We start from the raw sequence: 136,435 nt of genomic DNA on the forward strand, positions 1-136,435 counted from the left end.
CAAAGCAGCGGCGGAATATCAGCCAGACCATGCATCCCATCACACTCAATGTCCTCTGCAGAAGCTAAGCAGGAGAGGGGTGGCGAGGCTACGTCGAAGTATGATCAGTCAAGGTTGACTCGATTGAACGAACTCACTTACCAGCTGCATTCAAAAGGTCGTTGGGTACGGGTTCCTGGGATTCCACCGTCGCCGTGGCCAGCGCACCAGTCTGTAGGATATACCGCAGATACCCGTTCGGCCTCGTCATCCATTTGACCTATCAGATAAGCAGCAGTCGAAGAGGCAAGCCATCATGTGTGGACCATGGTAGAGATGATGGGATACCGATCAAATCCGGCTTCTCCAGCAAGCCTGAGTGAGTGAGAGCCGAGGATGGCCTTTTGCCGTAGAGCGTATCTACTGAAACTGCGACATCTTGACCCTGTGCATAGATTCCAGGGCATCTCTGCAAGGAAGTCAAGGAGAGTTCCCTGCCCCTTGCTTCTGAAAATAAACCAGCCAGAGCAGGTACACGATCAGTTCAACGCCAATATGATTGGTCTTTTCAACATCATCCCATGACCCAACGCTTGTCATCTCGAGGCCATTCCCCTGCTCAATACGCTGGCTCATCTCGTCTGGCGAAATGTCGAGAATCTGCAGAGTGTTCTTTGGTATGGGCCAAGAGAGCAGCTAGGCCGCAGCCGTGTCCAGGGAATGCCCTGCGGTTTGCGTTGCTGGATGTATGCCCCAGCCTCCCATCATCGGATTGGGATTTCAGCAGGTAACAAAGGATTCTGGAAACAGCCACTGTTTGACCATTCCCCGTCGTTTTTCGGAATCACGGCTACCCAAGCAGTGTCATAGACACGGCAGCTAGTTGTACAGAGACCGTAGTAGCCAAGTGGTAGCTTGCGGGGGCTCGGGCGATCAAAGACTTTGCCGTTGGGGGCCAGGGGTGCTACCGTCGGATTTGCTTGTTGCTGCAGCGTTTATCATTGAGGAACTGGAGTTTGTTACCAGATAAACGTTAGCAATTACTAAGGACCCCCAGCTGCTAGAAATTCAGCATCTTGCCAAGGACCTTAGAGATAAGACAAGACCAGCGAAGTAAACGTAGAGAAGTCAGAATGATTCAACGATGAGTCTTTTTTTGCTGTAACAGGAGGAGTTGGTAGAACCTCCTCTTCCAAATGTTGCTACCTCACCAGAAACCCCTTGGTTGGCCGACCCCAGGGCCCCATTTCTGAAGGTGGTACTCCGAAGCCCGTTGTAGACTACCGAAAAATTTGCCGAGAGGCACTGCTATCCACAAGGTATGGTGTATACATGACCACGCAAGGTGATACTTCGCTCGGCAGAGAGGGTGACTGTGACTCCAGATACCACGCCCCTCCCCTGTTGCCTGTGCCGCGGAAGGACGATGACAACTTCAAAACACATCCCGTGGGTTGATTTCTAATCAATTTTGAGTTTTGAGCTTTGCATATGCATTGGTCTCCACGTTTTACATGAATTAGCCCCAGTCAATGGCAACGAAGAAACTGGAGTTACTCTAGCTTGGGTGGTAAGCGGTTTTTTGCTTCCCATGTGCCTACCAAAGGCCCAGACATTCTACGTTGCGACAACAGGGCTTGGCCATGCAGGGCTTGGCCATGCAGGGCTTGGCCATTCCGTGTCCTTGATTCATTAAGTCGGAGACGCTCATTCCGTGGCCGTTTTATCCACGCCAATTAACACATACACCCGTTGCTCCCGGACCCTGTTGCCTCCTTCTCACTTCTTCTCTTCATCTACCTCGATCAGAGTACAACCACTTCATCTTTGTCGTTTAACTTGTGCATCATGTCCTCCGAACAACAGTATTCTCACAATTGCCTCGTCTCCACAATGTTGCAACTCGACCATGGCTCAAGCCTTGAGGCTCAAGCCAAGGACGACCCTATGCCCTCAAAAGTACAGCCACCATCCTCATGGTCTCATTGCGGCTCGACTCGAGCAGCGAACAACTCCATACAACCCTGTCAGGATCGAGCAACGCGACTGCAGAGTCTGTTCTTGAGCACTGGTTACCATCCATCGTGAATTCGCAGCTTCAATGTGAATGGACTGCTAAACGTACCAAGGCAAGCATCCTCGCTCTCAAGGGAGTGAAACAAACGTTGACCCAAACACGCCGCTCAGATTGCAGAGTCCCCGTACGAGTATATATTGACTCTTCCTTCCAAAGGCATACGGGAGGTATTCATTGACGCGTTGAATGTTTGGTTCCAAGTGCCCGGACGACAAGACCGCAGCAATCAAGGCAGTGATCAATATGCTGCATGATTCATCTCTCATGTAAGCATCACTCTCCTCGCCCTCTCGATATGTAAGCTCAAAGGTCAGAATCGATGACTTCCAGGACAATTCACCGTTGCGGCGCGGCAAACCTTCAACACATACCGTCTTCGGTCCTGCTCAGGCTATCAATTCAGCGACATATGTTATCGTCAAGGCATTTTCGACCGTCCAGGCCTTTATCGATCCCACCTCATTGGGCGAGGTTACAGGTGCAGTAATTTGGCTTCTTGATCCACAGGTGGGTGATAACACGTCGCAGGCATGATCTTGACCATATTTGAGGGCCAGGCGATGGATCTGTCGTGGACCTTTAACAACACTGCGCCCTACCATCCAGGAATATCTCTTGATGGTTAACGACAGTGAGGTTTCTCAGGGCCCCCTCTCGGAGCCTTTTTAATAACCGATGGTCATTCTAGAGACTGGGCCTTGTTCAGGCTTGCATGCCTACCTTCTGGTAACACCTTCAAGCGTAAACCTGGCCGAGGGTGCATTAGAGAACATCAACAAGATGGTCTCGCTCCTTTGAACCGTACTTTCAGATCCCGGGGACGACTATATGAATCTGGTCGATCGAAATGTGAGCAAACTTACAAACCTTTTGATCCCTCGAGGTTTGTCAAGAACTGTCAAGCATCAGCTGCTGATCGTGGCGCGTGCAGTATGCCGACCAGAAGGGCTTCTGTGAGGACCTCCGACGAAGGGAAATATTCACTCCCCACTGCTCCATTCACTGCAGAGCGACGACAATGGCCTCTAACCAATATGCTATCAGGAGGCGGTCCCCCAAGGAGGCTCACAGTAGAGCAGAAGATCTTGATGCTAGATCAAATGAGGATTAGCGATAGTCTTGGCTGGACCAAGGCACTCCTTGGTGACCTCCATGAGCAGATCTTGACGGAGATTAGAAGGCTGGAAAAGTGCATGAATAGGGGCAACGGTGCACTGTGGAGGCTGGTGGACCTGCTGAAGCTGGAGCGCTAGTCTGTTACGCACGTACGTAGTAATAGATACTGTGGTATTTCAGAGTCCGCAGGGCAACATGAAATATACGGACAGCGCATGAGTGCGGCGTCAGGACGTTCCGTCATGTGGCAGAGATATCCAGAGCTGTGACATCCTTGTGGAAAGCATTATTCTCGTTCGTGGTTCGTGTTGTAGGACATGAGCGTCTCAGCATTGGTTCTAGCTGATGACGGGGCGCATCTTCCGGGTAAGTTCGGACAGCCCGCTCAGCTGCATCAGATCATGCTTCTCAACCGACATTGAGCTTGGACGAGCGTGACATGTCATTTGCAAAACCGAGCCAGGTAGAAATAAGCTTTCAGCTTCGGCGCCGACTCAGCGTAGCATTCAAATATGGAGCCGTAACGGCTTCTGCATATGAGGTGGTAGTGATAGTAGGGTCCACCATGCTCGGCATTTTCGCCACTTCCGAACGCCGAGATACGCTGTTGAGCTGGTGATGTATCTGATACGATACGTCGCTTAGATCACGAGCGACATCATCGCGGAGAACACGAGCGCCATGGCAAGGCCCCTGTCAGCACCAAATGGAGTCCTGCAAAGATGCCTAACGGGAGCGTGGGTTAACTTAGGTCTAGATCGAGTTCTAGGCAAGGGTGGCTGAGCTGCAGATAACTGGCTTGCACTCTCTCCGTCGTTGATAGCCAAGCTACGTACTATGCACTAAGTTTACATGCTGTCCCATGCAACTACCGTCTCACGTTTCGTCGCGTACCCGGGATGAAACCTTGACTGCTTCATCCGGGCAGATTTCCCACCATGCAAGGAGCCAATTATGGTGAAGTGGATGGTGATACCCAAAAGAATCAATCACACAACTGTTACCAACACAACACCTTCAGCCCGTAGAAAAGTACCCACACGAGGCCAGCCAGTATGCGCTTCATGAGGGTGCTCTGTCGGTCACCTCGACTTGCTGCATGGTTTCTTAAGCATTACTGGTTGGTATCTATCTCGTCAATCTGGTGGTCATGTTTCCCGTATCAATTGGAATCTGCGAAACACGATAGCCAACAGCAAGGGTGCAAGATATCTTTCGACAGGCGCCAAGCAAACTAAGACCGTATTGCTGCACGGCAGAATGGCATTATGCGATACCAACTACGGAATTCCCCAGCCTGCTGCCGGGTATGCCATCAAACTGCCATCTCTTCCTTCCTCCTCCGGACCGCTAGCTGTGCAGTTGGACTGGCATTCATGTTCAGCCCAAATTTCCTCGGCTCCATGTTTGAGCCTTCGACCGGCCTGATGTCGTACTTTGAGAAGAATATGGCACAATGCAAGCGTGATCTTTTCAAAAGAAAAAAAACTGCCAGGGCACGCGTGAAGTCCATATCCGAAGCCCATGTGGTCAGGGCTGACGCTGACTAGCTGGGCCTTGTTCTCCTTGCCTGGTTCCTGGCGCATCTTGTAAAAGCGGTATCCATCAAACCGCTCCGGGTCCTGGTACGACTCGGCGTCCCAATGCATATGGGCAGATACGAGCGTCAGCCTATTCTTGGGGAGAACCGTGCCGTCTAACAGATTCACGTCTGCTGTGGTGAAGCGACGCATGCTAGCTGTTAATGGACTGTGTCAGCCTGCAAGGGCTCATGAGATGCAGCATAGAGGAGGAGGGGTCAGCATACCAATGGAGATGGGTTTCAAACGCTGGCTCTCTTTGAGCACGCTGTCCATGAGCTTGAGCTTATAGAGCGACTGCTTCGACCAGCCGTGTTCGCTGAGCACCGAGATGATCTCTTCTCGCAATGGCTCGATGAGTTCAGGATTGTTGGAGATATCCAACATCACCTGGGTGAAGAAGTCGGTCGTGCTGTGAAGTGCAGCCACAGAAAGCGAGAGTTGCGCACAGGCTGGGTCATAGTATACCTTTTTCTCCAGCGCCGTCTGCTCCAGCCATTCGATTGCATCATTGTAAACAATCTTTTCGCCCCTGCTTGCTGCCTCGGCCTTCTTCTTGCGTCTCTCTTCCAGCAGTGGATTGATCAGATCCTTGGCTTCTCGGACCAGCGCACGAGCAGCAGTGCAGTGTGGCATAACCCACTGAACCACAGGTCGAAGCCAAGCCGGCCAAAGCCGCAGTTCTTCCACTGCTCTGAAGGCGATGACTGCATACGTGGTAGTGATCCTGAGCCACTGCGGGTTTCGGCACATCTCGGTTCCCAGGAACACGCGCGAGGTGATGCGTGCCATGAGCTTCAGGTTTGCTTCCTTGACGACGATGTCGTGCCATGCTGCCCCAGTCCATATCAGCCATTGACATTCACCGTCGAGCAAGTTGGGCAGTTCGGAACGTACCTTGATCATCAGTGTAAATATCCTTCAACACCAACCCACACTCCTCAGATACGGGCTCTGTTACCAGTGTCAATTGGTGTGTCAACTGGTGTCGCGCAACGAGTTTCATGATGTGACTCTCTGTTGTTCCCTCTCTGAACCCTTCGAAGCCCGGGAGATGAGCATAGAACCACTGTTGAAGCTAGTCAGTAACTTGCAAGGAATGATGGCCCTTGCCTACTCACCTTGAAAGCCGCCTTCGTGAAGCTGAGTTGCTCATGGTTACGAATCTCGTGAGCATACTTTGGCGGTAGGATCAAGATCTCGCCAACATCAGCCATTATGCGGAAAGGCCGGCCTGGGGATAGAGCTAGTCCTTTGGCGATGAGCTGTCGGGCCCCAAACATGAACTCCTTCTTCGCGCGGACATTGGTAAGCTCTCCAAGCCTTTTGCCGTTGACCAGGAGGAACGGTGATGTCTTCAACCATCGAGCGCAGTAAATGGAAGTGACAACTGCCAAGATGGTGAGAGCAACCGCATAGGTAGGCCTGGTGAGCACATCCAGATTGCCAAGAGGCTGGATGTCAAGTAGATCAAGGCTAGCAAAGCTCAGTAGGCTCGCCATACTAGTTAGTGTTTGATGCGATGTTCGAGGTGGGAAATGCAATGGAGTTTGGAGTATAGAATCCAGTCTAGGAGTATGTTGAATGGGGATACGTTTGACGGAGAAAACAGGGGACATTCCGGCTTTCTGTAGTTCTCATTACGACAACGACAATACCGAGCATGCCATAACACTAGCGCATCGACAAAGCGGTAAATGTAACCTTGATCCCCGGTGTCAAGTCTGGAGTCTTGTTTCTTCTGGCTTGCACCCAGACACCAAGACTGACAAGGATATCGATATCCCTGCTGTATCCGCGCACTTGCAAGCCCATGTCAAGCACAGGGTGGAGGGCGCCGGGTGCCGGAGCTCCTTGCCACCTATCTCATGATAAATGTGTCACATCACGGCAGTTCGCATCGGCTTCTGAGTTGGTCAAGTCCCGAGTGGCCCATGTCAGGTCTTGACAAGCAGGCAAGGTAGGGCACATCTGTTACTCCGCAGGCGAATGCGCAATAAAGTTACTGAAGCATCAGTAAGTGAGCAAGTGCTCAGACTGGAACCATCCATTGCAATAACAGATGACTGCATTCCTGAAACCTCCAAACACTGCCCGCGATAACTTCAGTACCCTACCTTACCTACTTGTTAAGACCTGAACTGAGACCATTGATTCAAACATGAACCCAATCGAGAACATCATCGCCATGTCCTTCTCAACATGGAGCCAGCGGTATCCAGACAAGCTGGGTCCAATCAAGTCTCATCCGGCAATCTCCATGATAATTGCTGGACTTTCCTGTTTCTATGCCATAACTCTTTTGACATCTTACCTTTTCGGCGTCAAGGTTCCCTATGTCGGCTACCGAAGCCTTTTTGAGCCAACATGGTTTGTCCGGTTGCGCTTCGTTTGGGCAGGCGGCTCTATCATCAGCGAAGGCTATCAGAAGGTAACCTGGAAGCTGTTCAGACTTGTCGTGTTGAATGAGAGCTGACCAGCTGTCGAGTTCAAAACGTCCCTCTTCCAGGTCCGCAAGATCGGGACCGACATCATCATCATCCCCCCAAACTACGTCGACGAGGTTCGAAAGCTGTCACAGGACAATACACGATCAGTCGAGCCCTTCATCCACGACTTTGCGGGGGAATACACCCGTGGGCTGGTGTTTCTACAGAGCGATCTGCAAAACAGAGTTATTCAGCAGAGGTTGACACCAAGGCTGGCTTCATTGACAGCGGTCATGAAGGAGGAGTTTGACCTTGCCCTTGCTGCTGAAATGCCTAAAGTGAAAGGTATGATTGCATCATCTGACAAGTCTGGTGGACCTACTGACCAGCATCAAGACGATACATGGGCCAAGGTTGACATGTCATCCATCTTTATTCGCCTCATCTCCCGAATCTCGGCACGAGTTTTCCTCGGGCCGGACGACTGCCATAACGAAGAATGGCTCAACACCACGGCTGAATATAGTCAGAACCTATTTATCACAGGTTTCGCCCTTCGCATCTTTCCTCATTTCCTCCGGCCCTTTATTGCTCCCCTACTACCTTCATACAGGGCTCTGCTACGCAACGTATCATCCGCGCGTCGCATCATAGGTAGCATGGTGCACTTCCGCGAAGCGCAGCAGGAATTCCAGGCCGACGCAAACCAAGACATCCTGCAGTGGATGATGAGTGCTGCGACGGGCGAGGAAAAGAAGCCGGAGAACCTCGCGCAGCGGATGCTGATTCTGAGCTTGGCATCCATACACACGACAGCGATTACGATGAGCCATGCCATGTACGACTTGTGTGACAGGCCAGAGTATTTCGAGCCCCTGAGAGAAGAAATAACAGGGGTTCTCGGTGATGGCGGGTGGCAGAAGACGACATTGAATCGGCTCCACAAGCTTGACAGCCTGCTCAAGGAATCGCAGCGCTTCAGCCCGGTGTTTCTTTGTGAGTCTGCCCTTGATCTCTTTTCGACGACGGCCAATGACCAACATGTCCGCAGTAACCTTCAACCGCATCTTCCACCAACCTCTGAGGCTCTCAGATGGCACATATCTCCCCGCTGGAACTCGAGTCGCTGTCCCTTCACACGCCATGCTACAAGACGCTGCCCACGTCCCCGGCTCAGCACCTCCTACAGAGTTTGACGCCTTCAGGTACTCCAAGGTCCGGGAAGGTTCCGAGTCTGCCCAGAAATACCTCTTTTCCATGACTGACCCCAGCAACATGGCGTTTGGGTATGGGAAATACGCGTGCCCTGGTCGTTTCTACGCCTCGAACGAGATGAAGTTGGTCTTGGCTAATCTTCTCCTGCTCTATGACTTCAAGCTTCCGGAAGGGACAGGCAGGCCGCGGAACATCACGATTGATAGCGACATGGTCCCAGATCCAAGGGCTAGACTGTATGTCAGAAAGCGTGCGCCGAGCAGGGAGTAGCTAGCCGCGTGAAATCTATTTCGATTTTTCATTCGCACATGATGACAGACTTCCCCCCAGATGAATGGCAAGTTGGACCGCTCTTGTGTGATAGTGCGCGGGTTGTCCGGATGGACTGGTATTCCAAGCGGTTACCCTACAGCATGGGGTAACACCGTCTGCACAGCCCTCCATGCTTTTTCTGGTCCATGACGCTGAGAGCTGGCGATTCTTTTCCAAATTAGTCTCCATCGGTCGTCACAGCGCCGTAGAGATATCAAAAGTCTCGCATCCAAGCGACAGACTCAGGATTGATCACACCCTTGTCTCATGGTGCACAGCACCATCAGTGGCAATAGCGGTGTGCTCAATTCGTTCAAGTTCGTGCATGTAGGCCTGTAGTAGCCAGTTTTTAGGTGACCACGAGGATACGGACTAGGATCTCCCCATGGGGGCCGAACTTGGCTGTTGTTCAGTGATGAGTCGTGCAGGGCCGTAGATGACCCCGACGTCATGACTCGATCTCAACTTTGGCAGTGCCCCACTGGTTACTTCAAGGTGTTACATCAGCTATAAGGTTTGCTAGGGCCTGCATCCTCGCGTGAAGGCGGGGCGGGGCGGGGCGAGCCGAGCTTGGCAACGGCGATTTCGGCAATTAGCTCATCTCCACACGATGAGCGAATGACATCAATGGGAAATGGTGATTTTTTAAGCGCAGAAGAATGCATGGTTTGCTTGTTGTCGTGTATATGGGTCTCAGGTGACGCTTCTACTTGATCCTTGACACGGATAGATAGGCTCTCACGAAAACTCCGCTGACTGTACAGATTTGATCGTTATTTTGTGGCGTACGTATTCGTCATCTAGAGTCTAGGCAAAGAACTTGCGGGGCCAAGCAGTGACTTGACTGTAAGACGAAACATCACCATGCAATGTTGCATTGATGTCAAATCGGCAGATGCTTCCTATGTGTGATAGAGAGCTATAGCAGCCCAGCGTACATGGCACCGGCCATTGGGAACGAGCCGAGGAAGGTGCCGGCCTGGAGCAGGACGGCGCTTGCAACACCATCAACGCCGTCATCACTCAAGCAACTCCTGCCCTCGACAGTTTCCACCGGTGGCTGGGAACGCACGCTCAGACTCAACTTGTAGATTAGAAGCAACTAAATTAAGGTTCAGGCTACTTGAGGGGGCCTATAGTCCGGCCTATTCCCGTGACCCGGTCTTCCGCAACTCCGTTGTGCTCGGAAGACCAAGCACGGGGGGGGCGCTTAATTAACGAAAAGGGCCTTTGATTAGGGAAAAAAGATACCTCTAATTATATAGGAGTTTCTTATAAATAAAAGTTACTTTTTTCTATAAAAAAATATAAATTCTTAAATAACTAAGAACCTTACTAATTATTATCTTTCTATCCTTTTATATATTATTTTCTTTTTTAGTTATATAGACTTTATAATAATTTTTAGAGTTTATTCATAATTAATATACTTATAATTACTAAGCATCTCTATAGAAATAGAAGCATCCTTCTTCTTTTCCCTAATCAACCGGCCTTTCCTTAGTCAACGCACCCCCCCGTGCTTAGTCTTCCAAGCGCGACTGAAACCAAACACGGGGGACCGGCCCGGTCTATAGGTCCCCTCAAGTATGCAATCTGACCAAGCACGGGCCGGCCCGGACGGCCGGCTTATCCCTCCCCTTGCCGAAAAGCAGGAGGAGCCTCTATAAGTCGGGTAACATCGATCAGGCTGCTTCTGAAAAAGACAACGTGCGTCAGAGGTTGCATCGGGGCTGATATTGAATCCGGTAAAACTTGACCGATAAAAAAATGCCTGAAGAGCCAGGCCATGGCTGAAGATAACGTTCACAGTGGAGGGAGGAGGCAGTGCAGCACGGATGACATCGAGGGATAACTTCGAAATAGGGCAAAAGGAACGTACGCTAGTTGATAAAAAATATTGTATTCGTGAAATGGGCTGAAAGGAGATCGCTTCTAATGTCTCAAAGTGAATCTAAATCAATCTCCGTGCGAGCTCGTCGCCGAACCAAGATATCCGTCGCCGGGCTTGACTTGGCAATCATCCCCCTGGTATCCGGTTTCGTCTCAGTCTCAGGAGCCAGTTTCCAGTCGTAGTTAACCAGGATATGACAGAGAGCTACCTTGATCTCGTTGGCGGCGAAGAAGCGGCCCGGGCATGAATGCTCTCCGTGCCCGAAACCGAGGTGATTCGAACTCGTTGAAACGAGCTGTGCCATATGATACTTTTGGGGCTCCGAACGCATCTCAAGAAACCGATAAGGGTTGTAAACATCGGGGTTCTCATAAATGTTGGCATCGTTGAGGCGCCGGTTATCGACGTTCAACCGAGTGCCCTTTGCGAGTACAAGACCGCTCGAAAGTGTTATGGCTTCGGTCACATAGCGTCTCATTGTCACTGTACGTGAAGCAAGAGTTATCAATTAGCAGTCTGTAAGACCTTGTTTTCAGATTAAAGCCCCAGGAAGACACATGACCAACAAAGCACTTCGAGCGTGATAGAGAGACCAGCAAGGTTTGTCAAACTGTCTCTCGTGACTAGGCTTCCTCCTTGTGCATCATGGGCCTCGACTAGGGCTCAAAGGGCAAGAAGAGGAAATGACGCACCTATGCTGCCCGGCTTTAGGCGTTGAGTCTCTTTGATCGCGCTGTCCAGGAGCTTCATCTTGAAGAGTGATGTCTTCTTCCAACCATCAGTAGCGAGGATCTGAACGACCTCCTCCCGGATAGGCTCAATAAACTGCGGATTTCGGCCGAGGTCAATCATGGTTTGCTGTAGCAGGTCGTAGGTTGTGTGGATTGCCAATAAAGAGAGAGTCAACTGGAAGATAACCGGGTCAAAGCTGCTACCAGCAGCAGCCGCCTCCTGCTCAGACCAGTCTAAAGCGTCATTAAATATAGGCACAGGCTCGCCGCCTGCGATCGCCGCCTGCCGGAGCTCTCGGCGGCGCTGTATCAATGGCATGATGATCTTGCTTGCCTCGTTGCGCTCATGTCGGAGCGTTTGGCACTCGGGTAAGAACCAGTGGGCCAGAAAACGCAAGGACCGAGGAAACATGCGCAGGTTTGTTGAAGCGGTATAGAAATTGGTTGTGTAAGTTTTGGTGATCTTGAGCCAGTCCTCGTTACGACATAGCTGCTCTCCGAGGTAGATTCTTGACGAGATTCGAGCAATGATGTCCAGAATCGCGGGTTTCAGGCGTATCTGTTTCCATTCTTTGGGTGTCTACTTGTTAGCCATGTTTTGTCAAAGGACAGCTGAGTGCTTACCAGTTGATTCACCAAAGTTTAGAGATACGGCAATCGTTGTTTCTCTCGATAGAGGCTCTATAACCATTGCTTTTAATAGTCGGTTAGTATTGGTCTCCTAAGCCACGGGGAATCACTTACCAAGATGCTTAGTCAAATGCTTTCGAGCAACCTTCTGGATGAGTTGATCCTCACGACCGACGAGGCTAACGGTTTCAAATCCTGGAATTCCAGCGTGGTTGTCCTGTTAATTTACCTGGTTAGGTGTGGTCCGAAAGATTGCCTGCATATACGTGTTGATGCTCACCGCCATCGCAGCTTTTGAAAAGCTCAACCTTGGGTCATTGCGAATCTCATCGGCAAACTCTGGAGGAAGGATAAGGACTTCCCCCCAGTCTGTGATTAGACGAAAGGGCTGGTCAGGGAAGCGGCTCCTGGCTTTGGCCAAAATCTCTCTGCTGAGCTTGACGAAGTTTCTCTTTATTACGTCAGTGCCTGTCCAGACTGCGGTCAATATCGGCCAAACCCTGGTTCTGTTACGTGCAAACAGTGATCCGGATGGATTTGCAAGGGGCACTGCTTGGCCTTTGTCATTTCTTGAGCGCTGGAGACTTAAGGCCACTGGTGCCAAGGCGAGGGCGAAAGCAGCAAGGTAAATGCCTGAGCCCGTAGCAATGATAGAGCCCCATAGACTTGCACCAATGCAGCTGAGAATCTGCGTGAGAAAGCTCATGTTCGCTAATCGAGTATTCCAGAAAGGGTCAGTCTGACGAGCTAGTATTGATCAAAGGCTCTAGAGGAAGAATGATGATGGATGGAAAATCGTCCAAGTCCCCGCGGGGGATCGAGCATCTGTACACATGGATGGGCAACTGGTACCAGCTGGGGCACTTGACCAAGACTGGTCAAATCCCCAGTTCGATGACCCTCGTATCTGTCTGGCTAGGCTAGCGCAACAGACTCGCCAATTCGGAGGTTGCATTTAAACCCGAGTGCCGACAATGCCGGTGCTTCTCTTTGATCATATTGGCCACTAAAGTACCTTGCTTAACAGGACTACTATCCTGGCAAGTCGTGGCCACACTATAGCCCCTTTGACCCTGCTGGACACGCAGCATGGCATTTGACATGCATAATCTTCTTGTACATCAAACTACACGTAGGAGATTGTTTGGTGGCCTTGCCATGGTGCATATTCCTGCGCGCTGATGATGCAGCGTCTTCGAACTGTAAGCTGTGGAGAACTTTAGGACCGGGCCATCTTGCACCCCTTATGCAGGGAGATATGTTGCCCTCTTTTCCATAGCCCCCCTTAAATTTTATCATATATCACTTGCACGGCACTTTATCCGTCTTCACCCTGGGCAGTATGTCTCTGCAAGACCGATCCGTCACTGTGTCACCATAGTATATTTGTTGCTTATATAAACTTGTCCTAAGCAATCCTATAGGCTCTGATGTTATAGTTTCTCCGCTGTGGCGCTTATACCCTGTTATTATATATTATATATAATAGATTGTTAGGGGAACCTCAGACCACGTCGGTAAAGGAACGGCTTAGTGAAGGAACACGTCATTATCTGCCCACTAGGTATCAATAAAGAAGAGGTTTTAGGCATCAATGGGCCTTTCAGGTTTTAGTCTCAAGCAATTGTCGATCCAATATCCCCGAACCGGCACGCCTATCAAGGACGGAATTTCCGACATGGTTACATAACCCCCTCACGGTCAACTTCCGAGTTACCCGGTCATCCAAGACACCTAATAAGAGTCAACAGGGCGATGTGTGAGCCGTGTAGCTGTAAGTTCATCTCCGCAAATGAACCCCCAGGTGTTCGAATACTGCGGGGGTGAGTCTGGGCTAACAGGGATTAAGAGGGTGAGATTAGCGGCTCCCTCTTATTGACGGAAAAAGGGAGATCAACATGTTGAGATTGGGTGGTAGTAGCGATGCAGAGTATGAGCAGGTGATTACTAGGATCACATTTGACTTGGCGGAATGAGGCACTTTCGTAGACCGATACTGTTCGTGTTGCGGTAAGAAGCGAAGCCAGGGCTTCTTCCGAAATTTGCCGCTCTGGACGGAAACTAAGAACCTTGGGATTGATGAGAAGATTATATTCGTTTGTTATTACGCATGCTGACCCTACTGAGATCTTTCGTTGGCATAGTTCGCTTTAGTATTGTCCATTCTATCAAGTCAAGCAAAAAAACATCCTCATTATGTCTCATTCCCAGTCTCACTCGGAATTACCAGCCAGTACGAATGTGACAGCAACCATACCGTACTACTACGGGCCTCTAAATCCTTTGTCGCCAGTCGCCGGCGTCTCTACAGTCCAGGATTCGAAGAGGCTGTCAGTGGTGGTCACCGATATTCGCCCTTCACTGTCCACTTTCACATTGGATATCAACGGTTTCCAAATCGCCAAGCACACCTCTTCCATCAGCTCTCCACCGTATAACCATTCATCTTGGACGGACCCTGTTGTCCGCAAACAAGTGTACGATCCTGAAATCATGGAACTGGCTAAGGCCGTTACTGGTGCCAGGAAAGTGATGATTCTACTTGCTTCAGCCCGAAGTCAACCCTTCAAGGAGCCGGAGCTGGCTCCACCATATCCTACACCATCCAATTCTCAAAGTTACGACACCGGAGAGAATGGGGTGGGCTTCCCGTCCCACAATGCATCTAAGACCGCCGTCCAGATCCCAACTCTACGAGCAAAGGGTTTCCAGAAAGGAGAAGAGGAGGGCCCGGTGCGCAGACCCCATAAAGATTGGGGCGCAGCTGGAGCGCGGAATACGCTGCGAAACTGGAGCCAAGCTCTCATCGACGAAGCCCAAGACATCATCCATGCAGAGGATGAAGCAGCCAAATTGCCTGGAGGAGTCGAGAAGAACTACCAAGGCAGGAGGTGGGCTCTGTACACGACATGGCGTCCACTGAAACCAGTCAAGCGGGATCCAATGGCGTACGTCGATTACAGAACGGCTGATGAAGGTGATGGCGTCAGTTTTTGGCGTAACCCACCTGGTGTCAATGGGGCCTTCAAGTCGGATGTGATACTTACTCAAGCCAACCCGAACCACAAGTGGTACTGGCTCAGTGATCAAAGGCCTGACGAAGTACTATTTATGAAAATCACGGACACTGAAAGCGAGAAGGCTGGGAGTGGAATAGCAGGTGGGGTGCACCATTGTTCTTTTTATTTGCCTGGTACGGATATGGAAGAAATAAGGGAGAGCATTGAAACTAAGTTTATTGCTTTCTGGTAAGTTTAGCTTTGTTCTTTAAGCTGATATTTCCTTTAATATATCTACTTGTTATGTGACGATCGTAAACCATAACGCAGGTGTCCTAAGGGGGTCTCATGGAGAACAGAAATCTCCAGTAGAGCAAAGGGCAAAAGTCCCAGTGACATTTAGCGTTATCCGCGATCCTCGCGGCCCTGCGTGAAAGCGCAGCGGGTTACAAAACTGCTTCTGAAATATTCGATTACTGCAAACGAGGCCCTGTAAAACAAAATGGGAGCCTGTGGGTTGGCGATATCGTGCTTGTGGACCCAGCCGCTGAGCTTGAGATACGACAGCAGCTCTCACTCTTCCACGCGACAGGGAGCGGGAAAGGCACAGCTGGCCAGGTGCTCGTAATAGCCATATCCTGGCGGGCTCGATGTACTTGTACTCCCAGTTTTTATCGCCGTCGAGTTGGATGCCTTCGCTGCCACAGCTCGCCTTGATAGGGTGCCCATGCGTTCGTCAGAGGACTTGACACCTCCTCGATTTCCCGCTGATGATATACCTCTAGCACTGTGAGAGGGCATTGAGACATCCTAGGACCACAGAGGCCTTTCTTAGGGACTTTGAAACTATTTTGTCTGGTCTTGTGCGAAGCCACGTTGTTTCTCATTGCGGCAATTGCTGTGTCTCCGAACCTTGAGACATGTCCTGTATCAAGTCAGAATAAGGAACGCCTTGAGCTCGAACGATTTGGCATATGGAGTAACTGCCTCGCGTACATGTCCACACTTCTTCAGCTCCCGGCTTCGCACAGCTAAGTCGTCTGCTTCCAGCCAGGACGTGATGTTGGCGATCAGCTTTGCAGTATCCGATGTCATTTCATTATTCATTTGCGCCATGGGGGGAGTCAAAGGGGTAGCCGGGAACGACGGGGGGAGGCTGAGGGATCCTGAGGCTTTAAGAAGCGAGGTGTAGGCGTTACGGGCGTCCGCCACGTGTTGTCGACTGGATGTTCAAGACCCAAAAGTGAAACCGTTCAGAGGAGCGGCCGCCACCTTACCACGATAATTAGGCGAGACGTTCAATTTGCCAGGCCCCGTGGGGCAGCCTCTCAGGCCTCGGGGGATCAAACAGGTCCGAGAGATTGTATTACTTCGGCGTACCGTCATAGCTGCATTCCTAACCATCGCCAAGTCCGCGCAACCGGTGAAGATAGCGTCGATTTAAAAATCAGTGGTGCATTTGAGGCTCGGGTTAGCCCCTCTATGCAGGTGCGGCCGCGGGTCCTTGTGAAAATTTCCTCGCTTTAAGAAATTAGCTTTAAAAAATCCTAAAAAATCAGCTGTGATATATAGGACCTAACCTATATTATTAGATAGGCCTTTTCCTAAGCTATATCATAATATCTCTTTATTTATTTTAGCCTAATTCTTTGCCTTATGGCGTGATGGTTGGGTGCAACCGTTATAATACGGGTCAAGGCTATTCCTCGTGATGCTTGGGCCAGATATATCGGCGAGCCCACTCACGAACTCTCTTTCCAGTAAAATACACTACAATCCCCATAGCGCACAGGACACCGCAGATTATGGCAAGAGTGTTCATAGCACCATCATAGCCAAGAGATTCGATCGATGGAACGGTCGCATAGCTCAAGCCAAAAGAGACAAACCCTCGACCAGCGCAAACAACGAGAAGAAGAGGTCCAGACTTGTTGGGGTAACTATCCATGACAAAAGTGATGCCGACCAAGTTCGCTCCGAGGAAGGCGAAGAAGCCGAGGTGATAAGAAGCGACGATGGCGATCCAGTGATAACTGTTAGATGAGGCAGCGGCGTGGCCGTAGACGATGGCCGAGATAATAGCAGCGGCAGCTGGGACGATCAGGACGATAAGTCGGTACTCAGGGGGATCTCATTCATGTACGGCCCCGTACACATACGGCCGGGCCTTAGTCAGCAATAACCCACTGTAACTCCTTTCCTCTCAGCGCCCTAAGGGCCCTATAACTTAGCACCTACAACATCATGGAGGACCTCCCGCCTTTTCAATATTATCCCTCACGAGAAGAGCTTGAGCTTGATCTTGCAATTTACGCAACAATTGGCGGATATAAATGGATTATTCGACGCTCACGTACGCATTGGGGAGGCTCTGAACGGCCTACTATCCTCTATGCTTGCAATCGCTGGCGGCAAGGCTGCCAATTTTCAATCCTTGCCAAAGAAAACTCGTACGAGCTATGGTATCTCCAACAACGCACTGAAGCCCGATTTTCCCACCATAACCACGGGCCCCGAGAGCCCCGAGAGCCTCCTAGCCGGCAGCTGCAAGAGCCGCAAGAGCCCCCTAGCCAGCCGCAAGAGCCCCCTAGCCGGCAGCTACAAGAGCCATTAGAGAAGAAATTGCCCACTTGCAGTAAATGTCATAGAGAAGGCCATAGAAGGGGCGCAAAATGCTGTATTTTACGTGGTCAAGAGAGCCCTTAGGGCGCTGAGAGGAAAGGAGTTACAGTGGGTTATTGCTGACTAAGGCCCGGCCGTATGTGTACGGGGCCGTACATGAATGAGATCCCGTACTCAGGCTATATTAGTCAGTTGGAATGGCATGTCAAGTCGTCGGACAAAGTTACTCGCCTCAAAGACACCCTACTCAAGTATTAAAGACTGAAACGGGGCCGAATCCAATGGCGATTCCATACAAGAAAAAAAGGCGCTAATGAACAGGTGAAGCGAATCCATTGCACCCCAATGGATTTGGGTCACCCGCAAGTTTTATCTAGTAAAATGCATTTTAATTAGATGCACTGATTAATTATATAACGTATATGATAAGCATGCGACGCATCCAAGTATGCGACGCACCTATACTGTGCACTAAATCTTAACATTCTTAAGCTTAATAAAAGCCGCAATAAAATAGCTATAGGCTTAAAAAAGTATTTTAATAAACTTAACTCTTAAATAAACTATAGATAATTTTTTAGAATTTCTAAAAAAGTCTCTTAATAGAAAAAAAAGCTACTTATACAGTGCGAATAATTCTTTTTTTAAACTACCTTATAAGGGATTTTTTTAAAAAGTTTTAAAAAATTATAATAGGTTTTTTATAGCTTAATTAGTCTAACTCTAAGTTATTAGCTAGTTAAACCTTAAGCTAAATTTCTTAGAATTTTTAAGGCTATTTTAAAATTTGGTATAAATCCCACTATCTCCTGAGTGCGTGCGGACCTCCACTGTGGTAACGATGAGGGGGTATGGCCAATTAAAATGTGCGAAATAAAAGGTACAAAATTCCCATGCTAAATTAGGTGGTGATAGAAGTCCCAGCAATATTTGCTTTGACATATCGCAACATCACAGATACGGCATCCGAAGGTGGTCTGACTACGCACCTTAGGCCGCTTCCTCTCCGTTTTTTCCTGATTGCCGCTGACCTCCGTAAGAGGGCTCCATTCCGAGGCGTTTGTTCTCAGCTGCCCCTGCCGACACCCTTGACAGGCTAGGCAGTCTGATTTGGCATGACGGTTGATAAAATTGATCTCCCGGTCCACGTGTTTACGCTGTAATTCGGCATCCTGTAGATCACGCTCGTCTCCTGCTCGGTAAAGCTGCCTTGCCTGACTATCATGGCCGTAGGCGTTGAATAATTCGTTATAAATGCACTCTCGCCACTGCCTGTGATTCGTGTATCTCTTCCACTTTGGCTGCCCGTGAAGTTGAGCAACATAGCTGTTAACAAGGGCCACATCAAGGAGGAAGGTCCAGGCTAGTGCCTGCCATGGGCCCCGGCGGAGGGCATGATCATACTTATAATATGACCTCAGCTGATCACCACGGTCAACATGGTTCATCTCGTCGTTGTAAGCAGCAGCCACTGTCGGTATGTTGATCATTTCGACAGCTTCGTTCCTAAAAAAACGGCGTATCGGCTTGGCCTCTGACTTCTTGGATGACGGCTTCTTCCTCTGTCGGATAACACGCTCATCGTCGGCGCCGGTAAACACGGTAGATAAGAATAACACAAGCTTAGTGTCCTTCCAAGCGATTTGGTTAACCTGTGGTTACAGCACGAAGGCGAATTAGTAGGGGATTCTCAGCCAAAAGTATCTGAAGTCAATACCTGGTTGTCAGGGGTTGGTATCGCCTTGACGGCATTAAATTCGTACATTTTTTTGACCTTGCCGTCATCGTTCTTATCCCTGACTAATTCCTCGTGGATGCCACTATTCGCACGAGCTGTGCCAGTGGCCCCGTAGCCCTGCTTGCGGAGGTTGCGGAAGAGAGGCGGGGACGAGAAGAGGTTATCGACGAAGACGTGATATGTCGATTTTGGCAGTGTTTTTGTAAGGCCAATAACGACGGCTTGGGTCGAATTCACTGCTTCACCATCGTCTTCTATATCAGGGGCTTCCTCTGCGGCCTTGGCTGAGACCTTCCTTCTTTTCCTAGACCGGGCTTGTGAGGGTTGTGATGATAATATCTGCGTTGAAATTTCAACGCCAACGGCGCCATGTTCTGCATCTTTGATATGCCATAGCCAGTGAATAAAGAAGCCCAGCTGGGCTATGACCCAAATCTTGAAGCCCACAGGGTCGGGCTTGCTTTTGATAGTCGTGATAGCGTCGCTTCTGCCCGTATAGCGGATTATGCACTCATCGATAGCTAGGTGGGACCCAGGCCGGAACAGCTGCATGGATACGGCTTGTATATGCTCAGACCACTCTTCAACGCCTTGGAATACTTTCGGAAGTGGTGCAGTCTCGTCAACTTGGGCGTGGTCAAAGGGGCGAAGGTGCCTGTGGATAAGCTGAAAGTTATCGTATGAGATGAACTTAACAAATGAGTGCTCAGCGCGTTGAATACCGGGCTTGGGGCTCTCCCAATAGCTTCGGATCTTCTTTTCCTTATGCACTCCCATATAAATAAGCACTGCAATCATCGTCATCACCTCTGAAGCCGTTGGACCTTCCCATTTATGGAGTTTTGAAGTTCGCTTCATTTCGGTTTTCCAGCTGTCGATCCAGCCGTTCAATTTCAGCCACGAGACCCAGCTTCTCGTATAGACGACCCATTTTTCAACGAGGGATATAGGGAGGAAAAGTTGGAATAGCTTCAGAGGCGTTGGAGGCAGGGTGTTGATATGAAATTTACGTGTTTCCACTTGGAAGGGCTCGAAGCTCGTGCCTTGGTCCTCTTCGGCCGGAAAAACCGCGGCCCGGGTTGAATCATTGGGCCAAATGCGATGGCTATGCCGTTCATCGAGAAAGCTCGTGTCATCATAGGGGGTGATGACCTGTATCTTGTCTAGAATTGGAGGGGAGCTCATTGATGAGATCAAAATAATTTAATGGTGTTTAGGGTGTGAAATGGCATCAATTTCTTGTTGCATTAAACTTTTCGTACCCCTCACGTACTTCCGAGGTGACCGAGATAAGTGGGGCAAGTGACTTTGCGGAGGTCCGCACGCACTCAGGAGATAGGGTAAAATGCGTCGCATACTTGGATGCGTCGCATGCTTATCATATACGTTAAAGGATAAGTTATAAATTTATTTTTAGTAATAGAAAACCGTAATTGCGGTATTGCGACCCATTTGAAGTTTAAATAGGTCATGAAAGTTGGGTTTTGGGTTACTAGCAGATGATACTCCGGATTTGGCAGCGCATGGAGGGTCGAGATGACGAGGATCGGCCGCCATATAAGCTAACTACCCGGCAAGGCGAGCTGTGGGATGAGTTTGAAGACGCAGCCAAAGAAGTTGCGGCAGGGTTCGCGAGGGAGAAAGGGTTGACAGGTAAGAAGATGGAGCGGCTATGCTTGGACATGCTGGTCGGGTTATTAGACCACCAGTTCAAGCAGAATCACTACGACAGCATCGTACTGAGTGTATTGGCGATCGTGGGCATCGCAGAAGATGGCGGTTTGGTGGAGCCGACAGAGTACATGCCGAAATATTCCGGCGTAATCAAGGTGGCACGCATGCTGGTGTTGTATCAGCCGTGGCTCGAGCGAGAGGAGGACGTTGCTGAAAAGATGAAGACGATAAGCGAGGACGAAGCGCGGGAGAAAGTTAGAGGGATGTGCAGGATCGTGCAGGACAAGTCACAACGATTCATGACGCGGGTATCGGAGAAGGAGGAGTCAGAGCCAACGCCGATGGACTGGATATTTGATACGCGAACATATGGGATGAAGATCCGGTACGCAACAGCAGCAGGCGGCACGATCGACTGGCGAGGCGATGAGATCACGTATCAACAAGTCAGGTTCACGATGAACAGCTTGTCGGGCATGTTCGACACGCTCGTGCAGGAGGCTAGGTCGATGTTGTGCGAGTTGACGATGTTCGGGGCCGATAACTTGGAGGGTTTGCCCAGGATCGAGTGGACGAGGATCGAGGATGATCACAGCGAGGCTCGGGTCAGTTATTCGTTTTTACGTGACCCGCGTAACGAGTGGGTGACTAAAGGGAAGAACTGGGTGCTGAACCGGATTTTGGAATCGAAGACACGGCAGAAGGAGTGGCTGTCGGAGGGGGCAGCGCTCAACTTGTCACATCGAATTAATTAATTCACGAATGAAGTTATATGCCTTCCCTGTAAAGGACACTGTTGAGATTCGGACCAGGTGCATCCCAGCTTCATCAGGCTAACTCTAAGCGCTTTCGCAGGTGGTGGAGAAATTTCCCCAGCGCTGTGCTTCTCCTTTATCATAAGCGTCACTCCCAGCATATTACATTGACGAAACAGGCTATGCAATCACTACATTTCATGCTCTGCGACGAGGGCAGAGGAGACAGCCGAGAGCAAACCATTCGCCTGCGGCACCTGATCTGGAAGATTTTAGACAGTGGGAGGAATGTTGCTGTGATTAACTCGACCGTATGGAAGAGCTCAAAGGTGAGGCCTGCTCTCTTGAACCAGCTGATCATCTGCTAATGGCCCCTTGAGGTTTTTATGCCCTTGTTAGGTGGATCGAAGGGTAGTTTGCTAGACCTCCGCATCGACAGACCTACTCGCAACACGAAGCAACCATCAGATTTTTCTCTGACTGTGCTTGAGGAGATATCCCAGCCTCAATTTCCGAGCTCGGAGCTTTCAGTCAGAGAGGAAATTGTAGTCGCTTTTTGCTGTGTCTATCTCGAGCAACTGTCCACGAGGGACAACCCCCCCAAGGACGACGACATCGTCCGTGTCGAGGCTCTGATCCTCCAAGTGGTCACCCTCAAGATCTGTCGTATTCAAGACCGCTGTTTCAGTTTTGCCAACCGCACCCTGAGCCCGGACGATAATCGATTTCTCCATATGTTTTGCACAACATCCCAAGATCTAGCAGAGAACGGAGTTGGCTTGACTGGACGAACCAAGTGGGATCTCTATGACCTCGTCGACGGACGGCTATTCTTCAACATCCTTGAAGCACTCAGAAATGGGAGAGGCGTTTCCTCATCCCTTCTTGAGTAAGGAAAATCTTTACGAGAGAAGGTTTTCGGTGGCAGGAGGGCCTTAAGTGGAAGGCCGCTTCCCGACTTTGTCCTGTGCAAAGATCGCCCAACCACTCCGGCAATACTCACGGTTCCAGCTGCCTTACCATTCAGTCATCCTGTCTTTGATCAATTCCTTCAGGATGTCAGTCTTCAGGTGGAAACGGAGCATGTCGATCCTGCCGCAGTAGCCGTGTTCCGGGACCTCCACCACTGGCATACCTACAAACCCGTCGCCACCCGGAAGACCCGCGTCGAGGTTCTGCCTTGGGTTGAGAAGATCAGGCAGAAGAGACGCCAGAGACAGATGGCAGATGTTGTCTCATACGTCGCGAGTCTCACCAGCTCTATTGGCAAGGTCTTTGACCGAGAAACTATTGTTGTGAACTCGCGTCCTCTGCGCAAGTCGGCTTATGCTCCCCCCAAAGCCAGCTTAGACAACTCTAATCGGAACGGAGGAGGCAATAAAATGGTCGGAGTGGGTGGAAAAGAGCGTGCCCTGTTGGCTTCTCAGCAATTGAGGGAGGAGAAGGCCCAAACGAAACGAAACGATGTGTTGCGGCCTTGGGCTGAGAAATGCGCAGAGTTCGAGAACGACAAGGACCTTGTCATGCGCTATCTCAAGGCCCAAGAGTTCCACGATCCTCGATTTTCTGGAAATCATGCTGTGGTTCGGCCAGAGGTTTCTTTGTATCTGTGCAACGTCCTGGTGAAGATCTGGGCTCACACACGCAAAGATGTAGATGAACGCTCTCCTGAAGGTCAGTCCCTAGTCCTCGTGGTAGCTACAGCGAGATACTGACATGTGCAGGTTTGTACCTCGTCTCCATGATGTGGAATTGGCTCCAAGCCATTTCAAGGTCACGAAACTGCACCCCTGATATCGCCAGCGCTGCCAAGGAGATGGTCGCAGCCCTTTCCATGACTCAGCTCAAAATCGTGGAGAATGAACCGCGACGGAAGTTGCCATTCAGCGCTAGGCTAGGGCTATTGAGGAATGTGTCTAAGCTGGTTCGAGACCATCGCATCCTTCAGCTTGCTCTAGTGATGTGTACTTCTATACACGTACGTACAGATGTACTGTATTTTGGCACCTATGCGTACGTACAACTTTTCTGTACGTACAAAATTATACCATATAAATTTCTTCCTTCCTTTTTAGGTAATAGTTGAGTACGAGCATTCGTATAGTCCTGGTTTCCTGTCACTCTAGTCTCCAACCACTGATTCCACTTCAGTACCAACCCCCAATATATCACCTGTCGACTGTAATACACCTTCCCACTCGAAATCTCCATTAGTAGAGGCCATCACACCATCCATCCAGACCTTCCTACCCTGCGCGTTCACAAACAACTCGAGGTACGAATCTTCAAGTTCCAGCCAGTCCTTCTCCTCAAGATCCACCCACCGCTTTTTATGCGCGTACTTTTGATCTTTAATGCGGTCTAATACGCGGTCGTTCATGAAAATGAAGGCCTGCATATCCGCGTGTACGGGTGTAAGGCGATTTCGAGCCTTCGTGTGTATGAAACTGATAGCAGAGAAACTTTATTCTGAAGGTACCGAGTTTGCAAGCGTGTTCATTACCTTGATAGCCACTCTAGCTAGGATTGAGCCCTGGTTGAGGAGGCACTGCCACGCTATTGCTGGCTTGAAGCCATCGTCGTATATAGCGCTGTGCTTATTGAATAAGCCATCCGGGCCGCCTATACGCATTCGGAAGTGTATGAATTCAGAAAGAGCACGGTGGTACTCGTCGTCGTTTTATAGCTGCTTCCGCAAATACTCTTATACGCGTGCAAAGACGCTAGGCAGAAGTTTCGAATTTGGACCTGTTGTATCAGGCCGAAGGGCATCAGCGATCCAATGTATATCGTACGTTTGCTTATCAAGCCTGGCTTTAAATATAGTGTCGATATCGTCCCACGGAATGCCAGGAAACTGATCAGCCTCTCTCATCTCAGCCCATATGCTTTTGATTTGCAGCCAACGATTTACGACGTGTGCGATTCCCGCCCCATCAGCCTCAGAAGCGTGTTGGAAGTTATAAAAGTCCTTAAAATAAAGGTCTTTTATAAATATAATTCTAGAAAAATAGGCTTAACATACATGTATAGCGAGCCGGACAGCAAGCGAACCGGACAAAAAATCCCTTAACCTACATTATCTCTATTTAATTAATTGATTCTTAACCACCTAGCATGTCATAGTCTAATAAAGAGGCTAGAATCCTTCTTATACTTTAAGCCTATTAAAATACACTAAAACTAAGTCTTAGAGGTGCCGCAAAGCTCTACTAAGTTAAGTATTTAATACTGTTTGACCGATATAATAGCATCTAAGCCCGAGTTAATATTATTCCTAATTTACGCCGACTATCTGATCTAGAGGAATAGATCCTTATTTACTTTATTCTTGACTTAGATTCGCGAGGATTTCCCCCCTAGCTTCGTGGTGTGAAGGAAATAGCTAATCAATTACTTGCCGACCGCGACGCGCTACTAGTTGGCGCGCGTTGGGCTTTAAACTTCGTTAGGCGACACCCAGACCTCAAGATGCGTTTTTTTCGGAAGTATGACTACTAGAGAGCTAAGTGCAAAGATCTAGCTATTATTCATAATTAGTTTATGCTTGTGGCGAATATAATCGCGAAGTATAGCATCCGATTAGATGATTTCTATAACATTGATGAGATTAGCTTTATGATGGGTATAATTCAGAGCGGAATGGTTATCATAGGCATAGATAGGCGTGGAAAGCTAAAATTAGTGTAGCCCGGAAACCGGGAATAGATTATAGTCATTCAGGCGATCAATGCGGATGGCCAAGCGATCGCGCCGTTCATCATCAGTGCCGGCTAATATTACCTCGCTAACTAGTACCGGGATAGTAACCTCCCGGGCGATTAGGCTATTGCAATGACCCAAAATGGCTAGACCGATAACGAGACCGGTCTCGAGTGGCTCAAGCACTTTAACCAGTGCACAGCCAAGCGATTAAATAGTCGCTATTATCTTCTAATCCTTGATGGCCACAAAAGTCACCACTTAATCGAATTCGAGAGATATTATAAGGAGAAGAAAATCATCAGGCTTTATATGCCACCTCATTCATCTTATATACTTTAGCCCCTTAACGTCAGGTACTTTAGCGTACTTAAGAACGCTTACGGCTAAGAAATAAAGCATCTAATCAGATGCTTTATAACTCACGTTTTAAAGACTAAGTTCTTTCTGGCCTTCTACGCCGCATTTTAGGCCACTATAACGGAAAAGAATATTAAGTTAGCCTTTAAAAAAGCCAGGCTTATTCCTCTTAACCCAGAAAGTATAGTCTCGAAGCTTAATATATAGCTATAGACTCTAATGCCGCCTAAGGAGGTGGCTAAACCGTTAACCCCTTAGGTCTTAAAGACCCTAAAGACCGTGCTTGAGGCTTAATCTTAGTTAGATTACCTCGAGAGATGAGTTATAAGGCATAAAAGTAGCTCCCTAGAGTTAATTTTAGAAGCTATATAGTCTTCTTCTAAGGGAATAAAAATAGTTATATATAAGGTTGCCTTACTTAAGGCTAGGGTTAAAGAACTTAAACAGGCAAATGAGATACTAAGCCGGCGCTAGAGGGCAAAAAAGACCTAACTATAGAAAAGAGGGGTAATAATAGTAGAGGAAGGAAGGCAAGTAATTAATTAGATGGATATAGATATATAGGTAGTGGTAGAATTATTGAGAAGTGGTAATTAAGGGAGGTTAGCGTGACTAGGGGTTTAGCATTGTAGTATCTATAGTAAGCCCGGTTATAATATAAGAATATATTAGGTAGTGATTAAGATATCTAGGGAAGAGTATAGTAAGTAATTTTAATTAATTAAATAGTTTATTATATTTTTATAGTAATTTCTATCTTAAAGGTTAAAAAAAGTATCTAGTTCGCTTGCTATCTAGCTCGCTATATATATATATTATAAGATATAAGCCTAGTATTTTATTATCTTATATTATAGCTTATATGCTATTTTATAATTTGCTTACCTAAGCTATATATGCTTAGATAAGCAAGATATTAAGGAGTTATAATAATGCCCCTTTTAGGTTATATTACCCTTTTAGGAAGGGTCACGTGACTTCGGACTTAGGGCTCTTATACAGCCCGATAAAGCTAATAAAGCCGTGCCTTTCTATCGGGTATTTTCCACCCGGTTTTAAAACTCTTAGTTTAAAACCTTTAAGGGTTTTAACTTCTTCTAACTATAGCCCGGCTTTTAGTTATCCGTTTCTAATAAAACTAATAGGGTTTTAAAGCCTGGAATTAGAACTATCTGACGGTATAACTTCTATCCGAGTCGGGCTAATAGATTCCGATTCATTAGCTATATAAGCTATAAACCCTCTCTTAGAAATAGCTCCTAAGATTCTTAACTAATACAAGCAATAAGACTACCAATCAGAAGCTGGCCTTCTATCATATACTCTTATTTATCTTTTAACCCACTTTTATCAGCCTATGATTCCTTATCTAGCCAATCAGCTCTTTATAAGGACTGAATCTACTGCCTATTCTCCTCCTATTTGTAAGAACACCCGGGTTATGCCGGCTTTCGCCGGCAGGTCGGGAAATTATCGGATAGTTACGTGGGCCAGAGGCCACGTCAAACTCTTCCCGTCGAAGACTCGGTGGAGGCTTCGGCAAGTTGAAGTCTAATAACAATACGGAACCTACCCTTTCATTTCTGATATCACCCTGATCGTGCCGATTAGGCCCATACCTTTACACTATTTTAGTTACCTACCCTACACCTTATTTAGACCTTATAGTCTATATTTTTCAGTCTTTTACAGATAGGAAATACCCTTTGGAAGGAAACGGCTTTAATGGAGTTATCAGGTTTATAATAAAGCCCTAAGTCCGAAGTCACGTGACCTTCCTAAAAGGGAAATAAGCCCAGAGGGGGCAGTATTAACACTCCTTTATATCTTGCTTATCTAAGCAGATATTGCTTAGGTAAGCATTTTATAAAAAGGCGCATAGGCTATAATATAGGGAAATAAAATCCTAGGCTTATATCTTATAAGCTTATTTTTCTAGAATTTTATTTTATAAAAGGCCTTCTTAAAGATTGTAACGGTCTGACCCCAAAGGGGCTCAAGCTGCAGCTAACTAGCTTCTGCTGTGCCGCGATGCTGCGGCCCCTTAGCCACTAAGGCAAAAGGGTAAGTCAATAACAGACCGCCAGTCTGTTATTATAGCTGCAACTATAGGGGACCGGCTCGGCGCCACAGCGCCCAAGCCACCATACGGCACAGCCCGTAACAAAGATAAGGTATTTTACAATAAGCAAGTGGATCAGACAAGCAAGTGGATTAAGCATACTGTGCACTGAAAGTAGAGATTTCTAAGCTTAATAAAAATAGCTATGAAATAGTTATAAATTTAAAAAAAGCTATTTTAAGTATTTTACTACTATATTAACTATATATAATTTTGCTAGATTTTTAGAAAAGTTTCTTTATAGAGAAATAGCTATTTACATAGTATAAATATATAAAGGTATTGTAACGGTCTAGCTGAGTATATTGACAACTAGCTGAACGACTCTAACGAGTATCCTAAAGCTAAGGAAGAAAGGAAAAGAAAGTGAAAAAGGAGAAGCGAAAAGAGCCCCTTTTAGCTGTTGAGCTTATGTGGGTCTTGGTCGAGAGTGCAAGCCGAGACCCCACGGGCTCAGCCCGTTACAGGTATGGGCCTAATCGGCACGATCAGGGTGATATCAGAGATGAAAGGGTAGATTCCGTATTGTTATTAGACTTCAACTTGTCGAAGCCTCCACGAGTCTTCGACGGGAAGAGTTTGACGTGGCCTCTGGCCCACGTAACTATCCGATGATTTCCCGATCTGCCGGCGAAAGCCGGCATAACCTGGGTGTTCTTATAAAATAGACTTTTTAAATACTAGCTTACTAAGATTTTTTTTAAAATATATAAAAATTAATATTAATATCTTAGTATATAATATGCTTAAACTTTTAATATTAGCTATTTTAGGCTTAGCCTGATTTTCTTAGAATTTTTTAAACTAATTTTATATTAGGTATAAATCCCTCTATGAGGCAAATTGATCCACTTGCTTGTCTGATCCACTTGCTTATCATATACCTTATTTTTTTAGAAAAATCTTATAATACTCCTTATAGGGTAGTATAAAAAAAAGTATATTCGTACTATATATTTAATTATTTCTCTATAAAGGGCTTTTTTAAAAAATCTAAAAAAATTATTATAAGATTTCTTAAAAGGTTAGGTTTATAAAAATACTCTTTTTAGGTTTCTAACTATTTTATAGAAAAAGTTAAGAGGTCTAGGGTAAGTGGGATTTTAGTAATACAGTATGCTGTCACGCATGCTTGTTTGTCACGCAAGCTATGCATATACGTTACTTAATGTGAGGAAAATGTTTGGATAAAGATATCTGTCAAATGTAACGATGTATTATCTTGTTGTTCTCTCTGTGTTTTTCGGCGAAGCCTCGCAAAGGGGAAGGCGCATTTCTGCGACTTCCCAATTGAGCCTAGTGTCATCACATGACACCCTTCAAGGCATGTTGCAGGCTGTCACATTTGACAATATCAGTGAATCCCCCGAGACCATTGATGTGGAGATTGTTTTACTAAATAGGGTTAGCGCGATTAGGAAGCGTGCTAGCTCAGATACAGTTTAGTTTTGACCACGAAATCAAAAGTGGTTTAGTTTTGGCCACGAAACTCTAATTGGCCACCGGACGACAGAGCGACGACGAGGTTGACAACTTAGAAGAGTGGTAATACCACAACGAGGGCAGAAGTGAAGGTGAAAATAGGTTTTCCGATGTTGCAAGATCTAATTAAGTAGATTTGAGACACAGTGAATAGTTTTTGTCAACTTTCTGCTTCTGAAGTCCAGTCGGGTTTTCCCTAATGACTTCCCGACAGGTGCAACCAATATTTATAAGTGCATCTTATGTATTCCCAGCTGCGCTAGTGTACGGTGACGTTATCAATGCGCCACCCTAAACCCACAAACGGGCAGGTAATTGTCGTGGCGGCAGCATCTGACTCGCAGAAATATGCGATGTTGGCTATGGACAGAGTTAACAAAAGGAATTTGGCATCGTCCCTCGTCCCAGTGAGCGCGTATATTTCGTCTCGAAGTCTGTCGGTAGGGTCGGGTAGTTGCCGGATACCAATGAGCGTCGTCCTTTGGACCCCAGCAATGAAATCTCCCGGCATATTGGCCATCATGGCCATCCCATCAACAGAGAGTGCGACGTCCTCGGTCGTCTGTATGCCATGAAGTATAGCCAATATTCTGTAGCTGTCGGCAGATATGCCTCCATGGATCAACACTTCGTGTAGAAATCGGTCGGGAGATTCGATGTTGAGGGCGTCGGCTATCGAAAAGGCATCGTAGACCCCGGGCAATCCCTTCAACCAAACGGCGACAATAAGGACCTCTGTGGCACCCTGTTCTTGTTCTATCATCCGCCGACGCCGACGCAGAGCCGTATTCCAGTTAGTAGAGAATGAGATAAACGGCCCCTCTAACCTCCACCAACGGAGGTGATCGAGGCATGCTTGGGCGTCACCAGTGCGCGAAGGATCGCGCGCTCTCATATTTCCTCCCTGGTCGAACGTGCAGTTTCGGCGTGGATGATCAGCGTCGTGCACCTCAACGCGAAACCCGATGTCACAGGCCCGACGGAAGGTCTGTAGGTCGAAAGCCATGCTGCAGCCGAATAACAAAAGAGATGAGGTGGCTTACCGCCAAAGGCTTGGGATTCAAAAAGGATCCCGGGTGAGAGAGGGGCTGGTATAAATACTGTTGGATTGACCCCTCGTGTGGCGGCATATGCCCCGAATTTGCATAAACTTCTGGTACACAGATATCCTAGCCTTAGTCAGGTGACTAGAAAACCCCCTCTTCTCTCGAGAGGGGCCGGGAGGAAGATCAAGCAATAACACCATCACCTTTGGCTCCACATCGTGTTGTTTCATATCGTTCTGATCGAATATGCCGTACGCTATCCAACAAATACCTAATGTATTTGTTTTAAAGCAGCAAAAAGCGATGCTTTCTCCACCTTTGATGGTTGTCGTGTGTACCTGGCTATAAGCTCAGTGCTTGAGCGCAAGACGCGCCCTTTGGACTTCTTAGTTAAAAGTAATCCGGACCAGCAGTGCGGGGGCATGTGAAGATAGTTATACTTCCAGGGTCAGGGTGTCATTGGCGCGGGGGGAAGGGTATGTAAACCACGACTCGAATGACGCAACTGCGTTTCGGCGGCGCGGCTTAGCTTCCTGAATTAGCTTTTTAGTGAGTATCTGTTGTTAAGAGTCTTCCTCAATGATTGCTGTATCTTGTCAACTTCTTGTGGTAAATACGCTCGACGTTTACTACTCGAGTGGATATGGAAGTTCATACTGGCCTGGTATCTGAAGCTGATGTTAGCAAGTCGGGGCTTCCTGGTGGGCTTCAATAGCTCCTGGCTAATCGGACGAGGAATACCGATGCGGTGGCAAAAGTCTTTTTCGGACCTTAGTTCCCCTGCCATATTACTCACGATTGTGTCATAGAGCATCACCGATGATGATGCCGGCCTAGTACGAAGTATTAAATTGCCCTAGGAACCCTGGTAGCAATCTGCTTAACTATCTTCACTCTAGGCATTTCATCACCATAGCTCGGCTAATGCTACATCAAGCTACCAGGCAGAAGTTCTCCCACGACAGCATCATCACGCATCATCAAGAATGGCGGTAGTCCAGACTTCGGAGTTTCAATACTATGCTGGTCTCGATCCCTTCGAGCGTAGACTTCTCTACGAGCCAATCGTTCTCGAGTATGCAATGATTCAAAGCTGCAACCTGACCCGAGAAGAACCAGAGAGCCACGCTACGGTCGACTTTGATAACCTGCAGTCTGACTCCGAAGCCTTTCGCGTGCTTGTAAATAAGCTCGCCTAGGTCTGTGACAATGAACGAGGTGGGAATTCAGTCACCGCCATGACGATCCTCGAAGGGACGAGTGGACCCTAATTCGTGTTTGCAGCGAATAGGAAGGATGAAGAGGAGACTAGGGCTACCACGAGATTCGTAACGAACTTACTACAGTTGGCTGGGCAGAACCCCCAAAATCTTAGCTCCGATGCCCTCGAGAAGGGAGTACTCTGGATGATATTAGCTTTCAACATGTCCCGAATAACTGAATACAAGGACGGACTCGATAAGGCTTTAGGCCTTTGTCTGGAAGACCACGAACGGCGACAGTCCGAAGATGGTATGACATAGTATAGAGCAACGCCAACTACATGACACTGACTCCAACGATGAACAGAGACCTTGAAGAGTGAACTCCAAAAGCTCAGAGAGAAATGCAACTTCTCGGTCAACAACATACGCGAGCAGGAGGAAATAAAGTGCAAGTCTCCCCCCTTCTGTCAACATACTTTATACATACCGAGACTAATTTTACCCCAGCACTGAGAGACTGTGAAAGGCTGATCAACCTGATCCATAATGCCCAGCTGGCGATGACAGGGATCAAGAAGGCCGTCAGGACGAAAGCCAGGGGCAGCGAGTTCCTCAAGTCTGAGCCGTGGTGCGAGCTAAAACATTATCTCGGCCGTTGGCATTCCTACCGTCAAGCTGCGAGCTTCATTGTTTGTGCAGCAACAGCCTGGCCGCTACTATTCCAGGACTTTACGATCACCTCACTACCATCTAGTACTCGTATATCCAAGCCCATTGTACAGTCGGACCTGACAGCTGTCGCCATTGTTCAACACATGGAGGCTTTCGAGAAAGTAAAGATGCCAGAGCTTATGCAGGATGCCGAGGATCTCCGCAGGATGGGTCTGGATAAGACTATCCAAATTCAACTCTTGAAGAGAACTTTCAGGCCAATCGTACACGCAGAAGTTCTTATTCATCACTACCTCACCAAGAACGGAATTACAAGGCCAGATAGATTTTGGCGGCAATGGCAATACATCGGCGCCAGCAAGCCAACCTGTCGCTTATGCCACTATTACTTCGGCTCGCACTCACAGAGCCAGATTCAAGTTCGGCCTTCACATCTGAATCTGTACCCAAATTGGCGTTTACCGGAAATCTCTAACGAGGGCGATGCGGAAGCTCGAGAAGCTCACAGGAAGCTCTTGAAGAACATCGCTGAAAAGGTGCGCAATGACGCGAAGCGGACTTTGCAGCAGAGGACCACCAAAAGCAAGCAACACGACTCAAATACCTACTCTGCTACACCGAGATACCTTGTGAAGACGTCAGGGTCAACGAATTCTGATGGTCGCGCCTATTGCGAGGATGATGCAGTCGGTGGGGGAGTTAGCCTATGGTCGCCTTGAGGTGGAGTGTCTTGTACGGCTCAGGGACGCAAGTTGTCCACCATGCTTCGAAAGCTTGCCTCGGTTTTTGTCTAGCCATCTTCCGCAAGTACGCTGGCGTTGGCTGGGATTCTGCGGGCTCGGGCAGGGAACACGCAGCCTTGGCCAGCGCGTAGGTATCCAGCGCACTTGTGTGGCTCTGTTGGAGATCACAAGTGTGAGGTGACTAAGGCGATGGCAAGGTGTGAAAGAGGGAGGAATACTCTACAAGAGATCATGCCTGTACATAAACAGTGGTTCCCCTACTGCACTTTTAGGATGAATCAAGCAATTAGCATCTTCTCATTTCAACAGGCTCCGTGCGATGCGACCAGAGCCTGGAACTCTAGACAGACTTCTTGCGAGGAGTCGGATGGGGTGCCGCGGAGGCAGATGGCAGCTGCTAGGCTGCCTAGGCAGATCACGATGTTTCGTGTCGTCGACTCTGGAAGGTTTAGAGCTGCTGAGTCCAGTAGTCAATGGCAATATCAATTATGGTAGAGTTGATTTTCTGCCCCACTTTGCGGAGGACAAGGATCGCAAGACGGGTGAATAGGTTACCCTAAATAATGCATAAAGAAAAAAAAAAAAATACACGACGCCAGTTGCTGGGTTAACCAGCACATATAGCCTGCCATTTAGCGCTGACCAACCAAACCACTTCGGATTAATGCTAATGCGATGTCGCTCTATTTCTTTTTGGATCTGCCATTCTCGCAATGTCAACATCGCGACATCATTCGGGTCTCAATGCTCAGCATCACCAAATCGCCCAACATGACCAGCGCAGCCGTGAATCCAACGATGCGATCGCACGGATGGAACATTGAGCTCCTCACAGCGCCCGGCGACGTTCCTTTCGCTGGCGTCTTCCAACCGGCAAAGGATGTTTTTATGACGTTTCGCGACATCGTCAATGAGATGCGTCTGAGTTTCGAGTTCCAGGATGAGAGCTCGGATGTGTGGAATGAAGTTGCTTTCGGCCTTTTGGATATGCTGAATGTGTCCGAGGATGAATGTCCCGCTCCCAAGTTCGTGCATGGCAATGGGCTGGATCAACTAGTTCCCGCCCTTCCTGAGCTAGAACCTGATGCTCCTGAAGACCGTGCGATCCTCCAGTACCGCGTTTTCAAGCACCACGGTTGCGGCTTGTCAGCTGATCAGCCATCCAAGTGCCACTTTGAGGGTATGTTCAGAGAGTATTGTCTTCTCATGGCGACTCTTGCTAACCCTTTCCAGCTGGATGCGCGCAGCGCATTTCCAAGCCTGCCCGCCGGCTAGAGCCACGCTACCTGCCTCCTAAGAAGGCCTCAACTGACCCTCGCTACGCGGCCTACCCGCTCCGCAAAACAGTACGCGGAAGGAAACCTGGATCTCCCTCGAAGCGATCAGCATCTGGTTCTGTGTCACCACGTAAGGATCCGGACATAGACCAGGCTGATGAGGACTTCGCCAACATGGTTGCACCCCCGGAATGCAATATCTCCGACGAAAGAGCCAAAATGACCATGGCCAACTTTCGCAACTCTTGCCTCACGTCAGCCAAGCAGTGTGCCGTTACTGGCATGGGACGCTCGTGGTGCGACAGCCCAACCATCGGTCCCGCGCTGCAGGCGTGTCACATCGTGTCTCAGCTGCAGTATCATACATATCCCGACCCAGAAGCTGATGCAGACGAAATGCTGGACGGCGGCGAGTGGGTGAGCCCGCGCCGTTTAGAGCAGGCCTGGGAACGCACCTGGGCATCAGAGAATGGGGTCCTCCTCTTCAGCCATCTCCACGACATGTTCGACCAGCGGCTCTTCTCGATACACCCGGAAACTCTCCAGGTTCGCGCTTTCATGCCATACGATATCCTCCTCGCGTACCATGGCCGCAAAGCCAAAGTGCAGCGTCGGGTGGACAGAGCTGCGCTGCGCCATCACTATGACATGTGCTGCATTGAGAATATGGCCGCCAAGATGCCTTTCGTGGAGCAGCTGCCCCGGACGGGGAGTGTTGCATCGACATCGGGTATTAATACTCCGCTCGAAATTCGACCCACGCTGGCCGGGATCGCAAGCCCGAGGATACTGGAGTCGCCTTCCGAGCAAAACCAGGGCCAAGATGGACAACGTCCTGATGGTGACCCCTCCAAACGGGCGCGGCAATCAGAAAGACAGCATATCCCCGAGTTGACAAGCGATTACACGGATTCGTCTAGATCTCCAAGCGACAAACCTATGGGCGGCTTGACTGCCTCTCCCGACCTCCCATGGTCACGCAAACGCAAACGAGAATATGAGCCACGGATTGCAGCCAACCACGAGACTTATCTTACACCTTGTAACAGCGAGGAATTTTTGGCAGATGTGAGCTGGGAGTTGACAAAACTTGCAAGGCGGCGCAAATGGGGGCAGGGATATTCTTTCGCGTGAGGGCCAGAGGGGCCACGGACAGCGCTGAAATAGACGAGCATAGTTGACTTTCCATGCTCGGAATCCTCCGTCACCATGTAGTAGGCGAGGCGCAGGACAAGATCGGCGCCGGTTGTTTAGTGAGCCATGTTAGATCCCCCCAAGGTTGCCTCAACTCTTTGCATTGCTCTTCCAAGACCTCGACCCATAATACCCCTCGCCACCTATGGCGACAGTTACAGTAACCAAAGCCATCTCCACACGCACGTGTCAGTGCATCTGATTGTTTCATCACACCGATCGAAGAGGTGGTCGGCCGCTACCACGATCAAGTCTAACCGCTCCTCATCCGCTGCGGAGCTATGGAATATTTTTGAGGGGGTTTGTCTTCTGGAAATAAGGTGCTATCATCTATTGGAGAACAATTCCTGTCCGGAACTGAGTTTGACCATCAAGTCGAGGGCCCTTGCAAAGCTGTTGGTACTAACGCACTAGTTCGCACATGACAATGATGACACGCAGCCAAGGTTAAGAACGGAGCATGCCCCGCAGCAGCTGTCCAGTAATGGTGAGATCTGAGACACCTTACCTAGTGGTGTGGTAACACTGTGGTTGTTGGTCAAGGATCAGAACGGGGAACCTAAGATAGGCAATTGGTACAGTAGCGGCCGCGAAGAGTGTCCGCTAATTAACTATCCAATGTTTTCCCGCACGGACCATATCCAGGATTATGTGGCCGTGTACAGTGTGGATATCTATTAGACACGGAGTATTACTACAAGGTGGCACTAACATTTCTGTCTGGCTCTGGCTGATATGCTGACAGGGCATGAGGCACGCCACTCCGTAGAATAAAAACACCCAATAACCCCCGAACTTTACGAGTTGCAGGCCAACAGGATATGTTCATCCAGAATGTGAAATATATATATATATATATTTTTCCTTATCAGGTTGGACTATCAGTAAGAACAGAACATTTCCCTTCTGCTGATTTCTCCGGTAAGATACAAGATGATTAGTCTCCCTTGTTGTGCGGAAAAATCGTCGGCACGAGCTCTCAAAGAATGGTATGGAATGTCATGGAATGCTTCCGTCTTCGTTGCGTTCGTTGGAGCGCGCCCCCCGCCGCGTCCCTGGCCAGCAAACCTGGGAGGATTCCTTGTGGCGAGCTGCACTTGCCTTCTTCCCCCTCTCGCCACGTTGGACTAGCTTGTCACCATGGATAATGCAGGCTATGATCTAACCTATTATGATGCTGTCGAGCTTGACTATCGGACCCCCAGGCTTGAGAGCCGCAGCGCAAGCCCAGCCAGCCAAAGCCAACAGCACAGCCGTGGCTCATCGCTGCCTTTGCTCCAGTTAAGCAACTAGGACAAAGATCTGGCATATGACGAACTCCCGCCGACATGCATTCACTACTCGATCGAATGGAAATTACTTTTGAACAAAGGGGGACGACTAATGAAGCTTATGTATAATCCAGAACTCGAGTAAGATCTTGTGTTGGCGCCCGGTGCGCTCTGGAACAGGACTTTGAAGCAAAAGGTCGAGGACCGCCTCGAGAAGAAAACGCCAGCGACTAAATATTACGAACCTGAGGAGACCAACGTCGTCGTATCTGTCTCGGATCGAGCTGAATAGAATTTGTCGAAATCTTACCTTGAATTTAATATAAACTAGGAGGAAGTAAAGAAGCAGCTGCGAGCTTGGAGCCCTTTGTTCCGCGGAGGGAGGAAACTATAAATTGAAGTAGCATTCATCCGCAAGGCCATGATCCAGTCGGCCGCAATGTTAACCCGATCGAGTGCCAGACGAAGAGGGGGAGCCACAGGACGGCAACACGCCGAAATGCAAGCCGAGCAAGAAGAAGATGAGGCTGTTGGTCGACCGAATCATTGGCGCAGAGTTTATGCTATTATGCAATGTGATGGACCCCCTTGCTTAGGAACATAGTGCTACTGGGATCTAGAGCGAGGGAATGTGCATATCGGCCTGGATGGCGAGATTATGCAAGAGCTTGTCACTTATTCCGAGGAAGGCAACAGGTTTGAGGACCAGAAGGATGTGCCGCAGTTCATACGTGATTTAATTTATAAAAAGGACCGCCTTCGGGTGCAGCAGAAGGAGGACAGCAGGAAACGAAAGCGATAAGACTCGTCGCCAAGCTATCCAATCCAGATCACTAATGTCTTACCTCGGCTCTCCAATTAAACCTCAGCTGCAGTTGCAGCTGCGGCACCCGATGATCCCGATGTGGATGATTGGAATATTCCTGAGCCGAGAGATGACGCGATAAAGCGGTATTGCGCATGGCACTGTGCTTGGGTTAGCAGTGATGCTTGGAAGGCAAGTTTTCGGAAGGTGGCTGTGATTACATTTCAGCAAGGACTCGATCTCAAGCACGTCTATCAGCAACAAAGTGTTGATCTTTTCATCAAGGATAACGAAGCAGGTGTTTTCCTAAGTATTGCAACATCGTGAGTCTAAGATGTCAAAGAGTGGGTAGATAAGCTTAAAAAGGCTAGCAAATAGTAGGGGCCAAGTTCATCAATGTCTGTGGTTTTAGTATTAGCAAATATGGGACAATGCAGTACAGTGCCGGCCACCTCCAGAGGCCGCCCAGCTTTCTAAATAAAGTCTTTCAGCACGGACCCGGTCATGGCTAATGTGGCTTACGACAGTATACGACATGTAATGTTGGAAGGCGTCGCGCTTCAGGGGATGGGTGCAAGATGGCCCGTTGATCGTAGCAACTGATACGCCAGAATTCCGTGCAAGAGAGCGAGCGAGCGGTACGAGATGGGGGTCGCAGCGAAGCTGAAGTGATGTATTGAACCGCAAGGCAGCCGCACGGCATGGCAAAAAAAGGGGGGCGCTGCCGCCATTCCCCCGTTTTGATCGGGAACTTGACTGTGCGATGAAGCTCTTGATTTCTAACTAAATGAGTGACTAAAGTTGGCCTGTTTTACCCTTGGATCGGATCGTATTCGTCAGCTATGACGAAGTATTCCTCATGATCTATTTCAGCCAAGTTTTGATCCTTCTTGGTCATACAGCCCGTATGTTAGAGCGGCCTTGGTGATACGTTACGACAGCGAGCGTCGTGAATGCGTACTCTTCATATTCAATTTATTTCAAGTCTTACTGTGATAATTGCATCATTGTCTGCACACTCGCACCTGCACTTTTCTTCTGTTACCCAGCCAATAAGTTCATCTTTTTCCATACGAGCCCTAATCGACTCGTAATCATCGTCCTGAACCTCATGCCATTCATATTGAACGCGGCGAAAGTCGGCAGGTTTCCCGTGACAACCTATCCCAAAATATAGCTCCTTTCCCTGATCGGTCATTCTTTCAATCCACACCTTAGTATCTTTATTAAGCTCATTTCTTAACCATTCCTCTGGGTTCTGAATCCTAGACGAAGGTTTTGAGCGGTCAGACAAACATGGACTGAACGAGTTGATACCTACTTTGTCGAAAATGTGGGGAGGTCGGCGGTGCATAAAGAGCCTGTCCCCACCGCAGTCCCACCGCAGTAAATCGAGACCAAGTATCCATACGTTCTTTTCAGGGGGAATACGTGTGAGAGATATATATGATCGTGAGCTGGGTTTTGAATATGAGTAATCAAGTGTGGTAGGATAATGGTGAAGGAGAAAAGGAAAGACGAGGAAAGGTCGGGGCCGCCAGCAGTAGTGTTTGTTATAAGCATCTCAAAAATGGCACAGACGGGCCAGCTGAATCCCTATTCGCCACTGCGAGGCAGGCAGTGCGGCTGTGAGGCGGTGCGCTGCATGACGATTCGCGGGAAGGAAGCCTTGTTGGTTTTTTTTTTTTGGTTTCACGGAAGCGCCTGGTGGAGGCCTCCGCGTCGTGGGCGTTGGATTGTTTCCTGCCGTCGTGGGCTGCGTGCACTCAGGAGATGGTGGCTTTTACGGCCACGTTGCAATCTGCCACACTAAACACATCAGGGCTCTGCTTACTTACTTTGGAAAGCCAGGCGGCCTCTGCGACATACAATATGTCGTAGATATCAGATGTCGTGCATGTGTCGTTATATTACATCGCTTGAAGCCTGCCATAGTCAGCATCAGATAGTCGATGAACTATGTTATGTCAGAAGTCAGGGCTTATTCTGGACACGTTATGGTTGAACAGCAATGTATCTAGGTTTAGTTACATTTTCATAATGCCACTGATCTAAGCCTCAGAAGTAAACAAATCCTTGCCCACTATACATCATAGGTATAGACTGCCAACGGCAGAGTGCTGGCTTAATTGTCCCCATCTCTGCCAATGGAAAAGTGAATAGGAGCATTGCTGACGCCTGTCTGAACACCCCTGTTGTGGTCGCCAAAGGTGATCGTATTAGCGACTTGACCATGGTCCTTCCGCATATCTTCAGCCGCAGCTTGAATAGTTCTGGAAAGTTCTTCAAGTAACTTGAGAGACTGCTGTAAGGCAACCTTCTCAGTGCTTGCTTGGACTGTCGCGCTGGCCTGGTCATCGTCGTCGTCGGCTTCATCTATCGACGCAAGTTGAAGCTCGTCCAGCCTAGCATTCACCTCGACTAGCTGCTTTTCCGCTGCTGAGATCGCCGTTGTAATCTCAATCTCCTTCGTCCATACCATCTTTATCATTTCTTCGTTTGCATTCGTCTGTTGAAGGGAGCTATGCCTATTTCTCGTTAGTGCTATTATATCCTGTACCAGTAGGTGCACCTACAAAGTCGCAATGCTGACGACCGAAGTAAGCGTTGCTTTACAATTCTGCAGCTGAGACGACGTCGACGTTATCTGATCCTGTCTGAAGAAGCCGATTGCAGTCCGGTCGCGCCAAGATAGCTTTCCATCGTCACTATGCCGAGTCCAGCGACCAATCGCGGCTTGAAATTTGCTGCAAGACTTTTTGCATAGGGTCATCCCAGTCTTCGACTGAGAGACCACAGACTCGCCCAGGGACTGCCATTGTTGATCAGATACCTTCTGAAGAGAGGTAATCGCTTGCTCGATGGTCAGCAAGTCTTCCCCGAGTGATGCGATATCGCTAGGCGCGTCGATAATGGCCTGGATATCGTTTCGCAAGTGCCGCACGCATTGAAGAGCTGGTACAGCGATCCCGGCGACACCAGCTGTGATGCTGAAAGGGTCCATTGTCGAGTTGTCGAGAGGAAGCGATGCCGTGCCAACCCTCAGAATGTCCGCTGTGCTGCTGTGACCTAAGAGCGGGGTAACCTCGGGTCAGGCAGCAATCACGTCCCGTAGTGGCGGCTCAACAACTCAGCCTGACTTTTGTCAGCCAAAGACGCACATCCTGACGCTGCCAGATCTAACGTCGTCTCATCATCGATCCGACAATGGCAAACCCTGCTTCTTCCGTGATCTTTGGAGCTGGGAACCATGGGTTCCAAGTGGGGCAGAGCAATGCACCGATCCAAGCGAGTTTCCACCTTCCACCAGGTATGTAAGTTACATCAAGCTTAGCGCTGGGCCCTGCTGACCTTCTCTCTAGAGCCGCTAGAACCGACCCCGGACCCATTCGCGTCGATTCCCTTCCGCCGTGATCCTGCGTTCGTCGACCGCGGAGACGTCCTCAACCAGATCGACCTCCAATGCTCTGAGCCGGCTAGTCGTGTCGCTATAGTGGGCCTCGGTGGCGTTGGGTACGTTTTGGATGCCAAAGATAATGGCGAATCTAATTAGAAGACAGCAAGTCCCAGTTGGCCATTGAATTCGCCTACCGATTTGCGGCTCATTCGGCTGGAACATGGGCGTTTTGGGTTCATGCTAGTACGCAAGCCCGCGTCATCGAAGGGTTCAAGACGATTGCCGACAAAGTCAAACTGATAGGTCGCAATCAGCCCGAGGTCGACGTTCTCCAGCTTGTGTTCGACTGGTTGTCCAACGAACGAAATGGCAAATGGCTGTTGGTTCTCGATAGCGCTGACGACTACGATGTATTCTACGGCACAAGCGGAAACGTGAAGGACGGGCGGCCGCTGGCGACATACCTTCCACAAAGCCAAAACGGATGCATCATCCTTACCACGCGGAATAAGGACCTAGCCTTCAGACTGACTGGCGATTACCAAAAGATCCATGAAATCGGCTCTATGACACAGCAAGAGGCTTTGAAGCTCCTAGCGAACAGACTCGGATCGCTCTCAGACGCAGATGTCGCAGCTGAGCTTGTGACGTCACTCGATCTTATCCCACTTGCCATAAGCCAGGCTGCAGCCTACATCAAAAGGCGGGCGCCGCGAACCTGGCTTGTACAGTATCTCGCAGAGTTTCGAAAGAGCGAAAGCAAGAGAGTAGAGCTTCTCAGTCACGACGCCGGCGACCTGCGTCGAGACCTTCGTCAGGATGGAGGCGCGTCAAACGCCATACTGACGACATGGCGGGTGTCATTCGACCACATCCGTTCCAAAAGGCCTTCCGCTGCGGATCTCCTTTCACTGATGAGCTTCTTCGATCGGCAAGGGATCCCTGAGTCCCTCCTTAAGCCGTCAAAAGAAAACCATAACGGCGCACAAACGACAGGCCTTGAGACCACTGATTCAGAGTTTGATGGAAGTGACGACGAGACCAGAAGTGATGACGAAACCGGAAGCGACTTCGAGGATGATCTAGCAACACTAAGGGACTATTGTCTTATCATTTTGAGCGAGGCCGAAAATACGTTCGAAATGCATGGGCTTGTGCAGCTGTCGACGCGAAGATGGCTGAAAGATCGTGGACTTCAAGAGAGGTTTCAGGAGCAGTATATAACACGAATGGCGGATGCGTTTCCAACTGGGGACTACGAGAACTGGACGGTATGCCAACCGCTTTTCGCCCACGCTGAGGCAGCAGTCGAGTACCAACCAAACGAGGATAACCTAAAGGAGAGATGGTCAGACCTCTTATACAACGGCGGGTGGTATGCGAGGCTACAGGGCAGATACGCCGTTGCAGAGCGAATGCTTTCTAAAGCGGGAAGGACTCGCGAGAAGTTGCTAGGGAAGGATCATGAGGAAACTCTAGCCAGCAAATCATTGCTTGCATTGATATACCGCAATCAAGGTCGATGGAAGGAAGCGGAGAAGCTACAAGTGCAGGTGATGGAGACTCGCAAGACGAAGCTTGGCGCAGATCATCCGCATACTCTGACGAGCATGGGTAGTCTCGCATCGACGTATCAAAACCAAGGCCGATGGGAGGAAGCGGAGAAGCTACAAGTGCAGGTGATGGAGACTTCTACGACGAAGCTTGGAACAGATCATCCGCATACTCTGACGAGCATGGGTAGTCTCGCATCGACGTATCAAAACCAAGGCCGATGGGAGGAAGCGGAGAAGCTACAAGTGCAGGTGATGGAGACTTCTACGACGAAGCTTGGAACAGATCATCCGCATACTCTGAGGAGCATGAATAATCTCGCATCGACGTATCAAAACCAAGGCCGATGGGAGGAAGCGGAGAAGCTACAAGTGCAGGTGATGGAGACTTCTACGACGAAGCTTGGCGCAGATCATCCGGATACTCTGACGAGCATGAATAATCTCGCATCGACGTATCAAAACCAAGGCCGATGGGAGGAAGCGGAGAAGCTACAAGTGCAGGTGATGGAGACTTCTACGACGAAGCTTGGCGCAGATCATCCGGATACTCTGACGAGCATGAATAATCTCGCATCGACGTATCAAAACCAAGGCCGATGGGAGGAAGCGGAGAAGCTACAAGTGCAGGTGATGGAGACTTCTAAGACGAAGCTTGGCGCAGATCATCCGGATACTCTGGCGAGCATGAATAATCTCGCGGGGATATATAGGAACCAAGGTCGATGGAAGGAAGCGGAGAAGCTACAAGTGCAGGTGATGGAGACTTGCAAGACGAAGCTTGGAGTAGATCATCCGCATACTCTGGTGAGCATGAATAATCTCGCATCGACGTATTGGGACCAAGGCCGATGGGAAGAAGCAGAGAAGCTATTTATGCAGGTGATGGAGACTCGCAAGACGAAGCTTGGAACAGATCATCCGCATACTCTGAGGAGCATGGCTAACCTCGCTTTCACATGGAAAAGTCAAGGTCGGCACGAAGAGGCGCTGGCTACAATGGAGAGCTGCGCGCAGAGGCAACGACAAGTTCTTGGCCCCTGTCATCCGCTCACAAAGGAGTCTCTATCCACCTTGGATCACTGGATTAATGATTAGATATTTTCTTCTATCCTTCTAATCTTAAAGACCTATGGGTTTCGAACTATACTTTCTAGAAATAATATGTTTAAAAATGATGTCTGAATGCATCGCGTTTAAAAATTGACGGTTTTACTGGTTTTGTTGCTAGTAGTTAAGTTTAGATCTACAAACGTATATATACTTTAAGAAGTGTTCTGGGGAAATCTTTGTCGGAATCCGGCAGAACTTGAAGCTAGTTCTAATGAGGTATAATGTGTGAAGACTGTCTCATTATGGTCCGAGCGCTGTTATTTATGAAATAGTTCCACGGGGGATGAAGCCAATTTCGCTCCTTACTGTAGCATGGATCTTTGTTCTCTTTCCTAATGAATAATATTACATATTTTATATATCGTGAGGTTCCTCCACAGACAACCCAGCATGGCGAAAATGACCTCGGGCACTTATCTGCCGAGAGCCAACGACCTTAACACATAGCCTCAGGAATGTCTTAAAATCTGCCCTAATAAGACCCAGATGCTCATTCTAATGTTTCTTAATGTATGCCTTCAGTTCTAAGAAGAACTCTTCAATGGGATTAAAATCTAGCGAGTAGGGTAGCAAGAAGAATACCTTTATACTCGCATCTGCGCAAAGCTATTCAATCCTTTCCTTATTGTGCCATGATGCGTTATCCATCACGAGGACAGAATTAGGCTCTGGCCACCTGCCGCAATGATGCAATAGCTGCTGAACGAAGTCCTCAAACCAGGCAGCATCTGTTGACCCTGTGTAAATACGCGAAAGGAGGATGCCATTCACAGTATACGCCGGAAGGATTTGGTATCATATGTCACGGTTAAGTTCGTTGACCTTAATGGGAGTCTTCCCTCGTGGGGCCTAGCCCATACGTCGCTACCCGGCCTTCTTATCACAGCCAGACTTATCAATAAAGACGAGCTATTCGACGTCATATTATGAAACTCTATATAAATATAAACTTCATAGCTCATCGTCTCGCTGCTATGCGACATATCGATAAGTTTTCCTAGACTATCCTATCTCTTTTAGCGTCCGGCTCATAGTAGAGAGCGAGACTTCTACTCCTATCTTATCTTGAAGGAATGCAGTTATTTCACATCGAAACATATCCGGCTGCTATAGTAGCTGCCTACATAGGATCTCTTGCATATACGGTGTAATGTAGCTACCTCGGCCGACGCGGATCAAAGGGTTCGACGGGGTTACTCGTGCTTTCGTTGGTGGGACGCCTCGTCGTTTCAATCGTTGTCTCCGAACCGTGCGGTCGCAGCAGCCAACAGATTCGGCTATTTCGTTAGTCAATAAGCCACTCTCAATCATAGCATCGATCTGATTATGTTGGGAGAGACTAAGCCGTGATGCCATGGCGTGGTTGGAAAGTGCCTGCTGTGGCTTTGTGGAGGATAAGCAGAAAATTGCGGTAATCTGGGAGCGGGGTTAGCAGGCTTGCAATTTCATTTGTGGCCTTGCTGCCTGGCGCGAGCTATTTCTGGTTTTGTTATGCCCTTCGCTGCTAAGGTACGCGCCGCGTGTCACCACGCACGGTACCAGCCACAATGCGCCACCGCCATGTGGTCTGTGCGGAAAGACATTTAATCTGCGATTGGTGGACACTCTTTGCGGCCGCTACTGTATCTCGTCGGCCAACGAACAGGGTACAGTCCTGAAATAACCAATGATGTCCTAAACCAGACTGTTGGATCCCGAGCCAGCGCCCCATAAAAGAGAGTGCTGCGCCCGTCTTGCCGACCCTTTTTTTTTTTTTACCGATTCATATCAGCAGGTGCGTACACAAGCTGCCAGCTCAATCTTTAATTGAGTTTCCCTTAGTCGCATTTTGCCAGGTTTCGACATCTCGTTATGGCGCGGACAAGTCTTAATCTGCGTTCTGGTGCGGCGCAAATAAAGACATTAATGGAGGATTTAAACCCGAATTTTGAGACAATGCGGACTTCGCCAAGTTCTTCGCCCCGGTCCGATTTCGACCCCGCCATTGGCGAGACCATTGTCTGCGCGCCCTTTCCTGTGAGCGAACTGCCGGACGTCTAGTCAACAGTGTGTTAATACAGGCAATCTTACCCAGGGTGACACAACAGAACAATACCGGCATCAAGGCCCCACGAGATCAGTATCTTTCGACGAAGTCTTCCAAGACGGCAAAGCCCAAGTTAAACGAATCATCATCCAGTTTCCAGTTTCTAAAGGATCGTGGTTTATTCTACGATGCGATGAACACGATCATGATTTTAAGTACCCTCCTCTTAGAGGTGCTGGGGCCCATCTGAGGAGTGAGAAGCATGGTTGGCTACGAAATCCATCTGATACGCTGATCGTCTGGCATTTCGGGGTTGAGGTGTTAAACTGCAACGCTGAACTGGCGGAGAAGAATAATCGTGCTGCTCTCAAGGCTGATGAGGGCAACATGAAACGTTCAATTGCATCCATCACAGATGGGATCTCTGGACGACAGACCTGGGGATCGGAGCAGACACCAAAGGCTACCAAGTACAACCGGACTAGAGTCGGCCGACATGGCGGTTCTAAATGGCAGTGGAAGCGAAAAAAGCATGAGGGAATCCCCGACCCAATTCCAGGACGAATATATATGGCATACTGGGAGATGGGGAAAAATTGGTTGCCCGCACTACTTCTACCTCACACCGGCCTAGAGGAATTCGGTATACCGAGCACACTAGAGAGACTTGGCTTGATTGAACACCTACCGGAATGCTACGAGTACAATCCAGGAACAAAACATCTCACGCGGAAGAACGAATATGAACGCGGTGGGCCACGTTTCCTGGAGCGGAAATTTCCCGTCTTATACTTTGACGGAAACAAGTTCCCAGATGGAAGCCCGGCAGATTGGGTGAGTGCAGGAGATTTGCAGGAATTAGATGTGTTTCGTTCCTCGTTACGTCTTGTGCCGAATTTGAAGTTTGCAAGGGATTATCTCCGGGGGCGCGAGGAAAAAGAGACCCGGGATGCAAGAGAATGTAGAGAATGTTCGGCTCCTTCGTCAGACAGTGAGTTTTACCGGTGGAGTCCTGATTTTGGCTCATGCTAAACCAAAACAGGGCCAGATTCTGAGACAGGATCATCGTCTTGCGTCGTGGGAAGAGACAGTCCTATCCAAGATAGCATGACCCCGTTGATGGGGCCTACTACTGGATCAAGGTCTCGAGGAAGGGAAGTCTCTTTATCGTCAGACAGGGAATCGAAAACATCCCAACTAAATCCCCTGCCGGCGCAAGTCTATTCACGTTGTTCCGGGAATGCCCTCGGGTCCGAATGGAGCAGTGTTTCAGGTACAGAGCAAACCATCAGTGCTAACACCGGCTTGCAAATGGCTGATCGGGAAGTGCATTGCCGAACGATGATAGAAGGCCAGGCAGATTATACGGCAGAGTCCTTGGCCTGCACTGCACGAGCTAGTCTTGTCATGTCTGCTTCTATTGGCTCGAGCCAGGTGATGCAGGACTCGACAGCTGAGCCATTCCATGAGAGGGAGGCCATGTTGTCCCCAAAAGTTCTCCTACGACAGCCCCAGCTCGATCAAAGTCACCAAGGCTGCCAGGGTGCATCTGAGCTTGAACCGAGGAGCGATACAAACACTGAGCAAACCCTCAGCACTGATGGTCGCTTAGAAGTTACTGATCCCAAAGCAATCCATACCCGTATTTCGGACGATGAAATGTCTGATAAAGGCCGACTAATCACAGAAAGCGAACTGTCAAGTGTCCAAAATACCAACGGAGTGATGCAGATCGACAGTGGTCTTTCAACTAAGGCCATTGACAGAAGCATCACCCGTACGCATCTACCAACATCAGGTTCAACGAGCCTTGTTCAATCACACGGCAGCCGACCTTCTTAACCTGAAGACGAAATCAATCAATCTCTACTTCCCGGGAGAAATACAAGGATTTACAGCAAGGCAACCCCGGCTACCCTCAGCTCAGCTGCGAACTGCTCAATGGCATGCCGGAGATCTTGTCCCACCTGACAATGAACCTAACTCTAGTCGCCACGCCATACAAATGTTGTCGCACCACGATTCCATGACAAGCACCGAGAATTCGCAATCAGGGATAGCCCACGCACCACAACCAAACCGTCCGATCACAGATTGGGATTTAATGAGCGGACCACAGGTAGCGAAACCTCGGGACGCCGCCAATCAAATTACAAATACCTCTCTTTCCGAAGCACAACAAACAACATCCCACGCCCTGATTCCGAAACCCTCGCTCACAACCCCGACAAGTGGATCTCAACCTAGGGAATCTGGGATATTGCCAGGTCAAGTTCAGAGTGTGCGGTCTGTTCCCATCAGCACTGAAGTCAACTCTACCACCCCTATCGGCCGGCTGTCAACGCCAAGACGTCGGGCTCCCATAGTTCCAACTCGCAATATTCCACCTGCAAGTACGAGATCTTTCGAACGATCACACTTAGGAACACTTTACAGATCAGACTCGGGAACAGTCTCATTGATACGCGAGCCGTTCATGGTTACAACATCACGAAATCGCCCCGTGGAAACGTCATTGAAACCTCCAGTCAAACCACTAGCCCAGCCACCGATCAAATCACCGCCCAAGCCCCCGGCCGGGCCTCCGATCCCATATTCTGCTCAGATGGAAACGGATGAGCCACGATTTGGCCAGCTGCCGCACGAGGTCCCACCGTACTTTCTTAAACGCCTGCAAAAATTGACGGGAAGCCAAGATGATAACCCCCTCATCTCTGCATTTCTTGTGAACGGTCGGTACCTCTGCCCCTGGTGCCAGAGAAAGTTCGGTCGCACCGTCAGTTTCACGGATCATCTAGTCTTAGACCACATCAGATCGCCCGATCCGAAAGGACCTATCACATCACGAGCCAGGCCAGACGTTAGCATCGATAGCGGCATAATCGACTTGACTTCTGAATCATAGGGAAAGTCTATAGTGTTAATTTTATTTCTATTACTCAATTTTTGGCTCCTTTTATCGACTCTTATCTCAAACTTGAATAGTCATAGGATTTCCTATACCATGTTCGCGCGCTGGGATTCATTCGGGTCGTCCATGTCGATAGGAGCTAAATACGCGGAAGTTATAAGATAACTACCATGCATTAGACTTGCTTCGATATTGTTCTTTCCCCAAGCATCAAAGTGCGCGCTATCCCCAATATTCCTGGGCACCTAGAAATCTTTTTTTGAAAGGCGAACAAGCGCGATGTCATGACAAAGGATTCCATCGTTGATCGGGTATACTACCCCCAACATCTGCTGCTACTGAATACCAAATTTATGTGCCGATAGGGTCTCCTACTTACATACCTAGTATGTAGTTAAACATTTGCCGATTTTCGCCTTGATTATGCGTATTAGCCTCTCGTATGCCGACCAGGGGGTGGTTTACTATTACATGAGTTGCAGTTTAGATTCAATTCATACCCGTTACGATATGCCTGCCCCGCCAATCAGGATAGATCGAAGTGGGGCGCCCGCGGATTAGTATTCATCCGAGGTACTTCGGCTGATCCCGGTTCTCCTTCCAGACATTCTCGTGGTTCTTCGCCTTGCTCAACCAGCCGGCTGGCCTTCACACGTTCGTTTTTGTCTCTACTCTACCTACTGCACGTAGATTCACCCGCCAATTATCTAACTAATCAATCAATCAAATTCGTCTGCACCGCCCGAGAAACATGAACGATGAGACCAGTCGGCGCACTCGCCATTTGCCGGAACGCGCTCGTGGTTCACGTGTGTCGTAGACGCGTCAAAGCCCCCAACGCTTGCGATCGCCACCGGCGAAAAGGAGAAAACGCCATCGCACGCAAGATGGATCGTCTGCACTAGAAGAAGCAACAGCATCTGCCTCTATTCCAACGCAAAAAAAATTCCCATTTGACTACAAAGGGGAGCCTCGGCCTGAAGAACAGTTCGCAGGACCACTCCTTAGCTCGACTAAGTTACCTTTGAGCACAATTACGGTCCACCAGCAGGAGTTGATCATCGATCTAATCCGGGAACGCGCAAAAGACACCAAGGGCAGTACTAGCAGGCTCGAAAAACGCCTCGACAACGCATACGCGACGTTAGAGTGGTGGGAGGCAGTCGGGTGCGAGTTCTGCTTTGTCATGAATGGGAACGCGCAGCCGGGTCACGCAATGGAGAAATGTGATCGCTGGCACGGCTGCGACAAAGCAAGGTCGATTCTCAACTGGCTGGAGAGCCTCAGTATCCCCAAGTTCTTGGGGGACCCTGGCTCCTGCAGTATGTGCGCGCATACGTGGTTCCTATGCGGAGATATTTGCCTGTCCCAGAGCATCCATGATGCAGGATCCAAACAGGAGAAGGCAAGACTGGTAAAGGAGCTTCAATCGCAGCCGAGCTTCGATGGCCACTGCGAGCGAAAACCAATCATGAGGAGGGTCATCGCAGCTCTTTGCTCATATGACGACCAGTTCTTTGCCAAGATGCTGGCCAAGTTAGCATCAGATAACGATGATGTGGACCTGTCACTAGAACGGAGCGCCCAAGCCTGGTTCGAGCATCGAATTCCCCACAAAGACAGCTGGATACCAAGGCTCCTCTTCATCTTTGAGGCATTGATAGTTGGCTTTTATGTCCGACAGAATTATCGGCTAGGATTGCCACCGTTCGATAACCTACCCCAAAACCCGCCTGGGGTTTGTCGGAGTAGCGTAGCCCCAACCAGGCTTGATGTGCCTGAATCGACCCCCAATCGGCCTGATGGAGACATTGTGGTGAAGAGGTGGGCAGCGACCGTCGACTGGTGGTGGCTGAAATGCAGCTACTGCATTGGGAGCGGATGCAAGGGCGAAGCCGTCCTTCATGACCTGCGCGAATGCGCATACGGTGGTGCCGAAGCAATAGAAAGCGAGTTTGGCAACGCCATCTATGCAGAAGGAAGAGCCCCGGGCACTGCATGCCACCGCTGTTACCTGCCTAGGCAGCTCTGTGGCAAGTGGTCGAAAACTAGCGGTGGTGGTTGGATTGAGAGGGACGAATTGGAGTGGACTTGCCGATATGGAAAGCACCTGCTCCGTGATACAATCATTGGGCTCTACCAATCCCATGCTCCGACGTTCATGAACGACATGCGGAATGCGGCGGCGCAATGGTACGAGAACGAGCATATGGCGCTAAGCCCGGTAGTCGACGACGAGATGGTGGCGGACTTCCTCCTTCAAGGGTTCACAAACAGAGGCGTCGGAGGCATTGAGATGATGCGACAGCTTGCGCTCTGGTCAAGGACGGTCTGGTATCATAAAGTGGCTGATGAACTCTTGCCTCCAGACGATGACGAAGGTGGTCACCAGAGCCAATTGTCCAATACCGACATCTTCGGCCTGCATCCTTCAGCCCGGTCGAATCGGCCTGCCCGCTTACGACGCTGCGAATCTGTGAGCCTAGAGGTACGATCAGCCCGAGCTCGTTGCTCTGTTCAAGAGAAACTAGATGGTTCATTAATCCATCGGTATCACCACCCTTTATTGAACCCGTATAAGCCATCAGGGTCAGCCAGGCCTATCAGCACATGGTCGAAGCAAGACATATCACTGTGGTGCGAGAGGAGACACTGGGAATATCCGAATCCAAACTGTTGGCGCGAGAACTGGAGGGATGATCAGAGCAACGATCTTGTCAACGAGGAGAAGGTCCAGAAGCAACTAGAGCGATGGTCTGTCCGATGTCCGCTCTGCCTTCTCTACCGAGATCCCGCCTGCGGTGAGCATCCCCTTTCAACATGCCCCCGAGTCGAAGGGTGTCGGGCACGCTCCATCCGCGCCCGTCTCTGGGAGGGGATAGTAGAGCTTCAGGCAAATGGGATACAGGGATACGGCCCGGTTCCTTGGTGCGGAGACTGTGGTCTGCCCCGGTCTTGCTGCCCTGCGTGGGTGAACCAAAGCGCAGCAGACACGGCCTCCGAGTGGGACGCGCCCTCGTGGGGAGGAGATGAGTATGCCTGTCAATCATCGCTCGCGCGAGGGTGGCAGATGCAGGATGGGAGCCAATGCGAGTTCCGCGAAATCGTTGTCAACGCAGTCTCGGCCATGTGTGCATTCTCCCTTTCAGGTGGTCCTGGCACCGACACGGACACGTTCTGGGACCAGATTGAGGCCTGGCGTAGCCAGAGCGATATCCGCTTCAACCAGCATTGGGGGACAGAGGGGTGGCTCCTCTCTCCAATGCCGTGGGGTAGGCAAGACGTCATGGTCATGTTGTGCATCTTCTGTCGGTTGGATGTAGTTGTGGAAGATCTATGGATCGAGAAGGAAGTCGACCGGCGTCGAGCCGAATTGCATCTCCCGAGCCCCGAAGTGAATTATATCATCATCAAACAACAACGCCAACCCCGCCTTGATCCCCAGAAGAGCAAGACGGTAGCGAAAAGAGATGCCCCAGATGAGGACGCTATGTCCTTGCAGCGCTCCAACATCCAAGAGGCACTCGATATGGCAGAGTATGAGGGAGAGCGCTCATCTGGGTATTGGGGGGACACCGCCTACTTATCCACCCTGGGAGCGCGTGTGCGAGCATGGCGTAGGGGCGGAATTTGCTGTCAACTATGTTTGGCGTACGAATGGAGCGAGACTTGCTATCTCCATGATATGGAAGCGTGTACGTTGCGCAGCGAATCCAAGCCCGCGATGACGTTGCTACACAGGTGGTCGGGGATTCGGGGGGCTGAGAAGGGGGAGGGAAAGCAATGTTTGCGATGTCGTTTCCCGAATGTAGTGTGTCGCCCTATCAACTATGAGGATGCCGATGACAATAGGGGCAGCGTTATGGGAGAGGGCAGTGTGAGCTGTTGCGGGGTAGAAATATTATGTCGTACAGTTGCGGCGTTGCTAACAGTAGCGGATGGCGTACTAGGGGATATGGTTATCCAGGAAGAAATGGGCAAGGAAAAGTGGGATAAAGACTATGATCGGTTATCGCGGGAGTGGATGGGGGAACAGGTCCGTATTGGGAACTCTACTGCTCCACGGATCGTTCGAATATTCCAACGGCTCTTAGATGGATTCAACGGATTAAACCGGACCGTGTGGAAGAAACGAGTTTAATCATACATATATAGCTATAATTCTTGATTCGACACCACTGGCTCCGACTTATCGGAGGTGCTTCTGTGGCACCAGCCGAAGCTATAAATCACGACCGGGAAGTCAAGCTGGAGAGGTAGAATTGGCGATGCTTCGCAACCCCGTTGACGAGCCACGACTTTTCTTCGTCTGCGCGAATGCCCGCAAACCAGGGTTCATCAATTTTGTTCATCCCGGCTACGATGGCGGCGATGACAAAAGCCACGTCCTGTTGTCGCTAAGGGCACTCGACGACGAAGACATCGACTACGCAACAGCCCACACCGCGTGCGGCATTTTGGCTGCAAACCGGTGGGACGGCATCTTTTCTCGAGATAGATACAGGGCCCAAAAGGTCAAGAGACCTCAAGATGGGGGTTCCACGCGATAACCGATACTTCTATCACCTCCCTTATGGACCAGGCTCCAACGGAATCTGTCCTTGGGCGTTGAGCCAGAGCGAGTCGGTATCAACAACGGCCATTGGTCTCTCAGCAACTATGCCGACGGGGTGTTATCAGCCCATCTGGTTCCATCTGCATAGTCGAACTGGTGGTCAAGAAATCACATGGTAAGATGAGAGAATTATAGCGTAACCTTTCTCTGAACTGAGGTCTTGGTTTAAAGGTGAAACTGACACTCGCTATAGCATGGACGGATACGGAGAGACGAACTTGTTCTCTACGAACCCGATGAACGCCGCAGCCAACTATACTCCACTACGCAACGATATCTATAAAATATTCAACGAGCGCCACTTGTGCCTAGTGTTAAAGGAGCCACGCTCGAATAAGTTCGCCGATAAGGGCGAAAGGGTGGTAGTACTGAGATAATTAGAAGCCGAGTCAACTTCCCCTAAAGGCGATAATTGCCGGACGGACGAGATTATGAATGACAATATCCCACCCAATACAGCCTCTCAGGCTAGGCTTTACCTTATCGCTCACGTCTTCAACTCTACGCCAAGCGGACAGCTTCCGAGACTATGGCATAACCAGCTACTCCACACCCTACCATCGACAATATCAGTTGAGTGCCTCTTTGCCCGATTTACCTGGACTGTTTCCTCACCAACTGTCTTCCGCGACTTTCTTTACGCAACAGAGGCATTATCTAATCTCGTATGGGACCCTAGAAAATCTGAGCATGAGGTGCAAGAGGTTAGCCCAGAAAGATATCGGGCCATATATACTGCTTCAAGGTCTTTAAGTGACAGTCCGACGAAGAGATCTTGCATTAATATCGATAGGCAACGGGAAGAAGACAACAGACGGCCAAAGGAGGACGAATAGGCAAGGGAGTGGAGCAATAGCGATGAGTGAGATGGAGACAGTGGATATCAAGCTAACATACGGCCGCCTGGGGAAGCGTCATCAGAGACAGAGGTTGAAATCTAGTACTGCTTGGGATGGGTTGTTGAAGTTGGATCCAGACCTGCATCGCTGAGGAGTGCTCGCAATCTCTTGGGTTAGTCGATGGAGAAAGTCAAGGTATATTTGTGAGAGCCCTCTAGTCCGGCGTTCCCCGTGGGAGCTGCCACTCCCCACGGGGGATAAGACGAGATAGAGTTCCCCTCAAATTACTGCGCGTAGCTGCGATACGGGCTCTGCTCTAGGGCAAACCACCTCTTCTTCCGTTATAGAGTTGCTTACGGCCGAGAGCCAGGCGGCTTATAGCGCTTGAGGCGGTTGCGTCGGCCCGGCCCATAGCCTGGCTTGTGTTGCGTGGTGGCCCTTTCCCCGAAGAGGGCCAGCAGCCTAGATGCCCTCCCATCAGTGCACAGGTTGGCGCAGGGCCAATTGGGACACCTACGGAGCTAGGTCGGTGAGTAGGTTGTTGGGGAAATCATCGCTAGCATCCGCGACGAGGCACGGGGCGAAAGCAGAATCCGGTGTGGAGCTGCAAGTTGTTTGGTGGCCAGCATTTGGCGCTGGAAGATATCGGTGCTTGTATAGGTGTTTTTATCATTCTTCAGTTCAAGAGTAGCCATGGTTTGGTCGTGCGACAATCACTCGACATTCAGTCCTGTAACCTTGGGGTGCCCTCTTCCAACCTCATGTTGCCGCACTGCATGAGGAAAGTTGGCCCGCACTTATGCATGCTGATCAGACAGAAACGAAGACGCGAATGGGCCATTTCTTGAGCAGCTGAGGGTACAAACAAGACCTACTGGCCCGCGAAGTGTGACAAGACGTTGACATGGAAACGCCGTGACCACGGCTAGGGACGCCCGTTCAATGGTAAACACGTCAAGCTTCAGAAAGGCCAGCCGTGGGGTTACTCTGTCATAACTATGCTATGCTAGTTAAGGCAAGGTCCAAGAACGGCTCGCGCCGAGCCTTGCTTCGCGGTCAATCTAAATTGGGTTGGAGCCATCTTCCAATAGTTCGGCCAATCCAAGGCCAGATCGCCAGCGGCGCGAATGGCGATACGAGACCTGCCAACCGGGCACCAATATTATGCTCCCAATGTGTTCAGCCGATTGTTATTAAAGTTTCTTGATCTCAATGCGTCGAACAAGGACTGAAGAAGCAGAAACATTCGTAACATCGCTTGAGGGCCCTCTGGCCAGCTTCTAAAGCCCTCGGTGCATGGCTTCGACGGAGAGTGGTGGATCAGGGACCCTGAGGGTAGATCTACGTTATATCTGCGGAAAGAGAAAACTGCGTCGATCCATTACCGTTTTAGTTTTAATGGAAACCCTTGTCTAAGGCAAGTGATGGTGGGTATCGAATCTTAGGTTGCGCTTGATTGGCTGGCTGTGGGGGAAGGCGATCCCGAGGCCGGCCGGGACGCGTTTATTAGCTTTTTGGTCTCTGGCCGGTGTGGGAGGCTACGGAGCAAGAAATCGCGGTGGGGCAGAGGGGAAAGAAACTGTCAACTCAGCCGCAAGGGGAATAATCGCCGTGGTATCTTGCCTCGGCTGAGAGGTGAGACAAAAGGTTATAGCCATACGCACTGGCAGCATCAAACCGTAGTAGGTAGGCTGGCCCGCCCCGTGCAGATCGCTTAGAGTCGCCTAGATGATCTGCGTTATCTATTCGCCCCCAGGAAAAACTTGCAGCTGCATTGCAGATATTGGTGTGGCCTTGCTATCTTGCCTCACATAACACGAAGACCTAGGAGTTGGTTGTCTACCGGCAGCAGCCAAGGCGGATAAAACCGGCAAGATGCGGTGTTTTCTTGGCTGGTGTTGCCAGCAACGCGTTGACCCATCGTTGCCTGATGCCCAAACCTGCAGCAACACCAAAATAGTTATGCACTCTGCCGTCTGAACTGCGCGTCGCTTTGGTCAAGCTGAGGTGGCAAGCGGAAGGGTTGCGAGGGCGCGTGATCAGCCATGCTACATTTGAGGGCGGCCCGAGCGGTGGTCAGTGATCAAAGGACCCTCTTTGAGTTGATCAAGGCATGCACCCTGATAAGGCATGAAATCCCTTCCGTTGTAATTGCAGCCTGGTAGTTCTTGGTGTAGTGGATCAGTATTGTGTGTGGGACGTAGTGTTGAGGTCAGAGGAGCAGCGTGTCCGCGATTGCTGTTACTGAACAGGATTAGTGCGAGGCGCAAGGGCGCTACTGCAAATGAAGTTTAGTTTTGACCCTAGTTTTGACCACGAAATTCTGATTGGTCTGCAGGCGGCAGAGCGAGGACGAGGACAATGAGTTGCAAGAGAGATAATATCACAGAGTGTAGAAATAAATGTTAAAGCAGCATTTACGATGTTCCGAGATCTTATGAAGTAGATATAATGCGCAGTGAATAATTTTCGTCTTTGCTCTACTCCTAAGTATAGTCGTGATTTCAGTAATGGCGGTAAGGCTTTTTTTCTGTCTTCTTGGGCTTCTTAGCTAGACTGGGAGTGTACTAGGCTATGAATCTTGGTTGTGTTGAAAACTAAAAGTGCTTATTGCCCTCTGGATGAGGTAGGGAGGCTGGATCGGGTATAGCCTGTTACGTCAATGATTCATGCCGCGCTTCTTTACTTGTCAGCACTGCCGCAGAGGTGTGGTAATACTGTGTAACCATCAGGTACGCTGCAAGGTAGCCCAAGATAGCTGTTGGGCATCAAAATATTTTGGGAATAAGATTTGCTCATTACTTTTCGGTGTTTCTCCGCCAGAAGATAATATCTTCAACCAGACCTAAACCTACGAGCTTCGATCAACCATGAGGGATACATGTCTCAATTGCACAAACGTCGAACAGCTTTATGCTTGCTCGCAGTGTGACCTGAATCTCTGCCACATCTGCATTGGATTTCACCACAGCCGATCTGGGCATGAACCAAAGATTGATTCCAAGGAGCAGAAAGCCGTGAAATGGATGCTAGGGAAGGTTGGGAAGTGGGTTGAGTTAACCAAGGAGAAGCTCTTCCAACAGGACGAAAGTACAAAATGGTTTGGCATATGGAGGGACAAAGATAAATTGCTGTGGCTTATCGAGACACCGCGCTTCGAGCACCTCTTGCTGGAATCACGAAACAGGTCCGGATGCATTCGTACATTCCCAAGACTCGTTTCCTTTGTTGGCCAATCTGGGGTCGGCAAATCCACTATAGGTAAGCCTCGACCAAATGGCCATTCAGTTCGGAACAAGCTTAGTGACGAAACCCACGATAAAGTCAGAGGTCTCATGTCCGCTAGAGGTGGCGAGGGGTTGAACGAACATGAAAGTCCCCTGGCTGCCATCGCGGACGGCGCCCCTTGCAGATCCACGACGGGCGAGGTAAATTTGTACGCAGATCCCGCCACGTTCGCAACAGATAGTCCTATCCTCTTTGCGGACTGCGAGGGCTTCGACGGAACAGAGCCTCTTGCGGCCCAGCATCAGAAACGATGGTATTCCAAAGACATCCGCTACCGAGACTACCGGATCGGCGAGACTAGCACGCACACCACCGATCGGACCAAAGCGGCTAGGGAGATATACCCACGCTTCCTGTACATCTTCAGCAATGTGATATGCTTGGTGGTTGAGCAGACTAGATTAGTTTGTGATGCCATCATCAGCTTGCTGAAATGGAGCCAGATCTGCACCAGCAATGTGGTGAACCAATTCTCAGTCCCGTCGGCAATCGTCATCATCAATAATTGGGATCCCGCAGAATGGAACCCTCCTAAAGTTGATGATCACAGGACCCTAGAGGAAGAGATTTTCATGACAATGGCGGAGGGAGATTTGACCAACACCGTCATCGGGGACCTAATGGCAAAGGTACGTTGTTCAGAATACGTCCAGGAGGCTGTCCTCTCCAACTTCACACATCACTACAACAAGCCCCTTCAGTTTACGAATTTTCTAGACTCAAGCCCTGAGACTGATCAAATTTCCTAACGTAGGGCAATGTCTCTACTGTTCAAGACCTCGTCAAACTTCACTACTCGTCATTCACAATCCGTTGTATCCCCCGAACTCATTGTAACGGGGTTGCAGTGTCCAGCCCGGCCAAAGTAATGAGTTGTCTCGAGGAGCTTGGGCGTTGCATCGATGATGACTCAGGCATTGTGAGCCACGAGCGGCAACAAACCTGGGCACGTCACGACTCTGGACAAATGCAGCTGCTGTTCCATGATGCTTTCAAACACTTGGCGAGTGGAGATCCCAAACCCTTTGACTTCGGCAACAGCCGCAACCGGATGGAGCTACCCGGTTCAGCGACCGACCATCTCAGCAATTTCCTTCATCTCGTTCTCGGGAAGGACAGTACAGAGCATCGTGCCGACTTCACTGCCAAGGCGATCGCAGAGTCCTTGGTTATCGAGGCCGTCAATCCTGAGTTGGTGGCCACTCCCGGTTCCGTTCTTAGCAACGAACTCAAAGAGAAAATCGCCGCAGCGGCTGAAAAGTTCTCGAGCCAGAGCCTTGTCTGCGCTTTCGTGGGTCCAGGCGGTGAGAAGTGTACCAACACCCGGAAGGGTCACGACAGAGGACATCAAAGCTGTGGAGGGGAACCGGTCAGCGGGGAATTTGATGCCGCAGGATTTGAGGTGGTCAAGTTCGTGACTAAAGTGGAAGAGCGAGTTCGAGAACTGATCTCTGAGGTCAACACACAACTGGCATACGAACGGCGGAATTGGATGGTGAAGACTCACCTGAGCACACTCCATTGCAATTCTGCATTCCTCCTAGCGGCCATTGCAGACTCGGGAAATACTGCGGGAGGCCATTCCAATTTGCCATGCTTCGGCTGTTTGATACGAAAGCCCGAGTATCGTCTTCCATGCGGCCACTGCATATGCGGAACCTGTATCGAAAGATTCCAGGATCAAGACACCGTTTTCAGTTCTTTTCACATTGCCAGGCATAGCCAGTGCTTCCTATGTCACTCTAAGGAGCCAAATGGCAGCTGGCCGGTGGCTGTTGCTTTGCAGCCACCGCTGGCAGGAGTCCGAGTCTTGTCGCTGGACGGCGGAGGAACTCGTGGGATGATTGAGCTGGCCATACTGAAACGACTCGAGCAAAAGATCGGGCTGGACATTCCTATTGCCAAGTTCTTCGACCTCATTGTTGGCACAAACGCAGGTGAGATCTATAGTTCAGTGTTTAACTCGCAAAGAACGCGGGATTCGTTACTGACAGAGCTGCTTTTTCTAGGCGGCTTTATAGCGATTGGGCTTGGTGTCCATGGTTGGGATATTGAGGCGGCATCCTCGAAGTTCTTTGATCTAGTGGATGGAGGGTTTGTGCGTCAACCCCGTCCTACATGGTTTTGGTCATGGTTTCAAAACGGACCAGAGAGTGTCTACGACAGCAAGAAATTTGAGGCGAGGCTACAGAGTGTGGTTGGTCCGGACAGACCTCTTTTTGGTCTTTGCCCATCTGCAGGTTCTGGGACAGCATCGAATCTGGCGAAGGTGGCGGTAACAGTCAGTCAGGACGACAGGCCGCTTCTTCTGGCCAACTACGACTATGGAGATGACAAGACTTATCTCGACTCACGAAGATCAACCTCGGCTGCGTATTATCCCCTTACCTCATTTCAGCTCCCAGTGGTCAACTGTAGGTAGTTCTCTAACATCTTGACTAGGTCGCGAGCCACCTGGGCTTCCCCATACTACTTCGAGCCTTTCAAAGGACCTACCGACACAAGTCCCCTCTTTGACGGCGGTTTGTTTCACAATAATCCAACAGAATTGGCATTTGCCGAGAAGAGACAGCTTTGGCCTAACCACATTGGCTTGGATCTGGTGTTATCTGTTGGTTCTGGTACTATCGCCACCAATGATAAAAGGCCGGATATCACACCTTCCTGCATTCCCAGCTGGGTCCAAACCCGGGCGAATAAGTGCTTTGATCGGATTACGGATGCTCCGGAAACAAAAGCGCCCGAAATCCGCCTAAATGTCGACTGCTCAACTCACGGATTCAAGCTTGACGATGACTGCGCAGGGCTATACGACATGAGACAACTGGTATCTTCCTACAATTTCTCCGCCGCTGGACGTGACCCTCTTTCCAAGGCTGCTACCACTCTGAAGGCTTCCCTTTTCTACTGGGATGTGGAGACTTTCAGGCACTCCACAAACGGGAAGACGGTGACTATCGAGGGTACCATTAGATGCCGTATTAGTGATATGGCTACTCCAATTTCGGGCCCCAAGCATCTCGAAAAACTAATCGAACAGCTACAGAACAAGCCCGAGAGCAACAGCCCATTTTGTCTCGTACGAGGCGCAGCAGAACGACGTGAGCCTTTTTACGACGAGAGCTTGTGTTCTTGCGATGGCACCTTTTTCACGAAGAAGATCAAATTCATGCTTGACGTTGAGTGTGAAGATGAATATAACTCTATCGAGGTGGAGTTTCAAGATGAGCGACTGCCCGACGTCCAGGGTGAGAATGGAGCTCGGGCGAGCGGGATCAGCGGATCACCATTTACCTTGAAGGCAAGCCCCTGCCTCTTTTTACTTGGAGTCTTGCGTTCCTCCCTATACTAACATGAGCAAAGCAACTACGGGAGCATGTGACTCGACATCTTCAGCCTGTACCAGAAAAAATTGACATTGGTCTAGTATGTAATTACAGGCCATGGCCAATCAGAGACACTGGGCAAGAATACTAGTTACATAACCAAGACGTCCTACAAGTGTTAGAAGTGGGGCAAGGATCACGACCATCGTGAATAGCTTCACTGTCAGCGTGAACGCCAGATCGCAGGCAACGGCCTGCTGCCTGGAAGATCGGCAGGATGAACACAAGTATAAGAGACCGACCTTCGTCATTCCTTAGATAGAAGAAGCAGCTTTAATTCAATCTCTTCTGGCTATACCCAATGTTGCACACTCTAAAACACTAAGATTCCTAGCGAACCGCGTGAGGGGGTCCCACACCATCTCCTCAGTGCCCACAAGACTGCAACCAGGTCACGACGAGGGGTTGGGGCCAATTAAAATGCATCAAATGAAAGGTACTTAATGCCACACCTAAATTACATGGTGATAGAAGTCCCAACAATATTGGCTGTTACAAATCGCGACATTGCACAAGCGGCAGCCGTACCTAGTCTGCTTCCGGCTTTGGCAGTTACTGCTGAGCTCCTGGAAGGGACTTGTTTTCTCACCTTTTGACCTTATCTGCCCCTGCCGAAAGCCCTTACAAGCAAGGCAGGCTGAGTTTACCTTGCGATAGACATGATTGACCTCTCGATTGATGCGAACACGCTGTAAATTAGGGCTTTGAAGGTCACTCTCGTCGCCTGCTCTGTAACGTTGCCGCGACTGGCTTTTCTGGGCGTAGGTGTTAAATAACTCGTTGTAAATGCATTCTCGCCACTCTTTCTGAGTTGTGAATCGCTTCCAACTTGGCTCAGGACCCCGTAACTGAATAACGTAGCTATTGACGAGTGCAACGTCAAGCAAGAAGGTCCAGCAAAGAGCCTGCCAAGGGCCGCGGCGCAAGGGATGATCATACGCATAATATGACCTCAATTGATCGCCCCGATCAACGTGATTCATCTCATCATTATACTCGGCGGCAACAGTAGGGATAGAGATATCCTTAATAGCTTCATCGCCAAAGAAGCGGCGGATCTGACGGGCCTCGGGCTTCTTGGAGGAGGGCTTCTTTCTGCGGCGTTCAACGCGCTCCTCGCCGGAAAAAGCGGTCGTAAAGAACAAGACGAGGCGGTTATCCTTCCAAGCGACTTGGTTGACCTTGTGAGATGAAGAGAAGACAAATTAGTAAGAGATTTATATGTGAAAGCGTCTTAGCGTGATACCTGATTGTCAGCCGTAGGGATCACCTTAACCTGGTTAAAGTCGTAGCTAGTACCTAGCCTTTTATCGCCTCTGAGATCGTGAACAAGCTCCTCGTTGATGCCGCTGTTAGCTCGAGCCGTGCCTGTGGCTCCGTGGCCATGCATGCGGAGGCTGCGGAAGAGATCTGCCGACGAGAAGAGGTTATCGACGAAGACGTGATATGTCGCTTTTGGCAGTGTATTTGCTAGGGCCACGACGACGCTTTGAGTCGAGTTCAAGGCGATAGGCTCGTCTGAGGAGCCCTCTTGTGTCTCTTGTGATCCTTGCGTGCGGCGGGTGCAGCGGCGCTTTGCGGGAGGAAGCTCAACACCAACGGCGCCGTATTGTGCGCCCGTGATGTGCCAGAACCAGTGGATAAAAAACCCTTGCTGTGCAACAACCCAGATCCTGAAGCCTCGAGGAATAGGCTTGCCTTTGACGACTGTTATCTCGTTGGACCTGCCTGTGAAGCGGACCATACACTCATCTATAGCGAGATGAGAGCCCGGGATGAAGATCTCCGCCGACGCAGCTTGTATATGATTAGACCACTCGTCACAGGCTTAGAATACCTTCGGAAGAGGCCCGGTCTCGTCGATCTTGGTGTAGTCAAAAGGGCGAAGGTGGCGGTGAAGGATCTGAAACTTCCAATAGGGCATGAACCTGATGATAGAGTGTAAAGGGCGCTGTTCCCCCGGCTTTGGAGTACTCCAATGGCTCTTGATAGTCTTTTTCCTTATGTAAACCCATATAAATTAGCACTCCAAGCCATACATATACTTCTGCAACAGAGGTCCCTTGCCAAGCTCGCAGCCTTGCCTTCCTTGTCATCGGGGTATTCCAGCTATCGACAACCTTATTTTCCTTGAGCCAAAGAAGCCAGCTTTGAGTGTATTGGACCCATCTCTCAACGAGAGAGATAGGAAGGAAAAGCTGGAAAAGCTGCAGCGGCGATGGCGGCGGTGTGTTAATGTGCAAGTTGCGTGTCTCTACGGGGAAGGGTTCAAATTTGGTGCCGCGGGCCTTATCGGCCGGAAAAACAGCCACCCGGGTCGGGTCATTAGGGTGCATTTGATGGCTATGATTTTCCTTGATAAAGCTCATGTCATCGTAGGCATTGAGGGCTTGTGCCTCTTGTGGAATTGAGAGCGTAGCCATTGTTCAGTTCAAAATAATTTGTATGTGACTTTGGCTGTGATAGCTTCATTGATCAAACTTTTTGTACCCCGCTTGTACTAAGGCTATCACGTGGTCAAGGTGGGGCGAGGTACGCGTTGCAGTCTTGTGGGCACTGAGGAGATAGTCTCGGCGTCCCTGACTAATCGTCGGATAGCGGCAAGCATTACTCCGAAGGTCAACTCCGCTGACGCCTCGTATACACTATTTATCTTGTCACGTATTAACACAGTATAGAGAACGTATTTAAATAGCAACGATATTATGAAGGAGGAAGGTATACTATATACTTTGTGTATAGAATTACAGTCCATAATATCAATGATAGCCGGACTTTCGGTGAATAATGTTCGTGAATCCGGCATCTTCGGCCCAACCGTGGGGCTTCGGCCTTAGACAAGACTCTCGACCCAATTTTATCCTCACTATATTAATGAAAAGCTTGATCCGCTTCGGGAAGTGGTATATTTACGCCTTGCGTTAATGAATCGCAGATGATGAGTTCTCGATGAGGAATTTTTTAGCAGTTGGTTTGATAATACGCCATCATGGAGGAGATCTACGTGAATGTAGGAACAGAGTGGCCGGAAAATGATTTTTTGCCTCTAGACCAGTCAAATTATAGACGAGTCAGAGCAGCGCAACAGAGACGATATTACTAGTGACAAAATTATATCTAATGCCTAAGTCTTTTCTATTTACTAATAACTAAGCCATTTGGAAAACCTGGACTTAGAAGGAAGAATTTACCTCTTAAGTCAAGCTTCAAGACTGGCAACTTGACCGAAGCCTATAGGAGATCGAAAGGTCTCTAGAGTTAGGACAGCCACCATTTTATCTACCCTATCCAGAGTTAGCTTTATTTTGTCTGGGAGGCGGCAAGTATGTGGTGAATTATAGGAGTCGTACTACCTTGAACCGGATCGCTCCGTTCTGGAATACTATGTTGGTAAGGTGAAGGTGTCGACCATGTTCACGGCCGAGGAAATTCTATAGCCGTCATAAGGCTTCTTTATTTGTGGCTTTAGAATGCCGTGCTTGCTTAGTTCCTTCATCAAGGAACCCAAGAGCATGCCTGAGCATTCGTAGGAGCATTCTGATTCCTGGCATAGAGTGTCGAGTAGTTTATATAGTGTCGAAAAAGTTCTAGCAAGAGCATTCTGACGCTCTTTGTTGATCCGTTATGGAAATATTGTTAATAAAGACGAAAAGCATAGCAAAAAGTTATATATTATACTGAGAATCACATGAGGGATTGGAACACCCTCTACTGTGATTAACCTCTCGCTATGTCTCAACGCAAGCCCAGCTATTTTTTCAAAGATATCTTGATGTTGGAACATCCATGATACGAGAAGCCAGAGAATAGTGTCTTTGCCGTAAGTGCTTGGCTGGCTTTCTGCCAGTGCGTCCACCTAAATACTTGTAAAGATTTCGGTAATCTCCAGGCAATCGTAGTAGTCCACAATGTGGCGACTTTTGCCATCATCTCAAACGTAATCTGCCGTGGAACACATCGGTTGTGACCGTGCATGATGTCAAGGACAATTACGAAAGCCTCGGGATCGCACCCAATTGCTGGGATACGATCATCTCGGTCAACTACCCTCCTATACTACCTTCCATATCGAGAAACGGCTGAGCTGGTATTCTTCTTTCCGGTTGATCTCGGCTGTATAAGAGCGCCTAGATGTGGGTATGTTTACCTCGGTGTTGCTGTCATCAGGATAACCCTCCGATGTTCTGGCGCCGGCGAGGCAGATTGAAGTGATCCATCGTTGGTCGCGTTGATCTTGGTGCGTTCTATGGGGGTGGTAGAGTAGCTGTCCGTGTGTTTTTTTTTACTCATTATCTATCAGCTCATTGCCCTGGACAAGCAACCACGTCGGTCTGGTGCCAGGAGTTTCTCACTTGGTCAGCATTGTATAGATTTTATTGTAAAATCAACATGAACGCTAGGACTCGAAAGGAATCACGGTCCTTGAGGGAGCGGTCACTTGTGTCGGAATTATCATCAGGACGTGGGTGACGTAATATCCTACGAATCAGACTCTAAATTCCGTGTGGCGCACAAATGAAGGGTTTTTGTTGGTGAGCTGGTGTTGATAAGCTGGCTGCTTGTGACTTCTCTCCATTCGTGCAATAATTCTTGCCAACCTTTCCTTCAACTTGTGTGTATCTGTCTCTGAGCAAACTTGAGAGGGCTGTAATTCATTATCATTTGTTAGCAAAATCCCGATGCTTACGCCCTTTTAGATCAAGATAGTGTTAAAATCGAAGGGACGGCTCGGGCCAGATGTCTAGTATATAAAGTGAAAGCTACAAAGGAGTAATATCGCTCTTTGCAAGATGCTCTATTGGCTCCTGAACTTGAAGGGAAGGGCAAGAAGATTACGAAGTAGACTTAATATAGTTTGGGTTCATATTTGAATACGTTCACTTTATTCAAGGCTACTCGGCCCTACTCAGGAATATAGACTATCTAACTTCATTGGTTCATTGTATCAGGCTGACGCTCGAAGTTGAAGGACTCCTGTGTTGCCTTACCACGCCAACCCTCGACGCATTTTTCCCACTCAAGCTTTTCTTCCTCTCCCTCTGCCCCGTGTCGGTCAATACTGACCGACCGTAGATTTGGAACCTGATCCACCGCCATCAATAACGTAAACACAGCCCGGCGGGTCTTATCGCAGAATCCCTTGTAGTTGCTATACTTGTGGGCAATGCTGTCCCAGTAAAGGTGTAGCGTCTCGATCGTAGGTGGAAGGGCTCCGGCTAGGGGCGCGATTTGCTTCCTCTCAGTCTCCACAAGATCAGAAAGGCGGATTTTGAGATGTGAGAGACCGTTGAGATCACGAAGCGTCGTGCCAATATACCCCAGAGCGACATGTGGCTCGTCGGAATGGTCGCAATTAAGGTTGAAAAATTCCAGGTTCTGGCCCAGCTTCTTCAGGACATTGCCGAATTCAGGCAGGTCGAGATCCCAACTTCCATCGTCCCAAAAGCTATATCTTCTTTGGCCGGCCGATTCCATCGATAACCGCTTTAGCTTCTTGCAGCGGGTCAGAATGATCTCCAGACTAGAATGGTCAAATAGACATTCCTCGAGATCGAGATATTCTAGGTTGCATGGTTCGTTGGGGAACTTGAAATTCCTGATTGAGTGCTGTAGCAAGGAGACTCCGTAAAGACGCAGAGTTGTGAGGGTAGGGTGGAGCAGGACTGGCTCGAGGACATGGATGGGCGTGTTACCCTCGGTAGGATCTTCGGTTCTGATGCGCGCCTCCTTCAGGTCCGGTAGCCCATAGTTTGCGTAACTCCTATGCACATGGTTCTCCCGCACAAGCGCATGTGCCTCCATGGCTTCCGTTTCATCCGTAGTAAAAGTCCTGTAGAAGTCATCTGAGGTAGGTACTTCTAAGTCTAATCGTCCGCTTAGAATCCAAAAAATACTCTGCCCCTCCTCACTATGGGTGTAATCAACCAGTTGCACCCGGGGTGTCAATGCCAAGATAAGAGGCGCCAGCCCTATTGTCGACTCATCTCCGAGTTCTTGCCAACTCCGCTTCTTGAAACTCACTGGCACATCGAGTGAGAGCCATTTTTGCTTCAAGGCGTCGTCATCGTCGTAAGTTCCATGATGATCGCCACCTTTCAATACAATTTCATGGATGTCATGTCCTAGTTGCGAGTTTGAGACCAAAGCCCTCGCAAGCTGGACAAAGCGTTCATGTTTGTCGTCAAATGCATCAATGTCAATCGTCCTGTAGATCAAGCGCTTGACGAGGCGATGAAACCTTTTGCATGTGCGAGATATCGAAACCAGGGTCTTGAGGAGCGTAAGGTTGACCGTGCACTGATTTTTGAGAGGATGGCATTTGAATTGGGCAAATATTTCCAAACATATGTCATCAGGCATTACGTCCATACTGGATAGACGGGAATGGATATCGAGCCTAATGGCCAGAGGTGAAAAGGGAGGGAACGAAGATGGATTGCAAGGCCGGCTGGGGCGTTGGCTGCAAGGTGGCTCATGGCACGAATAAATTGGCTCTTTTTTGCCACCCCACCGCCTTCCCTTCTCGGCGCAGCTATCCAAAAACGCAAATCGCGCCCTCTGCAAGAGACTGTCTCGGAGGTTGAGAGTGTGCAACATTGGGTGTAGCCAGAAGAGATTAAATTAAAGCCCCTTCTTCTATCTAAGGAATGACAAAGGTCGGTCTCTTATACTTGTGTTCATCCTGCCGATCTTCCAGGCAGCAGGCCGTTGCCTGCGATCTGGCGTTCACGCTGACCGTGAAGCTATTCACGATGGTCGTGATCCTTGCCCCACTTCTAACAGACTGTTGTCAGGGCTGCCGTCAGATCAAATATCCCTTGCAGAGAGCGGTTGCCCTAGAACTGCCGGATCATCTGTATGCTCCGACTCCGCAGAGTAAGACTCTCGCCGAAAAGCAATGGTGTTACTGGGGTCAGCCGAGCTGACTGGCCCTGGACCCCTGCTTGCCTGGGTCCTTCCGTTTTCCTGGGTATCGCTAACAGTTTTAGAGCTCACAGGATCACCGAGACCTTCGAACCGGGTTCATCTGACGATTCGTCGGTCCTCGATCTTCAAAAAAGCGCATCCAAGAAACGGCCAGCTCCTTCTTCCTTCGTTCTTCCCCGAGTAAAGATGGCGCGGATCAGAGAGCTCTTAGTTGGTTATATTGTTGATTCTAATCTCCCCTCTACTACCTGCGAGAGTACCTACCTATAAGAGCTATTCCGTCAGCTAGACCCTGATCTTTATACGTAGGTGCCCGGGGGTTGAACTGCAGCTAAGAAAGACCTAGAGGATATACTCTCTTTAAAGAAAGCGGCCGTCAAAGGGGAACTCGACAAGGCTATTACCCAGGTATATATCAGCTTCGATCTCTGGACATCTAAAACAGACTAGCTTTCATTTCGATCTTTGGTCACTATATTACTCAAAGCAACTTATACATATACTGGCCAAATATCACTTACTGAACTGAAGCGCTCAGCTATGCTCACAAATACAACTGCCGCCAAATTTTTTGTTTCGACAACTACTCATTCCTCATGTTACAGTTTAGAGCTAGAGATAAGCACGACATTAAGGACGCTCAATGCGAAATTGATTGCTGGATATTTCCTCGCCAAAACCCAGAAGGGGCCCCTTTCAGATATGCCCTCTATCGACGGTTGGTGCGAGGTTTTCGGAGATGCCAAGGTTTACAGGCAATGCACATATCACTTTATTCAGTGCGACCTTCGGGGCGGAACTTTTACAATGGACAGCCAGCTTGGAAACTTGAGGATGGGAAATCTCATGTTAGCCCCTGGGGTGATACCCGCAAGGTCGACCAAACCTAGCGTGCGTTTTTCTGGACAGATACGGATGGGTCAACACCGTTGCTGGATCAGAATGGCACACCGGTGTGGGACACAAAGGCGTTTTGGGAAAGTGACCAAGGACCAACTGATACTATAGTTGAGGAAGATATATATGGACCTGATTAGCATGAAGAAGGTTATGTGATGCTGTCGGTTTGCTGTCTTCGTTGCTGTTGCTGTTGCCTCTGATGTTGGTGGGGTGGTTGGCCATGGGAAGCAGGAGGCAAGGCAGCGACGTTGCTGTAGGTAGGCCTAGAGGCCGTTCCGGTGCTGGAAAGTCCACACTTCCAGCAATCTAGAAAGCCGTCGGCGAACTGTTGGGCAAACTATCGCTCCGGTCCGGTGGTGAATGGTTGAGCAACTTCTTCTGTATTGCATTTACATTCCTCAGCCGCGAGGAAGAGGATAACTACACTTAGGCCCTCCAATAGTTACAGTCTATGTATGAGCATGTGGAGCAGTCCTTCATCTGTAATACTTACAGGTAGCTACCTTGCTTGTATGGATGCTGTTTCCCCTCACCCTTATCCCCCTGAGTCAACCCCGAGGTTTTGCTTATGGCATATCGAAAAATCGGTTTTGATCTTTGGTATGCCTGCATTTACTCAGGATAAGAGTAATCCTCAAGGGCATGAAGAGTGGAAGGAGCTCTATGCCTTTTGGAATGATATCTTAGCTTCACCAACTGAGCATCTTTATAATAAGAGGCTTGATACGTTCAACAAGCGTTATATCTCTGGCAACATCAACGATGCGGACTATGTCATAGAGACCTAGCTAGACCTGTATCAACGGATATTGATCAATGCGTGGGTTAACCAGCACCTACACTTTGAACAATGTGTTACATCACGATGTGAGGGCGTTCACCAGCTCATCAAATATTATATGAATGACACGAATGCTGACCTCTTTGGGGCATGGAGGATTATCAATCTTGTTCTATCAAACTAGCTCACCGGGGTTTTGGCATGCTTCCAGATTCTACATTTCGACTACTCCTATACTCGTGTAGCAAAAGCCGGTCTGCTTTCTTAAGAATGCTTGAAAGAAGAACTATGATAAGATATGACATTCAAGAACCACAAGAACGCCCCCTGATGGGATACTGGGACTGAGCTTAGGCCTGCAATACCTTCCATCGCACGTTCATTAGTGGAGGCACCCTCACTCGCATGCGATCGAGTATAGTCGGAGAAATACCTCTAGCACTGTGCTGGAGTGTTTATTGTATAAAAGAGGCACCACTTTAACCTTTTAAAGGTAGAATACACTTTTCTGCAGGTGAAGCCTCCATAAGAAAACAAATCCACCTCGTAAAGGCTCGTCTCATGACGATAATAGCACTACAAGAGGGAAATATTAAACTCAGGCGGTCGCTTTCACGATGTCACACTCATGTGGAGATTGGCAATGACTTACCTATTTCTGCTGCACCACGAGTCAACCACTTTGCAAGCTGTGTACATATTGACCAACTCTCTTAGATCATCAGGTTCAACCGTGTGCTCATAGCAGAAACCCACTAGCTGGGCGATGTCGCCGATTGCTTCTTCGTGCACAGCAAATCGTTCCAGGGCCTGGCGCAATTTACGAAGGCAAAGGACCTTTAATGTAGAAATACCATAGCAATCTGCAACGACGTAGAGACGGGCGTGGGAAAGGAACACCTCTGTCATCTTCGGGAGTATTATCCTCTGCCTCATGGTCTGGGGCTGGCTCCGGGTAAAGCTTTTTGAACTGACTCCAGAGGTCTTTATCTTTCGTAGGTGCTGCCATATATCCCCTTGTGGGCCGGGATCCACCTGATCTCGACGGTAAACCCTTGTGTTCGTAGTTCCTGTATTCGCTGTGTAATGTCTTGGAGAAGGTATGACCCGGATTTGCTTCTGGGCCTCGCCACCGACCTGATAGCTGCTTGTTTATCTGTGTATATCAAGATTTTCTTTCTGGCGTTGCCTCTGTCTCTATCCTCCTGGGTGAGCTGTAGGGCCAAGGAAATTCCCTGTAGTTCACTGGCGTACACCGTTGATACGGAATCATCGCCCATGTAGGCGTTCTTGGTTTGGTTGATAGTGGTGCACACGGCAGAAGCGTTAATGTGGCCGTCGATACCGCTTCCATCTGTGTATATGTGTAAGGCATCTGGCTCATTGCTGGTGCTGTACTGGTGCTGTACGCAAAGCAAATAGACCTAGAATGTCATGACCAAAACATGCAACGGTCACGTGCCAAGCCGGCCCCACTGCAACTTACTAATCAGGGCGCGATCAGTGTCAATGATCAAACGATCATGGTGAACACTTCACTGATCACCCTAATCGTAACCATGGAACATGAGGAGTGTTGTATTAAAAGCCATCTTTTAGGTGAAAAAGTATTGTGGGGAACTAAATGAGCCAATGATAGCGCGAAATGATTACTTTCACTGAAAGTGGGAGGGATAATACTGCTATATATAACGTAGTATTGATTTCTTAGTAAAAAACTAGCAAGAGTTAAATAAATCCTGGTTTTAATTATATATCTTAGTTTTATATCTAAGACCGCTGAGCTAGGCGTTATAGAAAGTTAGGCTTTGGAAACCTGGTATAGAAACTCCTATAAGAATATCACTTATTATTCGCGGTTTAATATCTTAAGACCTCTCCCCGTAGATAGCTATAACGAGGGACTTCGTGGAGAACTTCTGGGCCAGATTTTTGCATAATAAAAATCTTTCGCAGCATATAGAGCTAATGTTCAAGGTGAAATCCTTAAACTCTACCTCGTAATTATGTCTCCCCGGGCTAGTAGAGCGAAGCGATAGTTTAACCTTTTAAAATAGAATTTCTTCCTTGCTTAGTAAACCAGTACCGCTCCAATAAGTCCGCTTTTTGTTTCCACTGCCTGTTTTAGTAGAGAAAAAAAGATATACATAGGGTTTATCCACGCCTTCGTTAATAAATAGAAGCCCAGGGGTCCTCCTAAATGACTCTGCGGTATCTACCCATTTGTAGTCTGTGAAAATTGGATCCCAAAGTTTTAGTTTTTGAACCCGAGACTCGCCTAGAATCTCCTGAGCATGACGGTGGCTAGAGTTGAAGTTTATTAAGGCTTTAGAGGGTAAGTATTTGGTAATGATACGCCAAACATCGTCGGGGAGAGCTGCCATGGCATAAGCTACTCGTTCGTATATACGCCGTGTTCTTCTTGTATGTATATAGTTCGGAAAGTACTTAGGTTTATATACTATGACGAGGCTTGCCACGAGATACCACTAATATAGATTTTTAAGCTGAAATCGGACTTAGAGTGCTAACCAAAATGTGCAATATTTCTATTCGGAGGCAGTTTCGACCGAAAAAGGCACATCAGACTAGGTATTATTCTCCGGCGATTTAAGGATGGTTTAGCGGCATACTACGAGATGACGTCGACTAGATGTGGGTGCTCCCTAACCCGAAAGACCTTCTCTAAGAGACGATCATAGACCTCGAAGTTCCATACAGTTTCCAAGTAGTTTTTCCCAAAATACTATTTTGCGTAGTCCATAATCTCGCCCACGTCATTTAGTGACAAGGTGCTGCCATAATCGTCCATTTATTTTAATACGCGTCATCTTCGTCTAGCTCGTGTTCCGACAAATCATCGCTGAATACTTCATGCATGCTTAAGCCCAGAATGCCCTTCCACTTTGACCAGTTTAGGACCTTCGAGAGCATCTATTTAAGCACAATGGGATGCCGTTTATCACTAATTCCGAGCTGTCGAGTAACGATTCCGTCGGTATGCCTCTTCGAAACGGGCTATGGAGGTCGCATGCACCCAGAAAACCCAGGTATCTGGTGACGCCCGTCGGACTTCATGCCCGTAATGGATCGCGACCTGTGATTTCCTTTGTCCGTTAGCAACGTCTTGGGTCATAGGGCAAGCAGCCTACCCGATGCCGCCGAGCCCGACCCGCGCAGCCCGGCTACTCCGTTTGGTCTCGCAGCCAGGGTAAGATGTCCGTCTGCTTAACAAACTTGTGATCGGGTGGGAAGGGGACGGTCGAGAAGGGTCGGGTAGGTGGATCGCCACCCTAGTGGACGCGTGCGCGCCGGTGATCACGTATTCGCCGCGAAGCGGCCCTTGATAGCTGGCATGACTCATGGAAGCAACGCGTCGCGTGCCTCTTGATGTCTTGTAAGCGCGCTGCGAGGAATTCCCCTGGATATAGTTTCAGTGAGGCTGCGTGCCAGTCATGTCTGCGGCTGAAGAAGCATGGGACCACCTGGTACGAATAATGAAGAGACCATCGTCGTCGTCTCCGTCACGGATCGCAGGGAGGGAGCTCAGAATTGACATCTCTTTTATCTGCAAGAACATCGAGGGTCTAGGGTAGTGCAGCAGTAGGGGGTGACTGCTCAATAGCTTGCCCAGAGGGACCAGCTGCTGGCCAGCCCCGTGTCTGGAAAGACTTGTATGATCTCATGCAATGCAACGGAAACATTTGCCGGGGCTCTTACTGCCATTCTGATGAGCAAAGAAAGTACATGAGATTGAGTACAAGTATTTTGACCAAAATGGCTGAGTATGCTGAACAAGATAACGAGCTGAGGATGCACAGCGACGTGATTATGAGCGGAGAGCGAAACGGAAAGCACCTAGCTTGGAGAGTGATTGCGGGTGCAACCCACCATCATCTAATTTTGGGACCGTTTTATCATCAGCAGTAGATCTGACAGCCCTGGTGATCCCGAAACCGATTGACAGGGCCGTAGTGATTATAACAATGGCTCTGCGACTAGGTCGAAGATGGCTACTGGAAAGCTGGATTTCTCAGCGCGGGTATTGTCACGAAGGCAAACTGAGGCTCTTCTGTCAGGATCGAAACATTGGACACTACGTCAATCAAGGCGCCAAGGCTGGCATCGCCAGGTCGTTCGTCCAGGACATTAAGATGTGGGTTGACAATCTGTGATCCTGTATGTAATACAGACCATGTTAGTCATTATCTACGCTTTCGTTTTGTCTATTGCAGTAGTCTGTCTATTCTATCTATCTGTTGATCTATTGCTCAATGGTGCTTGCTCTGTGTACTCGTCAATGGCGAGCCCGTGTGATGAAAGTGGCCTATAGCGCTCGCTTGACGTTTTCCCACTATTTCTATGCTTGGGAGTAGGAACGGTCGGAAGTCCTTATTGCACAGTTCAGATAGCTCCATTCCGGGCTTCTTGATGAAGCTCTTCAGCTCTGCAAAGTATTACTCGACTAGGTTGAAGCCTAGCGAGTACAGAGGCAAGTAGAGGAGTTTCACATCAACTTCAGCACCTATCGGCTCTAGCTCATTTTTGTGGTGAAAGATGCATTGTCCATGATGAGAACAGGCTTCTTCTGTGGCCATCGTCCACAGCCGCGCAGTAGCTGCTCTTATGAGCCGTAGATTAAATATTCGGGCGCAGTTCCTACGCATCCACGGTCGATTTCTTAATTGTACAGCATACATCGTGGACTCCTTGAAATGTGCCCATTGATACTGTTCTGGCGATGGAAGAATCCTGCTAATAGCTGGCCACCTTGATAGGCAAGCTAGTGTGTTTGAGTCAAATTGAATGTAAGGTTGTAGGAAAGAACTGATTGTGTGATGGTTGACTACTTATTTATTGAGGTCCTGAACGTTCTGAAAACTGTTTCATCATAAATATAGTAGGGAAGATTGCCCAACTATGATTTTTTAAGTTACCTAGTAAAGACCGCCTTAATCGCAAATCATGAACATCCTGAGTTTTTGCTGCTAAGACAAACCTTGCGATGCCCTGAATTACGCGGTGAATAACCCGAAACATAGACCTCTCGGCAACATGGAGGTACATATGCGCAATGCTCTTCAAGCAACAGACCAACTGCATGAGCTCGGTAGTAAGTTAGATCAGTGGATGAGCCCCTGTAGCGACTGACCCTCAGTCTGCATTCCCCCTAAGAGGCAACTCCTTGAGTGTCGCCTATGTTCTCCTCCCGTGTTGACATGTGCCGGAGTAGCTGAACATAATCAGATCGGAGAGCAATGAAATTACGACTGCATGAAGTCGAATATCTAATGCGTGCTTTAAGGTAACTAATATCTTAGTTATAGATATATAAAAGAGTCTAAATAATATCTTTATGCCTATTATAGTCGCTTATCTAGGCATAAAATACTATAGCCTTAGTATAGTCCTCTAGGTTACTAATTTTATAGCCTAATATATCTTCTTTAATGCTTTGAAGTACTATTATATTAATTATGCCTCTGATGATGCCATTATATATATCTCCCGCAATATAATACCGTGCCTATATGGCATTGCTATATTTACTATCGCGAACTATGCTAATATACTAGCTAGCCTATAGCTCGACTACTGGGATCTAAGAGGTATTAATAAGGACTTCTTAAATAGAGAACTTAAGGAATAGTGGCTTGATTGCCTCTGATTCCTATGCACTAGCTGCAGCAGCGCAATAGAAGCTAAACGCAAGTAGCGGAAGCATAATAGAGAAATATATTATAAATACGTTAAGAACTCTTTGCCCTTAGAATGGGATATACTGGCTTAGCTATCTGAGAGCAGGAAATAGGCTGTTTTATATAATCTTCCCTTGTATTTTAGCGATTATGCTCGGGTAGTAATGCGGGCTTAGATTAATCTTATCTCTAGTGATTATTTAATCTTTTAGCTAGTATGGAACTAATAATTAGGGATATTATGGAGTCTCTGTTAGTTATATTGGCTTTTTATAAAAAAGTTCTATATAAAACTTTATTTAGTGATATACTATTTAACCGTCTCGCTTACATCTAAGCTACTAGCCCTGTTTTTCTTTTTTAATATATTAAAATAACCTCAACTACCTATATATAAATCCCTTATTGCTTCTATACTAACCGCGAGCTTATCCCATATGGTTATTATATTCTGTTTTGCTACTATCTTTATATATTTAATCTTTGGCTCTCTGCTACGTTTCGGCATGACTAGCTATAACATGCAACGGTTAGTTTAAGAATCAGTCACTCGTTAAGGTTCCTTTTTGATCTAACCTCTTAAAGTGACTCTGCAGCTAGTGCACAGGAATTAGAGGCAATTAAGCCACTATTCCTTAAGTTCTCTATTTAAGAAGTCCTTATTAATACCTCTTAGATCCCAGTAATCAAGCCATAGGCTAGCTAGTATATTAGCGTAGTTCGCGATAGTAAATATAGCGATACTATATAGGCATAGTATTATATTACTAGAGATATATATAATAGTATTATCAGAGGCATAACTAATATAATAGTACTTTAAAGTATTAAAGAAGATATATTAGAGTATAAGATAAATAACCCAGAGGGTTATGCTAAGGCTAAAGCATTCTATGCCTAGATAAATAATAATAATAGGCATAAAGAGGTTATTTAAATAATTTTATACCCTAGTTTGGAAGGTATCCTTAGAAGTAAACTCTAAGTAATTATTCGCTATTCTATCTTGTCTATCTATAAAGTTAGTTATATTTATATAATTAGTCTCTAAGTTAATTTAGTAAACTTCTATTTATTTTAGTCACTCGCTGTGATTCCGCCCTATGCTAGGAAATTTAGCTTAAAGCCTCATAAAATAATGCTAAGTAATAACTACGTGGAGGTATAGATATTCCTTTGTCTGTTGTGGTCATGATGTGTATAAGTAGGCTAAATTCCAATACAAACGAGGCAGCATAACTAAAGCCGTCTATGCTGAGCCTTAATTTAGCTATCCCCCTTGCACTTGCATAAAAACCACTATTACGGCAAGCCCGGCTTTATTTTTAGTCTATAGGATTCTAGCCTAGATTCCTGTGGTCTCGGCCTTAAAGTGCAAGGTCGTGCTTAGATATTGACTCGTCGCTGCATAATATAGTGAATGCAGTGACTGTAGTGCGGGATGGTTAATAACCCGTTAATGGATAAGGTTTAAATAATATGGAACTTTTTATGAAAAGCCAATACAACCAATAGAGACTCTATAGTATCCCTGATCATTAGTTCCGTGCTAGCCGAGAGATCTCATGATTATTAGAGCCGAGGCTAATCTAGGCCCATATTGCTACACCCAGCCCAATTACTATAAATTAAAAGAGGATTATATTAAATACCTTACTTTCTGCCCTCACAAACCTAGGCTAGTTGATCTCATTTTAAGGCTAAGCATTTCTTAATATATTTATCATATATATCTCTGCTTCCCTGACGCTACTAGCGTTTAGCTTCCGTTGCGCTGCTGTAGCTAGTGCATAGGAATCAGAGGCAATTAAGCCACTATTCCTTAAGTTCTCTATTTAAGAAGTCCTTACTAATACCTCCTAGATCCTAGTAGTCAAGCCATAGGCTAGCTAATATATCAGCGCAGTTTATGATAGTAAATACGGCGATGCTATATAGGCATAGTATTATATTATAGGAGATATATATAATAGCATCGTCGGAGGCATAACTAATATAATAGTGCTTTAGAGCATCGAAGAAGATATATTAGGCTATAAAATTAGCGACCCGGAGGACTATGCTAAGGCTATAGTATTCTATGCCTAGATAAGCGACCATAACGGGCACAAAGACATCATTCAGACTCTTTCACATATCTACAACCAAGATATTAGTCACCTTTAAGCACGCATCACATACTCAACCACATGCAGCACGGATTTTAACGCTGCAAAGGCCGACTGCACCGAGCTGCTTGAGAGAATGTCAACGCGGAGGATGAACATAGGTAACGGTCAAGGAGTTGCGTCTTGGGGGACATGCAGACTGAGGGTCAGTCGCTACAGGGGCTCATCCACTGATCTAACTTATAACACTGCGCATGCGGTCGGTCGGCTTATTGAATCTGACTGTTCTCGTGTGCCGCACGGTTTTAATTTCCCGGTCGTTTCAGGTTTCTCACCAAAGAATCGTGGGCACCGTAAAGTTTGCCTTAGCAGGAAAATTTCAGGTTGTAGTTAGAAAATAAATTTAGTTCCTCACATGGTGAGGAATGACAAACAGAGTGAGAAGACAAATACAGGCATCGTCTTAGATGCACCAAATGGCGTGATCGCGGATACGCTGCTTGTTTGTGTCTCACTTGCCGTCTGGCCCCATTACTCCATACCAAAGAACGAAATGGTCTCCCTTCCCGGGCCCAATACCTCGTCAGGATGCACGTCTCAAGCAACACAAAGAGGGTCGTTTGATCACTGACCACCGCTCGGCCCGCATAAACTGATCACGTGCCCCCGCAACCCCCTAGTGAGCCATCTCAGTTCAACCTCGGTTCAACCAAGGCAAGGTGTAGTTCAGACGGCAAAGTGCATAACTGTTTTGGTGTTATTGCAGGTTTGAGGCATTTCCGGCAACATTGGCTGGGAAAACACCGCATCTTGCCGGTTTCATCCGCCTTAGCTGCTGCTGGTAGATAAGCAGCTCATGGGTCTTCGTATCGTGTGAGGTAGGACAGGAAGCTTGGTTATAACCAGCACCTGCAACGTAGCAGCATAATTTTGCTTTCAAGGCGACTAGCTGACTCAGACCATCCACTAAGCGACCAGCACGGGGCGGGCCGGTGTGCCCTCCCACGATTTGATCTGACAAGGTGTGCGGGGTGAGCGATGGCTTCAGCTACCCACTGGTGCAACTTTCAGTGTCACCTTAAACTGAAGCAAGATGACGACGGGCCAATGATTTCGAATCTGGTCGCACTTGCGGCCGAGCCCGACAGTTTTCCCCCTCGAAAACGTCTTCCTTACCCCCTCCCCAGCCCCGCCAAGTTGAACAAACGCTTCCCCGCCCACCTACCGCCCGCCGATCAAGCGTGGCCGAAGTCCGATACCCATGTGTCCCCGCCACGACTTGTTCAGCTGCCAGCAGTTGGGCCCCTAACTGGCGTGTGCTTACATCCGCCCTGCTTGTAAGACTCAACCCCGACGAGGGGGCTGTGGTGGCTGCAGATGGTCACATAAGCCGTCAATGAGGTATTCGGCAATAGTTCACATCAAAATTAAAAACGGCAATAGACCGACGCAGTTTTCTCTTTCCGTGAGGAGATAACGTAGATCACCCCATGTGACTAACAGCTATTGCTGCACCGACCGAGCATACGAAAGAGGAGTAATAAAGAGCCTTGATTTCTATAAAGGGGAAGCGGCACAAAGCCGTTTATAAGCATGACCGCGCGGACCACAGGCAGGTCTGTGCGCGACCAATCAGCGGGAGGGGCTTACGTAACACCCCATCAAGGTCCATGGTCCGTGAGCTGTGGAAGCTGACCGAAGGGCACTTGAGCGATGGTACGATTGCGCGGGGAATGACCTCCAAATCAAGACACCATCCGGTACCGAGCACAACGAAGTTGGGAAGACCAAGCACGGAAATAGGCCGGTCTGCACTCTTAAATTTCTGTGGCTTAGGCTCCGACCCGGCTGAAAGGGGAGAGCTGCTTAGCTAAGTCTTCCAGTCGCCGCGCTATACCGAATTGAATTAAACGTGAGCCAAGACTTTTGATGTCAGCGACCAACTTGCCAAACTTCAACCCATTAAATATTTGAAACCACGATAACTTACTCCACAGGAGAGGGAAAAGTATGGGATTAGCGTCATTCGGTTGAATTTTCTTGCTCTATTATCCATATCATTTTTGCTCTGTTCCGAGCAAATTTTGTTTTCGGAACTCGCCCGTCATCCCTAAACTCCCCCCTCTGGCCCAATCTTTCGTGATATGCGGCAAAGTCCCCATGCAGAGATCTCGCTACAAGGGGTGGTACAGGACTGTTCGCGAGAGCGAGTTTTCCAGTGGGCGGCCTATGGTCTCCTTGAGATCAAATCCCTTGTACTGCTCAGGGACGGCGGAAGAGCATCACGTCCCGAATGCGTGTCTTAGTATCTATCTATCTTGCCATTCCTCATAGCTACGCCAGTGTTGGCTATACGCCTTCGGGCTCGGGCAGCGAGAATCTGCTGTGATCTCCTAGTAGCACTTTTATTCCCTTCATCCCTCAAGAACTCAAGGAATTGGTCAGGATCGTTCATTTTACTCCTTGTCAATAACTGGGATAGCGTAGCTTCCAGATCTCTTCTCGAAATTTCGGTTTTGAGACTCTCCAAGGAAAGCTAAGCTATGAGAAACCTGACGGATATTAGGCAAGTCATACAAGTGCTTAGTAGAATAGACAAACATACCTCCCTTGTGAGGCTTCGGAAATAGTGTCCTTGATCTTATTGAGTAAGCCATGTGTCTCACCCACGAACTCTGGTAGCATGTGTTGATGGCCATCAACATATAGAGCAACATCTGCTCGCGACGCTGAGATTTCAACTGACGGATATCCATGAAGGGTCTTTTTGATGTCGAGAACAGGCCTCGAAGCGGCGAATAGGTTGAGACTTGTCTTGGCTTAGATACTTAGCAGCTCGCGCAACATCAAAGATCTATCGGCTTTTATGTCTTTCCATTCATCGAGAGCATCAACAACCAGATATATCCTCTTGAACAGTGCTGATACAGTTTCGATAGCTTTATATAGCTCTTCGATCCGTGGCTTAGTCTGTCGTCGTATGTGTTGGTTATGGAAGGACTTGACAGCATCGGGAATAGCAGGCCATCGCTGACAAAGTTGCCTGAGCACACTTGCTAACAACATTCGGATGTCCTGATTCTGTTGGTTCTTGGCGTTGCAGTATATGTAAGCAAGTCCAACTGTTGTATCGGCGGCGAATCTTGTCTTCAAATCGTCAATCACAAACGAACAAACGACTGTCTTCCCACCGCCGGGGATGCCAGGGCAGTAGAGAATTCGACTACCGTTTTCAACCCACTTGGGGTACTCAACAGTGCCCAGCAGCCATTGGCAAGTACCAGGTTGCATCCTAGCAAGGGTGTCACTCTGTTGTGCGCCGAAACTGGTGTCGATAATCCAATCTAGAATGGCCTGTTCCTCTCGGGCATTTTGTCGTGGCTCGATATCCTGGATAATGACCTCGGTCTCCCCTGTAGTTTCTTTGGCTACCCTCATAGATTAGAACCATCTCCACAAACGCGAGGGCGGATTCGCTATAAGACTTACTGTCCAAAAGAATTGAACTCAGCTTCTGTTCTGCCTGAACTAATTCCGGGGCCAGGTAGCAGATGAGATCTTTGGCGTAAGCAGCAGCTGCCATGGCAGCAAATCCCTGCCATTCTTCGGATTTGTGGGAGTCTGAATAATCACAGATTCCACGGATGATGAGACACGGGAAGCGATTCATCAATCCTGCGGCTTCCATACCGAAGCATAGCACATTTTCCTGATCTGCTAGGGTGTCGCGTAGAAGTGTATCCTTCATTAACGTATTGCCCAAAGCAATAGTTCCGTAATGCACTGCCGGGTCGTCATCGATATCTGGTTCTCTTGCCGGCCGTCGGATTACTTTTGTCGAGTCCTGGCCACAGCAAGAGGCGCACGATCCGCCAGTATGGACAAAATCAGACTCGAAAAGAAAGTCCGTACCAGGCAAAGGCCGACCATATTCCCGTTTGAGACTAGGCCAACTCTCTAAGGCCTCATTAACCTTCTTTAAAAGTCCATTGCCGTCCATCTCGTGATGCGTCATAAGCCCTGTGAGAGCAGTAAGCAAAGCTTATGGAGTCCGGTCTAGTAACCGTGTGTGCTAAAACTTCTTCTCCTGTATAGACTTGCCGAGGTTACATTGAAAGACGCCACTATAGCCGTTCTCTGTGTAGCCAACCACGACATCACAAGGCGAATATCGCGATTAGGAAGACGCGGCGCGCCACCGCCAATACCAACCATTAGTCCGATTTTGACGTTGGGAAAGCTGCGCAGCATGTTGATAGCTACTCTAGCGGCTGAAGCAGTTCTATATTCTCCCGTCGGGAGGGCACCGGTGACGACGTTACGCCTGCCCATGGTGCCCAGCATGTATGAGTTTGTGTCATTAGGTAAGCGCCATTTTGGCTGTCGATGTTCCTCATCGAGGAACATCCGCGCTGCACGACTCTCAGTCGGTGAGGCACAGATCCAACCAACAGTGTAATCGAGGGCGTCCAGCATAGTGCGTTGTCGGTCTAGTCGCTTGAAGTTGAAGTTGAGGTTGAAGTTGACACAGACTGAGAAAGAAATAAGGAGAGATTTTCCCACATTTAAATCGGCCCATCATACACGCACAGCCGGCGTTACCTCAGGAACTCAGACCCACTCGGGGTGCTTAACAGCTCGTCGCCTTCCTCAATGGCTCCCAGACTGGGAGATTTTTGACACGATTTGGTAAGCCATCCCCCGACCACACTTCCATGCGCGGATGTAGATGCCTTTGAATTGGACAGAACCCTATTCTCGCGAGCTGATATAGATTATCGGCGAGATGTCCAGCATCTTTCCCAGGTTGACTCCTATCAGGGACTAAGCCAAGAAGAGCTGCTTGCCTCCGCTCAGACTACGGACCCACTGCATTCACATGCCCCATCAGGAACTGTGAGCGTTTCCGATTCGGATATGGTTCTGTTGTCAAACTCGAGGATCATAAGAAAGCACGCCATGGTAAAGCGATGAAATGCTACTGGGAAGGTTAGGAGTCTTCGCGAGCATCAGAGAAGACATCCCGATAAACCTGAACTCCGACGAGTACCGAACTTTATCGGGAGGCCGGCTCGGAATGATTCAGAGATTTCCTCGGCACGATCTACTGACCAGGTCAGCCAACAAGCACAGCTGAACGCACAGCTCCGACAAGACACAGCTGCTCCTCAACAACCCCTGCAGAATTCTCAAATGGCACAGCCTGAACAGCAAGCCACTGGAGCTCCGGCCGCTGCCGGTAACACGTCGATGTCACGATACGGCTCCTCGGCTGGAGAGCTCTCCTCGCCGCCCCCGAATTCTCTCTCTGAGCAACCGTCGCCACCGCCTATGCCTATCCACACCGGCAATGGCCCGCCTAGGAGGTATGCCTTGGTTGACCACCAGTGGGTGCAGTTGACAGCTGCGGGTGTGCCCCCGTAAGCAGCCCGGTCGCAGGCCCGGCTCAGTCGTGAAACCCAGGAATACTGCGGCTCGCAAGCCCAGAAAGCCTCGCGATCCTAACGCCCCTGTCATTCAACACAAGAGGAAGATTGCTGGTGCCATCGATACTGATCAGGATGTTCCTGTCGATTCGAAGTCTCTCGCTCTAGCTGCGGCTGCGGCTGCGGCTGCGGCGTCTGCTTCGCACCAGCCGAGGATCTCTGACATTTCCGACATGACCGCTCCATCTCCTCCGTGACAACATCACTAGCCGGCATCCCCCGGTCCTGGAATGGAGGTACGAGGATCCCCGGGCAAGGGAAGGTCCTGTTCGTTCGGTAGAGTGCCGTCGGGAAGGCTGGAGTCGTCGCTGGAGTGAGCCTACGCCGACGCAACAATCTCTTGAATGGTCGTGAACCGGTTCTCTTCCAAACCTCGATCGGTATCTGGGACTGTGTGGTCTGTCTGTGTGTTCTCGGCAACGGACGGCTCTTCCCGCTGCATGCTGTCCATGATGAGCATAGGTACATCCGAGCCGTCTGCGTACCACCAGCCATCTATCTCTCCATGGTCGATCGTGACGTGTTCGTAAAGCGGATTATTTTCCTGGAGCCACGAAAGCGCGGCCCGGACACGGGACTTACGCACTTGGAGAAGATGCCCAACATCTGCAGCGCCCGGCTTGCTGGAGCCACTCCAAGAGACGTGGATGTTCTCGATAGTTACCAGAAGAGGGTGAGGGAGGACTGTGGCAACGAGGTCCTCGACCTTGTTCGGAAAGACGACGATATGGCCCTTCACATGCTTCCGGTAGCTGAGCCCCGACGGGGTCTTGTTGTCAACGGTGAACTTTGTGATGTAGCCGAAGGAGGCCTGCAATGCAATCAGCCTCTCCTCAACGGGAGACAGGTCGTCGAGCTCTTCGGGATACCGATGCTCGCATCCGATGTACATGTTGTTGACCGCATAGGTCTTCGGCAGTTTCCCCTTCTTCACAGCGGCATAGCATTCGTGGCAAACCATGGCCTCAGCGTCGTCGCCAGCAGGGAAACAGTCTCTGCGCTCCTGGAGCGCTGCAGTGGCCTGTAGCAAGGAGGGCGTCAAGTGCCTCCTCCATCGGATCTTTGTGAGCTCGGAAGGAGGCTGCTTCCTGTAGCAGAAGTTGCAGTGCGAGATCGGTAGCGTCCTTTCATCTGTGAATGCTTGGTGGAAGGACTGGGCAGTCTCTACCTGGAGGGCAAGTGGGACCTCTTTGCACCAAGATCTTGCTACCGATTCCTTCTCCTTGTCGCGGTAACGAGATTCATGGTATCGCAGAATGGTCTCGAGGGACTCTCGTTGGAGCAGAGAGGTTTCCTGCGACGGCCTCGGTCTTTTCCGGGGGCGGTCTGGCCTCGTGGGCGGCGGAGTCAGAAGTCCTTCCGGTTGTGGTTCCCGAAGGCGCTTTCGGGGAGGCGGGGTCTGTGGGGTCTGCGGGATCGCTTGGGGAATCGGGATTTGTGGAGAACTGGAGATCCGCTCGGGAGTCGCCGGTGGCTGTGTCCGGCGCACCTCTTCCGCTCCTCGACGGTCGGGCTCACCGGCGTCCTCTTGCGATCGTAGTCTTGCGGCTCTTTCCCGGAAACGCTCTTCCTTGTGTTGTTGCGTAATAGCCGCAATTGTTCGCCTGAGTTCATCTTCCGGTACCGTGACGGTATTACGCCGGGCCACTGCCTGCGCCCGGTGGCCCCGTTCCTCAGCGCGCCGGCGTTGGATGTCATCCCATGCACGAGCAACCTCGTCAGGCCGAACTCTTATCGGCTCCTTCTCGGGCTGGGCGGGTGTCTGAGATGCTAGTTGCCTGGCGATAGTGGAGCGGGACGATTCTCGTCTTCCACGGTCCAGGTCTTCCAACGTGCGTCGGATCTCGTCAAGCGGAACTCTGACCGGCTCTTGACGGTGCTGATGAGTGCTCCGGGATGCCGAGGAGTTAAGGATAATCGAGTGGGGTAGTCCTGATCTTCCTCCAGCTCCGTTTCTAGTACGTCTACCATCAAGATCTTCCAGCGTGCGGCGGATTTCACCGATCGGGGCCCCGACCGGCTTTTCGCGAGGCATCTTACATACAAGCGGCCTCGTCGTAAACATGTGCACTGAAAGTGGGAAGCAGAGGGCCAAAGCAAATGTGGCCACACTCGGTATGAAAAGGAGCTGGACGAGGGCCCAGAGAAGATGTTGACACAGTTGACGTCGCTTGTGACGCGAAATCTCGGCCACCCTGTTTCAGACCACATCATCACGGGGGCGGCGACAGTCTCGTGGCGACACCTAGGGCCATCCTAGAACCATGGTAGCCTCTTCATCATCCAAGGCTAGGCGAGGAGCAAGACACTACGTCAACTGGATCCGCGTGCGGTGTATCAAGACTAGCTTCTTTTCATGATGAAGCGGGAGAGCTGAGGGAACCCTTCAGCCAGATCAACGGAAAAGGAAAAAAAAAAAAGGGAAAGTGTGACAGAAAGTGTGAGGATTCGTAGTCAAGAAGAATCAATTGCGAGCCGGGCGTTGAGGGGTTAGAAGGCGCGGAAGGAAGATCCTTCGTCTCTACGTTCCTCAGGTATATTCGGTTTCCTTCCTCGCGGCACAACACACAATACACAACTTACCTTGCCACCTGCGTTGCCATGCCGTGACAATCAGACTGTCATCACCTCTAGTGAGACCAGTCATTGATAAAGCCAACTAACACATTCATTCCCTTTTTAGTGATAACTCCAGCCCGCTTTATATCAACTCACAAGCGGCTATAAACATAGTTTCTCGACACACCACGACGCCTGACATTTATTGGTTCTGCACGCAACCACCGATAGCACAGAGTAACCGATGCAGGCTGGGCATCCACGCATCCAACGACCACTCGTCGAGGTGTCTGGTTGGCCGGCGATATGCACGTTGCGGACCGCACAAGGCTGGCGCTTAGACTACCCCTCTTCAGTCTGATGATGCTGAGGGTTGGATTCTGGGCGACTCTATGCTCACACTTCGGGTCACCTTGTCGGTTTTCTCAATCACCTTTGATAGCAGTTCGCCCCCGACGACCAGGTATTCCCAAAGACGACCCTAGAGCCTCCCACTGACAGGTCTTCCTGCTTGTTGGTGATAATCATCGATTCCGTATATGTTGGGAGGTTTTAGATGCCGTGCTAGCCGTCTTCTATTTTGACAAGATAGGCTTCTCTTCTTCCTCAACTCCCTTAGATGTGTACGGCACGGATGAGAGTGCACAACAGAAGAATCGCAATTGATACCGCCATTGCGGATCCGCACGGTATGATCCTAGAGCTACCTGCCCTCGTGTCGCGAACGATATCGTAGACTATGTCGATGTGAAGTATGAGAGGCTAGACTAAACACGCTCAACGTGAAGCGTCCACTTACCTTGTGCCTGGTATTCGATTTTCAAGTCTTCCAACTTGTCCTTGATGCGATTCAGGAGAATGCATTCAAGTTTTCCGTGGTAAGAACGAAGGGCCTCCCAATATTCGTCCAAAACGGTGTGCGGTGGTATGGCGGAGATGGAGGCTCTTAAATCGATGATTAGGTTTAAAAGTCGTGAGAGAGTTCTGATATCATTCTCCGAGACTTAAGGAGTCGCCCTGCATCGCGGTACACCTGCGGGGATTTGTTGTCATCTTCCACTGAACTCAGGATTTCCTTCAGCTATATTAACGTCAGTGGGTGGCCAACCTGATAGTAGGGAATGACGCACTTCATCCCCCAGTGCCGCTGTTATTTGGTCCAAGGCAGCAACCCATCGCCTACTCCATTCCGTCAGCAGGATCCCGATGGCAGCCTAGAAGATTGCGACTCCGCCAAATTCATGGCACGGCTGAAGACCCAGATCAGCCCAAATTTTCTGCTGCCCGATACCGTCAAGGTTGAACTGCTTGTCGTCCGTAAGGTTCATTAAAGTATAACACGGATAATGATGCCATAGTGATGTGGTGATTGCGACTGCTAATCTTGTTTCACAAATGAGAAAACCCTGCAGGAAGCCGGGGCTAATAGCATGCTCAGAATCCCTCTCGAAAACCAACCCCGACGAGGCGGGGTTCTTCGTACTTCTAATGGCGGAAGCCTCCTGAATTGTTAGATGACGAATGTGGAATTGTGCGTGTAGCATTCTGTCACCCAAGCAGCACCAATTCGTCCAGTTCGACTTCGGCCACGAACAGATATATCGTTTCACAAACACGGTTGTACAGTTGGCGATTTCTGACGTCTCCAAGTCATGGCCGAGGGTGATTTGGGAAACAATGAACGCAAATATATGCCACGGCATAACCCGCCCGTTGGCCTGAATGTTCCTTGAAACCCTTTAGTCGCGTCTATGACTGAGAGTAGCGGGCATCTTTCGTACCAGCTTCTGCCAAATACACCACTTTCTCCATGGCGTGGGCGCTCCCAGGTTTCTTCACCGTCTCGCTTGCGTGACAAGATTGATGGAAACCCCAGTCGAGTGAATGATAATTCTATCAGAGTGACTGGGGTCCAGCGGAAGAAAGTCCAGTCGCCAGTGAAATGCCCAGGATGCTGGCGAATGCTTCCCTGATGCTGAAACAAACTTTCGTCGGCCGTTGTAGCAACTTCGGTAGGTATCTCATTGCGTCCCCTGTTCATCTCTAAGAGGAGACACGTGACGACGTGGCCACCTCGCGTCAACGCAGCCCCCACCATCGCGCCCCGACCTCAAACCCCTCCGGCCACCTCCAACACCATCGCCATCCTGTCATCTCGTCGAAGAATCCTGCCACTTGTATCCTCCACTCCACGATAGTTCAACGGAACATTCACCGCCAATGAATCAAGCTCTGCCGTCCATGATGGCAACAGGTTAAGAGCAGAAAGGAACCAATACCCTGAGATTCTCAGTGGATTAATGCCGTCATTGGATCCAACACTCTTCAGGCCCCTACAGTCGCCAGGCCATCTAAGATCCATGGACCTCTCCGCATTTGCAATCCATGATTCCTTCCAACGTGCCCAGATGCTCATGCTGGCTCCTCCTACGAACGACGCAAACCGAACCGGTTTGACAGTTCCACACAGGCATGGAGATGGCTGGCCTCTTGGAGAGTTTTATGTGAGGGCTCAAACCCTTTCCTCCTTCATGTCCGTCCCCAACTTCGCATCCCGAGCTCTCAACATTGAGACACTGAATGGTGGAATCCAGGACTATGTCAGTCAGGTGGTCGACGACACGATTCCGAGCCCCATCAATATTATCTGTATACTGCAGCTCTGTTGTAGATTTTGTCACGATGACCAGATTCCCGTTCTCAGAATTCTTCTTCGCTTTATCAGGCAGAGGGCCGCCTTGAGAACCCACGGGCACCATCTCCAGTTGCTATGCGACTCGCTCCTGGATTCGTTAGATATTCTCCTGCCCATCGTACTCTTTGCCGCCCGCCAGGCAGTGGAGAATTCAAGTACTCTACTCGGGCCGCGTCATCCTCAGACTCTCAGCGCTCTACGTGGGCTTCATTCAGCTTTGTTGTGCTGGGGGGACTTCTCCAGTGCCCTGCAGGTTTCTATTCACTGTGAGAACCAGGAGACAGAGGTCGAGCGAGACAGCTTAGATGCAACGACCGCATGGCGCGTGGAGGCGGCAGTCAGGCGGATCCGCTGTGAACTGTCCATGAACCGGCTCCACGATGCTGAGGTCCACTTACGCGAGCTGGCTGGGTCAGTGAGGGCTATCGAGGTTGAGTCTGGAAGTATCGACTGGCATATCTGGTTTGCGTTTTTGGATTTCCGCGGTGAGCTACTGCGTCTCCAGGGGAATCCAGCTGCAGAGGACTTGCTTGAGGAGGCGTATTCTGTTGCACAAGCTAACTGCCAGTTGTTTAATTGGTGGTATGTTATATATGCTGAAAGGCATATGGAGTTTGCCAAAAAGCTAGGGAATCGCTGGACACCGTTCCATCTTTTCGTATGACAGAGGATACCTAAGGGTAAAAGGTAAAAAGGTTTATGTCGCTTAGCACGGGTGCATAACTAGCTGGTAACTAGGCATAAATCAGTGGTCCTTTTTGTTGCATATACCTCTACCCAGATTGTCACAAGAGTGCACCACGAGAGTCAGAGTGGTGTTACAGATCTGTTGCAGATTCGGCGGGTCTAGTATCATGGCCTCGCCTCGTCAAATATAATGAGGACGAGGAAGAAACAAGACGACGGGACAGAGTTAAATCAATCGCTAATCTATTCTCCGTCTTGAGATTATCATTCATCTTGACTGACCACCCTCTCATATGGAGATCATGGGGTCGGGGAATGGCGGGTTGTTCGGGGAACCGAATTTTTCCAAAATAAAGTGAAATTGGTACATAAAATAGAGCAATAAAATCGTAACCGAATGCACCTAGTCCCATAATTTTCACTACCTCATGGCGTAAGTTATCGTGGTTTGAAATAATTATCGGATTGAAGCTCGAGAGAATGGTTGATGGCATAAAAAAGTCTTGGCTCAGATAAATTCTGAAGAGGAAAGGCGTCAACTCACTGTAAAGTCTTGGCTCAGAAAAAATCGAAAGTAGAATAGTGCGGACCCGCTCGAAAAGTCTTGGCTCAGAAATATTCAAGAAGGGAATAGCTCTGTATCCTGGCAGAGTCGTCCGAAACTCTAGAGGGGAACCAGCACTTAGGTTTTCAACACCACAACCAGAATTACTCATCTTATATAGTTTGATTGGGTAGCTAAATGCCTCAATAATGTAGAAATGCATTCTTTTTTCTTCAAATCTATGTTGCTGTTGTATGGTTAAACTTAATGACCTCGAAAGCCGTCGAAGAACAGAGCGCGGTAGAGCGTTACAATTTCCTATTCTGGGTTAGTAAGCTTTTGGTGTGAGCGTTACATTTTCCTAATTAGGTTAGCACACTTTCACACCCCTAAGACCTCAATTCCTAATTTCTCAAGTGGAGTCAGCAGATATCACCAGCAACAGAAAGCAACAATGGAGTTCCGATTTGTGGACGAACATGACCCTGCTGCGCTACGTCGACGTCGCCTGCAAACGGAACGTACCCGGAGATGGCGGCAGAGACAAAGGGCGAAACAAGATATTGAGACCACAAATCATCGGGCTGAGTCGTCTCGAACAGTTGAATCTGTGGCGGAGAATGTGCAGACGAGACCAGAGAACGGTTCGTTGGCCAACGGGAGTGTGGATCTGACAAAAGCTCTTCCGAGGACATTTTTATCACTCCTAATCAGGAAGATGATGATCTGGGCATAACCAATACCGATCCAGCCTATTACGACGAAGAACCAGTCGACGCCCATAGTGCCGAGGAGCGCGAAGATCATATAGAGTCTAGGAGTCCAGAGGTCTATGCTGAAATGCAAGTAGATCTTCTTTATGACAACACCTGGAACAATTTATAACATGCCACATAAAAGTTTCTTTAGTAATATCTTGTTGGAATCCATGGTTATGGCGCATAGGAGCATCGAGAATCTCTAGCAGCGCATATAAAAGCTGAGGGAATAACTAATTATTATGGGTTAGCAGAGCTGTTCCCTCGCAGCGTGCCTCATATACTTGATAAACACTATTTTCTCGAATCGCAAACTGATAGCGAGACACCGAGTCTGAGCCCCACTTAATAGCAAGAGTTATTCTATGGCTATACATCTCGACAGTTCGAAGGTAAGCCTAAGTAGGCCTGCCTCCACACTGAACATTTACTAAATACTCCTCCGGCTATTTCATTCGATATCGATAGCATCTTGGGTTTTATGACTTCTCCTGCGACGGCGGCTTATGGGATTCGGTTCTATTCTGCCCCTCAGTATGGTCAGAATATTTCCATAGACGTCTACCTTACCTTGGATCGCGTGGATCTAGATCCGGAGCGGCCCCGGTTGATCCCGTTACGACTGAAAGATATGCCGCATTTTATCTTCGCAAGGGCCGAAGGCGCTGATTTTATTATATTCTACCTTTCTTTCTATATTTGCCATGCTCTCGCGACTTTAATCGGTTAACTGACGAGCAGCTCTCGCGGTGGTTTGATGATATCTTCTATCCCGCTGTCCGTTAGGTCTACGATGTCGATCGACTCTAGCACTTGCCGGCAAGTTATCGTTACGTATTAGCTACCTGTCATGCTCCTAAGGTAGAGGATCGTTTGCTTGAGACCCTTACTTATCGGGCTTAACTCTAGATGACCTATTTCTTACCACCGCAAGGTTTGCAATAATTATGGGACCATGTTCTGGCAGCGGTATGCTAACTGGGATTGTAAGACTTCCGCGATCTAGAACTTTTTATGGAGGCAAAAGGCACAAAACTTCTGTTTAAATACCCAGATGCCCAATTCGATCTGCTTGCGGTCATGAATAACTTTGACTGCAAGCTGCACCGCGTCCTAGACTTCTCCTATATATGCAGCGACCGGTTGTACATCGATGTGGGCAAAGAGACCTGCCTAATGCACAACGGCGTTCCATCGCCTGAACCTCAGATATACCTCTGGCGGCGTTGTTGCATCCGTCACCACCTCGGTCACCTCTATGATGGGAGAATTCCCAAGTCCGGCTAAAACTTCTACTACGAGTTAATGCTCCGAGACGCTGGCGGTATGACTATATTGATGCCTCCGAGCTCTCGACTCCGCCGCGGGGGCATCCTTTATGGCCAGATGTATAGTCTCACCAAAGAGATTGTAGACGCCGCTCGCATGTTTCTATTCTAAAATCTAGATCTATGGTAACTGGCGTTAGACCCTTAGCTTCGCAATGGTATGCAAAGCATTTGCGGTAAGCTAGCATCGGGCAAGACCGCCATAGATCGAGCGTATCTGGCTAGCAAGCGCCGTTGTTACTATGGCCTAATAGATTCTAAGCAACGATCCTTCGGTGTCCGTGAAGAATATTATATTTCGTGGGCCTTGTTCCAAAGCGTGCTGATGGCCCTATGTTCTCTTGCCCCCGATGCTCGCTCTATTAAGCTCCCTGGGCCTCTGCTTCATTTATAGATAGTCCGCAGTCCAGTTTTTATCGATTTCGTCTGGCATAATATTAATAAGTTTATAACCGGCTTTGAGCTGGTCCGAGCCCAGTGCTCCGCTGGATTGACGACATGGGAGCAAACTAAGATAATGGACATGTTTCTCTGATGTCTCTGAGTCGTAGTCGGAGGATATGATTACTCCCGAGAAGGGGCATTATGGTGGAGTAGATGAGAGCTGCCCTAACTAGTGGGCTTGCTATAAGTGCGTTATGGCCTTGGCTTTAGCCAAATACTAGAGCAGTATGGCTACTGTTGGATTGAGCCTCGCATTAACTGGACTCTATTGAGGTTTCTTCTAGGTATTACTGATTTAGTCTTATTTGGGAATGGCACTCTTTATTAATGATATCTTAAATATGGTGGCTATATTAGGCATTTCTTTGACCTTAGTTGCCGCGCTGACTTGGGCCTGGAGTGGCTCTGGCGGTATCCCAGGGAAGATATTATAACTGATTAGATTGTGTTATGGCTCTGTTATATTTGTCTATAGTAAATAAGGGCCGATGTCCTTTATTCTATTTAACGTGACCTCCGCCCGAAGGTTCACATTATGATCCTAGATGATTATATCGACTTTTGCCGCAAATGTCTTTCCGCTGCCCTGGTCAATGGCATGACGGCAGTATCTGGCAATCATGCGAGTGTCAAGAGCCCTCAGGAAGTTGCCCAAACATTATTCGGTTTTAATGATGGTCGGCTGCGAGGCCATTGGGAAAACAAACCGTTTCGGAAGCTTCATCAGTGGATATGTGCTGCATTGCAACATATTCCAACGGACAATAGGCTATCACAAGCATTCGCACGTCGACTTCAATGTTACCTATTTGCATATCACTGGGTATTGCCATATCCTACGCCGGGAGGACTAGCCCCAAGGACCAAAGATGGCAAGCGCCGGTGGTTTTCGATAGATATCCAGGGTGAAACGGGACTCGCAATAGAGAAAGCTTCTCTAGAAAGCTGGTGTTGGGCGAGAACCCGCTGGCGGCCGGGACACCCTGCACCTCTCCCTCAGTACCTCGGTTGGAGCTAGGATCAATGGCAGTCTTGGGTTAATCGATATATCGGCCAAACTTTGTCATACGAAGTATGGGAGCTCGGCTACGATCAGGAGAATCTTACTTTCAACGTATCAGATAAATCAAGCGGTTTGCGGCGGAATCCCCTGCGGGGCACTCGTGACTCTGTTGTTCAAAATTCAGGGAAGAGTCACGATATCAACTCCTCGATCTTAAATTCATCTGATGTTGAGAGCGAGCCGCCCATATTGGCGAAATCACAACCGGTAATCCCAAGCCACCTACAGCCCGAACTAGAATTTCAAATGTGCCAACAGGTGGAACGGTATATGACAAGTTTCCGAAAGCAGATTGCGTATGGATGTGCGGGAGCTTTTGAGTCACAAAAATTATCCATGCCTCAGTCGATAAGAGAGGATACAATAAGCTGTCACGCACTGCCATCGGCTATACAACCGCGACTTACCCCGAGGCCACTACTACCTAAACCAGTGGCCCCCCTTATTTCGGAATCACAACTCAACCCCTCCAGTCTCCCCCGACCAACTATGCAAGTACATCATATGACCTGCGCCAACCAACAGCCACATCGCGGCACAGAAAATAGACATCGATCAGTTTCTAAACGAGGTCGGCCCGCAAAGTACACAAGTCGAGAAGAGAAGGCGGCGGCTGATTTTGCCCGAAAGCGAGACAAAAGGCGAGCCTAGCGGCAAATGGCCCCTGATCGACGTGCAGAGGAATTTCCCCGATTCTACCAAGTCACTTGGGTTGACTGAGGTATAGATTGTAGGGACTCCATAGTTAGCAAACAACCAATATCTGTTAGAAAGGTAAGGAGGTAGATGAGTAGAAGTACTGCAATTAAGAACTGTCAATTTTACTAGCGAAAGTCAAACTTTCTCACTTCTAATGCCGTACTAGTAGTACAGTGTAATCATGGTAGGCCTCGAAGATATTCCACCTCCGAAGCCAAGGCTGCGGCGGATGTAGAGCGGAGACAGGTGAGACGGCAGAATGCGGCCCTCGTGCAACGCGATACGGTACACGCCGACTCTCACAGCCTAGTCTTCCCTCTGCTTCCTCTACCGTCAAGAGGAGGCGCCAGATGGGTGAACGTATTCAGCGACTCCTATAACCCGGCCAATCCCACCGATACACCAGAGCCAGACAAGACGGACATCTCTCAGTTCCTACCCTAGTTGATCCTCAACTATTATAAGACATAGAAAAGGATGTTATGGCCGATGTTGGGACTTTCGCAGAGGCTATAGATGCGGTATCTAGCCCGAGACACGAGAGCCCGGGCGTAGGCCAGGCTGTTACTTTCGATACGACCTCGGAGATCTCACCACAAATGGAGAACAGCGAGCCGGATCCAGTTGGGCACCTCGCACAAGAGCTGGCAGAACAACTTGTGAAATTCCAAGGATGCTGCAACGACTGCCATAGAGCAGCACGGTGTAGTCACATGGAAGATCCCAACGAACATATTAGTCTTGCCGTGTACCTCGAGTTCACACCCGAATTAGGCCCTGACGTTCTTAGCAATGAGACCATCGCACACTAGAAAGATGACCTAGCCGGAAGAATGAGCCCCGAAACTTGAAGACAAGTCTTTTGTGGTATTGACTCGAGAGCCGAGATACCTCACATTTGCTTAGATGAAGATGAGAGGGTTTCGAACGATGCTAGGGTTACCTTCCACGTGGATAGCGTCTTAGCCTTCCCGAGTAACCTTGCTGTCGCTAAGCGGGGTATTCACTGGTCTCCTACTCGGATGACCGTATCTGATCTTCAGTCTGATCTTCACTTCCGACCAATCCCAGTCACATATCTCGATGCGAATGGAAAGCAACATCAAGTCCACCGGCCCCTGCACCAGATTCCTCACTATACCTTCGGCCGTATTGTTGGGTTTGAAGACATATCCTTATACCTTCTGTTCCCGAACCTGTACTGAGAAGAGTAGACGTGTAGTAAGCTCAAGGATGAAGACTTTCGGCTGTGGATGGATGGCATTCTCCTCCCCGCGATATACTAATGCTATAGTACGGCCTATGTCTAGCACTACCTATCTATCGAGCTATGACCATAGTCGTTATAATTCTACCGCTCGTGGGGTAGAGACGCTTTCTCAACGTGTGCATCCGGTGGCACGGGAACAACAATTGGTATATTTTCTGCCACCCGAGGCGCCTGGCGAATGTTTGGGCTAAGATCTTTGCTACTACTTAGGAACCAGAATTCCAGCAGTTCCAGGATATTACCATTCTTCTCTAAACAAAGAACTTAAAGGTTCTCATAAAGGATATTACCTGGGAGAAAATAGTACCGCGATTTTAAAGGTATTAGGCTAGCGCTATTAATGAGAGCTATACTATAATAGACGTCTACTTTGATGATGGGAAAGAAAATTGCCCTCAGCAGGTATCTTAAGTTGTACCCTGGAGTTAACTGGCAGCTAGAGTTATTAATGGCCTAGCAGAGAAACGAGCGGAAACGCTGCTTTACCGGCGATGTTGCTTGGAATCGTATGCCTTCCGGGTCAGGAATGCATTTACTGACGACTAAGGGACCTAGAAGCAGGTCTTTTATCCGTTTAGTATGCTTTAAAATACAAGTACTGCGACGCATTTCACAGGAAACTAGGAAAACCTCATGTATACACTTGCTAGGTGGCAAGCATTGGGTTGTAATGGCAATAGCAATCATTGTAGTAGGACATTAGCTTTGACCTTCTCCATTAACAGACTCCATGGTACTACTTTGCAGTTCTTCATCACTTTCCTCCGCTTCACGGTCGTTGAATCGCCTTTGCAACGCTAGAAGACAACAAAGTGCGCCTCCTCTTCCCTCCCCCGATTGTAGGTTAAACCACTTTGTTCCATGCATATGGACAAAGGTGTCTTTTCTTTGATCAGAAATCATCTCCAATTGATGTTTGACTGTCGTTGCACTCAGATACTCATCATAACTACTGCCGAATTCGAAATGAATGAATCGGATGAAAGTTCCAACAGCAGCGACGATGAAGATGCTGGATGACGCAGAAAGCAATCAGCACGTCAGGTTCCTTGGACGACAAGGTCATGGGGAAATTTACCTGTCGCCTAAAAGTTGTTGGTTGCTCCCCCATGCGATGATAGCTTCGCCGAGATACTGCGCTAGATATTCGTTTGACACGACAGGGACATGCTTGTTCCCCTTCGTATCAAATACAATGTCTTTGAAGAATCTCTTGGCTTCAAGCAGAGCTTGATAAGGATGATCCATCTCCCAGAAACCGTATCTCTTTCGCATTCTGCATATTCCTCCATCGTCCTCAGATCTAATGGTGATGAGGTTGCCAAGCCGAAGTTCAGCCTTCGTGCGCTCAATTCGGGGCCGCACTTCTGTGTCGTTCGGGCCGTTGCCCGCATGTTGGATGAGACATCGGAGGAGTGCGTGTTCCAAGAAGGAGGTCACGAGTCTCACGGTAACCTCTTCAGGTCTCGCCCGCCGCTCGTCATGTTCGTCCTTATCGATATCCTCTCTTTCTAAGCCTAGCTCGAATTCAAATTCAGATGAGGACGGCACTGTAGGTGAGGATGAGCCGCGAATCACATTTGATGAATTTTGGTATCCCTCTCTTTCCACCATCCTTCTCTCCCGCTGAGGGTGTTGCCTTGGTCCATCATCTCGGTCGTGCCGGATTGCACGGGCCAGGTCTACCCAGAATTGACCACTTGGTAAAGACAAGAGCTCGGTATCGGATTTTGTGGTCAATCCTTGCGGATTAGCACCCACGAGATACTTGGTAATGTTCCAATCAAGTTTTTGAGGAACAGTTAGCTCTGATTTGCAAACCGGGCAGGACTCAGTATGATCAGCTTTGAGGCATGGCAGTATCCTCCATTCCGAACGATGGATTAACAAACGAAAGGCGATAAGATGCCGAACGTTCCAGTTGCTTGCAGAGCTGCGAAGTTCATCGTGATTGAGCTGCCAAAACACCTGCAATCCCCCGTGTGCAGCAGAGATGGCTTGGTGATCCTCGGGAGTGCTCGCGGTCTATATATGGCTTGACATAACAAGTGCAGGTGAGGAATCTGTACCGTTCGTAAGTTAACTGTAATGTTTGCAAGTTGGACTTGATTTTAACGGTATGTGCCTGACCAAGTTTACAAAGGGAACTTTTCTGGCGAATGCGGGGAGCGTCCTGGCCGTGCTCGTCCTTTGGCTGACTAATACGTGCACGGACCAGTATCTCACGTGACGCGTGTAATATTTTTGGCCCCTTCAATCCAGCTGCGTGAGCGAACGCGTGCTTGTCATCAATTCAGCATGACAGCACCGACTCGTTCAGCACAGTTTCACACTGAGAAGGGCACCGCGCTCTCGTCCGCTATATCTGGAAGAAAGGATGAGCTTCTATCTGACAGCGTACCGGCACATTCTCCCTCTAAAACCAGGAAGAGAAAAGCGGATAGCGATCTTCGCCATCCTCAACAACAACGCGCCTATTATGACGATCGCCCACGCATTTCATACGACTTTCAGGCATTATCTCAGGTTCCTATAACAAGTTCTAATGCGAATGAGGAGGATGCCACGTTTTCTCCTTCAACTCCAACTTCTCAGTCCCCTTCAACATTATCTCTGGACGACGTGATTCGACAACATCGAAAACGGCTGTATATCCATCCATTGCGGTGGACTTCGCAACACCTTCATATACTCGGCTGCCAATTTGTTACTCGGAGCCGGACGCCGAGACCCCCTCTGGAAGAGATCACATCGAGCGATCCGAACGAGGACTTGCGGCCTCAGCAGACTGTGGGCGTGTCTCCAAACGCTATAAAAGCTATAAAAGCTTTGAAATCGTTGCGGTCAGAATTTAACAACAAGAAAGGCCGGATATGGGCTATAGATGATCTAATGGCTGCTTACGGTTTTGCACATCGACCACGACTAAGTTATTCTGGGCACGATCTTCTCCCGTTTGGTTACGGCACGCGCGCTGTAGCGTCTCTCAAAGTGGATCGTGTGTTCTCACATTCATCCGCGTTTGCGGCTTATCTAGATCTGGATCGCATCGACTTGCTACGAACCGACACCGTCTACACCAATTGGCATCGAAAACTATTTGAGAAATGGCCTGACAATGAACCCGTGAAAAGGATTCTGGAGGCTAAGTTGCGCCGAATTCAACCCTCCACACAACAGTACGATCCCTTTATTCTGGCGGTCCTGGTGGCTTTGGCACAGGAAAGGCGGCGGTCCTGTCTCACATGCAACGCTGCCGAGACACCTTCTGCTGTCCTCAAGCCGGACTCAAATACGAGATTATCACGTCATGTGATAGACCCCATGGCCTCCTCTATGCAGGTTAGTTGGCCTTCTCAACACAGCTTCTGTTACTAAGACCATCTCGTCAGGTTTATGTGTTGGCCACGACTAGCTGTGACTCAACGCATCTTTGGGCGTATACTGCTCGTTTCCCTGCTACGTTTCTGGACAAATTCGACCAACCGTCACAGGCATGCTATGCCGATCCGCTAGCCATATCGTATTTCAAAATACCCCTTTCACCAATTTCTACATCCACAAGAATGTTGGACAGGACCTTTGTTGGGAAACCGGGGAGTTGCCCTCAACTTCGAGGAAAAGATTAAAGTTTGAGGTCCTATAATTATGGTTCAACGCCCTAGATACTGTTTAGGGGAAGGAGAGATGTTTGTCACGTAAGCGAACGAATATCACTACGTCGTGAACTACTCTCGCTGCCTTGCGATAGCAATCAATACCCTTTTTCCGGACGAGCCGGTCTTTCCGCCTACTATACCAAGGATCGCTTGTAATTTACTAAATTACACACTTTCCGTTCGTGCGTTGACCCCTGCCATAATTATCTTCATGAAATTCTATCCCTTCAATTGTCGAGGACCTCCCGGCCGTACCCTGCCCCACACCACCCCTGTCATCAAGAAGGTACATGAGGGGAACCACACAATGCGTCATCAATCATCACTTCCTAAATCCTTATACAAACCATTCTCAATTACACGATGACTTCTCAATCGATATCTTCACCAATACCTATAGAGGCAGTCAACCCATATGATGATAATAGCTTCATCAATGAAGATAATAGCCTTCAAGAGCATGACGGTGATAGCACCCGGAGACCGGTTTTTCTGCCTGCCGAAGACCGAGGCTTCGATTTTCAACCCTTTGAGGTGCCGCGACGAGAACTTCTCGTCAATAAGCTGCCCCAGAACCCGCTGTTACTTTTCCAACACTTTATACCCATTTCTCTAGTCAATGACTGGGTCAAGTACACCAATGACTGGGTCAGCAGCCTCATCCAAAGCGGCGTTATTGATAGCCAAGAACACGAAATAACAGATCAGTCACGCCTCCACGCCTGGAAGCCAGTCACGGCTGCAGAGGTATATATCTGGCTTGGGATCCTTATTTATATGGGAGTCCATAGCGAAATAACGGTAGAAGACCATTGGAAGACCTCTCAGCTAGAGGATCAGCGGCCTGAACACTCGATAATCAAGTTCATGACTTATAATCGGTTTCAGCTTCTTTATCGTCATATCCGCATCTTTGACCATACCAAATTCACCGACGGCGGCGGCGACGACTTCCCTATCGTCTTCCAATGCGTTGAGCCATGGTCTCAGCACGTTCAACTTGCAACAACAGAGCTCTGTGAGCCGGGCACGCATCTTGCCGTCGACGAGGCTATGATCCGATATACAGGAAGGAATAAGCAAGTTGCATACGTCCCCAATAAGCCTATCGACACAGGCTTCAAGGTGTGGATGGCCGCTCAGCTAGGCCTCTTCATGAGGTGGATATGGCACCAGCCCGGCGCAAAGTACGGCCCTGTTGGAGTTCAGAAGAAGAAGCCGGCATCACAAAGAAAGAAAAGCAAGGTAAATAGCAAGGGTCCTAGCAAGGCTAATAAGGCCGACGAGGTTAAAGAAGTTATCTACGTGGCTACAGAAGCCGGGGCTAAGATCATAGCTCTCAACTCGACTCAAAGCGTCGTTATTGCCCTGATTAACCTGCTGCCGATATCGACATATCACGTCTTCGTGGATAACCTCTTCTCGTCGCCGGACCTCTTCCGCTCCCTTCGTCAGCACGGCCACGGTGCTACCGGCACAGCCCGGCCAAACTGTGGCATCTACAAAGGCCTTGCAGAGGCCAAAAAGGCCGATAAGGCAGGGAAGTCAGGGTTCCAATTCAATGAGATCAAGGTCATCCCAACGGCTGATAATCAGGTAAAATAATCCAATCTTCTTCTTCTTATCTAGCTGCTAACTACTCTTCTTCCTCCCTAGGTTAACCAAATCGCGTGGAAGGATAATGCCCTCGTATTGTTCATTTCAACCGTGTTCACTGGCGATGAGACGACTGAGCGTTGGAGGAAGAGACCGTCAACGAAGACCCTAACGGCACGGCCAATACAGCGCTTTTTTGGTGGTGAGCCGGTCAAGCTTATATCGATCCCGACCATCGCTGCTTCTTACAATGACGAAATGAATCATGTTGACCGGGGCGACCAAAGAAGGTCATATCTTGGCTATGATCATCCTATCCGCCGGGGCGCTTGGCAGGCTATTGCTTGGACCTTTTTACTAGATGTGGTCCTTGTGAATAGCTTTCTCTTACAGCTACACGGCCAGCCAGATTGGAATCGTTATGAAAACCAGAAGAAGTGGAGGGAACGCCTCTATAACGAGGTCTTCAAGGCCTTCCATCCGCAAAGTCAGTCAAGGAAGCTTTTTCGAGCCGGGGACGAATTTACGCCTGTTGCACAGCATAAATTCGTCCGAAGAGGGAAAAAATCAGAATGCCTCGCTTGTCAGGGGCTTCAATTAGGGCAACCAAGGTCAAGAAGCTCAAGGAAGCCGTTGGCGCCGGTCAGTCGCAATAAAAGGAGACGTCAATCAATTTGGGGGTGTGAGCAGTGTAATGTAGCAATTTGTAACTCGAGAGATTGCTGGTACTTCTATCATAGGCTAAAATAGGTGGGGGATTAGGTACCTTGGATCCGATGCATCTTAATTGGCTGCTTCCCCCTGCCGTGACCTGGCGGGAGGTCCTCGACAATTGAAGGGATACGAAGCCACCGGGTCAGTCGAAATTACTCTTTTGAGATTCGCGGTCAATCCATTAGCCTATTTGGGACTTAGTGCCAAATATCTAGTCTAATCAGGATTTCGCGGTCAACTCTGGGGTGAGCAGGTGGGTCCGGCTCACCCACCTCACCGTGAGCGGGAGTAGGTTGTTCCGATGCGAGCTTGTTCTGCCGGTTGTGACCGCCTAGTCGCGGCCTAGGTCGTGACAGCTACCTCCCCAACCCGCAACCAAAAGCCCAACTTTGATCACTGATATATCACTGACATTACTGGTATATATGATGTCGTGGCGAGGATCGATTTCGAAGGGTGCTTACTTGCATTCGTAGGCATGTTTTGAAGCTCGGCTTAATTAAAGTGGAGCCCTATTGCGTTGCGAGGGGTTACCCGAGTGCTAGCGCAGCCACCGCGGAATTCCTCCGTCTCCGAGACTGCAACGTATCACCAAACTTGATGCATCACTTTGTCAATACAGCATGCACCCGTCCGTTTGACATTGACGACACTGGATCAACACTGTGCAAACAGAAAAAGGAGGCCATTGTAGCGTCCTAGACGGGCCCTCAGGAGTTCCACTAACATTGTCGGATGCATGCATGGCAGAACAGCAAGCTTGAACACAGACTTCCCAGAGTCACCCCTTGGATAAACGGCCTCACAATCGAGACCATGCCCCCTTTAACGTGCTTTCGACCTCTTTGGAAGCCCTAAAGAAATTTTTATGCCTTACTTCTCGGGTTCAAAGACTTGAACGCTGCAACGAAATCTAACTCGTCTCCCACCTTGCGAATCTATTTCATCAGTTACACTTGCCTCGCAGGCTGATTCATCTTTGATTTCAAGTTCTACCCATCCTCTTCTGTCCCTATCCTGCCCGCTTGAGTCACTCTGGCTCAATCTCGTGCCCGCCATGTGCCAAGATTGTGTGCATAATGGCTGCACGGTAAGTCCATCCTTGCACTTGTGGAAAGACGAGGCCTAACCTGCTTCACTGCCAGATGATAGCTGGCGTCAATCTCTCCATCTATCTCGAAGCAGATTCCAACAGACAGCCCTGGACGCTCAAGTTCTGTTTAGATCTCGAGGCAAAGCTGATGATGGCTCTGTCGAAACGGTTGAGAGGTGCATCGATGGAATTCATCGACCTAAACAATCTTCCCGAAGGTCTGCTGCTTCACTAGTTGATTGACGACGTAGATTTGGACTTCGCATACACAGCTCGTCTTCATAATGTTGTTTTCCGTATGCACTTCCGTGCAACCCTTGGTGCCCACAGCTTACTGACGACATACATATACAGGCGGCTTGGCTGCGCAAGCCAAGGGAATTCTTTCGGATGCGATCGCGTCGGAAGCCATCTTCAAAGTCGAAAACGGGAGAGATGAGAACCTCTTTCAGTGGAGAGTCGGTTTCATCTTGAACGATATGGCGACCGTCGAGGGTGCGAAAAAGTACATCACGGCCAAGCGCATCGGCGAGGCTCAGAGCCAGAAACTATGGGGGCCACAGTTCGTGGCTCATCCATCTACACTTCCTCCAACTCAAACTCCGGGTTCGGCTCCATGGCAGTATGCCAACCAACCTCCAGCACCGGTGGCTCCGTCACAGCCAGTGACTAGTGGCACTCAACCCGCCCACGGCTATGAAGAAGGCGTAGATAGAGTCTCTGCCTCCCATCTATGCTTCGACTTCGAGTCTGAACCACAAGCGCCTGCTGCCATTCCCCCCACTCGGGAGGTCATCCAGCGCGCGGGTCCTTGGCGACATGGTCATGCCCACGCTCACGCACCTGCTATTGCTTCACCTCTGTCTACTGTGCAGTAATCCTCTCTCATGGACGCAGGCGCACAGCCGTCGGCTCTTCCTCCTTCGCAACCTTAGAGAGGCATGCATCAGCCGATTGCCCACGCCAACGTACTCGACAACTGCCATTCTACTTCGTTGTCGGCGGGGAATCAATCCTTTGCTGCCTCCGCCGAGGCTGCTGGGTCTTCCTTCCGCCGCCGACGACCTGTTGGAAATATTGTGCAGGGGTACCGAGTGCAAATATTTCATTGAACTTGATTGTTAATTTTTGAGATGAGAGTTCTTGTAGGGTTTGTATCTCTAAATGATTCCATCTGGGACTTTGAACTCCAAATCTAGGACTTTCAGACTCCTGGTCTGGCTCCTGAAGGGAAGGGCGATCGTTGGATTTCCAACAATTAATCTATCCTCTAGCCTTAGATAGCTGGCATTAATACATTCCGAGTTCTTGATTCCATATCATTATCACAGTTACAAGGAAATATAGTTAAACTAGGCAAATTTATCCAACCTTTACTAAAATATCGAGATGCGTTTTCGGGTTCTTTGGCCTGTCTCGGCCAACTCCATGATCTCCCCAAGCGCCACGATTGGAAGCCCATCCCACCCAGGGCTATCATTAACCAGTGCACAACTGACAATTCGATACCCGTTGGATTCAGGCCGTAGAATGATCGGTATACGCAAGCCGTATAGTATCCAAATCTCATCTCCGCGTTCCGCAGAAGACAATGAGTTGCCACCATAACCTTGCGGAGTCTCAAAGTTTCCAAACGGTTCATTCCTGATGATCGACCGTATCGTGTCAACATGAACACCCCAAACCTCGATCACTAGTGTGCGATGGAGGTTCATTGAGTCTATAATTTCGCGAAAAGAGGCATTGGCGCTTGTGTGCGTGATTCCACAGCGCATCTTCAAAGAAAACTTGCCAAAGTAGTCATCTCGCCCTTTGCAAGTCCAATCCACAACCCAAAATGGCAATGCTAGCCTCCGTGAAGCAACAGGAATTGCAGCCTGGATCAAGACGTCTAAAATCAATTGTAGTAGAATTGATTTTTTTTTTTGCCGCCTCATATTACGGAGTACAGGGAGTAGAGGTGAATTTACGGAAGTCGCTGACCGGGGGGCACCCGGTCATGGTGTTGGTTGAGAACTTGAGGTCGCGGCCATCTTTTAAGGCCGTGTGGTGCGTCTTGCATGCTGCTGCCTGGACACAGTTCCGTTTCCTTTCCCTCTTCGCATGGAAAGCATGAAAACAAGGCGGAAGTGCAATCGATGGGTGTGGGTGGCAGACATTCTCATTGCTCCCACAGAGTCAGGTGCCGATCAGCACAATGCCAACGCGCCGCCAACACACTACCAGCGCGTTCACGTATTGTATCGGACGAGGCAATGAGGAGGGGGCGCGATTTTGTCGCGCTCTCACGTGTGAGCGCAGTGGCGTAATGTGATGTGATGGATAGGTGGTTGCTCGACTCCATTGCGAGGCTGTCAAGCAGGTGAGCTAAGGCGTCGAGCGTGAACGCCTCATGTACTTCCATGCGAGAGATTGATGAAAGTATAAATAGCGCTGGAGAGCTGCCCGTCTTCATCACTCGACACACGCTGTCGGGCATCCATCCAATTCTGACTTTCCCACTTCCCTCAACCAAAAGAGCTGCAGCATTCGTATCTTGCTTTTCGCTACAAAGAATATCATGGTTGGCGAGAAGAAGAAGAGTTCCAAGTCGAAACCCAAGTCATCTCATTCCCGTCATTCCCATCGCTCCTCTCGTGCCAACAACCAGGGCGGAGAGATACCAAGGGACCCCAAAGTCGACCAAGCAAGGTACAATGAGTTGTACCAACGTCTTCAATGCGCAAAATCACTTATGGCTCGGCATACACAACTTATTTAGCAGTTGGCTACTCGGAAGAGCGGTAACGAGACAGCCGAGCACTTGTACAGCATTCTCATCAACATCGATTTTCAACTCATCCGAATCATCTCGAGCTCCGCGAATGCAGCTCGGGAACGCAGGGGCGTGATTAACCCGGCCACCAGGGACCTCCAGACGGAGGAGACCAACCGGGAAGCCAGGTTCTACCAGGATTGGAATCGGGCACTGGGCGTGCTAGGAGGCATTACAGCCATGCCCCAATCCCTCCAACAATTTACGGCGGATGAGATGGCGTTGGTACGGGAACTCGCAGAGTCGCAGAAGGAGATTGTTGACAACCAAAAAGAGATTGCTGGACTTCAGGCATGGTTTCAGCTGTCAGATTCGGAACTCGACGCCTTTTCCAGGTCCGGGGGGTGGGGGTATGAAGGAGACGACGATGAGGATGGAGCCGCCGGGGCCGCCTGGGGCTCGGAGCTGTACACAGGAGAATATGTGGACGATTATTCATATGGCTGAGCGTGCGTGTTTCACGGGTGGTACTATCTACCTATATTTCGCCCAGGTTGATACTACTGGTAGATCTTAGGTATTAGTCACTGTAGTGAATGCTTCAGGCTTTGAGTATCTCCACCTTGGTTTTATAGATTTCCTCCCCTCATCTAAACCGTCGCGGTAGCCAAGTACCTTGCTTACGGTGTTGATTGCCTACGCGGGACGGGGGTTTAGACAGGAGACATAAGCTGGCGGATCAGGCAGGCATAATTTTGGCACCGCCTCTTAACTATTTTTGGAACCCTCGACTGCCATCGGCTATATATTTGCTCCGGGCCTCGCACCTCAAAATCTCCCCACGCCAGTGCATCCTTTCGGACCAAGACTCTCTGCACCATCAACACTCAAGCAATTCAACAATGAGAGACCGGATTATTGAAGATCAAATTGCCAGGGAACGCGAAGACTTTATCCGCTACATCACTGACGATAAAGGTGATTCTATTTGCGCCCTGGCCTCGTCGTATCATCATGGCACACCATGCGCCGTCATTGCCATTTCGCATGGATCGTTCAATGTCTGCGTGTCAGTTCAGTTCGACTCCCCGCAAACCTCGAATTCGGCGGTCCGCTGGGTGGTCCGTATCCCCTTCCCCGGTTGTGTTCCCTGGATTGACGAGAGGATTGACTCCGAGGTCGCCACGATGATGTGAGTGCCTCGTCTGCCAAGCACCAACGCGATAACTCACGATACTTAGGTATGTCGCCGAAAAAACGACTATTCCAGTCCCCAAGATTCATGCATGGTCCTACAACGCCCAAAGTCCAATCGGCCACGCCTTCATTATTATGGACCACGTCCAAGGCACATCATTGAACGCCATGCTCTTCCGCAGAATCGAAAGATGGGACTATACCACTGGGGCACGGCGAAGCAAGGATCTAAAACGTGTTCACGATCAGCTGGCAGATCTTTACATTCAACTTCGCAGCCTTGAGTTCCCTGAAATCGGGGCTCTTGGGATGCCCACACCAGAGTCACCAGACATCGCTATCCGCCACAGACCAATGCCGATGGAGTTGGTTCTCCAAGAAACGGAGAATCTCAACCCCTCCGTCTTTTTTCCAGAGAAGAAGACATTTACGAAACCCGAAGAGTACATTCAAGCTCTAGTGAAATTAAGCCGCAATCGATTAATCCGGACCCAAGATCCCGACCTCGGCTCAGAGGACTCTGGCTACGAAGTTGTGTTTGCTCACGAGGAGTTTTACACGCATGTGCTCACCAAATTTCTTATGAAAACAGGGCGCAATGGGCCGTTTGTTCTGATGCACGGGGATATGGCATTGCAAGGCAACAACCTCCTTTGGGACGATGAGTTGAATCTCGTCGCCGTCCTGGACTGGGAATTTTGCTATACAGTCCCGACCTCATGTTTCATTCCACCAGCATGGATCAACGGCTTCTCCCCCGATCCAATTCGAGCAATCGGTCGAATTGGGATATTCTACGATATTGAGGTAGAATCTCTCACTAGATCTATCGTCGAAAGATCGCAGCAGCAATGGCCAGCATCGCCTCTGAAGCGGGAATGGCAACGACGTGCTGGTGAGTCTAATGACCCTCACGTCTCGGTAGTTCTTGCGCTTCTTCACCCCGAGGTGATCGATAGCGCTTTTTGGGACGTTTTCATGCATAAATTCTACAGCCCGTACTTCTTGCCCCCAAAGTCCACCAAAGAGATAGCTGATCAGAAACTCGCGACCTTCCGAAAGCGGGAGGACATAAAGAAGTTTGTCAGAAAGAGGGTTGCTGATGAGAAGAGCTACGCTGAGAAGTATGAGACGTACGTGCGCGAAAATGGGAAGCCTCACAGTTGCCAGTGCGTGAGCTGTGAAGAACAAAGGGGGAATTTCGAGAACCTGCAGCAACTCCCGATGCTCTTGCACCCTTTAGACGTGCCGGTAGAGTATGAGAGCACTGGGCCTGAAATCCCTCCTCACTCAAACTTCAAACCCATTCCAGAACCAAAACTCCATCCGCCTTTACCTCTGCCCTGAGATGAGTCGGGCGAGTTTGGTGAAGAATAGACATAGCTTTGAGGGACGGGAAGTCAAGGGTTATCCGGATTACTTGACAAGTATATAACTACGCGGAAGATCGTCGTTGGCGTGCCGCCTGATTGCCTTGTATGCAACACAGTCGAGAAACAGTTGAGACTTTGGATAATGGGTGCCAGATGTATCAACCAGGCTGGTCATCAATTCAATTCCATCAATTTCGCCTTCGCGTGGCGTTGCATTGACAGCTTACTCAGCATTTGGCCAAATGGAATCGACGGTGTGTCAGACAATTGGCTCCACAGGGATCATTGATGGCACCAGTCAATTGATGAGAATTATCTCCAGAACAAAAGAAATCGAACAGCCATGTGTTCGGGCACAGCTATTTAAGCTCATGTCGTTAGGATTATGCGACAGGCCAGATGTGAAACCGGATAGTTACATCCGGTCACACGAATGTTATGCGACACGGTGTTGAATTGAAGAGGTTGAACCGCATGCCCGCGCCGAGACTGATTGATTCCCCTCAGAGAGCAGATCGGCTTCATCCAGCTCCCAGTTCAACTTTCGTTCTCTTCCTCGCATAACGCTGCAAACTCCTTTGTGATGCTGTCCCCTGCCGTAAGTCGCCTGAGACATCCCCCAAGATCCCACACCCTTCCTTTGCATTGCATGCTGACACATCCCAGAAACTCCCTTTGACCGCTTTGGCCCTTTCTACACTCGGAACTGCCGCGCCCACTGCTGAGGTGGTAAACAAGCTAGGGCCCTAGCACGCCCCGCGGGTTACCTGGAAGAAGTGTGGGCGTTTACCATTCGCGATGCCCGACTTAGTGCGTGGGCAGTCTCCGACGTCTACAACAATGCATCAGCGGCTGCCTCAACAACAACCAGATTCTCTGTCACAAGATGTGCTAGAGACTGCAGCAGATTTTGCTGGGGCTGTCCTGGCGGGAATTAGGTGGTTATTGGAAGAACGCGAAAGCACGAGCACAAGAACACCTTGCATGTTGTCGTAACTGACGTCTCCTAGCTTACTAAAGAGAGTATCGCCTCTCGGCGGACAAATGTGGTTAACGGTGTAGGGAAACGGGGAGCGATTACGACAGTTGCGGTTGCCGAGAGCGCTTGAAGCGTATGGTGATGACGGTTAGTGGGTGGGATAAAGTTGGGTTGAGCAATTGTGGATAAAGGAGGTTATGCTATCACAGGATTTAAGGATATATACATTCGCTACGCTAAAAGGGGTTTATTGGCTAGTAATTAAGAGAGAAAGGAGGGAAAAGTAAAAAAAAAAAGAAGAGGAAAGAGATAAAAGGAGATAAAGAAGGATAAGGGGAGAAGATAGTTAGAAACAACACTCGTTTATAAAACGGAGATATAAGATATGCGAGGTATAAGGTAGATGAGCTAGATGTCCCTTGAGCAAATAGCAACTGTCGATTCTGGCTCGAGCGACAGGGCCTTGGACTCGAGAAGTCCATCGCGACGTGGGGAATGTTGTGGATTCCTGGCGAGTGCATCGACTGGTATAATGGACGTATATCTCTTGGTGTACTTGTCGATCTTTACATTCCCCGTAGCCCACTCCAGGCCCGCTTGGCGTCGCAAACCAATGTTCAATCCATAACAACATCCAAGGTAGCCATCGAAGTCCTACTGCAGCAGCGTCTTCAAGAAGCCCGACGGCTTTTCGACGAAAGAAAAGAATCCGATGCGGAAGATTTAGTTGACAGGGCTATTGATCTCGTAGCCCAGGAGGTAGTAAGGGCCTATACCCTCTATGTTCTTCTTAAACTGGAAGCATTTTGGAATCGGCTTCGAACAAGCATGGGGTTTGACAATTTGCCGCCACTACGCAGTCTGCAGCGGCGAAAGGAACAGTTAGCGACCCAAGTGAGTCGAATTTTGACTGCACAGACCACATGGGAAATTTACGCCGAAGCCTGGTCGGTTTATGCCCCCATCATTTCATGTAACGAGCAACATGAATTGCCTGACGAACTACCTTGCTGGATGACGACCCGCAAGTTTACGCCACCCAAAGATTCCTGGTCCGAATTTGTGTTTCAGCAGCTTTTTAATCACACAAGCCCTCCGACGTGGAATCGCCTGTATTTCCTTCAGCTTTACAGGACATTCAAAGGGTTTTGGAGAATGATCGAGGACTATGCGGGCCCCTTTGATAGCCGTTTTCGTCGTCTTGTTGGAAGGTGCATACTGGCTACTTTCAACAGTTATCACAGCAAAGAGGTTGGCACAAACCACGGCCCCGGAACGTGGTACGGAGACCAGCTAGCATTCTTTCAGAATCAGTTCTACGCGCCGTATTTTTCGCCGCCTCGGGGTAATTTGGATTGTCCTTGGAATGACGTTATTCTACACCTCGTGATATGCCTTGTGTACGAAGCCATCGGGTTAGTCGAAATTACCCTTTTGAGTTTCGCGGTCGGGACTTAGCGCTAAACTCTAGCCAACTAGAATTTTGCGGTCACGCACCAGCCTAATCAGGATTTCGCGGTCAACTCACGGCTGACGTGTGCATAAAAAAAACTTATCACGTCATATTGCATTTTCTATCAGGCAGCAACGCATAACCACCCATAAAATGAAACTCAGGCCTAAACTGGCAACTCTAAATCATAATTCGAAGCAAGCCTTGGTTTTGAAATTTCATGCAATGTCTTTGCACCTTGCTCTGCCGTCCATTTCTGCGGAGAAAACCAATTTTCTCTCAAGCACCCGGTCTCGAGAATCCTCAGGCACTACAGATGCAGACAAGAGCTCGCACGACTTATCTCCATGTTTAACGATTGAATCTCTATCCTTTGTGGTAGATATATCTAGTTTTGAACGTCATAGAGAAGTGTACTTCATTAGACGATACTTGTAGAGGTTTGTAGCACTCCTTTGTACGTTTGAAGCGACAAATTGTATTGATGCAATGTCATTGGTCTAGAAATGGCGGGGCAACGCGACAGTTTCACGGGAAACTTGCTCAGCGAAAAGAATTGTCCGCAAACTTCGAGGCAAGAGAGCAATCCTGAGACAACGAAACTCCGAGGGATCGCGAATCGTCTAGGTCTGGGCTCCGAACACTATGACCATCACAGACTATTATTGCTTGCCATCGAACAAGAGAAAGTAGACGTCATCAAGGTTTTACTTAAGGGGCCTAGAGCGCCTATGAACGAGCATGATGCCGATGGCCGAACCCCCTTATCACGAGCGGTGGATACCGGTAATGAGGAAGTAGTCGCATGTTTGCTTGGCGCCGAAAACATCCAAGTGGATGCCGCAGACAAAGATGGATCAACGCCCTTATGGCGCGCCATGGAGAAATCAGATGGACAGGGCAAACAGACCATGGCAGCCTCCATAATCCGAAAAGCAAATATCAACGTGCCAAGCAATACGGGCCATTGTCCGTTGCTCTGGGCAATTGAGAAGGAAATCCAACAATCGAGAACGAGATCATCACGGTCGCTACAGCCATGGCAGAGCTTCTCCGCCGCGACTCCACAGGACTCTATACTTTCTCTTTTACTGAAAAGGGAAGACTTAGATGTGGAGCAGATTGAGTCTGAGGGTCGAAGCCCGTTGCTTTTGGCAGTAAAAGATGGAACCCCCGCAATTCTCAACAAACTGCTGGACACAGGCAGATTCAACGTGAATAGCCGGGATGAAAACGGGAGAACACCACTGTCATTGGCCGCAGCGGGATGTCACCAAGAGATGATCGGATCTCTGCTCAAGCAGCCTGAGATCAAAGTATGCTCCCGGGACAAAAGCGGACGAACGCCACTGATCTGGACCATTTTGAGCGGTAAATTCCATAACATGGAGATTTTTTTGGAACGGAGTGACTCGGGGATAAATGTTCCCGACGACAATGGACGAACACCGCTCTCATGGGCGGCGCAAGCAGGGACTTTGGCCGCAGTGAAATCATTGCTGGAGAGATCTGGCATCGACAGGAACAAGCAAGATGATCACGGGCGGACCCCACTGTCCTGGGCAGTGGAAAACGAGAGGCGGAATGTTGAAAAGGCAAATCCTTTTCAGCCCGGGCGGCAGGAAAATGAGCGGATTGTTGAATTGCTGGTTGAACCAAAGAATTTGTCCAGTGACAAAAACGGGAGGACACCCCTATCCTGGGCAGCTGCAAGCGCAGATTTGGCGATAGTGAAGTATCTGGTCAACTATCAAGGTGTCGACATCGAGGAGCGGGATGGAGATGGGCGAACGCCTCTGTCTTGGGGTGCAGAGCAAGGATGTCAGGAAGTAGTAGGCTACTTCCTGACTGAAACAACTGCCGACGTCGACTCGAAGGACTACGAAGGACGGACTCCGCTCTATTGGGCTACTAGCGCAGGCAATAAGGGGGCGATGCGGCGTCTTCTCGAGCGAGACACAGGTACATTGCACATGATGGCTGAGAATCGACCGGATCTGGTCAAGCTACTCCTTGACTTCGGATACGACGCCTGCAAACGCAACTCTGATGGCAAGATTCCACTTCATGACGCAGTTTCAGCAGGAAATCTCGAGTCTGTCAAACTTCTCATTTCCAAAAGCCCAGAGTCTGTTAACTGCGAGGACATCGCTGGCCGGACACCACTCAAGTTAGCTGTCGCTAGAAGCCCTCAAATTGTCAAGACACTTGTCGAAAGTTTGGCAAAAGTCGATGAAATTGAGCCAAGTGAGTGGTTCAATGGGAAGGAACAGGGCCAAACTGGAATTGTTTGTCTGTCGAAGCAAAGCCAACGGCAGTCTCTGCATTTCACATCTAGCAACAAATTTGCGGAAGAACTCGCAGAGCACTCATCGGCTTTTGAGCCAAGAATGCGTCTATTGTAAGCCAGTGGCCACTTTCTACTCTAACTCATATGGACGAGGCTGACGTTTGGGGGAAACAGTCTATGCAAGGATTCGCCCCCGGCGTGGAGGCATGAGGACTTCCTCGGCTTCAAAATACCCCGAACAGATGACAACCTCCTCTTCGATCTAAAACCAGGAAGGCCTCCCAACAGCTCCTTTCAGAAGGTTTGCTTCTATCTAGCAACTTCGTTTCCCACTTGCCCCATGTCGTGGTGTTTGAAACAATCAGAATTACCAGACATGCGAGAACTCATCATCTCATGGGCCATTATTCAACATCCTACCAGGAGCATCGGCTCAACATCTAGGCCAACCGATTTTCTCAGTACACTTCAGAGCAGCAGCATTCCTGACGATGGAGCTCAGTTTTGCATTCAGTTCATTAATGAGCTTGAAGGCAGGTGGGCCAGGCTACTAAAGGGAGTTGAGAATCATTTGCGCAACCATGTAAGCTTTCTGCACTCTTTCTCAGCTGGTGAGCTTCGCAATCAGCCTCTTCATTTACTTCCATTCACGTGGCTCACATAATTCTCATACTGTAGCGGCTGGTTGATTTCGGCAATGCACCAAATGCCTTTGCTCCCTTCGATGAATCGAACGATTTCAGACGGAGCGAAAATCTCATCCAGGAGCTTCAAAGAGACCTTTCAAATCTAGCCAACCTCAGAGACATTCTCAACAATCATATCCAGCAAGCTCTGGCTTTCATTAACAAATACTGCCACCTTTACAACGACGGAAAAGGTGAAAAACAGGCCCAGGATACAATCGCGCAGCTTGAGCTGCGAGGAACCAGTGATCTTGACAGATCAGAGCAGATGTTAAGAGATCTTTTAACTTTTGTACTGTACGGCGGCATGTTTTGTGGCTCACAACACTAATGAGTTGCCAGGAGTTTGCGCGAGTATCCGTCGCTGAAGCACGCCGATCCGCCGCTGTTGCGAATAGCATGAAACGTCTTACCTGGATAACTGTACAGTGACTATCTCCCGCCTGCAGTACTTTTCGCTGATTGTTTTAGTTTATCTTTCTTCCGGTGATGTGCGCTTCTGTACGCGGCGACCTTCCCTTTAGCAGAGCTTTTTTTTCTTTTAAAGTGTTCGCGGTCAACTAATCAGACCATCTCTATTTTAGAGTCTCTTTGGAATGAATGTTGACATTTTGAAAGACAACCCTGACTGGAAATGGTTTGCTCTGACGGGAGGAGTGATGGTAACCCTGACGATGTGTATTTGGCTCCTGTTTGAGCGCAATCCGGTATGTGAACCTTCTGCAACCTGTCAGAGTTGATCTGGATGCCTAACACAAGCATAGATGATTGAACTTTGGATTAAGAGACGCGTAGGGTTGAAGCGGTAAATTATTTCTCTAGATCTTTGTAGTGTGGCGTATCTTTCGCTGTGTAACTAAGTTATTATGATAAGCTCGACGATATCCTGAGGTACTACGCCGCCCTGGCCTTCCACCCTGCCTTTGGTTGTAATGTCGTCGAGCGTGAGTGGGATACTCGACATGAATGGGTCCGAAACGTGAAGAAGATGGTTAAACGGGTGTGGAACGACTCCTAATCAAAACTTGAAATTCCTCACATGAGTGGTGAGCCCGTTTCGAAGAGGAGGAAAACGCTCCATAATGAGTTCAGCCAGTTCAAGGAAGATAAGCGACAGAAAGCCTTGATATCGCCGTCAGTCAGCTTGTTAGCAGACAAGTACGAGTGCTGGCTGCTGAGTACTTCAGAGGCTGACAGTGAGATAACTGACCCTACCAAGTATTCAAGTCGGGAACGCGCCCCATTCCCGCTTCTGCGCCAATCACCTATCCCCAACCATCCTTGTCTTCTACCACCTCGGGAACGGGGCCCATTCCCAAAATCTATCTCATTTCCCAAATTGTTAGGGATCATTTGGGAATGGGGCCCGTTTTCCTTAGCGAGACTAATCTAGCTAATCATCATTCTGTTCAAGTCCAGAGTAGGCATAGGAGTCATCGCGGCAGTTAGGTAGACCCCGCAAGGGAGCAAGGGGTCCTTACCTATGCCCTCCCCCCCCTTTTCTCTATATAGGAGTTTAAGTCAAAGAGAGAAGAAAGCCCTCCGTCCTAATCCGCCTAATATCTATTAGCAATCCATCCTTTCACCCTCTTCGCCCAAGTAAACAATGATTGAGCAGCTCGACCGCCTCGGACTTTACCTCAATCAGCCGGAGCCAGCGATCCTATGCATTCAATGCAAGTTCGCCATCAAGGCCGATGGAGACCGTGTCTCGCGACACCTCGGAGAGCGGCATGGCATCTCCAAACTGGCTCGTAAAGGGCTTGGCCCATTCATCCGATCCCTTCGCCTCCCAGACCCAGGGACACTGCCGGTGCGGCCGGATGGCTCTTCACCCCACCCTCACCTCCGCATCCAGCAGGGCGCCGCCTGCAGGCATTGCGGGCTCCGATCGACTAGCCTCGAGCTTCTCTCTCGGCACTTAATGAAAGTCCACCCCCAGGATATCCAGCAGAGTAGAGGACGTAGCTTCCCTGAGAGTCACTGGCTGCAGGACAATATCATAGACCGACTTAGCCTCTAGACCTAGACTGTGAGCAACCCTGGGCGTTCCTGGACGGTTCATCTACACGGCGGGCAGCCCCAGGGACCATACACGCCTACCACCATACACCAGGCGCCAGAAGCTATACAAATCTTCGCCAAGGAACTCTATGCCAGAGAGCAGCAATATCTCTCCCAACAAGCAGGGGGTAGTCTGCCGCAACCCACCGGCCGAACGACAAGCGCAACCGAACCGGCCCTTATAGCGAACTGGATGCGGCGGACAGGCTGGGAGGAGGCTTTCCGCAATACGCGACGAGACCTAATCGTCGCGATGGCTCAGTGCCCTCTCAAAGATAACCCAGGGCCCCTATGGCTTGCCAATTATAAGGACGAGGCTCTAGTCAGCAGTCGGGAGGATGAACACAAGCTGGCCCGGATGATGGCCACCCTTGACCGTCTATTCGAACGCTCTAACGATACCATTAAGCACACCGACATTTCCCTCCGGCGATGGCTTCGCGGCATATATCCTGACTGACCCTATAAACGCCCATTTGAGCTAGTTATTAGGCCTGGTACAGAACGAAGATATCGCCAACTGCTTAAAAAGTGTCTATGCTTCTGGTTTCGACTCTGGCGTCTACCCCCGACACTGACCAGGCGTCTATGTCAACGAACGCTCTCTAAGCCTCAGAGGATGGCATTGGAGACCTTATGGGATGATCCTGCATGGGAGCAATACGACAGTTTCGAGAATATAACCCTACTTGACGATGAAGAAGAGGAAGAGGAAGAGGAAGAGGAAGAGGAAGAGGAGGAGGAGGGAAATAATAGCAAGGACGAAGACCCCAATGCATATTTTACACAACCACTACCGCCACCACCACCGCAAGACCCCAAGGCCGACCTAGTCTTATAATTTTGCCTATTTATAGCGACTGAGGATTTTACAGATAGAAACTCAAAGTCAATAATGCTTATTTACTTCAGCGCCACATGCGGACTTATATCGCCTATAGGTGCCGACTTTCTCCGCCCAGCTCAATTTACTAGCATCCTCTCCGGCCTTATCTATTATACTCGGCTTCTTATCATAGAATCCGTGCTGCCTAGATTCTTATATGACTATATTGGTCTATTATAAAGGCCCTAGTATGGGCAACTAGATATATTAAATAATATCCGTAAGAATAAGATGTATAACAGGACGCTATCGCCACTCAGGGAGTTTATCAGTCTTGCCGCCTACGGCTAATCCCTACGTCGATTAGAGGGCCTAATAATCTAGTTCGAATGGAGCGATGATGGTGAGGAGATATCATAGGATAGGTACTTCTGAGTTACTATGGATAGGTTTTAGACCCTAACCTATAGCGCAATCCAGGCAGTAACTCGCCAGTGCGAGCAGTTAATATATAACTAGGTGCCCCTAAACCGCGATCTTAAAACACTACGCGACTAATTATTAACGGCTATAGCTAGGTATTCCTTTGTCTCTGACCTAGCCAATGGGATAGCGAGCGCTTATTTAGAGCTCCTTATAAAGGCCTATCTCTCGCCTATTAACTGACTTACTCTAGTTAGGGAAAATAAACGCAGTTCCTAGGATAAGAAAGCAATATATAGCTATATTAATATATATAATAATCTCCTCTAAATAATCCTACTATTATGCTACTTATTATTAGGATAATATATACGGGCAATAAAGCTTTTAACCATTCGATATAGCAATACAGCTTCATAGCTCCATGGCATCTACCTATATAGTAGGTGGCTTTATCTAATCACGAGGCATTATAAGACCCAAATATCTACTAATAACAAATTTTATATTATTTATTTCCTACCTAATCTAATTATAGATATTATGTATAGATATCTCGTCTATATTTAGCCGTTAACATATATGCTTCTGCGAGTCTATTTCGCGAGCCATGCTACTACTCCATTGCTATTTGCTCCTACTAGACCGAAGTCCGCATGGACCACCTCGGTATTAATAAGAGAGCTTTAGCGGCTTAGCTAAGCCACCCCTAGCATTTCCATCGGCATTAGAGTCCAGCTATATCGGCAGCTCTCTATAGCTATTACCGAGAGGCATATTCGGGATATTTCAGAAAGTTTCAACCGATATAGCAGCCATGCCGCCTACGGGGACGCAGATGCAGCGTATGCGTGGCAGAGCAGCCATATGCAACTACAGAGGTCAATCACATATAGGCTCGATAGTGCGTTTCCAAATCAGCTCTAACCCGCTCTCCTATAGTTATATCTACGTATCTCGAAAAGGTGGCATAAGTTCCTGCAGCTAGGGGATAGATGCAATGGCGATGCCATCGTCTTAGATGAGATAAATACTACGGACCGGCGAGCAATTAACCTAAGAAGGCGCCTACGCTCCGTAGATTCCACTAAAGCACTTAGAATTGCTTCAAAGCGCAATAGAGTGGCCAATTCCTCCGGAAGCTACGCCGACTCAGTCAATATTGGCCCATCCCTTAGCCCGAGTATGGCTACATAGGAAGCTACTAACCAAATAGAACCGGCATATGATAGTACCTCGAGTCAATGGCCGCGGTCTGACCAGGGTTTGACTACAGGTCTAGGCCTAGCACTCGATGTAGACTACTAGGTTGAGGCCATGGCCGACGAACTGCTTCACTACCCAGCGTACCGATGTCTAGTCTGCAAGACTCATGGCTATACTGTGTCAAACCTCGATAGCCACTTAAAGACTCAGCATGCCCATATCGGTGCTAAGACCCGGCGTGTCATCTTAGCTCATTACGCTAGGCTCGAACTACAGGGACTATCCAAGGATGATTTCCCATATAACCCACTGAACCCGATCCCAGCCATTGAGGGCCTACCTCTACACACCGGCTTCGCATGTACGCAATGTGGATTCCTAAGTAGAAGCTGGAAGTGCCTGAAGGTACATCACAATCAGGTTCACGGAACGAAGGAGATAGGACACCGCTTAGGGCTCTGGTCTAGCGTCCACATACAGACCTTCTTCACCACTCCCCGGTCGGCTATCTATTACTTCTGCGTCACGGCCTCATCTGAGGATGGGGGCTGATAGGCCGCTGCAGGAGAAGACCAGCATGGATCGCTACCTGGTATATGTGAAGCGGTTCTTATGCTATTGCCTCAACGTGCTGTCGCTGGAGGAGGATGCGCTGTTTGCCGAACACGGCTTTCGCTTCACGCATGCACAGAGGGCCAGCCTCGAGCTGCTCTGGGCGCATCTGCAGGACGAGGAACAGTCGGGCGAGGGGCTGCAGGAAGAGATATTGCAGATTCTGACAGACTTCTGGATTCTATGTGTTGTATCTCTTTGAGTGCGCGAAGACTCCCAACGCGTACCGGACAGGGGTTTGGTCCAATCAAAATGGAGCTTACGAGAGGTACTTCTTTCCCACCTAAATTCTATGGTGATATAAGTCAAAGCAGTACGATGAGTTATATAGTGCAACATTGCAAAGCTCACAGCCGTACCTTGATTTGGGCACCTTCCTTTTCCCCCTGTTCCCATCAATCTCCCCCAAAGCCTTCTCTTTTGCTTGTGACCTCACAACACCACAGCGATGGCCCTGACAGGCGTGACAGGCAGAGTGCTTAGTGCGGCCTCGATAGCTGAGCTTATGGCCCGGGTGATTGAGGTCTTCGTTGCCGGCCCTGTATCTCTTCCTTCCATGAAAATCGGGACTGAAGGTCGTGATGAGGGCATCTACAAGGCAGCCTCGCCACGCCTCTTGCGACTTATATCTCTTCCAACTTGGGCTGCCGTGAAGTTGAAGAAGATAGCTGTTGATGAGGGCAATGCCAAATAAGAAGGTCCAGGCTAGAGCCTGCCAAGGGCCCCGACGAACGCGGTGATCATAGCCTAGCGATGCCCTCAGTTGGTCTCCTCGGTCCGCATGATTCATTTCGTCGTTATAAGTAGCAGCAACAGAAGGAATCTCGAATTGCTTCACAGCTTCCTCACCAAAAAAACGCTGTATCGGCCGTGCCCGGGCTTCCATTGTATTTGGCCTCTTCCTCTTCCGGTTAACGCGTTCATCGCCCTTGAATACAGAAGTCAGGAAGAGCACGAGGGCGTTATCCTTCCACGCGATTTGGTTGACCTGCCAAGCCAAGGGACAAATTAGTAAGGGAAATACAGCCAAATCTGTCTGAATTCCTTGCCTTGTGATCAACTGTTGGGGCCATTCGAAGCTCGCCAAACCGAAGAAGGTTACGGCCGGCAGTATCATCGACCTTGAGCTGTACGAAGGGCTTGAAGATACCACAGTTGCGGCGGGCTGTGCCTGTGGCCCCGTGACCTAGCCGTCGAAGATGTGTGAAGAGATTCGCCGATGAGAAGAGGTTATCGATGAAGACGTGATATCTGGCTTTTGGCAGCTTATTGACTAGGGCAATGGCCACGCTTTGAGTCGGATTGAGAGGCGTATATAGGTCCTTTCGTCTCTGAATGCGTAGTTGACGAGAAAACTGACTCTTCTTCCTTGGCTGCCGGCGCGGCTTCTTGGGGAGACCAACAGGTCCGTATCTCTTCTTCGGCTGGTGCCAAATCCACCGTAGGAAGAAGCCCTTCTGGGCCACAACCCAGGTCTTAAAGCCGAGGGGCGTGGGTTTATTTGGGACCTTCGTTGTCTCATATGACCTCCCTGTGAAGCGGGTCATACACTCATCTACAGCGATATTCGTGCCCGGGCTCCATAGCTCGAGAGACGTCGCTTGTAGGTGCTCAGACCAGTCATCCACGGCCTTGAAGACCTTCGGAAGGCCTGTATCCGCGAGGTTGAACGGGTTGAAGACTCGTAGGTGCCGTTGAAGAAGCTGGAACCTGTCGAACGTCATATATCGAATAATCGAGTGGTCAGGGCCTTGATGCCCCCGATGAGAAGTCTCCCAATGGGCGCGGAGCCTTGGTTCCTTGTGAATTCCTATGTAAATCAGGATGGCAAGCCATACGTATACCTCGGCGACGGAGGTGTCATACCAGCCAGACCCGGCAGTGGAAGGCTTAGAAGGTATCCACACAAGGCGCCCAAGCCCGCTCCCGCCTCGATGCCCGAGCAATCAGTTGCCATGACACCAGATCGGCCTCGTACTGAGACTCCGGAAGTGACACAACCGCTGGGGAGAGCACTTGGCTTGCAAAGGCTGCAGGCCATGGACATTGGCGACAGGTTAGAAGATATCGAGCACAGCGGTGAGTTTGGGGGAAATTCCATGTCTCGCGGCCGCATGGACGACGACGACGACGACGACGACGATGACGATGACGATGACGATGACGATGATCAAGATGCGCTCATCCGCAAGCGGGATCGGGGGATGAGGAATCAACGACAACCGGTCAAGTCCAGGGATGATGGGGATTGGTTAAGTGGGAGCTAATGAAGCAAGCTGAACGAGGCTGGGAGGGACCTACGGTGACGGTAATTTTCGAGCACGCCGCAGGGGCAAGGTCTGAGGAGGGAATGAAGGCCCGTTCCGTGAACGCGCTGTAGTTCATCGATTTCTGTTCCATTCAGCGAACCTTCACTATACCACAAGAGCACTTCTATCGAAAATGGTAACCTCGAACAGGTGAAGGGCAGCGAATAAGACTGGGTCGACCGTGAGACCGGATTTGAAGTAAGTGCTCCGCGCAAACCTGCCACCGTCGCCCCTGGAGTTGTAGATGGCGTGATTGTTATCCATAGAAACCTTGTTGTCGTCACGCTTGGCGTTCTTAGTGCCTAGTTTATCTTCTAGGTTAAGCGGGAATTTCAGACCAAAGCCTCCAAAGTCCAACTTGACGCAGGTGCTGAGCTTTCCGTCAACATACGGTGCGCTGTGCCCGCTGGCACCCCTATCGGTGTCGTTGAAGAATGCGAGCATGGAGTTGACTTTACCCTGCAGCTGGAAAGTCATTCTAGTGTTTCCGGACGGGTTCACCATGTGCCTCTCGGGTGTGGTGGGCTTGACTTTGATGTAGGCTGGGTTACCCCTATTGGCGTTGTTAAAGTTAACCTTGCCGAAGCTTTCGGTGGAAGAGGCTAGCTTACATTTTCTCTCTACGTTGAGCCAGCTGTTGGCTTGTTCACCTTTGAACACGTTGTCCATTGAGGCCGGTGTTTTCCTACTAGACCCCATTCATATTTGCACAAGAGCGAGCAGACAGACTGTGCCATGGGGCTAACGACTTAAAATCATGGAGAAGCTATAGGTGTCTTCGGTTCTGAATTTACCGTTAACACGGGCTCCAAAGCCAAGTTCGTGGTCCCACTGCGTCCCGAAGAGGGGAGTCTCAACTTCGTCAAGGTACTTTCACCTACGCTCTTGTGCATTTCGGCATTTTGTACACGTCTCGTCAATCGGTCCAGCGCTCAACTAGGAATCCCTGCGGCGCAAAGAATCACCCGATTGGATGCCCGGAGAGTCGACAGTGGTGTTAGGGTAGCCCCCGGCCCCGGAGTAGTCGATGCAGACCTTACCTTGTGTTTCCCCGGATTGCCGTTGTGTGCGGTGCAAGTTCATATCGAAGGCGAAGTCAAGGACCTCTGACGCAGCAGCTCTGGGTAGGTCAACGGATGGCACGCCTTGATCTGCAAAAGGTTCTAGGAAAAGCAGACTGGGCGGAGGCTGATTGATAAGTTGTCGACTTTCGGATTCTTTCAGGAAATAACTCGGGCAAGGGGTTGGGAGCGCACTGTTCAAGTATATGTCAGCAAGATTGGCCAGGAAACAGAATTCGATATGTTCCATTAATACTGTATGACTGGGCATCCCAACAGCGGTGTCCTTAACACCCTGCTCCATGACCCAGAGGCGATCTTGACGTCCTTGCGTAGATACACAACTCTGACTGTACGGGTGTCGTTCTTGGACTGGTCAAGCACGTTCGGAGGGCAGTCAAGGAAGGCCAGAGGCTCAGGCTCGTCCTCACGCTTCTTGAGCGACATAACCGCTGCGAGTCACAGGTGACGAGGACGAAACTGAAAACCGGTCTAATTGGGACTACTCTCGTCGGCATTGGCATCGCTGCCAAGGTTGGTGTGAGCGTAGCTGGTCTCTGCATCCTTAGGGGGGAACATTTCAGCGGGGACGAACCGCTCGTGGTCGACCAGTGAGAAAGGAGCTTTGGTGTCCCCAGTATGCTCGTCCTTGGATATACTGTACATAGCCCTCAGAACTTCGAGATTGAGGGTACCGAGATCGGTATCCCAGATCATCAAACTATGAAGACCCATTTTGCTGGGATAGTCGATCCTCATCTAGTATGACTCGGCGTCGTAGAATCTAAGAATAGAGAGAAAATGAGCGAACATGAAGCATCTGTTTCGCCCATTCTTGAACTCACAAGATCCGGCAGTGGCCGCTGTAGCCCATGTACGGTATCGGGCAGCGGCAGCCTCGTCCGAATGCCGGCAGGAAGATCTGCTGGTTTCGTCCAGTATTCCATGATCTCTATTGGTCAGGAAGTGGTGACAGATACGGTTCGTTTCGTCAATGGAGTGGCCCCATGGTTACTTAGCGACATATGAGAGAATTTCAGCCGTAGCATAGCAGCGACCGGACTAACCAGTACCTTTGAAGCCACAGCCGGGTTTCCAGCACAAGGGGTCTTCGCACTCAAAGCATTGATTACAGAAGCCAAGCCGAGTACGATGCCAGAAGGCTCAACGCCAACGCGTTAGAACTGCAAGAGGTTTGCGTGTCGATCAAAAGTGCCAGATAGATACTAAGTGTTCCAGTGACACTTACCAGGTCCAAAGCACAGTCGATTTCAGGCAGGTTAGTACGCGACAAAACTTGCTTTCCTGCAGTGTTCTTACTGTCCCTGTGCAAGTCATGGGACATAAGGTTAATCCAATCGACATGGGCCTCGATGCCCTTAACGTCGAAATGGCGAAGGTACCAGTAAAGAGGGTGCATTAAGAGTGACAATGGATTCGCCACCGCTCGCGTTAATGGACGCTCACAGCCCTTTCATTTGAGCCACGTACTTCTTATCAGCCCAGTCTTAGTCGTCGCAGCCGGCAGCTATGGGATATTCCCAGTCTGAGACAATGTCGGTAACCTTCCTGCAGGAGATCCCTATAGGGTTAATCCAGGCCTCGGAGACGTCATGCTTTTCAAGCACAGTTAGAGTGGGGGAGGGGGGAATCCTGTGACAAGACCGTCAGGGGCTGAGATGGGCGGAAATCCAGGCGGACAAACTTTTCTCTCAATCTGTACTGTTCTTGTAGATCATTGTAGGTATCTTGATCACTTTCACGTCCCGTCCGAAGTAGGTACTTTCCCGAGAGTGCGTAGGCTTGCCAGCCTCGCTGTCTAATTATTGTGTCCGCCAAACAATCGTTGTCTGATAAGCATGCCCAAACTCGACGTGCGGCGCATTTCTGGAAGCGAAATGGGGTGTAAAAATCTAAGGGCTGTGGTTGGAGCAGAAGTGGGTGCGGCGCATTTCAACTCTGCATGCTTGAGTGGGTGCCCAAGCCTCACTCACGCCGTATGATATAGGAAATGCGCTGTTCTTCCACTGTGCATGCTTTAGTAGGCAAAGTCTTCGCCGAATAGTTGTTAAGGCTAGTGGCTGGTTCGTCCTGGATCACGGATAATTTCTCTATGCATGTAGGTAAGCCATCGCCCCAGATTGTGAACAATAAGTCCAGTCCCCCTCGCGTCACACATAGCTAAGAGCTGGTGATCTTATTTTCAATGCAGTAGCTCAGAGTGGTGAAATTTTGGATGTTGGCTCGTGAGCATATCACTCGTATCGAGCTATTTTCTTCGTGCTCGGTCGACTTGTGATAATGTGGTATCGCTGATAGATTGTCATGGCCTGGGCGTCAAAGACTTGTAACATAGAAAGCGGGTGGTGAATGACCTTTTCTCCTCGCTGCGCGCACTGGGCCCTCGAATGAATTACTGTCGACAAGCGCAGGGAGGGATGAAAGGGGAAAGAGAGAGGAGGACACCCCAGCACCTGGTCCATGACCTGTCCAGCATCTAGGCTGTGACTCGGAACTTCTCCCCGGTAACCGGGACCCACAACTCTCTTCGTAAGCGCTTGAACAAACCCACCCACACCACAGCTTTGAGAAGGTAGGTGTGGGGGTAACCTTATGAATTCTCGTCAGTCGTCGCTTCGAGCACACCTGAGGGGCGCCCCCCTTTTCAGGGATTTGTGCTGTGATGGAATAGTCATACCTCATTATGGAGTGGGAACTGATGTCATCCGGGGTTAAATAATGTTTCAGGTAGTTCTGGGTTAGGTCTCTCGTATCCGTTGGTTCCAGCAGTCTTTGAAGCTAGATGCGGCAGTGTATGGCTGACCTAACGCGCACGAATTGGTGACGCCGCTAGCGTACCGTTGTGTTGGGATTGGTGTGGTAGCGGCTGTCCAGTAACATCAGCAGCTTATATGGGCCTCGGTCAAGTTTTGCAAAGGTTCCGCATTTTAAACCACTCCGTGATAATCGGCAGATTGCATCGGGCCTACTATCCCGATCTGTAGCTAGCTGTGCGGGTTCCTTCCTGATCCGCCAATGCTCCGGATCACGTTCCCCTCCACCCCAGAATCATCAAGCCAAGCCAACAATGGCTCGTCGGGCTGCCTCACTTGCCAAGCCGAGAGCGTCGGGAGTGGGCAAAGTGCAATTCTGGTACCGCAGAACCTTCGCCCGGCTTAGCAAGGTTCAGGGCACCAACTGTCGAGTAAAACAAACGGAACAATTCTAGTCTCTCGTACAAGCGGGCGAGTGCGCCATGGCCAAAGATGAAGCACAGGCGCCGACGTGACGAGAGCGGAGACATAGTTTCCTTTCGTCCGACTCAACGATTACGTGCGATGATATTGTCACTGCTACGTTCCGTTGGTCCCCCCCTGCTCGTCGGTTGGCGAAGACGACATCGTTGGTGATTGGCGGGTCTGTGTGTGATTTCTCATGCGACAGGCAGCCAGTAACAACATTCCCTGTTGACCAGCTAAAGAGTGTGAAATTGACTTTCGCGCCCACTGAACGGAGTCACCATGAGATTTCGAAAATACTTAATCAATAGCTTTTGGTTGAGTAGATAAGAAAAGCGCCCCAGCAGCCAGGCTCAAAAGTCTCCCATTCCAGGCCAAAATCTTCTTCTGTTCACTTTACCTCTCCCAGTTTTCATGATGTGTTACTTCGACCAGGTTGTCTGGGCATGCGGCAATTGGAAGTGGGGCAGGTTTCGTCAGCAATGCAACAAAGAGTACCGCATTGGAGAGACCTGCGGATTGAAGCTCGTGTATGAGCGGCAGGACGAAGCAAAAAAATGCAAAGTATGCGATCAAGTAACGAAGAAGGAGAATCGGATTGCAAAGACAACCGAAAGAATGGCTCGGCTTCGTGAATGGCAGCATTTGGCCAGCCTTGAAAGATGTGAGGAAGAGGTGGCTTCCCTGAAGGATGCAATTTTGAGACTGCGCAAGCAACACAGCACAGACATGTGTGGAGGAGCCGCCTTCCGCTTCGAGTCCGGAAGTCCATTCGAGCCCCACGCCAGCATTGGCGGTCCGTTCTCTTGCCCGCCTATTCCCGTCAGCCTTACTGAAAGGCAAGATGACCTACCATCAACTATGCTCTTCGAAATCTACGCAACCATGCGTCAGACGCGGCCTAAAGACAACAACACCAACAACAAACATCTATCACGTCTTTCAAAGAACTCAGCGGGAGTCCAAAAGCACGGGAAAATTTTGGCCTAAAGGTCCTTGTCAGTCAATGGTTAGCTCAACTCACGGCACAGCCGTTGGTAATGGCATTTTCCCCAGTCCATGGAGAGGAGGAGAGCGAAGAACTGTAACGGACCCAGGGTCAAGGCTGGAGAGGCCGATAGTGTGTCTTGTTTAGCGAATACGGCACTGTTATAGTTTTAATTAGTGTTGTTTGTATTGCGTAGCTGTGCTGGGTGAAGATGTTTTCTTTTTTTGAACTTGATTATATTGTTATTATTGATATAAGAGCTCTTCCCAAGTTTATATCTCTGAATGATTCCATCTAGGACTTTGAACTCTAAATCTAGGACTTTCAGACTACTAGTCTGAATCCTGAAAGGAAGGGGGATCCTCGGATTTCCAACAATTAGTGGCAAGAAATGTACCTTACATCGCTCGCGATCTATATGGCCTTTGGATTGCTGCTCAGTTGTGCTTCAACAAGTATCAAGTTAGTGTTTGATTAGATTGGGGTGGTAGGATGATGGCTTAGCTAAGATCGCAGGCAACAATAGTCAATCATTAACCAACCTTTGTCCAACAGCCAAACCGTTGCATAGGAGGACAATGCATTCGTCCCTGCATTGCCGGTGGCAGCGAACGCATTGCGACCTTCAGGTGAAGCGCCAGGCCTTCTGCCCGTCTGCAGGGGCCACACTAACATTTATCAGCAAAGGAACGGAGATGACAGCTCTTGTTATGGTAATCCGCTTCTTTGGGTGAAGACAGAGCCTGCGGCTATGGCTCCGACTCTAGCGTCAACTCGCTGATGTATTTGAATGGCGACGATGCCAAGGCCATCTAAGGCTCCAAGCGATCGGTTTCGTGCCCCAATTGCCTAGATGAGCCGTGACCATCTACGCAGACATAGCTCGGACGCAACCAACGATCCAACCGAGCAACGTCAGGACGCTATCATCAATGCGCACAACACCATCCTCGTTCACCGACAGCTTGTACTGTACCATCCATATCTCTAGAGGGAGAGGTGAGGACGGTAGCAAGGCACAGGTTGGGGGGAGTCTGATAGGCAATTGAGGAGGAGATGAGGATCAGGGAAGGCCGATCGACTGGAAGGTGCTCAGTAGTAGTCAAAGACGCCAGGAACACAGACCCTGTGAGGAGTAACATCGATTCGATGGGAGATCCTACTGCGTTCGTTGACAACTGCTTTTGTTAGGTAATGGGAATCCGTGATTCCAAGAATATAACAACCATGTCGCCAGACAGCAGTCCAAGCGGTCTCATGCCGGCATAGCCTACCTCAGATTCACTGCGACTTCGCCCCTAGCCATCGCGACTCTAGGAGCAAAGTCGTGAAAAAACACATAGTAACAGAAAAGACGCTAATGAAATCAGGGAGCAGAGACCACAAGATTTCCGCAGAGAAAATAGTCAAAAGTAGTATGCATCAAAGGTAAGATTGTAACCATATCGTATAACTATATATTTCTACAACCTTAGAATCCCCTTATACGTTATATATATATTTTCTCGGAATGCTAAACCAACAACAGACCACACTATCCAGCATATCATCGGCACAGACGGCGCATCGTATGGAGCCTGTTAACTGTCAGCGGGATGACCAGGCGCGGCTTGGAATCAGTGGCCGCAAGACAAGCCTGTGACCAGGATGGCTATGTTAGGGCCATGGGCGTGCGTGGTCACGGTCAGATGGAGGGCGTTACTGCATCCCCCATCGAGCCGAGCCTAGGTAGGAAGAAGAGGTGATAAAGGAAAAGAAAGGAAGAGAAGACAAGAGAGGGAGGGGACGCAGGTGCGTCTCAAGTCCGTCTCGTCTAGTAGCGAGGGCAGATCTTATCAAAGAAGACGCCTGATTTGGACAGCTTGACGAACTTGGTGAAGTCTTTTCCTATTGCGAGGTGTATTACTGCATTCGGTGAGGGTACCGGTCTCATTCGATGACGCGGCAGCACCTTTCTGCAATAGAAGATGTGATCCGGTGATTGCGTCGGTCGCACGAGCAGACCAGCCGTGCTTCACTGTGGTTGAATCTCTCATAATATGCGGCGAAGTCCCCATGAAGGGATCTCGCTGCGAGTAGATGGTGCAAGACTGCGCGCGGAAGCGAAAGCTCCGGCGGGCAGGCTATGATCGCCTTAAGATTGAATCTCTTATGCTGCTCTGGGGAGGTGATAGACCACCATGTCTCGAATGCTTCTTTGGTTTCTGCCTCGCGATTCTTCTCAGGTACGCCAGCGTTGGTCGAGCGCCTTCGGGCTCGGGCAGTGAGGATGCTGCTTTTGCCAGTTTATCGGCTCGTTCGTTGCCGAGAATGTTGGTGTGGCCGGGAACCCAACGCACCTTGGTAGCGCCATGGGATGCTGCTAAGGCTTGGAACTCGAGGAAACTTCTTGGGAGGAGTCTAACGGTGTGCCCCAGGCAGCACGTGGCCGCAGCCAGGTTGTCTAAGCAGATTATGATCTCTTGTACTGGTGATTCTTGGAGATTCAAAGCTGCCTTCAAGCCCTCTAATGCTCCTGTGGCCTCGGCATCAAAGACCTCTGCCGGCCTGATCCGTCAAGGATCGAAAGTCTGTTCTAGTGGACAATGAAGCCGTAGCCGGCTACTCCCTCTTTTTTTGACCGTAAAGCCTAAATGCCGTAAGTAACGTCACGCCCCCTAAGACCGTGTGCACCCCACGACCGCCACGTCCGCGGGGCCTCACTTTCAATCTCTCCACCAAGTGTAATTCCATGATTTCTCAATGAAAATAAATACAATTTTAATTATGAAAGCTGGAATACATCCTCCATTTCCTCTCCATTATACTGCGCAATTTCCATCGCATCATTAATAATATTGGGTGCGTGAGAGCGCTCATAAGCCTCGGCGGCATCTTCGGCATGAGCGCTCGCGTACGCAATTTCCTCAATCCGAGCAAATCGCTCGTTGGGATCCTTCTCAACAGTCTTCCGGCCTGTATGCCTCTGCGACGATAGCTTCAGTCGTAGGCGCTCGTTTTCCTTCCTTAGAAGAACGTTCTGGCTGATAAACTGGTCTGTCATCTTGAGCACCTTCAGCTCGGTCATACGGGAACTGCGACCATCGCGATTTTGGTCACTTCTGCCCCGTTTTAGTAGGGAAGATACTTCTCGCGCGTTCCTTGGTGTTTGCCAAAGGTCGTCTGATAGTTGGTTTTCTTGCGGGGGCGTTTTTGGAGGAGGAAATTCTGGGACTAGACGGTCAGCCTTGATGAGCTCCGGCAACACCCTGTCAACATTACAGGGAATAATGCCAGCGCCATGAAAACCGGCTCGGATGTTCTTTGATATAAAAGCTTTATCCGATGCTATTTTATATGCTTGTATGAAGCGTTTTTTTTTTTTTTTTTTTTGGATAGGAGACCGGGCTTCGAGGTCCGCAAATTTTGCTGTCTCTTGGCGAAAGTATGTCTTCAGTGGACTAAAAATGCCCACATCGAGAGGTTGAGTGAGATGTGAAGAGTGAGGGGGGTAAGTAAATAAGCTGGACTTTGCTCAGCCAAGCCAGGAACATGAAAGGGATAGTAACATGGGAGCTGTGGCCGTCTAGGATAAGAATCCTCCACCGGCCGTTTCCTGGATCGGTCTCGGGCAAGAAGACATCAATAAACCAGCTCTCAAAGATCCGAGTATTTGACCAACCAGTCTCCGTACAGTCGTAATGCCAGTCAGGGATATCATCCTTATTAAACCACTGTCCCTGAAGCGTTTTCCCTGTGAAGACGACCACCGGCGTGAGCCGCCTTCCTGCCGCACTGGCGGACTCCAAAATCGATACCCAGGTATGAGAATCACTCTCTTCTACATAAGAATATCTTGGTACGGTCTTGAAAGAGAGATACAGACACGTTAATATATAAGAAACACTTATAGTTAATTCCGAGTCACCTATCGAGATACTGAACTACGCAAAGTTCAAATAAGTATCTCGGTCTGAGATTGAAACCTGCCAATCCATTAAGCCATGAACGTAACATTCCCCACGAAGTATGTGCTTTTCCAGCTCTATATGGACAACAAATGGTGTCCTCAACCCATGGATCAAGTATATCGACGCACCAGGCGAAACATGAGTCGAGCCTAATCCTAGCCGTCCGCCTTTCGTGACGAACAAAGTCCTATTCCGGCATACCTCTTCGGCGAGGTATCCAAAACGCGAAGAGCCGTCAGAAATATCATAGGAGTCCTCGGTACTGTTGGGTACCGTATCGTCCAAGTTCCTTTTTTCCCAGTGGCTATATATGCGGAACACTTCCTCGGGTTGAACGTTCAACGCTCCACGATCTGTGGGTGTCACTCTCGCCTCTATGACAAGCGTCGAGGCAAACATGGACTCAAAGCCATCGTCCTCTATGCTGTCCCTTGCCAAATTGAACCAGATCCCAAAGATATCATGTTCGCTGATCTGAAGTCTCCTGCAGAGAGAGGCGTAGTAAGGAGGACCACACACGGCTATCTCATCTACCAATAGAGCACGAACCCGCAAGGTCTGGGAACTTTCATCGAGGTAGTAGTCAGTACTTGATACTATCGCTGAAAATTGAGCCTAGATATTTTCTCCGGGATATGACAAGAGTGCGAGAGGTCGCGACTGTACGCGCCAATCTGGCACCCACGAGGGTATGTCATCTGCAGGAGGACCGGGTGTTAGGATGGTTGTATCGTATGCTTTTAAGAGTGAATGCACTTCGACATCACCACAGCCGGCAAAGTGCAGGACGTCTAGGTTGTTGTGCTGTCGAATATACCTATTCGCAAATCTTATGTAGAGTTCGGGACTTGTTGTGCTGTAGCTTGGTAGAAACCATCTGTGATCTGTGCTATTCCGGGAGACAAGCCCAAAGAGTGCATTCAGCCGATCATGGCTCTTCTTATAACCCTAGGCGCTCAAGGTTTGAGCCAGGTGAGGAAACGAAAAGGGCTTTCCAGCCGTAACCTGTGCTCTTAGCTGGCCAAGTCGCATGGCGTGTCGAAATGGCTTCAAAAGCCAAGGCGCAGGTGGGTCGTGAATAATGGACGACAGCGCTTGCATTGCCGCGAAGAAGGTTGTCCCCTGATAGTTGAGCCACCGCATCGGAATTCGAGCTCGGAGGCCAATGCAACTTCTTGGACTATCCACAGCCTGCTGAACCAAGGGCGGTTTGCCAATGCAGCCACTGCAGAAAATGGGACCATCGTCGGATCGAACATATTCGACAAATCCTTCAGGTATCCCGCTGTCCACAGGTTGTTGGCGGCTCTTTCCCAGTCTGAAGAAGCCTTTGGGTCGGGAGTGTTCGTAACCAAAATATGCAATAGGTCAAAGGCATACTCGCTATCCTTTTCATGAAGTCCAAGCCAGCATATCACTCGCTGGGCTTGTGTGAAAATCCTCGACATGAGCTTGACTTGCTGCTCTCGTTCCGCATCATTCTCCTGGTCAATACATATTTGATCTATCCAAATCGCCATAGTAGTGACATCAGATAGAAGATGGTCGAGGGCCTGGAATAAAGACTTCCTGATCCTAAACTGGCTGCTATTGACATGGAGGATTGGATCACTCGGTGATGGATCACCCCAGACATATGATAGCGCTGAATACTTCGGGGCTTCATCGAGCCTGGATTGGATGAGACGTCCTTGTATCGGGTCGTCGGGGCCGGACCGTGTGAGCTCAAGTAGTCGAATGCTGTCGAAGCTGCCAAGCTTCGCATGAAGGCGGGTTGAATCCATTGCTACGTCGCGATGCGGACCGCAAACTGAGTTGCTAAGTCAAGGTCACACGATAGGCACACGTGCGGGGCAGGATCGTTTTCGAATAGATAGATGCCCAAGGTGTTGTTGCTCACATGACGAAGGCAATGTGCAACTTGGACGGCTAAGTATATGGCCGTTTTGGGGATGCGAGTAGGCAGCAACCGGCTGACGCATTTTAGGCAATGCTGATCGAGAGAAAGGTACAGCATGGTACCGGATTTAGCCGACTCCAGCATTCATGGCCCAACAATGGCCCCGTTGTCGGCTTTCCTCTAAGCACAGACCTTGAATTCCTAGTCGTCGATGATTACATACTACAGTACTCAATGTAGTAATTGGGATGGGCCCCGTCCCTCTATTGACCGTCTCGGTAGACGCGTCGCGTGCAAGGGCTGGATTCGAAGTAACTTAATGAAATAAGACGAGATGTATGCACGGACGGCCCCGTGGCGTATCCGTACAGGGGCCAGTTTCAGTGTAATTGAACGAATTATCAGCACGACTGCGTACAGTAGTAACCCCGCTCAGTCAGATCCATACAAGTCTTCCACAACCATTGGGACAGAGTCGCCCTCTGATTGTTGGGTTAGTGTTTGCCAGAAGGACTCTGTATCCCATACCCAATTATTATCGCCGCCTAGCAAGGGAACCCTACCGTCCTTGTCTGTCATGGCACCTGAGACCGGCTTTACGGCAGCGCCAGCCGTGCCATTGTCCGCTACCAACGTTGATTCCAACTACCTGGGCTCTGCACACCAGAACGCGCGCCCATTCCTTTTACCAGGGCCCAATCATTCCGACTCGTTGCCAACTGCCCATTTAAGGCACCAACTGGAGGCTCTTCCCTCACAGTTCTATCCACATGTGCCCGGTTCCTCGGCCTTGGCATGTTTCATCCAAGCTCTACGCACGCAGGGAATTCATGATAATCCCGAATTCGTTGAGCGTGGAAGCGCAGTGTATGACCAGGTGTTCCGACATTCCTTCAGCCCCACATGTCCTTTTAAGTTCGGACACAACAACTGAGGTTTCTTTCAACATGCGATACTAAGAAAAGCTTATTGCAGGCTCGACCCTGGTCGAAGCGAATGAATCAGAGCATGCCCAAACCCTTGAAGAGGTTGCTCAGCATCTGCAGAACTTCCTTCCGCCCCTCTCAGCGGCCTTTGGCGATAGCGTCTCCTTCAACACCAACGACTATTTTCACCAGTGGCGAAGCTTTCTGTCAGATCAGCCAACCCGACCCCTATCTTTCCAAAATCGCAAGTTCCGCTTTTGCGGTCAGGAGTTTCGATATCACGACACTGGGACATTGATAGCATTTGGATAGGGGCAACAGGTCTTCAGGCGATTCGACCGCTCACTGACTTTCGGCTTTCTTTTCTCCCATGTCCTACTCGCAACCTTTCTACCGACCAGGTGATTCGGCCTCATGGACTTCAATTAGCGAAGACAAGGCACATACTTCTTGGCACGTTCAACGCACGATGTGTTCGCTTCTCCGTCTTTCTCTTTTTCCCTCATGCTGCTCCAAGTCTGAGCACCTCGACAATCAAGAATGCCCTGAGCCTTGAACGGCAGAAAGACCTTTACGACCGAATCATCATTCCGGCAGCCTGCGAATCAATTCCGGGTCCGGCCTTGCAGGAGATGCCTCAAACATATGAAATCGCATATGCCAAATCTCGTTCATTCCAGGAGAAACCAGGCAATAAGCGATGGAGAGCAGAGGATGAGAGTCGATCTTTACACCTCCAATATGCGATTCCAACCCAATATCTGATGCCTTTCTGGCGGTCAATTCTTAAGCACGCTGACTCATTCTAAATCTTAAATCGGTCAAGGGAATCAGTTCCATACTTCAAAGATCCTCGATTGCTTTTCCAGTCCCATGATCTCAAAAATACCTTCGGTCGGGAAACTCTCCAAGAAACGCTGAGCCTTTTCCAAGAGACTGTACTTCAAGTTTTAGACCCTATGCATCTGGACATCCGCTCGTGCTGGCTGGATATTGGTTTCAGGGACCATGCCGCCTGTCCTGGTCCTCAAGCTTCCTCGGGATCAGAGCCCTTCACTCTCCTGTGGAAGAGCCGATGCCACCACCACCTTCACGAGAAGCTTTCTCAAGTCAATCCTAGCACTTCGTTTGAGGCTGACTACTTTCAAGGGTTCCTTCTTCGAGATATTGCTGACTATCAGTCCAAGGCAACGTCTAGTGGGGCCTCAAACCCGGGTCGGCGTGAGCAAGGAGACCCCGGCATCATCCGCTTTAAGGCATACAACTGCATCAAAGAGCAAGTCTCCGTCATGTTCAACAGCTACAACATCTTTGGGTCGGGATTTCTTGACGAAGAGCTGTGCGGTCCTAGTGAGCCGACAAGTTCAGGAGGTGAATGCTCGTCCCAGCTGCGTTTCCGGCGGCGCCACGACCAGGCCACTCTTCGGGCTCCCCAGTGAGCTCACCATCATCGCTCGCACTCTGATCCGACTCCCAACCATAGTATGCGTTATCCTCAGCGGCTTGAGAGCGTGACCGTTTCGTCGGACTGGCGCTGCGGGCTCGGTATGGCCCCAGACTTTCAAACCGACACAAAAGGCATCAAAATCGCGCTACGATCCAATCAGACAGCGATTCAAATTCGACCTCAGGAAGTAATAAAGCTGAGGCTACCTCAGATGAGGAGAGCCTTAGGTCGTGCGCAATATGGAAATCAGAGTACATGAGCTCATTGGAGCATTTAAACGAAGATATCCGCAACGGGAGAAGTGTTGCGACTTTGTTTTGAGAGAGCTAAATCACCGTCTAGAAAGAGTTGAATAATGGATAGGATGATAGTAAAAAATGTGGCCTTTAGTGGCCGTATGGATATACGCGAAGAGGTTTGACTTTCGGTCACCGGCCAAACTAAGTACGGAAGATATGGGCTTCATTGCAGCTATTATTGATGCTTAAAAAGTAAGGCAGTCAACCGGAGAAGACTGATGACGGAGAAAAGGTAAAACAAAACCAACAAGGCGAGCCCAGGAGGCCCATTTCGGTCTCGCCGGCTGACTGAAATAAGTTAGGCTAACAAAATGACCAGGTAGGTTCAATTGCACGGTCAGCCGGCAGGCAGGCCTTCCGATTTCCCGTTGAAAAGTAACTTGAGAAAGGACAGTCTACGCTGCGATCCCTACGAGTTCGTTGAGCCCTCCCAAATCCGTCCGGAAACACCACAGAGACCTACACCGTCGTCTTCATACGCCTCAATCGGTCTGCGGGTTAATCGTTCACCATGCACCCAACTAAAGTCACAATTATAGCGACAGTCGTGATCCTATTTCTGGCCATACCTGCCGTGTTCCCTGCTCGCAAACTTTGTATTTATATTACTCAGAAATGGCCGCACCTCCGTAGGAATGTTAGCTTGACGGGCCTTGCGGCTGTTTCTGCCTTCGTCCTGGCGCTGTTATGGCCCATTGCCTTAGTTTATCGCATCTAGCGTCCGTACGAACCTGCAAACCTGCCTCCTGTCCAGTGAGACGGATCCTACTCGTGTCGATCCATCAACTTGGAACTCCTCAGCCTGGTCGCGAATCAAAACGGGGTTTCAACGTAAGACTTCAGGGTCAAAAGACATTTCGATTGGATACAGAGCGGATGCAGAAACCAAATTGCGCCCTGACCCCAGCAGGAAGCCCAGCCTAGTCTCACCCATACCACACACCAACAACCTACTTACCTAGCGAGAACTTCTAGCCCTCACATCAATGTGGGAGGGATCTGTTATGCTAATCGAGCGTGCTAGACGAGTGAAGATGCACCGCCAGCGTATCTGGGAATTTGGGAAGAAGTGGACAAAGTTGCCATCCCAGATGGTCGGCGCCCTCTGCCTGCTTATCAGCCCTGATGACCTTTCTGCACAAGGAGGAAGATGAGGGGGAAGCGAAGAGAAGGGGAAGGTCATGGGGTTCAAACTGACTCGCACCACGTAAAAGAATAGAAAGTCAATAACTAACCGACATGTACTCGGGCTCAGAGAGTACCAGTTGCAAAAAGTTGCAAATGTTGATGTCTCATACAACACATATTACCTATTGAATGTACGCTCATATCAGGGGCAAAAAGTGTAGAAGAGAGGGAAGAGGTCAACCTGCTATATAACTGCGTACAGGTAGATAATGAGGTGTAATAGTCCTGATTCTTGTGCTACCTGCCATGTATTTACTTTGCCTCTTATATGCTTGTAGCCCCTTGATCTCTTTTCGTTCGGCTTGCCTTCTTGAGTTAAGCAAGAAGCTGCGTTCCTCGCCTTACTGTGCCTGAGGCCTCGGGTTTCTGTCGGTTTCAGTAACCCAAGGACATTTCCCGATTAGGAGGCTTATGAAGCTCAAGCCAATCAGAACTCGATCTCACCTAACCTCGACGGACTAAACATGCTATGATTGGTGGTGGTTTAATCCGAGACCAGAAATCACTGGGAGGGCCTTGTCATGCCACTTTTGCCCAACTTTGCAAGGCCTACCAGTCACGCGTATTACCGAGGCAAATTATACTATCCACGGCATTCAACACTAAAAGGTTTCTGATACACAATCACTTCTGCGGCTTATTACCTCCTTGGTGGCTTATTACCTCCTTGGCGGCTGCAGGTTACCTCTCTTGGCGGCTTATCTCCTTGTGTCTCCTTTTCAGGCTCGCTCTGCCAAGTCAATTTTCTTTGGTGGCGAGCCTCGGTGTCGTCTGAGAGAGGGCACCCGTCTGGTCTCACGGCGATCAGGTGAGGGGTCAGCTTTTGGCTGTAATCGCAACATCGGAGCAGATATAACATTGACTGATGCTGCACCTCTCGGAGGGGCACGTCATCTTGTTACATCCATCGAGCTTCATAAATGGCACTTTACCTACAACCAAACAATGTCAATCATTTGTATGTCGGGGGAGGGGCGATACCACATCCTTTGCAGCGTCGTATGACAGCATCTGACTGCGCCTCTCCTCGATTCGTCGTTGCTCCTGCCGCTGTAAGTCCGTGTCTGCTGCCCTTGATTGGCCTGGGTCCTCGGTATCTTCTCTGCGTCCGGAACCGGCTGCCAATTTTGTCGCACTCAGGCAGTGAAGTTCTTGACCGCCTCATGCGGCTCAGAAAACCCGACAAAATCATGCCAGAATGAGCAGTGAACGAGGCCTTCGATACTAAGAATAGCTGCTCTCGCCTCCTGCTTGTCCAATGCTTTAAGGAGATCAGAATCCAGGCCCTTTTTCCGCTCTTGGTGTGAGAATCCAGCATTGCAGCCGTCCGTGGACATGCATGGGATCTCGTACCGTAGCTTCCCGGCAACTTCAGGCATGGCCGGAGAAACACTTTTGCAAAACCACTGGGAAGAGCCGGTGAGAGCACCTCCAGGAAAGTGGTAATCGAATGAAGCTTACATGGCCTCCTGAGCTTGGCAATGCACCATATCCAA

At 49.3% G+C, this 136,435-nt stretch overlaps 18 protein-coding genes across 18 annotated transcripts; 10 read left to right on the plus strand and 8 right to left on the minus strand.

Moving 5' to 3' along the window:
• Positions 1 to 4,452: 4,452 nt before the first annotated feature.
• On the minus strand, positions 4,453 to 6,254 carry LRP88_11513 (cytochrome P450; the record flags this gene model as incomplete). The annotated part of the gene is made up of 4 exons (XM_083247939.1): positions 4,453 to 4,910; positions 4,980 to 5,585; positions 5,650 to 5,821; positions 5,874 to 6,254. The coding sequence occupies 4 exons, from the start codon at positions 6,252 to 6,254 to the stop codon at positions 4,453 to 4,455; spliced, it is 1,617 nt and encodes a 538-aa protein (XP_083096278.1).
• Positions 6,255 to 6,913: 659 nt separating this feature from the next.
• LRP88_11514 (cytochrome P450) lies at positions 6,914 to 8,666 on the plus strand (the record flags this gene model as incomplete). Its single annotated transcript, XM_083247940.1, has 3 exons — positions 6,914 to 7,183; positions 7,241 to 8,177; positions 8,233 to 8,666. 3 exons carry the CDS (start codon positions 6,914 to 6,916, stop codon positions 8,664 to 8,666), a joined length of 1,641 nt encoding a protein of 546 aa, XP_083096279.1.
• A 1,985-nt stretch (positions 8,667 to 10,651) lies between these two features.
• On the minus strand, positions 10,652 to 12,669 carry LRP88_11515 (cytochrome P450; the record flags this gene model as incomplete). Its single annotated transcript, XM_083247941.1, has 6 exons — positions 10,652 to 11,085; positions 11,295 to 11,903; positions 11,958 to 12,026; positions 12,078 to 12,180; positions 12,244 to 12,440; positions 12,549 to 12,669. The coding sequence occupies 6 exons, from the start codon at positions 12,667 to 12,669 to the stop codon at positions 10,652 to 10,654; spliced, it is 1,533 nt and encodes a 510-aa protein (XP_083096280.1).
• A 9,660-nt stretch (positions 12,670 to 22,329) lies between these two features.
• LRP88_11516 (uncharacterized protein) lies at positions 22,330 to 23,466 on the plus strand (the record flags this gene model as incomplete). The annotated part of the gene is made up of 2 exons (XM_083247942.1): positions 22,330 to 22,640; positions 22,779 to 23,466. 2 exons carry the CDS (start codon positions 22,330 to 22,332, stop codon positions 23,464 to 23,466), a joined length of 999 nt encoding a protein of 332 aa, XP_083096281.1.
• A 10,388-nt stretch (positions 23,467 to 33,854) lies between these two features.
• Positions 33,855 to 35,494, plus strand: LRP88_11517 (HNH endonuclease signature motif containing protein; the record flags this gene model as incomplete). The annotated part of the gene is made up of 2 exons (XM_083247943.1): positions 33,855 to 34,263; positions 34,317 to 35,494. The coding sequence occupies 2 exons, from the start codon at positions 33,855 to 33,857 to the stop codon at positions 35,492 to 35,494; spliced, it is 1,587 nt and encodes a 528-aa protein (XP_083096282.1).
• Positions 35,495 to 39,755: 4,261 nt separating this feature from the next.
• On the minus strand, positions 39,756 to 40,634 carry LRP88_11518 (uncharacterized protein; the record flags this gene model as incomplete). The annotated part of the gene is made up of 2 exons (XM_083247944.1): positions 39,756 to 40,158; positions 40,207 to 40,634. 2 exons carry the CDS (start codon positions 40,632 to 40,634, stop codon positions 39,756 to 39,758), a joined length of 831 nt encoding a protein of 276 aa, XP_083096283.1.
• Positions 40,635 to 40,837: 203 nt separating this feature from the next.
• On the plus strand, positions 40,838 to 43,678 carry LRP88_11519 (uncharacterized protein; the record flags this gene model as incomplete). Its single annotated transcript, XM_083247945.1, has 3 exons — positions 40,838 to 40,940; positions 40,993 to 41,143; positions 41,191 to 43,678. The coding sequence occupies 3 exons, from the start codon at positions 40,838 to 40,840 to the stop codon at positions 43,676 to 43,678; spliced, it is 2,742 nt and encodes a 913-aa protein (XP_083096284.1).
• Positions 43,679 to 58,438: 14,760 nt separating this feature from the next.
• Positions 58,439 to 58,923, minus strand: LRP88_11520 (uncharacterized protein; the record flags this gene model as incomplete). Its single annotated transcript, XM_083247946.1, has 2 exons — positions 58,439 to 58,823; positions 58,880 to 58,923. 2 exons carry the CDS (start codon positions 58,921 to 58,923, stop codon positions 58,439 to 58,441), a joined length of 429 nt encoding a protein of 142 aa, XP_083096285.1.
• A 3,069-nt stretch (positions 58,924 to 61,992) lies between these two features.
• Positions 61,993 to 62,502, minus strand: LRP88_11521 (uncharacterized protein; the record flags this gene model as incomplete). The annotated part of the gene is made up of 1 exon (XM_083247947.1): positions 61,993 to 62,502. The coding sequence occupies one exon, from the start codon at positions 62,500 to 62,502 to the stop codon at positions 61,993 to 61,995; it is 510 nt and encodes a 169-aa protein (XP_083096286.1).
• Positions 62,503 to 65,687: 3,185 nt separating this feature from the next.
• On the minus strand, positions 65,688 to 66,560 carry LRP88_11522 (uncharacterized protein; the record flags this gene model as incomplete). Its single annotated transcript, XM_083247948.1, has 1 exon — positions 65,688 to 66,560. One exon carries the CDS (start codon positions 66,558 to 66,560, stop codon positions 65,688 to 65,690), a length of 873 nt encoding a protein of 290 aa, XP_083096287.1.
• Positions 66,561 to 82,366: 15,806 nt separating this feature from the next.
• LRP88_11523 (uncharacterized protein) lies at positions 82,367 to 82,856 on the plus strand (the record flags this gene model as incomplete). Its single annotated transcript, XM_083247949.1, has 2 exons — positions 82,367 to 82,539; positions 82,637 to 82,856. 2 exons carry the CDS (start codon positions 82,367 to 82,369, stop codon positions 82,854 to 82,856), a joined length of 393 nt encoding a protein of 130 aa, XP_083096288.1.
• A 122-nt stretch (positions 82,857 to 82,978) lies between these two features.
• Positions 82,979 to 84,694, minus strand: LRP88_11524 (uncharacterized protein; the record flags this gene model as incomplete). Its single annotated transcript, XM_083247950.1, has 1 exon — positions 82,979 to 84,694. The coding sequence occupies one exon, from the start codon at positions 84,692 to 84,694 to the stop codon at positions 82,979 to 82,981; it is 1,716 nt and encodes a 571-aa protein (XP_083096289.1).
• A 14,034-nt stretch (positions 84,695 to 98,728) lies between these two features.
• Positions 98,729 to 99,970, plus strand: LRP88_11525 (uncharacterized protein; the record flags this gene model as incomplete). The annotated part of the gene is made up of 1 exon (XM_083247951.1): positions 98,729 to 99,970. One exon carries the CDS (start codon positions 98,729 to 98,731, stop codon positions 99,968 to 99,970), a length of 1,242 nt encoding a protein of 413 aa, XP_083096290.1.
• Positions 99,971 to 101,732: 1,762 nt separating this feature from the next.
• On the plus strand, positions 101,733 to 102,646 carry LRP88_11526 (uncharacterized protein; the record flags this gene model as incomplete). The annotated part of the gene is made up of 3 exons (XM_083247952.1): positions 101,733 to 101,765; positions 101,821 to 101,986; positions 102,123 to 102,646. 3 exons carry the CDS (start codon positions 101,733 to 101,735, stop codon positions 102,644 to 102,646), a joined length of 723 nt encoding a protein of 240 aa, XP_083096291.1.
• A 2,779-nt stretch (positions 102,647 to 105,425) lies between these two features.
• Positions 105,426 to 107,843, plus strand: LRP88_11527 (phosphotransferase family protein; the record flags this gene model as incomplete). The annotated part of the gene is made up of 4 exons (XM_083247953.1): positions 105,426 to 105,715; positions 105,765 to 106,853; positions 107,601 to 107,691; positions 107,760 to 107,843. The coding sequence occupies 4 exons, from the start codon at positions 105,426 to 105,428 to the stop codon at positions 107,841 to 107,843; spliced, it is 1,554 nt and encodes a 517-aa protein (XP_083096292.1).
• An 11,723-nt stretch (positions 107,844 to 119,566) lies between these two features.
• Positions 119,567 to 119,899, plus strand: LRP88_11528 (uncharacterized protein; the record flags this gene model as incomplete). Its single annotated transcript, XM_083247954.1, has 1 exon — positions 119,567 to 119,899. The coding sequence occupies one exon, from the start codon at positions 119,567 to 119,569 to the stop codon at positions 119,897 to 119,899; it is 333 nt and encodes a 110-aa protein (XP_083096293.1).
• A 147-nt stretch (positions 119,900 to 120,046) lies between these two features.
• LRP88_11529 (uncharacterized protein) lies at positions 120,047 to 120,610 on the minus strand (the record flags this gene model as incomplete). The annotated part of the gene is made up of 1 exon (XM_083247955.1): positions 120,047 to 120,610. One exon carries the CDS (start codon positions 120,608 to 120,610, stop codon positions 120,047 to 120,049), a length of 564 nt encoding a protein of 187 aa, XP_083096294.1.
• Positions 120,611 to 132,964: 12,354 nt separating this feature from the next.
• LRP88_11530 (uncharacterized protein) lies at positions 132,965 to 133,444 on the plus strand (the record flags this gene model as incomplete). The annotated part of the gene is made up of 1 exon (XM_083247956.1): positions 132,965 to 133,444. The coding sequence occupies one exon, from the start codon at positions 132,965 to 132,967 to the stop codon at positions 133,442 to 133,444; it is 480 nt and encodes a 159-aa protein (XP_083096295.1).
• Between the last annotated feature and the right edge of the window lie 2,991 nt (positions 133,445 to 136,435).

Source organism: Fusarium phalaenopsidis (genome assembly GCF_050370095.1).
Source record: "Fusarium phalaenopsidis strain FUZ10S chromosome Unknown contig_32312, whole genome shotgun sequence".
Lineage (NCBI taxonomy): Eukaryota > Fungi > Ascomycota > Sordariomycetes > Hypocreales > Nectriaceae > Fusarium > Fusarium phalaenopsidis.